The sequence below is a fragment of the Eumetopias jubatus genome, unplaced genomic scaffold (genome assembly GCF_037043125.1).
Source record: "Eumetopias jubatus isolate StellerSeaLion01/CBP00866 unplaced genomic scaffold, mEumJub1_p1.0 scaffold_15, whole genome shotgun sequence".
Lineage (NCBI taxonomy): Eukaryota > Metazoa > Chordata > Mammalia > Carnivora > Otariidae > Eumetopias > Eumetopias jubatus.
The window spans coordinates 75,909,672-76,053,850 of NW_028274821.1; the positions used below are offsets into that span (position 1 = coordinate 75,909,672).

Here is a 144,179-nt window from a genome sequence, read left to right on the forward strand (position 1 = left end):
TAGTGCAATTGCTGGGTCGTAGGGTAGCTTTATTTTTAACTTTTTGAGGAACCTCCATACTGTCTTCCCGAAGTCTTAAAGGGAGGCCCTCACAAACCAAAAGTGATGCAATCCTCATTGTGATCCTGATTCTGCCTTCAATTTGCTGCCTGATGTTGGGGAAAATCATTTCTTTCCCTGGGGTCCATTTTCCTCAGGAAGGTAGGGAGAGAGCATCTCTTGGGTCCTTCCTTGAAAGATCCAAGTCTGTTTTGAGACATCTGGGACAGACTGATAAGGCAGTGGTGAACAGGGCACTTAGGTAGTCAGTCAAGTGATAGCAAAGATCAAGATTTTGGATTTGGTGCAAGAATGGCAAGTGGGAGCTCAAGAAGATATTGAAGGGAATTCTGCATCCAGAATTCTAACAATGATTAAGGGGATGGAGTAGGCAGGTGTGGGAGCAAGAGTGTACTTGAGAAAGGCAGGTCATTTCCAAAGCCGGCAGGGACATGGGGAGGTCCCCTCAATGCTTTTAGAAGAATTTGACATGGTGTCTTGAAGGAAACAGATACCATCTGGCTCAACTTTCTGATTGTACAGTAACTTCTTTTGTTAGGTCATGGATTTGAGTCTGTTTCTTATGCAAAAATCTTCCTTTTGAAAGGAAGAAATGTGCTCCAAATATTGGTCACAGTCTTGTGAATTCATTGATGATATTATCAGCCAGTGATTGAGCAATGCCTTTGAGATGCTTCATGGTGACATAGTGGTCTCTTTCTTGCTGTCTTTGCTAGTTTGGTTCTTAACCCTTCCATATCCACACTCTCCCCTTCAGCCAGTCCCATCCAGTTCCAGTTCTTTAAATCATCATACTTGATATTACCCCTGGCCCTTTGCACATGCTAGTCCTTCTGTCTGGGAAGTCCTTTCACCTAAATTGGCTAGCTGGCTAGCTGGCTCACTTTCAACCTATACTGTCTTTTGTAATTTTTGAGATAGTGTATTTTTGAAAAATTGTTACTTCTTCAAATAATATGCATACACAGTTTTAAAAAAAGGTTTTGGGACATTTATGGTGAAAACAGCAGTGCCCTGCTTACCAATCCCTACCACATTTGGTCCTGTTCATCAGACAAACTACTTTTATTCTTTCATTATTTCTTATGGCATATGCCTCTGTATTTTCAGCAAATATGCTTATATTGTTAATCTCTTGATTTATGAATATCAGACTTCTGTTGACTTCCTGCTATAGTAGATGACAATTTAGGTCTTTTGTACATCTCATTTCTCTTCTCCTTTTCCCTTAAACTTGTATCATAATTTTTAGATGAATCAGAATCAGTGTGTATGTTTTTACGATCATGCAAATATTATTCACTGCAGAATCCAGGTAGCATCCTGGGATCATTTCTTTTCTTGTACAACTTTGTATTTTCTGAGTTTGCAATGGCCTCTTTACTCCCAATTTTTGTGGGTTTTTTTTTTCTTTCTATACCTAGTCTTATCTTTTTTTTTATCCATTCTATCAGATCAGTAATTTTTTCCCCCTTTTAAACAGGGGCTGACAAAAATCTTTCTGCAAAGGATCACACAGTAAAAATTTTATATTTTTCAGTCTAGACAGTCTGTTGCAATTACTCAGCTCAGCTGTTGCAGAGGGAACTCAGTCAAGGACACTGTGTAACAGAGCTACTGACAGGACTTAAATGAATGGGTGTGGCCATGTTCCAATAAAATCTTAATGAGGAAAGCAAGGGGCAAAGCAGGATTTTGTCCAAGGGCGGGAGTTTGATGACCCCGGTTCTCAATGATAAAATATTTCAGATATTAATGTGTGCTATTTTCATTCCCCTGCATCTCCTGTCCTGGAGCCCTCCACCCCGAGGCTGTCTGTATTGCTTGTTCTGTGTATGTCCTGCCTGCTAGCATCCTGGAATTCCCCTTCACTGCTTTCCTGTTTTGGACCCCTTACTTCTTGGGTCCCTGCAACTTCCTCTTTCTGGTTTTATTCCTTTGCTTAGCTAGAGGACATTCTCAAGTAACTTCCCAAAAAGGAGAGTGTGTATGGCTGGCAAATTTTCTGAGTCTTCCTAGGTCTGAAAATGTCTATATGCACCCCCTGTTTGTTCGTAGTGTCGTGAAGTCATGGATTTGAGATTAAAAATTTTCCCAGGACTTGGGAGCCTTTCTCCAGTTATTTCCCAGCTCCTAGAAGCTCCGGTAGGTGCCTGATTGCAGTTCTGTTTCTTTGTATGTGTGTGCATGTGATCTTCTTCTCTCTCCTGGCCCCACATCTAGGAACTTTTAGGATCATCTTTTTATCAGGGCAGTCCTGAAATGTCATGGTGACGCCCCTCGGTGGGATCATTTTCAGTCCCATGCCTCATCTATGTTCTGCTCTGTGCTTGATGTACGTGAGTCTGGAGCTTCTTCTGACAATTTCTCCAGACACTGGCTCTTCTGTCTTCTACCTGCAGGGTGGCCATCAGGCTCTGTGGGACCAAGGGGACAATCCAAGGGCCTTACTCTTCCTGTGTCCAGATAGGCAGCCTCACCTCTTACCCCTTGTTTCTGTGGAGACTCACGTCTCTGAGAACCTTGCCTTGCAGGCGTTCAGCAAGGTGCATGATGGAATTTGGTCAGCATACATGTCTCTAGGCCTTTATGTTGAAGTTCTCTCCATTCTGCTAAGTTGATCATTGCTCATCTGTCTATATTCTGTCTTCCAAAATTTCATTATAATTTGTTGTCCACTTATATCTTACACTTGTTTTTTTGTTTTCTTTTTTTTTTTTCATTTCATAGTGGGGAAGGAAAATATGTAAATGCTGTGGTCAGTCTATCAAGTTGAATCAGGAGTTCACAATTTGTCATTTGTCTGTCTGCTCTGGTACAAAGAGTGTGTGTCTGCTTATTCACCCACTGTGTTCCTAACGCCTGGCTCAAAGTGGGCATTCGGCAGATACTTAGTGAATTGAGTGAATGCATGCATGTTGAGTGAGTGGTCTGATAGGAGCAGAAGCCTTAGGTGGGGGAGCCCTGGGAGATGGTGCTGGAAGAAGAAGCTGAGCCCAGATTATGAAGAGCCTTAAGTGCCAGGCCAAGGAGTGTGTACTCTTTTCTTGTTTGGAAGACCATTGACAGTTTCTCAATGGTGGTGGAGGTGGTGTTTTGGTCAAGCTGGTTTTTCTGGCTGTGGTTTAAGGGCTCGTTTGAAAGGAGTACACAGGTAGGGGAATAAAATGCCATGAACTGATGAGAACCTACGAGGAAGAAAGGGGTGCATTGCAGAGCTCTGGAGGAAGAACCAGCAGGATTTATGTTCTGAGCCAGAGGGAGGCCTGGCAGCTTCAGCCAACTTGGCCTTGGACAGAGCCGAGGTCTCCCGCAGACCCCACCTGCTTTCACTCTGATGGCTCCCCCGAGAGCACTTTCTTCTCTAACACTTTCTACCTTTCCTGCTGCTTTGGTTCAAACCAGAGAAAACTATGGCCAAGTAGCAATTCTCAGAACCCAAGCGGGGCTAACATCCTGCCTGGTTTCTTCCTTGCTTGCTCAGCCCAGAGCAGCCTGAGAGAATCACAGGAAGGTGGCCTCTGGAGATTTTCAGGAGTGCCCCATGCAAGGCAGGATTCCTGGGCTCCTCTCCACCAAGCCCCTTCCTGTAGCATGCCTTCGGGTTCGCCGCATGGGTTGAGGGAGGAAGAGGAAGCAGACGCCGTGAGAGTGGGGGTGTGGGGCATGTAGGTTGTGAAACAGCATGAGAAACCTCCAGAACCAGCAAAGAAAGTTTTGTTTCTGGAATTTGGAATTCAATGTTTTTCACACTCAACATTTCTGTGACTAGAAGGTGAGATAAAAATCTATGTCATTCCATTGGTTTTCACCTTTGTTTTAAATTATCAGATTTTAAACAGAAATTATTATCAGTCCGATATTGTTTCCTTTTCTAAAATGTGGTTTAATTTCGCAAAAAGCCGAGTAAGACGGCAGAGCTGAATCATAGGAAGTGTCAGCAAGCGAGCGCTACACCCGTTCTTACAAAACCCTGGCCAAGGATTTGCTATTCTCCTTGAACAAAGTGTTCCGTAATCCTAGGTTTTTGTTTTTCGCTGGGGGGCATTTCCTCTTCCTATCTTTTAGCAATACCGTCTCTTTGACTGCACGTGAAAGAATGTTTAGTCCAGTGAGAAAGCACGGGCATTGGGTTGGAAGGAATCCCACCCCTCCTCTCCCTTACTGGGTAATATTTCGACAGTCACTTAACCTCTCTGAGTCTCAGTTGTCTCCCTATAAATGGAAGTAAGAAGATGGAGAATACATATTATATAAAAATATACTTGTATCAATTATATATCACAATACATTATACGTATAAATATATAATTAATGATTTATATATTATATCTATGATTGATTATCATATGTACATGATTAACTCATTGCTAATAATTCATAGGTACCAAAATCATGTAAATTCCTACTATTGAACAGCATTGGATAACTTTTTTCCTACTGATAGTCACTGACTCACCAAAAAAAAAAGGAAAGAAAGAAAGAATCAATTTAGTGTATGCTCTTAATTTGAGGGAGAGAATTGTGGGCGTTTGTGTTTTGGACCTTATTTTTAGACATTACAAAAATGTTCCATCCACTGGATTTTGAAATTAAGAATGGGGAACATTATTTATATCTGAATCATATATTACAACAAGTGAAAATATTACATGTATGGTTTCCGTTCTGTACTACAGGCATTTAAAGGGAAGAGGGAGAGAAAGAGAGAGAGGGTGGGGGAGAGGAGAAGAAGGGAAGGGGAAGATGGGCTACGGCGGAATTGGTAGACATGAAAAAGACACAGCAAGGGCAAGATTCACTGGGCTTAGGCACCAGTGTTTGCAGACAAATAACTTTGGTTTTGCCCTAATTAACACTTGAGCTATTGATACCAAGTCATATATTTGCTGCTATCACTTTCCTTTGAAACCCAGCCACCACCCGCCCATCCATCCATTCTTTCTTTTTTGAAGCAACAACTCCTAACTACATCCTAAGTGTTTAGCCCTGTCCTAGGTGCTAGCAAGGCAAGCCATGAGGTCAGTCCTGCCTTCTTAGAGCTCACAGTTTTGTGGGAGAGGCAGACAGGTAACTAAATAACAGCAGAATAAAATAAGTGACTGCTTCAGAGTTGGGGTGTGGTGGGAAAGACTTCACAGAGGAGGCGACCCCATGCGGGGTCTCAAAGGACATGCAGTAATGTGTTAGGTAGGCAAGATTGTTGGGTGGGAGATTAAGGGTATGTTCTGGGCACCCCAAAATTCAGAATAGCTTCTGGAGTGACCGAGTTCTGTCTGAACTGGGAGCTGGTTTATTTGAAACCTAGCCAGTGTGGCGGCTGGTTAAGATCATAGATATTGCAGGATAGATAAGGGTTTAATCCTGATTTACTAGCTGTGTGGCATTGGTCAACTGTTTATTCTTTCCAAGCCCTAGTTTCTTTATATTTAAAAGGAGGTTAAAACTCGGAAAAGTTGTACATCTTAAGTGAATTGACATGATACATGTAATAGCTTTGCACACTGCTGGGGACAGTAGTGAGACCATTATTCTCATTTCAGTATTTGGATCTTTGGTATTGTAGAATCTTAGTAGCAATCTGAACACTTTGGGTTAAGGGTGAGAAGCAATGCCCTATGCGGGGGAGAAACAGATTATATTTTATTTAGGACTTTTCAACTATTCTCTTGAAATGTCTCAGAAACTTTTCTAAATCACAGTAACTCAGATATCAATGTCAGATTTTTTTCCCCCTGGGGTCCATCCCCCTCTGTATTTTCTAAGGCTGGAATGAAGTCAAACCAGAGGTGAGAGATTCGCTGTCTTGTAGATTACCTCTTGGCAAAAAACCTAAGCTTCAGCTCCTGAGAGCAAAGTTCTTTGAAAGGCTACCAGCCATACCTTCCGGCCTGTAATTATGAGTAGCACCAAGGATAGCCAATGGAGAGGATGGTGAAGATCTGGGTCAAGTGTTTGGAATAGATGCTCATGTACAGGATATAGCTAGAGCTAGTAAAACCACGAGACTAAAGCATGAATGGAGGGGAGCCATCTTTAACACAGACCAATTTAAGGTTAGCTGTCTCTTCCATAGGAGTACTATTAACTAGTGGGAGTTTGGAGTGTGATATCAATTGAGCAGGTCTTCAGTTTATAATACATTCTTTCTCAGGTAATATAGTGGACTGCAACACAGTCAGATTTGTTCTTTATCCCTCTGTGTCCTTGGCCATAGCTGATTCTAGGGCAGTTGTCCCCAAACTTGAGTGTGTATCAGACTCTCCTTGTTAGAATAGGACTTCCTGGGTCTTGTCCCCAGAATTTCTGATCCAGTAGGTCTAGGGTGGGGCTTGAGAATTTGCTTTTCAGAAAGTTCCAAGGCATCCTGATGCTGCTGGCCTGGGAGCATACATTAAAAACCACCCACCTAGGAGTAGACAAGTGAGCTATCTCTGTATTCTTTCTTCCAATGCACCCATCTACCCTCAACCTTTTTTTGTGTGTGTTTGCTGGATATAGTTTCCATTGCTCACAAATAAAATGATGTTAATGAATACTAGACGGGGGAGTCTTGTCTTTATCTTGGAGAAGAGAGGAGTCAAAGGGGGAAATCAAGGTTTTCTCTAACATCTTAAGATTTGTTGTGTCAAGATAAGAACAGGAGGTGAATCTTGCCAATTCTCCCATTTTGTCTCAAACCAAGCAAGACTTTTCTTAACCATTTAAATTATATAAAAATGGGCAGCTTTGGGTTAATGATGATAGATTGAACATACTCATTTATCCCTATTCTCACCTGAAACACCAATAAAATGACAGTGACTGGGCTTTTAGCATAATGTATGGCATCAACTCTCAAAGACAAAAAGAAAAGAAGAAGGAATGGTAAAGACACTGGGAGCTGGAAAGCAGATGGACAACTGATCCCAGTTGATTCTAGCAGGCCCAAGAAGCCTGATTCGTAAGCTGGCAAATGCAGAAGAACAAAGAGATTTACACTTTAGAGCCCCCAAAAGATTCTGGATTCTGGGACTTCCAAATAGAGTGAAGTTGAGCCTTAAAACAGGAAAAGTGGTTGAAAATCTGTAAAAGCAAAGGGGCCTCTACATCACCTCCACCAACCATATCAGCCAGCATATGCTCCTATGTCCTGGCCCATAGTGGGAGGTTTACTTTTGAAGGAAGCCAATCAGGGGGACTCTGGACAAGTGGGTACCAGGTGCAGTTGGAAGAAGGGGTACCTTATAGAAAATGGGTGGGGGATGAAATGAAAGTCAACATACGGAACTTTTATACTCCAGTCCTCTTCCCACACTGAGCTCCCAGAATCATGACCTTCAATTGTGTGCCTTCCAGATAGCAGTATGGTGTTGGGATTGAGAAGGTACTCAACAACCTGGAGCTATTACACAAAAAGCCTGGGAAGGGATGGAGGGGGTTTGAGATGCAGGGCAGGCCTGATGAGGGTGTCCAAACTGAGTTCAAGTCAGTCCTGTTTACTGAGCAGCTAGCTATACACGCACCAAGTAGCAAGCTCTGAGTTCTAATGATTCAATAGTGTGATTCAGTGTGCCCATCCCCCAGTGAACTACAGGGGAAGGTTGGGGGAAGGAACAGCTTGTACAAAGGCTAAGCCAGTAGTGAAATAGCACGCTGAGTTTGTGGAACGATGAGCATTCAATATTGTTGGCTTAGAAAGTAGAGACACACAGGGAGTGTGAGAAGAGGGGAGGCCAAAGAGATGCCATTAAAGTTTATGACCCTCTCTTCCTATGCGGTCTCTTAAGATATATGCACATATTTTGAATCTCCATAAATGTATCCTTTCTGGTTTTCCTTTTTTTTTTTTCCCCATCAAGGGCAATGTTTTTATTTTATTTTATTTATTTAAAAAATTTTTTAAAGATTTTATTTATTTGTTTGACAGAGAGACACAGCGAGAGAGGGAACGCAAGCAAGGGGATTGGGAGAGGGAGCAGCAGGCCTCCTGCCAAACAGGGAGTCCGATGAGGGGCTCGATCCCAGGACCCTGGGATCATGACCTGAGCCGAAGGCAGACGCTTAACAACTGAGCCACCCAGGTGCCCCAATTTTTTAAAATTTTAATTCCAGTTAGTTAAGGACAATGTTTTTAAGATCTATCTATGTTGCTATGGCAATAATCTAAGCCATTCCTTTGAACTCCTGCCTGATACTTTGTGGTATTTTATGGCATATAGTCACCCACTTTTACCTACCTATTGCCCCAGGGAAGGACATCAAAATCATTTTCCATTCCTTCCTCTTTCTTGCTCCCCTCCCCCCCAAAAAAACCCCAGCAATAAACATCCCCGGGCATGTTCTCTGATGAAGCTGTGTGAGAATTTCTTGTGCTTTATACCCTGGAGAGAGATTGCTGGGTATGTGTATATGTAATGGGGTGAAATATTGATACTTTGCCCTCCAGGATGGCCCATCACTGGGACATCAGTATTTTCATATTCCTGCAAATCCAGTTTTTTTCTTTTTCTTTTTCTTTTCTTTTTTTTTTTTTTTACTCCAAAAGTGTTCTCGTACCTCTTTGGGTTATTCCTACTACTATTTTATAACAACACTTACAGTGAAATGAGACAGATTCTCTAAGTGCACAATATAGTATTGTTAACCATAGGCACTGTGTTTTATAGATCTCTAGGACTTACTCATCTTGCATAACTGAAACTTGATTTCCCATTTCCCCCCTCCCAACCTCTGGCAACCATCATCCTATTCTCTGCCTTGGTATGAGTTTGACTATTTTTGATATCTCATATAAGTAGAATCATGCAGTATTTATCCTTCTGTGACTAGTTTATTTCACTTAGCGTAATATTCTCCAAATTAATCTGTGTTCTTGCATATGGCAGGATCTCTTTCTTTTTAAGGCTGAATAATATTCCATTGTGTACACACACACACACACACACACACACACACACACACACTACTTTTTTTTATCCATTCATCCATCAGTGGACATTTAGATTGTTTCTACCTCTCAGATGTTGTGAATAATGCTGCTGTGAACACGGGAGTGGAGATATTTCTTTGAGATCTTGATTTAAATTCTTTTGGGTTTGCCAAGTTCTTTGAGTCCTTGCCAACAAAGAGATTGGAGGAGGGACCTTGGGTAAGTCCCTTCCCAGAAGTGGAATTGCTGGATCATATGGTAATTCTATTTTCAATGCTTTGAGGAACTTCCATACTGTTTTCCACAGCAGCTGCACCACCTTATATTCCCACCAATAGTGTATAGGATTCCAATTTCTCCACCTCTTGTGCCAACAAAATTTTTAAAACACAGTTTTATAGTTGTTGCTAGTGTGAAGTGTTTATCATTTTTCCTGGGTCCAAAATGTCATTTGTGTTTCTTTCATTGCTGATGATTTTGAATACCTTTTTTTTTTTTAAATCAGTTTCTGAGCTTTTGAGGCTTCCCCTTTTGAAATTGACTGTTCACATCCTGTTGCCATATTTCTGTTGGGGCAGCTGTCTGTTTCTTGTTGATTTGCATGATTTTCTAATAGATTTTAGATATTAATCTCTTGTTAGCTACTTAATGAATCTACTTGTTAGCTGGGGAATGCCCTTTAACCGCAAGCCCTGCCTCAAGATAGAGCCATAGCTTCTCAGAAACAGAAAAATGACCTTGAGACTTGAGACAAAATAAACTGCCAGTGATCCTCTGTGTGACATATACTTGCTTATGATCTCCAAGGGTCACTAAGGTCGTCTTGTCATTAAGTCTTCTAGTGTCTGGCGTCACTCACAAAATTTCCCTTCATCACTTCCTTCACCTGCCTAATCTTTAGCTAGGCACAACATACTACCGTCATTATCATTTCACCTTTATTACACAGGCTAAAAAAATGTTCTGCTGTTGAAAAATTGGAAAATATTCAAACTGATAACAAATAATTAAAAACCATCCACAACTCTGCTATTGAGCAATGATGTCCATTAATCTTTTAGGACGGATCCCGCTCCCTGTAGAGAATGGCTGAGAAGACATAAGCATCATTATGATCAATGAGCTTCCTCCTAACCCTGTCTCTCTTGTAGAGCTCCCTCCATCTTACTATAATTATTTGTTCAATAACTATTTGTAAATAACTATTACAGCTATTTGTTCAGAGGTTCTTGGGAGAGGAGTCAGTGGACTCATGTTTTAGTTCCGTCTCTGATTTGCCAAAGCTCCTCTTTTTTTTTTTTTTTTTTTTAAAGGAGGAGAGCTTGCAAATCATGCCCAGTGGTTTTCATTTTCTTCTGGAAGTGAGTAGGAGCCACCGAAGGATTTGAAGTGGTGAAATTAGCCAGATTAATTTTGGTAGAGGAAGTTCTCCCTGGAAGCGATGAGACATAAGTGTAAGTGAATGAAGATGATATTAATCATGTACCAGCTGTGGTGCTCCAGGCATATTATCCATGGCATTTCAGTGGATCCCTTCAGTATCCAGTGTAGGGAGGATGCTCCACAAGTTAGAGATGGCAACTTGTAACTTGGTGAGGCTAAGCAATGTTCTCAAGGACACACAGCTAGTAAATGTGGGGGACTTAAATCCAGCACCATCTCCTTCTTTCGAGCATGATTTCTTTCTGGGCACAGAGGCCAGTTCAAAACGTCCTTCAGTAGTTTAGGCGGCATCAGTTCCTACTTAAGAATGGAGTTCAAGTGCCTAGCGAGCTACATTTTTATAGCAGCAGCATTACTTAGTTGGTGGCGGTCCCCAGGGGTTTTTCCCTATGACTCATACACAGCAGGGGAATCCTGAGGGAAGCTCAGCTTTTACTTCTTGAATTTCAGTCTTGGCAGATGCTGTAGTGACCTCAGATATCCATCTGAGTCCTTGCCATCAGAGAGATTGGAGGAGGGACCTTGGGTAAGTCCCTTCCTCTCTGGACCTCAGTTTACTTAACCACAAAAGATGAAGGATCCCTGAAGTTTAATTAGAAAGAATCTCTCATAGCGCCTAATGTGATGCTGAGTTCTCATGGAGCTTAATAATGATATCGGTGACTTGCTGGAATTAAACCAAGAGAATACCAGTACACGCAGAAGTGATTGAAAATCAGCTGTAGGAAGGGCATAGAAGAGACACGTTCTTAGTTACTCAACTTGCATATTCACTCGACTGGATGATTCATGTGGGAGGGACGTGTCTGGGATGGTATGTTTGTTCGTCCCACATCTTAGAATCTGTCCCTAGTGCCTTCTATATAAGTGGCCAAACTATTTTGTTGAAGGAAAGAATGAAAAGCAGAAAGGCTACTTGTCTCTTAAGATCCCTCCTCCCCTTCTCCCTCAATAATGCAGGATGTAAAAGTTACTGGAAACAGTAGTCCAGGACAAAAACCTCATTCCCTAGACTTCCTTGTAAGTTGGATGTGGCCGCTTTATGAAATTCTTACCAATGGAACACACATGGAATTGGTGTTGACATTTTTCTCAGGAAATAGTCTTAATGAGAGATGTGATTTTCTCCTTCCTATTTGTCCTTCTGGCTGACTAAGATAAAATAGATACATGGAAAAAAAGTTTGGATCTTGGATCACAAGCTGAAAGCTCAGTGTTGAGAATAGCAGAGCAATAAAAGGGATGGAGTCTGGGTATCTGATGATATTCAAGCCTCTGTAGAAACCTTAAACTGCTCTGTTAACATAAGCATGAGAGAGAAATATATTTCTCTTTTGTCTTAAAAATTACTGCTTTTAGTTGAGTATTTGTTGCAGCTGAGCCAAATATAAGGGAACATTCAAATGACACATGATCTTCATAATTTTTCTTTCAAAGAGCAGCTGATAAAAAAATATTTTGAGCCTGGTTGCCATAAACTTCACAATTATATGGCATATCTGATTTGGGGGATGGCCGCAGGATGCCTACTCAGCTGGCCAATAGTTGATTTTTAAGAGGGCCAGTAGTTTTTGTATAAATACATGCAAGTTTTGCTAATGCGATAACTTGAATATTTTATATTCAATTTCTAAACTGATCGTTTTACTTTCACTGAAAAATTTTATATGTCTGTTCTTTACTTGAGGTTGTTAATATAAAAGCAACTCATTTGCTGTGAGTGGAGTGGGGTTGAGGAAACATAAAAAGATAGCCAGTTGTTCCAAACCATTTATTTCATAGGATATATTTTTTTTGCCATGGATTTGAAAAACACAATTGTCATGTATTAAATTTCTACATATTGGTAAACATTAGAAGAATAATGGCTAGGAATTTTATAAAGTTGATAAAAATATAAATCCAGAAATCCAAGATGGTTAACACATCTTCAGCTGGAAAAACACAAAGAAAATCACACAAAGAAACATACTAATTAAATTTCTAAAAACAAGTGATAAAGAGAAAAATCTTAAAAACCGCCAAAATATGTATAGGGTAACAAATATATAAATCCAATATTTCATCAGCAACTATGCATGCCAGAAGAATGGAAAGTGCTGGAAGAAAACAGAAGATAAACCTATACTTCTGTATGTGAGAAGAATATCTTTCAAAAAGTGGTAGGCCTGGATTATAAGAAATGTTAAAAAAAAAATAAACTCTTTAGGTTGAAGGAAAATGATAACTGATGGAAATTTGGATCTACAGAAAGGACTGGAAAGCTCTACGAATGGTAAATATAAAATATATTTTTATTTGCAAAGTTCATTAAATGTCTGTAAAAATCCTCAGTGGGTGAAAGCAAAATCATACTAAATGCATACTCTAAATCAGTGTCCTTTAAATGTTACTGTGTCTTCAGCGGAAGAACATATGGAGTAGTAACCAAAGGAGTAGCCATGGGAGTATCCTTGCCTGGAGAATTTATGCACACATTATGGCAAATCTGAATTCTGAATGTTTAGGGGTCTTGGTTTCAAGGGAACACAGGGAGAGACCCATTGAACCATCCCACACTGTTTCCAGGGCGTTTGGGGCTCCTTGTGCCAAAGGACCATCACGCAAGAACCGGAGTCACCATGATAGGGATAATTATTTCTCAGAGGAGGAGGAATTGCTCAGTGGAGGTAAGAAGGAATGTTTGGTCTCCACGTGATCCACTTTGGCATTCTCTTGGTGTTCCTTTACCCCGTCTAGATAGTAAATGGACAAATGTAGCAGTTGCAGTAAGAAAGGCCATGGTGGCCATGGCCTCAGACCCTTCCAGAAAGAGTATTCATGCCATTAGCTAAGCCACCAAGAGTGGTAGAGGTTCTAGCTTTGGGTGAGGGGAATCTAAAATGCATAGCATAGCAGGGAATGATGGGTATCACTTAAAGTCCCAGACAAACAGCAGTGTGTAGGGGTTGTAGTTTTCCCATAAACCTTTTAGAATCCTGAAGTCCTCAGAACTTACCATGAAGAAGTGGATCCAAGCAGCACAAGCAGCAGAATCTTTTTTTTTTTTTGATGTAGTGTCCCATGATTCATTGTTTGTGCATAACACCCAGTGCTCCACGCAGAACGTGCCCTCTTTAATACCCATCACCAGGCTAACCCATCCCCCCACCCCCCTCCCCTCTAGAACCCTCAGTTTGTTTTTCAGAGTCCATCATCTCTCCTGGTTCGTCTCCCCCTCCGATTTACTCCCCTTCATTCTTCCCCTCCTGCTATCTTCTTCTTTTTCTTTTTTCTTAACATATGTTGCATTATTTGTTTCAGAAGTACAGATCTGTGATTCAACAGTCTTACACAATTCACAGCGCTCACCATAGCACATACCCTCCCCAATGTCTATCACCCAGCCACCCCATCCCTCCCACCCCCCACCACTCTAGCAACACTCAGTTTGTTTCCTGAGATTAAGAATTCCTCATATCAGTGAGGTCATATGATACATGTCTTTCTCTGATTGACTTATTTCACTCAGCATAACACCCTCCAGTTCCATCCACATCGTTGCAAATGGCAAGATCTCATTCCTTTTGATGGCTGCATAATATTCCATTGTGTATATATACCACTTCTTCTTTATCCATTCATCTGTCGATGGGCATCTTGGCAAGCAGCAGAATCTAATGAATGCTGTGATAAGCCTGCAACCCAGATCTCCTGTCAGGACTGAAGGACTATTTCCTCACAAGTGAGGAATCCTGCTAGGTGACAGAATTTGGCTGTCAGCCATCACCTGTGATTGGCTTTCACAAGAAAAAGCTGCCTCACCCAGGGTCAGGCTTCCTTCCCGGGGCAGATCACGTCTAAGGGGCTTGGTAGGAGCTCAAGCAAAAAACAAAAACAAAAACAAAAACATGGCTAAGCTGTCCAGACTGGGAATATAAGAGGAGTTTAGGGGGATGTCTCTACCTCTCTATCAGTGAGGAAGAGGAGAGGTTGGGTATATAAAGGAGTGGGGGAGGAAGGACTAGAGAGATGGTCTGTGGCTGAGGACTACCGGGGGGGGGCGGGTACCAGAGCCATTAGCTGCAGGTTCTGTGGGGTACCATTGTTGATGCTGGCTGGCTAAGGGGGCAGGTTGGGGCTGTAGTGACACAGTGCTCTGTTCTCCAACCCTTGGTCTATGACACATGAAGGGGGTGCCTCTATGGCCCAGTGGTGACCCTGGGAAAAAGCATCCCATGGGAATTCCCTTGGGGCCCCTTGGGGCAGGGTGGACATGAGAAAGTTTCACAAGGGACATGTCTGATGTTCAATCTGAAGTTGTTGATATGTAACCCTTTACCTATCTCCTAAGGTTTTTAAAGATATTTATTTATTTATTTATTTATTTAAAGACTTATTTATTCATGAGAGACAGAGAGAGAGAGAGAGAGAGAGGCAGAGGGAGAAGCAGGCTCCCAAGGAGCAGGGAGCCTGATGTGGGACTCGATCCCAGGACTCTGGGATCATGACCTGAGCCAAAGGCAGACGCTTAACCATCTGAGCCACACAGGCACCCAAGATTTTTATTTATTTGAGAGAGAGAGAGAGAGCAAGCACAAGCAGGAAGAGGGGGAAGGGCAGGGGGAGGGGGAGAAGCAGGTCCCCACTGAGCAGGTCGCCTGATGTGGTGCTGGATCCCAGGACCCTGTGATCATGACCTGAGCCAAAGGCAGACGATTAACCGACTGAGCCACCCAGGCGCCCCTCTCCTAGGTAAATCTTCAAGTAAGTGTATCATACTTATCAGCTCTGTGCAAGATGCCGTGTGTGTGTGTGTGTGTGTGTGTGTGTGTGTGTGTGTGTATGTGCAGAAATAGGAAAAGTTGGATTTCTTGTCTGGGTTTTAGCAATGTAGAATAAATAGCACTTGCAGAATCAAGAACCCAGACTTGGAGACATCAGAATATAATCCCCCCCCCACATACCCCCCTCTTCCCCAGGAAATCTACAGAAATTTTAGCCTTTGCTTTTCCATGGAGCATAGAAATAATGATTTGAGCCACTTTATCTGGATTTTAAAGGGCAGGGAGGAAGCAAGTGATATCAAGATTACATTTCCTTGTTTTGGTGCCTCCAGCAAGATGCCATTGATAAGTTTATTTTATGGCTGTCTCTTGCTCAATCAAGTAAGCTGCTGGTGTATTGCTGGTACTTTACACAAATCATTGAGGTTTTAAGGAAGCAGTTTAAAACAACAATTATATGAGCAAATGGAGATTCTTATCTCTTGGATACAATAGCAAATAGTTCACTTATGTACTGTATCTTCTGGAATGCTTTTTTATAGACTGTAATTAGATGAGCTAGCTGAGTACAATGCACAGTATGGAAAGGTAAACAGTTAGAAGCCATGGGTTCAAGACCCAGCTCTCATGCCAAGTTACTGTGTGAATTTGGATCCTTTAGCCCTCTCTGATACATAATTGTCCTGTGATATAGATGTGTTAAAGAAAAATGGTCTTCAGGATCTGTATTAATTAAGACTAAATTAGTTGAGTGAAACAGTGATTTAAATAGGATAGAAATGTCCTCTTTCCTCATGTAGAGATCTCAAGACCCTTGGTTGCCAACCCATATATTCTACCTTTGAAGATGCAATAATATATAAAGTCACTGACTTAGAGTATGCATTACATATGTACTGCAAAGTGTCTTTACTCAAGAAATCCTCAAGAACCCAGGAGCCTTTTGTTTTGTTTTTCCAGAAAGAGGAAATATAAAGAGCCAAGAACATACCACTTCTAATGATTAAATATACAACCTGGAGCCTGCACATACCATTTCAACTCATATCTTGTTGGCTGAACCTTTGTCATATGGCCTCATGCAGCTGCAAAGTTGACTGGGGAACAGTTTTTATTCTTAGCTGTTACAGTGCCAGGTATAACTGAACAGAATAAAAAAATAAATAAATTTAAAAAAATAAAAAAATAAAGTAAAAATACTTGAGAAAATGTAAAAAAGATAAAAAGCATTTGCAAATTTGGTAAGTTAAAAAAATAAATAAAACCTGGAGTTCCCTCACTCTGAGAGAAGAGAACAATGGATATTTCAGAACAGTTAGAAGTCTCTGCCAAGAGTTCCTTCCAGAACTCACAATCTAGGATTCTAGGTGTTATCTACAGATTGGATGATCAAAAATCAGATCATCCTCCATAAGGGCCTCCCTCACTGAGTGACATAGTCAAGATGCCTTGATCACAGAATTAGCAAGTAGCGTGTAACCAGGGCTATCCCAGAGAAACAGAACATGAGCCACACAGACGTTTTTTAAATTTCTAGTGGCCAGAGTAAAGACAGCAAAAGCAACAGGTGAAATTAATTCTAATAATATATTGCATGTAACCCAATCATGCAATCAATGGAAAAAGTTATTCATGAGATATTTTACATTTTTGTTTTCATACCAGGTCTTCGAGTTTGTAGTTTACACTTATAGAGCATCTCAATTTGAACCAGCCACATTTCCAGTGCTCCAGAACCACATGTGGCTAGCGGCCACCATGCAAGACAATACAGTTGTAGATTGCGTCTACTGGAACAATAGCACCTTTGTATGCACACATAAATTACTTTGTTATGAAAAGACTCTGCTAATTAATTCATGCAGATTTAACAGTATTACAGTCTATATGAATATGAAAGAGAACATTATCTTCTCTCCTCCCCCGCCTCTATATGAATACAAAAGAGAACATTATCTTCTCTTCTCCCCTGAGGATTTCTATGGATAAGTGATGTTAGCTACTGGCTTTCTGGATCATCAGAGGTCTCACAGATGACCATTACAGCTACCCAAGTCAGGTCAAACTGGCTGGAATCCAGCTCTGCCATTTACCATGTATGTCACCAAGATTAAGATGTTGAGTTCCTTTCAGCGCAAGTGCCCTACCTGTAAAGATGTTGAGGTGTCTTTTTCTTTTTCTTTCTTTCTTTTTTAAAATTATCTCTTGGCAGATGGACTCAGCAGAAATAGTACTGGACCAAGAATAAAGAGTTTGGATTGCAGCTTTACCTTTCCTCTGACTCTGAGACTATCCATCTTGTCCTTCCTCTGGATCTTACCTTTCCCATTTTGAAAGCTAGAGGTGGCGGTGGCATTTTAGATGCTTACCAATTTGTCTTTTTTCTTTTCAGATGAATCACTGCAATTTGAAGTAAAACTAAAATAGTCACCTTTCTAGGATACGATTAGGGAGATGATTGCTTTCTCAACTTGTGATGACTTCCAACAATTTCATAAAAGAGAGAATTGAAATTTGGAAGGTTGAGACATCCATAGTGGTCCGATGTTTGTAAACAGACAAATCCTTTGGAAAAAGGAGTGGGAGGGGTCAGGTAGAAATACCGCTATGGTAGTGACAGAGCCTTTAGCGTAAGGGTTGCAAATAAACTCTGGGTGCTCTCAGTCATTGCTGGTGAAAGCATATATTGAGGCATCTTTCTGGAAGGCAGTTTGGCAACATGTACCAAAAAGACAGAAAATGTGTACATCCTTTCACAAAATAATTTTGTTTCAGCATTTACAGAAACAATCTGATGTTCACAAGGATTTGTTTATTCAAGTGTTCTTTGCTCTGTTACTGACATTTGCATGAAATAGAAATATTCTGACTGTAAAAAATAAAGGAAATAGTAAAAAAGTTATGGTATAGGCATATGTGTGGATATCATTAAACCACTAAAAGCCATGTTTTCAAAGAATATTTAGTGATCTCCTCACTAGATGCCAATGGCACCCTTCTTCCAGATGAGACGACCAAAAATGTCTCTAGACACTGGCAGATGTCCCCTTGGGGACTAAACCACACATCTCCTCCTCCAGTTTTGTGGTTAGCCAAGTTTGGTGATTATTCAACTCTTCTTGCCAGTGAGAGGTGGAAATTGAAGATACTTCCTGATTACCACCCCTTCCCCCAGCTGTCTCCCTGTCTCTCTCTCTCTGTCACACACACACACTCACATGCACCTTCTCTCTCACACACACCCCGCTCCAGCACATCCTTATATGCTCATATTCACACAAATAGTAATTCACTAAGACGGCTCCGTCTGTGTGCACACTTGGCATTTCCCTCCATGGAGCATTTCCAGCATGATCTCTTTCCACCATGAAAGTAGAGCACTCTTGGAGCACTCTTTGCTCTCTTGGTTCATCTTCTGGTTTCCAGAGTAAACAGAGAAACTCACGCTCCTAGAGCTCAGTGATCGGAAAGTGAAGCTGAGGCCCAAGGTGACTTTACCATTCGTCTCTGGAAATTCTTGTCCAAGCAGATAAAGCTGTAAACCAATAAATGACTTCATCATTAACCTCAGGCACCTCATTAAACCCATTTATCCTGCTCTGGACAATTGGATACTCATCTGGACAAACATCATCCTTCGCAGAATAATAGATTGCTCAGCTGGGCAAACCTTCTTGCTTATCAAACAGCTGTTTACTCATCAACATTTCGCTCAGGACACTAGACTTTCCATGTCCTCTAATCCTAAACTGTTAGGACAATCTACTTGAAACACTCAAATCTGGATCCCCAGACACTTTTATAAATGTTACCCTTGACCTCCCCTTTCGAGACACACAAATACTCCCTCAAGATGGCGTTCTCCCTTATGCAACCAGTAGAAACTGAGCTTTGCCCGATAAATGAAAGTCTCTTTGGGGGAAAAAGCAGTCCTCTGGGGCCTGTTTACTTTTAAAGAAGGGGGGGGCCATCATAAAGCATGGACCCAATGATACTTACAAAAAGCCCAGGGGGAAATTTTGACCTAGCAGCTTCCCTGCAGCTTTGGTCAGATAAGATTCCTAAGCGATGGTGTTGCACTGCACTCCACGAGTAGAGAGAAGCCAACCGGAAGTTTATGGTCTTCCTGCCCATGGCATGTGAGTGCAAGTGGAACAGAGTGAGGGCCACAGGTTTCAGAAGCAGAGAAAAGAGAAAGCACAGAAACACACAGACATACTGTGGAATTACTGCTGATTTCATTTTTGTACTCTTCTGTATTTACAATTATGATCTTAATGGAGATGTCTTCCTGTTCATCAAAGTAATTACTCTTCTGATTTTATTTTATTCATTTATTTGTAAAGATTTTATTTATTTATTTGACAGAGAGAGAGAGAGACAGAGAGAGAGAGCACAAGCAGGGGGAGTGGCAGGCAGACGGGGAAGCAGGCTGCCCGCAGAGCAGGGAGCCCTATGCGGGGCTCGATCCCAGGGCCCTGGGGTCATGACCTGAGCCGAAGGCAGACGCTTAACCTACTGAGCCATCCAGGCATCCTACTCTTCTGACTTTAGATAAAATAATAGGTTAATAGAATTCTCTCCTAGAATATTAAAGAGAGATACAGGATATTGGCTTCAAGGAGGGGCCAAAGAAGTCAGAGACTTAGTCCTGGAGATTTTCCTTTTTCTGCATGGTTCAGAAGAGCACTAGTAAAAATAACTATAGGCTTTGGGGGTGTGTCATTTGGACCAAGAATTACTTTGAAATACGAATGAAAAAGATTGCAATTACTTCCCCCCCCCCCCATATTTCTCTAATCACATCATGGCTACTAGGAGATGCACTCAGCAGTGAGATGGGATAGGAAAGCCATGGGGCATATGACAGGATATAGTGACTAGGCACTAAAATAAATCCTACGGCCGATACCCAGGGACATGGACAGATGTATAAACTGAGAATGCCCTTGACCCAGTAAGTCCTTATAAAGAAGAAGCCCCTGGGATTGGCTTCACTCCTACTACTTAGTATTTTGTGACCATGAGCAAAATGCTTCACCTTTTGACAATAGTTCCTTCACCTGCAAAGGTAAGATACTGGACCTTGTCCAGGGAACCTCATGAGTTTGTTACAGAGATCAAGAGCGAGAACAGATATATAAATGTTTAGGAGACAGTTCAAATGCAAGGCATTATGAGAATATCTCTCAATGTTTCAAATGTCTCATTGATATTAACATAGATTAAGATATTCAGCCCACACTCAGTGTAAATGCCAAAGGTAGTTAGCTCTATGGGACTGCTTGAGGCAGAGATAGAGGCATTTGGGCATCTCCACCTTATCTCGGAGCCTGGCCTGGCATGGCACCAGAGATCTGGCTAGAGGCCCCCAACTTGGAGCCCGGTTCCCACAGGGCTGTGTGGGGACTGCGTATGCCCGTCAAGAGCAAACCTGGAAGAAGGCTTAAGTTCTTAGGAAAGCTGGCCACAGCTGCCGCCCATCCATCATTAACAATTCAGGCCTAGCATGTAATCCACAATTCAGATTTTCCAGGGTGGAGTCCAAGAAATGAGAGGAATGAGGAGGAGCAGAGGGGGAGGCACATCTCCTGCATCTGCAATTTATTTATTGTGTGTCTATCAAGGCTGAGTATGTGTTATCTCATAGAATACCCGGAACCAACATGCCGATAAAGTCCACGTGGTGCTTGTACTGATCACAATCTTCAAGAGTTTAAACAATTTGCCACAGGTCACAGAGCTCACCGAGAACTGAGCAAGAATTCACACCCAGCTGCATGAATCCCCTTCTGCCTAACTCCAGCTGAGCCACCGGAGGGTAGGACAGCGTCACCACTAGATTTCCTACTATAAATTCTCTCCATCACTTACACACAGCCAGAGGGCAGAGCGCAAAAGAAGGTATGAAGAAATGAGACCTCTAATGTTTAGCGCTCTTATTTCTCCTGCATAAGCAGAATTTATGCCTAACTATGCAAAATGCTTAACTATGCAAATCATCCCAGAAGTGGGTTAGGTTTTTATTGGGCAGGTCCTCGGGCTAAATGCTTTTGACTTTTTTTTCCTCTGCCACTCTCCACATTTTGATTTTAAGGATCAGATAATCCAAGAATGCCATAATCCAATGTTAACTGAATGACATATGCATGACATTTCACAAAAAGAGACTAAATACCTTTTTAAGAAAAAAACTTAATTTGGGGTGGGAATGACTTGAGGCAGTAACTTCCCACTTTCCTTTGGCTTTTGAAATACAAAGTGGGGAAAGTCTGTCAAAACGGAGTTTGATAGGTTGGGGGAAAGATTTTTCAAATCCTTCTGACATGCTCAGGATATGAATGAGGTCGTCACAGTCATCATTGCTTGTGAACCCACATGCCCACTAGAAGGAAATGTAGTATTTCTTTTTTTTTTTTCAGACTCCCCGAATTCTCCAGATTTTCCAAGAACCTTAGATGCTTATGCAATTCCAATAGGATTAGTTCTTTTTCTAAATTCCAAGCCCTAAGGAACAGCTGGGTTCTCAGCCCCTGCTTCTCCCCATCTCACGGTGACACTGCGGTAGCTCAGCCGTGCAGAGCCTGGTGGCCCCTTTCCCTGTCCCCCATGAGGTGCTTGCTGGTCCAGCTCCTTGTCTGGGCTGCAGATCTTACGTGGTCTTCAGAAGGAATCGTTCTCTTCGGTGACATCCACAAGCCTATCGCTATGGTTTTCCCCAAGGGCTGTCCTCCTGTTAACTGCGACTGTGGTCTAGCTTGTGTCTCACTGTTCTACGGAGAGCTTTATTTCTGGTGCCTGTTGCTTGTCTCCGAACCTCTGATGAGGTTCCTGGCCTTACCTCCCTCCTTTTCGAGTTCTTTCTCACTTCAGATCTCAGTCCGCATACCCCCCCACTCCCAGGAGACCTGCTCTGTACTCCTCAGATGAACTGACCCCTCTCGTTCTTAGTGAGCCGCTCTGTGGACAATTAGCCTCCATAAGGAGCAGCTCTGATGCAGTAATACAAGATTCTGTCCCGATGCCCCTTACCCCGCAGTATCGTCTACATTTATGAAACTCAGGGAGCCCAGAACACATTTCTTAAGTGATTCCTTTTTCCATATCTAAATAGAAGAGTGACTCATTTTAAATCCATCCCTTCTGATGGATTCAATCCATCTTATACCCTGTGTGATGTCCTGACAGCACTATATTGGTGATGTATTATTCCATGACACTGTGAAAAAGCGTGGCGTTTGCAGTCCAAGCGGTCCACCTTTGCAGGCCGGGTCTCCGTCATCACTTAGGTGACTGAGTCATTGTTACCTCAAAATATTGTTATCTCAAGGATTCCTTCCCTTGCCTCCTGTTTCCCCATCACGGATCCAACCTCCACGCTGCAGCCAGATTGATTTGTCTAAATTACTGCTCTGTGTGACAGGCTTTAAAAAAAAAAAAAAAATCCCTTCCCTCTATTTCAAGTTTTCTGCACTGATCGTGCATTCCTTTTGTGCTTTAGAAAATAAAGCAGGGAATGCATAAATAAACCATGAGGGCATACATATGGCAGTTAAAATGGAGCGAACTAGATGTAAATGCAACATCAAGGATAAGTCTCCAGATCTTTTGGATGAGTGAAAAAAGCATGGTGCAGAGACATTCTGAATGGTTCTGTGTATGTTCCGTTTTAGACACACAGAGAGTACAATGAGTTGAGATTTGAAGGGTCCAGGAAATAGCACCACCCTTCCCTGCCAGAGTTCAAAACCATCCCGCTGCAGGGGCCACAGGTCAAACTCTCTGTGTAGCCTCTTGAAGGGCTCTTTTTTGGGGCCGAGGTGGGGGAAAGGGCATCCTCTGCCCCTTCCCTATGATGGGGTAAGTGTGAAGAAAAGCAGAGCACCCTGGCAAATTCTTTCTCAAAAAAGTCCCTAATTGTTTGATTTCTTTTTCCCTCAGGAGAATTATGAGCTCTTTCATAAAGCCTGCAAGTGAGTCATGGGCCTTCCTGGCCAACTGTCCTCAAGTCTTAATATAGAATTGCTACGCTTCAGAATACGGGGCATTTAATAGGCTTGACAGGTATTGCATTATAGGTGGTCTTTCGGATAGGTATTGCATTATAGGTGGTTTCTGCACAAAGTCCCAGGTAGTAGGAGACAATCTTGTTAACCTTAGAAACTGCATTAAGGCCCAAAGTTTTCCCACCGGCGTTCATTCAGTACCCAGCTCTTCTGGGTCCAGCCCTATGCTGGGTGCTCAGACATGAACAAGATCAGACTCCCAGCTTTGGGGCCTTCAAAGCTGGTTGGAATTACCTCCCTGGTCAGTTCTCTGCAACTGGCCTCTACACACAAACTAAGCCCCCCAGGTGTGCTGGCACCTGTGTGGAAGGCACGGCATATGTCTCCACCTCCAGGCCTTTGCTAGCGGTTTCCCTCTGCTTGCAGTGACCTTTCTTCCCCCAGCGAGCATATGCTCACCCCAAAGGCCAGGGAACCTTTGCCAATGCCTGGTGCACGGCATTTCTCCCATCCTGACTCAAATCTCTCCTCTGTGCATGGCGAACCCTTCTCCTAGTTGGCCCGGGGTCATCCGTGTCTCCCCCATCAGACTAGGAGCTCCGTGACGGCACAGCCCTTGGCTTTTTTATTTCTGTGTTTTCTAAGATGCCAGATGCAGTGACTGGCCCTGGTCGGCTGGATGAACATCTAAGTGTGTCTTCTGGGCCACGAGCTGCTTGGCCCTTAGTCCACACAACTACCTCCCCTCCTTCCTGAGGGTGTCCCTTACCCTGAAGGCCCTGGATTCTCAAGGGGTCTCAGGAGGGGTGGCTGTCTGGACGTGTGGAAATAGCACTGGGCAGAGCATTAGGAGGCTTGGATTTTCATCCCTGCCCTGTGAGCTTCCTGCTCCAGGGACCATCACTTTCCATGTCTGGGCCTTGGTCTCTGCCTGCAGAGGGCCTGTGGCTCAGAACTCTGAACACGTCTCTTGCTATGTGCTGTGCTGCTTTCGGATCAAAGCTCCCCTGTGTCTCTGTCTCTCTTTCCCCTCTGTCCTTCCTCTTAGGTGCGTAATAAACCAAGAGTTTACAGTAAAAGCACAGGAAGAGCCGAATGATGTGTTCTCTTCAGGAAAGTACCTGGTCCCCCAGGGAGCTAAAGGCTGTCTCAGGAGCCCCATGCCTCCCGAGCTGTGGCTCCTGAGGGCTTTCAGTGTAGACCTGCCAACCCAACTCTAGCCTTTGATGTGGCTTTGACTGTGCATGATACACCAGCTGGCCTGATTCAGAGCTGCGGAAAGGCGTGCCACTCTCTGCCACCAATCCCAGGGATCGAGCGGTGGCAGTGGTGGTGGGGGAGGGGCGGGGTACAGACAGAAGGGCCACCCGGGAGACGGCAGAGATCCTGCCTCTCAGCAATCACACCCCACCCGATCCCCAGACTCCACGCAGGACCAACCTCTTGTCCACCGAAGCTCTCAAGAGGAACACAGACATGCTCTTAGAATCTCTGTGCACTTTGAGAAGCCAGGCAGTGCTCAGAGGAAATCCCTGGAGACACAACACATTGAATAATCAGCCCCCAAATCTTCAGAAGTGTCTGTGCTCTTGTGAAGAACGGAGGAATCCCCAGTTTGTTTATTCATGTCTTGTTCTTAGTAGAAATGAAGGTGGTGGAGCAGCCTGAAGATATGGTTTCAACTCATGGCTTTCATTCAACTCATTCATTCATTCACTCATTCACTTCTTAGCAAAGATGCGAGGCCCTCTGTTATACACGGCACTGTGCTGGGTATCGGGGGTACAAGGGTTTTAGAGAGATGCTAGATAGAGAGAGAGATAGATGAATACGGACACAAATAACAGACATAGATCCACAGACACGGATATAACGGGGCCCTTGCCAAGCTCAGAATCTGGTAAAGGACACAGCATTCTACAAACAGGCACAAATAATTGTGGTAATTGCCCAGAGGGAACAGACTGGTGAACCACAAACCTATAAAATGGGGGAATTGTGATTTATCTCGGGGGTCAGGCAAGGTTTTCTGCATCATCATTTGCTTGCTGAGCTCCAAAGAAAGGAGGCGGCCAGCTTCCCACCCCCTACTACAAACACCTGTCAAACTAATTGTCCTGTGGCTTCTGAAGTCAGACTGCTTGAGTTTCTCATTCTGTTTCCACGCCAAAGTAAGTAGTTTAACAGAGTCATGGACCGGGAGTTCCTTCGTTCTCCCTTCCCAGCTACAGCCCTGGAGCACTGCTTTGTTTCAGGTGAAGGGAATGTTGCTTCTCCAGGTGTCACGACTGTTTTGGGGTGCAAAGAACAGAAGGACCAGATCCAAAAGGGGGCATTTCCTTTCCAAGAGGCTACCCAGGGGCTCCAGCCACTGGATTCTGCCTACATCTCAGTGGCCAGAACTGGACCTTACCACTACTCCTAGGGGAAGCAATGTCTAGGGGGAGGCAGGAGGATTTTACAGTGGACGCTTTGCCTCTTTGAGCCAAATCAGAGGAGACTGGGGGGGACACCAACTGTGTCTGCCTGAGCTTGGACTTCTTTTTGGACTATGGACTTCTTTTTTGGTAATCTGTATCTTTTCTGCTCTTTTGTCAACACTGACCAGATTTTCTTTCTGGAAATGAACCTCCTCCCAGGATAGAAGTTCCTGATGTTCTGCCTTCTTGAAACCAAAGAAGGGACGAGCCCAAGATGGAAAAGAGTTGTATGTTTATTCTAAGGCCTGGTCAAAATGACTGGTTATCTCCTGCTACTCAGAACCCTGGAATTGCCCAATTTCTGTTCTTTTTACATTGGGTTTTCCAGTCTTCTCCTAGATTCAGTGAGCCAAAGCCTCTGCTCCCTCTTCCTGGAGCAGAAGCGCCCTTTCCCCCACCCCCGCCTCCTCTCCACCTCCCCCCACCCCGACCCCCAGCCCCCAGCTCTCCAGCTCTTCACTAGAAGCTCATCCTAGCAATCAAGTAGGTTGGCACTTTAGGTCATTGCCTGTATGTCTGTGCCCTCCCCTGCCTCCACTCTTTTGACTGTAAGCTACTTGAGGGCAGGGATGGGTTGAATTCACTTTCAGGTCTAACACCTAGCACGGTGATTAGCGTGTGGGGTCTCTTGATACGTGCTTATTATAGCCGCAGCAACGTACTGGGAACTATTACAGAACAGACAAAGCAGGAGGCAAGAGTCTTGGCTATGGAGAGATTCCTGACCGTGTCTCCAGAACTTTTCCAGAATCCTACTAGCTGTACAGACTTAGTGACTCCTTATTCTTCAGTAAGTTTTTTTTTTAGAGATTTTATTAATTTATTTGATAGAGAGAGACACAGCAAGAGAGGGAACACTAGCGGAAGGAGTGGGAGAGGGAGAGGGAGAAGCAGGCTTCCCGCAGAGCAGGGAGCCCGATGCGGGGCTCGATCCCAGGACACTGGGATCATGACCTGAGCCGAAGGCAGACGCTTAACGACTGAGCCACCCAGGCGCCCTCTTCAGTAAGTTTGACTCCTGGAGTCACCCTCCCCTCTGTATCACAACAAATTCTCCTCCCGCTCCTCCCCTCCTTTGTTGTCATCTTTACCTTCATCATCATCATCATCATCATCATCATCATCGTAGACTTATATTAAACATTTACTATGTGCCAGGCCTGTTCTAAGTGTGAGGTAAGAGGATGCGCCTCTTGCCCAAGATTATAGCTAAATCAGGGCAGGGTTAGGACGCAAACTCAAGTCAGTTTGACCCAAAACCTGTGTTTTTGACTCCTCCTTCTCTCAGCTGCAAAGGAGCGTCTCTAACTTCTCTAGCCACGCTCCACTTTAAAATCCTCCCATGAGCTCTGCAGGGCCAGCTGGGTGGTGCACACAGACCCGTGAGCCCGAGGACGGCGCTCCCGCCCCTCAGCGCAGAGCCATCCTTCACCCCGCCCTGCCTCTGTTCCACGTGACTCGCCTGAGGTTCTGACCCAACCACCTGCCCCGCGCACCAGGCATGCGCTGGGTGTGCGCGCCGCGTTCTCGCTGCCCACAAACGCCCTCCCCCGATGTGCTTATAGAAATCATACCCTTCACTTAAGATCTCTGTCAAGTGGTAGAGGCACGTGAAATCCTCCTGGATTCATGCTCCCTTTCAAAGTTAGGCTTCTCTCTTTTCTAACCCTGCACAGAATGTCTTGCTTTCCTCTTGGGTCTAAGGAAGCCATGCAGGGGAGGGACCAGGGCCTGGGGAACAGACACGCTGTTGGAACCCCTTACTAGCTTGGTGAATTTGGGCAAGTTACTTGGCCTGAGTCTCTTGGTATCTGTAAAAAGGAGATAATAGTATATACTTTGAGACTATGAGACACTTTTCATAAAAGGTCTCATGCCCTTGCCCACCTCACCCCTTCTGCTACCTCTGCCACCCACCCTCTCTCTGAGGCCAACTTCCTAAGCAGCCCCCAGTCCTGACTTTCTCTTATCTTCCAGAGAATAGATCATCTTGATGATAATGGCATTAAGAAATGACACCCCCGACTGTTAATCACTTCTGTCTCCTTTGCGAGGGCACTCATTGACCTCAGAGTAATTTCCTGGCCTCCTGATATCTTGGTGTCTCAGTGGCTGGTGAGAAGCACCCTGGACATGATTGTCTGCCCCACTGAGGGTGGAAATCCTATCTTGATGGCCTTGCCACTGGTTTATCGGTAAGTCTGATAAAGGGCATTACAGACCCTATGTGGAGGGGGGGGGATGACCTGGGTTTAGTTATGGGGCTTTCCCTGATTCACTGTGTGCTTACATCAAAGTTCTGCCCCCTCTGGCCTCAGTTTCCCATCTGTACAAGGGGACGGAGGGACTCAATTCCTAAGCAGTGTCTACCTTGATCAACTCATTAGGGTCTGTCCATCCGTTTCAGGGGACAATGCCTGGCTTTAGAGGCCCCATGGCTTTGGAGGAGGGGTGATGATTGGTGGTGGAGGGGTGATGAACTAGAGGAGTCCAGGATGTGTGTGGGGGTGGGTGGGGGGACTATGACCAATTCGGGGGTCTGCTAAGGGACATCTACTTAATGACAGTTCCTGGGAATTCAGTACCACTTTGAATTCTTGAAGATACTCTAGATAGCCTTTGTATATCACTCTAAAGGCAAGCAGTTGATATTCATTGAGTATCTACTGTGTACCTATGTGATACTGATAGGAACTTTACATTTACATTTATATTTTTTATATGGATAGTTGAGTTACTCAAATATTTTATCTCAGCACAGAATGATCTTTGGTCCAAACAGCCTTTCTTATTTTAATTTTTATATTATCAATATTATTTTTCTTCCCTGCACCCTCACTCCACTCTCCCATCCTCCCCACACCCATCCTAAAAATGTGTGTATATTTTTGAACATGTGTAGGGTTTATGAATGGGTAAGCTTTTAATTTTTATATATGGTGCTGTGATAGGTATCTCAGACAGTTTCTTCTTCCTTCACTCAACATTTTAAGAGTCTATCCAAGTCATTGGGTAGCCTTCTAAGTTGACATTTCTCACCGCTACATGAGATCTCAGTGTGGAACACCACTTTGTAGTCTTCATTCCCCTAGGGACTGCAAATATATCATCCCTAATTTCCCTAAATTCCCAGAAGCAGTGATGCAAGTCTTTCCTGCTAGGGTACTCAGCCTTTTCCCAATGCTTTCTAAAGGCGGACACTTGTTGCTGATGGACATAGTTTTAGGGGCCTGCATAGTGTGGCTATTCATCACATGGGATTATGTACTACATTGTATCATGAAGATCGTATCAGTTTGGTGCTAGTAAGTTATTGGTGACCCTCTTACGCTTGCTAAATTTCCCCTTTTTTAATAGATCAGGAGCAGACCTCAGGCTAACATATTTTCAGGCGGCACACTCTAGCTGAAATTTAATTAAAATGTAATTTAAAAAATGTATTTATTTAAATGGCTTCTTCTATTTTTAATAAGCAACTCTGGTTTTCTACTTAAAGAAATGACATTCCGTATTTAATAGAATCTAAAATGTGGCTGATTATAAAAACAACATTATTATATATTCCATTAAGAAAGGAAAATAGGGGGTCCTGGGTGGCTCAGACGGTTGAGCGTCTGCCTTCGGCTCGGGTCATGGTCCCGGGGTCCTGGGATCGAGCCCCCACATGGGGTTCCCTGCTGAGCAGGGAGGCTTCTTCTCCCTTTCCCTCTGCATGCCGCTCCCCTTGCTTGTGCTCTCTCCCTGTCTAATAAAAAAATAAAAAATCTTAAAAAAAAAAGAAAGGAAAATAATTCTACTAATTAAACCATCATATATCACTCAGGGTAAGAAATATGCCTGCTTTCAAAGATGTTAAAATGTGAACAAACGTGCATCCACTTTTGTTTCCTTTAGCAAATAAAGTTATTTAAGCAAAGAAGAGAATTGATTGAATGAAAAAAATAGTTAATAAGTGACAATAGCCATGGTAAGTGAATTTTGTAGAAAGGAGGATGCAGATGCAGGAGTGACTGGAGTCTGGGAAACAATGAATTGTTAATCCCCAAGCAGACTCTGCTGAGTGCTGAGCCTGACGCGGGGCTGGATCCCAGGATCCTGAGATCATGACTTGAACCGATGTTAAGAGCTGGTCACTTAACCAGCTGAGCCACCCAGGCGCCCCTCTTTCTCTCTCTTTTTAAATTTTTTTAATTAAAAAAAACTTTTTAAAATATTTTTTATTTATTTAAGAGAGAGAGCATAAGCAGGGTGAGGGGCAGAGGGAGAAGCCGGCTCCCTGCTGAGCAGGGAGCCCGATGTGGGGCTCCATCCCAAGACCCGGGGATCATGACCTGAGTGAGCCGAAGGCAGATGCTTAACCAACTGAGCCACCCAGGCGCCCTGCTTTCTCTCTCTCTTTTTAAAATTAAACTTCTATTTTGAGATAATTATAAATTCACTATTGTAAGAAATGCTGATATAGAGAGATTCAGGAGATGTGCGGCATTACTGGATTTACCACTTTCTCCCATTAGTAACACCTTGTAAAACCGAAGTCCTGAATCACAACCAGGACGCTGACATTGATATAATCAAGATGCAGAACATTTCCATAATCTGTTGCCCGCCTGTGTTGCCCTTTTAATAGACACCACTCACCTCCCCATCCCATTCCTGACTCCTGGCAACTCCTGGCGAAACTTCTGTTTTGCATTTCCATAATTGTGTTGTTTCAAAAATGTTACATAAGTGGAATCATACAGTATGTAACATTTTGAGTTTTTTTTTTTTCCACTCAGTTTAATTCTCTGGAGATTCCTGCAAGTTGTTCAATGGATCAGTAGTCTGTCTCTCTCTGTTACTGAGTTCCATGGTCTGGATGGACCACAGTTTAACCATTCACCTAGTGAAGGACATCTGCATTCTTCCCAGTTTCTGGCTATGACAAAGCTTCTATGAAGAACATTGCAGGTTTTTGTGTAAACATAGTCTTCATTTTTTTTAAGATTTTATTTATTTATTTGACAGAGAGAGACACAGCAAGAGAGGGAACATAAGCAGGGGGAGTGGGAGAGGGAGAAGCAGGCTTCCCGCCGAGCAGGGAGCCTGATGTAGGGCTCGATCCCAGGACCCTGAGATCATGATCTGAGCCGAAGGCAGACGCTTAACGACTGAGCCACCCAGGCGCCCCATCTTCATTTTTTTTTAAAAGATTTTATTTATTTATTTATTTTGAGAGAGATTGTGTGCAAGCATGAGCTGGGGGAGCAGCAGAGGGAGAGGAAGAGGGAGAGAAGCAGATTCCTGAGCGGGACCCTGATATTATGACCTGAGCTGAAATCAAGAGTCAGACTCTTAACCAGCTGAGCCACCCAGGTGCCCTCATAAGTCTTCATTTTTGAGGGATAAATGCCGAAGAGAGCAATTGCTGGGTTGTATGGCAGTTGCATGTTTATTTCGTAAAAGAAACTGCCAAACTGTTTTCCCTGACCACCAATGTCCACCTGACCCAAATTCTCTGCATCCTCACTAACATTTGGTTTTGTCACTAATTTTTATTTTGACCAGTTTGATAGATGTGTAGATATATCTCACTGTGGTTTTAATTTACTTTCCCCTAATGGCTAATGATGTTGAGCATCCTTTTCGTATGCTTGGTTGTTGTCTGTATAACCCTCTTTGGTGAAATTCTGCCTTTTTTAAGAAAAAATTCTTGAATTGTCTTTCATTCTTCCCCAGTATCCTTTCTTTTAAAAAGATAAAATTGTCCTGAAATAATTGTAGATTCATGTGCAATTGCAAGAACTGATACAGAGATCAACAATAAAAAGATGAATAATGCAAGCCGTGGGCAAAAGATTTGAATAGGCATTTCTCCTAAGAGAATACACAAAATAAATGGGCAAGATGCACATGAAAAGATGTGCAACTTCATTAACCATCAGGGAAATACAAATTAAATCCACAATGAAATAGCACTTCACACGTCCTAGGGTGGTTATAATAAAGAAAAAGACACAAGATAGCAAGTGTTGGTGAGGATGTGGAGAAATCAAAACCCTCGTACACTGCTGGTGGGAATGTAAAATGGTGCAGCTGTTTTGGAAAACAGTCTGGCAGTTTGTCAAAAGGTTAAACATAGAGTTACCATATGATTCAGCAATTCCATTCCTAGGTATATACTCAAGAGAATTGAAAACATTTGTCCACACAAAAACCTGTACATGAATATTCCCACTAGCATTATCCCTACTAGCCCCAAAATGGAAACAACCCCAAATGTCCATCAACGGATGAACAGATAAAGAAAATGTAGTCTATCCATGCAATAGAATCTTGTTCATCAAAAAAAAAGGAAATGAAATATTGATGCATAAATGCTAAGTGAAAGAAGCCAGTCACAAAGGACCACCTACAGTTGATTTCAATTACAAGAAATATCCAAAACGGGCCGCTCTATAGAGAAAAGAAAGTAGATTAGTAGTTGCCTAGAGTTTGGGTCATGCGGGTATTAAGAGATGACCGATAAAGGGAGCAGAGTTTCTTGTTTGGGATAATTAAAATGTTTTAAAAATATTGTGACGAATGTACAAGTTTGTCCCATGGAACGGTACACTTTACGCGAAGAAATTGTGTGGTCTGTGAATTGTATCTCAATAAACTTGTTTCTGTTCTTTTTAAAAAATTTTTTTTAAAGATTTTATTTATTTGAGAGAGAGAGCCCATGAGAGAGGGGAGGGTCAGAGGGAGAAGCAGACTCCCCGCCGAGCAGGGACCCTGATGCGGGACTCGATCCTGGGACTCCAGGATCATGACCTGAGCTGAAGGCAGTCGCTTAACCAACTGAGCCACCTAGGCGCCCCACCACGGATGTTATTTAGATTTCCCCAATTTTACTTGTACTCATCTGTGTGTGTGTGTGTGTGTGTGTGTGTGTGTGTGTGTTCTACACATTTTATCACATGTGTAGATTTGTGTATCCACTGTCACGGTCAAGACACCGAAGGGAATATTGCCTTTAAAGCCGGGGTCACCCTAGATTCTGTCTGAAGTTGTGCTCCAAAGACCTTTAGTTTGCCCTCCCTGTTACTAACCCAAAGCAAGGAAGCTTGCCTCCAAGCATCTCCTCCTTGCTTGTCAAAGGACAAGAGTCACAGAAGGCCATGAATTCTCACCCACACTGGAAGAATGGAAGGTTGGGATCACGGGCACCATTCATCTAGATTCTAGAATCACCCACACTTCTGAAAGAGTAGGAAATGATCTTACCAAAAGGAAGAATGTGAATTCTGGAAGGGGGGTACGCCTCCGTGTCTTCACTCCCCGCTTTCTCCTCCCACCAATTTCAAAAGCCATCTACCTCCCAGGCCTGGTGGGTAACTTGTCAGCGCTTTCGGAGATCCGGTATTTATCGGCTTGCCCCTAGCAAACGCTGTCAGGGAGAGGACTGGCAATGATTCATCTGTACTAATCCCTGTGTTTTCATCAGCCTTGGGCTGCTCGAGGGGACAGCCCCGGACGCTCTTCCACATCATCATCACTTTGGTTTCTCTCAAAATGTTTGCTCAGAAAAAGCCCAGAGTTTGGCCTCGGTTCTTTCTGGGCTTCCAGGGGGATTTCCCGTCCTTCTCGGACTCCAAGGGTGAATTTGCTAGAAGGTTTGCTTCTTACCTGGCAGGGCAGAAGGTGAAGTCTGGCTTCTGCATGGATTGTTGTTGTTGTTACTGTTGCTTTTAATCAAAGACAAGCTTGTTATGATCACATCAGTTGGGACAAAGAGCTGTGGGAAGACGTAGCTGGTAACTGCTCTCTGTCAACTGTGGTCCCACTGCCCCCAAATCGCCGGGCCTGTCACGGCTGACCACCTGCTAGTTCCAGCTCTCCCCTCCACCTGGATTTTATGACTCAGCCATGATTTGACATCTAGAACGTAGCTTATGCAGATCTGCTCCGTACAACCCTAACTGTGGCCCGCGAACACGGACTTCATTATCTGACCTCCACCCTTGCAAAGCCCCGAACTCTGACACTCACAATCTCTGTTAAACTTCACACTGTGACTGGATGTATCTCCAAAACTGAGTACTACTACTAATTATAATATCTTGATTAGTTGAGCAACTTTGTGAGACAGATAGAAGCTCAGAGATGCCAAAAACTTGTCCAAGATCACACACTGTAATGGCGATAAAAATTTATAAAAACAAAGGTAAATTTCTCCCCTTTAGCCATGGTTTCCTTGCAACCCCCTACTTCCTTCCAGTTCATTATCCCAGAGGACAGGTACTTGACCTCCTCAGTAAGACCACAGCCTTGCAAACTGGACCTTATGGAGAAGAAAAGGATGACCAGTAGGCTGGAGATTCAAGGAGGAGTTGACATTGAAGCTTGAGACTGAAGGTAGTCTGCTGATAGAATTCCCTCTTCCCTGAGGGAGGTCAGTCTTTGCCTTAAGGCCTTCACCTGATTAGATGCAGCTCACCCACATTACGGAGAGCAATCTGCTTCAGTGAAAGTCTAAATGTTAATCTTACCTGAAAAGTACCTTCACAGCAACATCTGGACTTGTTTGATCAAATATCTGAGTACTGTGGTCAAGCCACATTGACACATACAATTAACCATCACAGCAGCCAAGGGTTTTATGGAAAGAAGACTGGGAGGGAAGGAGAGAGGACTGAAACATCCTATGGGGGTATTTGGCCAAGAAAAGAAAAGCACTTTCGATAAATGAAAGAAACATCCAGAACAGAAGGTCGTTCTTGCTTCCACTCTCTGCTTGGGGAGCTACCCAGCAGAGCCACCTTGCAGGACATGATACCATCAGGGCAGCCATCTCAAAATAATCATGGCAGTGTAGTGCCTGTGAGGCCCGGGGAGGCTTATAGGGTTAGCCCTCTCCAGCTGCCTTTGGTTCCCGTGTGCTGCAGACAGCTGGGTGCCAGTTAGAAGGTCCATTGTATCAGGACCTTCTAACCAGTTCTGTACAGAAGGCTGCAGAGATAACAAACCATGTGGGCTGAAGCTGAATTGGATTCACTGCCAGGCCTCAGAAAGGTCTAGAGGAGGTGGCCCTGAATTAGCCAGGGAGCACCCAGACTTTGCCCAAGCAGAAAGAGACACAGACACACACACACACACACACACACACAGCAGACCTCAAGTTTCACTGGTTGCAGACTGGAGATGCAAGCTCTAGGAGGTCAGTCTGCATTTAGGTGGATCAAGGGTGTTGCTTCTGAAACCAGCATTGAACTGGCTTTGTGCCTGCAGCCCCAGGGTTGCCCTTCCATCCTGAGGTTGCATAAGCCACGCCCAGGCGCCATCTTGGAGAGGAGTGAGGGATGGCAGGCAGAGAAGCATGACTTAGAGATTGGATCTGTTTCCCCCAGAGAGTCTGAGAAGTTCCTAAAGAGTCTACTTAAACTATTGGCTGAAATGAAGTATAAATTACATAGAATTTAAAGTCCACCTTATACCTGTTAGCTAGCATGAGGAACTAGCTTCATGAGAGACAGCAGTAGATTTCAGAATTGATGTGTGATTACAATTGTGAGCTTGTTATATCAGTAAGTGGTAAATCCAGGCATGAGGACCAGCTCTTCATTTCTCCAAACCAGAGTTTCATGCTGACTCCCAAACAGTGTCACCATGATCAACTGACCCTCTCCATGAACCTCTGCGACCACGGGCCAACTCCTGCCAGGCTTGATCTTGTCTCCTGGCCACCCCCTTCTAGTGTGGACTTACTCTGAGGTCAGCTTAGACTAACTGAGGGAAGGACATTTTCATCATGCTTAGTATAACCCACTGCTATATTCTGGTTACTTTTATTTTGATAAATTTAAAAAAATACAGAAAGGTATAAAGAATAATATCACACATATTAACACTATCCAAAGCAACAAATAAATGCTAAGGTTTATCATATTTGTTTCTAGTTTTGTTTTTTTTAATGTGAGCAAACCATTACAGATGAAATTACTGTCCCCTTTGACCTTTACCCCTAGACCCATTTCCTTCCTACCTTCCCCAGAAGCTACCAGGTTCATGAGTTTGATGTGGATTCTTCTAGTCCATTAAAAAAAACAAAAAAAAAACCCAAAAAACTTTTATACATACAATTGCACACATCTGTGAAAAATACAGAATATTTGGTGTGTGGTTTTAAAATCCAACCAAAGGGTACCCAAATTATATATAATCTGATAACTACATTTTCCACTCAATCTGAATGAGACTCCATGGTATTGATTTATGTGCTGCATTTTATTTGCTCTTTTATTGATGGACATTTAATTTTTTTTTCTACTTTTTAAATTTGTAACCAAAATTTCAGTGGGCCTCTCTGTACATGTTTCCATGGGCACCCATGGATGTCTCTCTAGGGCATGTTCTAGAAGGGGTGGTGCTGGCTTTCTTATACATGTGTGAGGTAGTTATCACATTAGGGGATCAGTAACTTGTGTATGCATCTGTCTTTCCACCCAGACGTTGAACTCCTTGAGGTCAAAGGCTATGTTTTATTCATCTCAGCGCCTGACATGCCGTGTTGAGAGAAATGATTAGATGCATGAATGAAAGAAATGCTTCCATCCCTCCCCCTGCTTTCCCAAACCAGCTTCCCCCTCACCCTAGCATGATGACGATAAAGGGAACTCCCTGCCACAGCTTACAATGTCTGTTGCTTGCATTGTCTCATTTAATTACCACAACTTTGTGAGAAATGCCGCTTCACCGGTGATAACACGGAGACTTGGAGAAGTGAGCTCCTGCCAACGCACAGTCATTAGGAGTAAAGGCAAGATTTGAAACAAGGTCTTTCCAAATCAGAGCCTGTGGCCTCTCCATTCCCTCTGGCTACCTCTCAAACAATGGGATGGGCTCATAATGGAAAGAGTCTGATGTTTTGCCTTCACAAACATGATATCTGCCTCAACAATTCTCTCCTTTTTCACAAAATCTTTGTTCCCTTAGAGTCTGGGGAAATCACTGTCATTAATTATCCCACAGCTTTGAGTAATTAACCCCTTTCTTTCTCTCTCGGGCCTTGAATGCACATGTTAGAATCCTGAAGTGTGAGCGGTTGCTTTGGTATCTCTGAGGGCAACCCCACAGTTCTCCAGATGGGAAAGCGAGACCAAAAACTGAGGAAATGTGCTCAAGGTGACATAGCAAATTAGAAATCCAGCTGAGGTCAGTACCAGGTTTTCTGTGACTGGGTCTGGTGCCCTTTGATCTGGCTTTTGGATTATCTGATGAGGCTGGCTCTTCTCCACCAGGGAGGAGACCTGGGTGGTGCTCAGCTCTGCTGCCTCGCTGATTTCAAGGGCACTGGGCAAGGACTGGGGCCAGGAACAGACATCACGTAAACCAAAGAATGTGCGGTCAGTGAAGTCCAGCTTGGGAAAGCACCAGATGGAAGCTCCAGATGATGCTGAATCCACCGGACTGAGGTCAGAGGAGAAAACCGCCTTGACCGCAGAGGGACTCTATGAGCCAAGGTTAGCTGACTGCTGTCTCCATGAGCTCCCTGGCAGAATGCTATAAAAATGCATTGCTTGCTCACGTCATGGAACACTGCCACGGGTGGATTTGATCTCTGCTCTGTGTGGTTGTTCAGGGAATCAGGTTCCTTCCACCTTTGGACTCTTTCCTCTTCAACACACAGCCTGCAAAGGCAGTGTCCAAGGTGACTAGGGAACCAGGGGGGAGGCAGGGCCACTCAGGAGCAGAGCTCTGGCTGGAGCAGGCATTCCTGACCCGAGGCCAGTGGCTGGTATTTCTACCGCACTGTCCTGTCTCTCAACGTCTCTGATCCTGTTTGCTCCTCTCTGGAATCGGAGTCATATGGCCTGCTCTGCCCATCCTTGGTATCGTGATTTCAAAGGAGTGGAGTATGTTTTATAAATGGGAGCGTGGCCGGTAGAGGTAAGCATGGCTCTAAGTTCTTTTCTAAATGACAGAAAACTAAGCATTCTGCCCACCTCAACCTGGAGTCCTTTCCCTTTGGGCCCTGAAAGTAGGTGACATGCCTAAGAAACGCTGTACACGAATGGAAGGGCAGCTACAGTGTGACCCCAGAGGACATGGTCACTGTCACTATGAGTCTGAGGCACAGGGGGCATCTCTCCCCAGGCAGTGCTGGTGAACCCAGGCTATGCGTGCGTTCTGATGCCTCTCCCAGCTCCTCCAGCCTGCAGTCCTCAGGCTTACATCTGCAAGGTCAGTTGTTGACCTTGAGCCTGGACTGCAGCACCGTTGGATCTCCGCAGGGTAGTTGGTTGGCCGAGGCCTGCAATTTGGAATCCAAGAACTCTGGATTCAAGTCTTGGTTCGAGTGCCCAGTGAGCTCACTTTCCTCATCTATAAAATGGGGAGAATGACTTATATGGTTGTTTTAAGAACGGAATGAGCTCATTATGAAAGCTGCTTAGCAGGTTGAAAATAGGCAGCACTCAGGAAAGCTGCGGTTATTTTCATGCGAAATCCAATGTGCTAGTGATGCGTTCTGGGCACTGGCAGAAGGGTTGAATCAGACCTTCACCTCGTGACCTCCCTGGTGGCCCCATTTTGGTGAGCGGCCTTTTGCATCAGTGTCCCTGCCCATCCCAATCCTTTCCCTGAATCTTCGCTGGCTTAGTGGAGGCCCAAAGACTCCATCTAGCCCTGGTGAGGCCAGATCCCCGCCACCACTGCCACCCCAAGGCCTGTTGGCAGGATTCCCGGGCTAGGCTCCACCATCTTGACTGCGCAGACAATGGAGTCTGAAATCTAAAGCTTTTCCATGGCCTGTTCACCCTCTGGCTCATACTAACCTCACTGAGATGATCTTATACCACACTCCCGATTCTCACTGTAACTATGATGCGTTTCTGTCTCGGCCCGATGCGTTTCTGTCTCGGCCCATCAGGCCTAAAGCGGAGCCTGAGGCAAGAGCTTGGGAGATGACCCCCGGATGCAGGAGTGCGGGGCGAGAGCAGGGTGAGTCAGGGAGGAGGGATGGCCAACGTGGGCTTTGCTGCTCGGTTCCCGCTGTGGACAACCGTGGCTTAGTCCCGCTGGGGCCCCTGTGAGAAGGCATGCCAAACGTGTGTCCTTCTGTGAAAGGAGAGGGTCCTGGGGCATTCATCTGGTCATTCATTCCTGTCCTTCTTCGGTGGAGGGTCCCCAGGCCTGCCCCACCTCCCACTTGGAAAATGTCCTTGTGTGAGATGGGAGTGGCTTCCCAGGCTCTGAGGAAAGGCCCGAGTCAGAGAAGGGGAGATGCTGAGAGGCTTGCTTGCAGGAGAGCCCGTGGCCTGCAGCTGCGCTGACGTCAGGGACCAGGGAAGGCCCTGGAATGTCTGCTGAGGCCATGTCCCTTAGCAAGAGGTTTCCCATGCCCGGGCTTTTTGCACTAACAGTCACCCTGTGCCATCCCGAAGGGCGAGGTGCCAATGTCACCTTCCTAGCTGAAGGAGCCTCCCTGTGGTCCCTCCTTCCCAAGACCCCATGATATGTTTCTTTCCATGAACCTTCTCTGGCAGCCTGGCCAGTGTAGCGTAAAGCCTCCCAGCTCGTGCATGTGTCCTGGTGTTGGGATCAGTTCAAACAAGACCCGTATGGGACCCGGGCGGGGCTCATTACAGAGAAAGCGGGTCAAATGTCCACGCCAGGCCAGGAAGCGGGCACCGAAGGCGTGCTAAAGCTTTGGTTGCTTGTCAGGTGTCGGGGTGGAAGGTGTCGGGGTCAGACACAGCAGGCAAGGCAAGCAACGAGCCGAGCGAACCAGGCCGCGAGACGGGGGCACTTCGGGGGAGTCAGCAGGTCCCTTGATTTCCGCAAACAGCATCAGGCAGGCAGGAGACTCTCCTGGGAACGGACGAGGTTCCCCTCCTGGTCCTGCTGGGCCATTTCAAGGGCGCTGCCGTGTATGTGGGTTCCACTCCTGCGGTGGCCATGTCGATGACGTCATTGAAGTTTGGGAGAAGGGGTGACTTCCATGCACACCCCCCCGAGGATGCATTTCCACCGGCTGCCGCTCACTCCAAAACCCTGGTGGCAATGGGATTCTGGGACTTGGAAAGAGGTTCTTTTTGGGGTTTGGTGCAAAGGCAGTGCAGCCTGCCATGACCCCTGGTATTCTGGAGACTCCGGAGTGCGGAGTGGCTGGGCAGTACTTCTGTGGACCACGGTTTTCCAAGCCACAGGTGAGAGCAGCCACTTCTCTCTGAGACCAGCTCGGCAGGACCGGCTGGGCTGCACACAGTGTGAGTCACCCTCCAGCCCGTGGGCAGGACCTGGGGCTGCAGGTTTTCCCTCCTCACGATCCCCGGCTCCATTCTCCACACTGGGGGCGAGGCGTTAGGTCGGAGGGAGCCGGGGGAGTGATGTGTCTGCCTTGCAGGCAGAGAAAACATTAGGGTGCTTGCCCTTTTACCCTAATGGGTCTTTTCTCCTTCCAACCCAGTTACAGCAATAAGTAACCTCTTGGCTTGCTTTGTTTCTACCGTCAGGTTCTGCCCCTCTTGAGAGTGGAATGTGAAAGGTGGAAGGAACATCGGATTTACTCCTGATCATGATAGTTGGTGCCGGCACTGTGTGGGCTGACTCCATCACCAGGATCTGTAGTGTAGTCATTAGATTCCGTCTGTCTTCCTGGCTCCCAGATTACGAGGTTCTGAATTAAATGTTCCATTTTCATTCTGATCACCTTCAATAAAGCACAACAGTGTGGTTTTGAAGTTCCCTAGCCTTCCCGTGCCTCAGTTTCCTCCTCTGTGTAACGGGTACACCGATATCACTTACTTCATGGGATTTCAGGTACTGTTTTCAGACTAGGAAAGTCCAAATTGGGAATCTGTGTCCCATTTTATATCTTTGATATTCTTCTCGCTTACCCTTTTTTGTTTGTTTGTTTTTTTCAGAAAGACGTGTGGATTAAACAGAAAGCAAAATCAGACCGTTGGGACAAAAAAGAGAACAGAAACCAGTGGAAGAAACTAGAAGGAATAGATTCGCCACAGACCTGAGCCACGATGATTGGAGTAAGTGGGCAATGAGTTTGCCCTTACTGTCCTGGCAGCTAAGGCAGTGAGGGGACACATTGGGTGACATGCATTTCACTTCCTGATTGCAGCGTCAAATACACATTCATTTGCAGAAATAAATTCTTGGGTGCAGTGAGGGGGACTAGATGCAGTAAGAATTTCTTATGTGGTCCTCTAAGGATAAATGGCTTTGAGTATACTTTACCATGTCTGTATGTTCAGTTTTACTAACGAGAAGCTGCTAAAGGTGTGAATCTTCTGTGAATCCTCTGGAAGGTCCGGGGACTTTGCCTTTAGCAGCTGAATGTCTAAGAGGAAATCATGGTGAAAATGAAAGACAAATGCGAGTGTTAGCTCTCTCTCCCAATTAGCAGAGATACACTTAATTTTGGATTTCCTTCTCTCCTTCTGCCCCAAACTCTTCCATGGGGCAGTCACCTGACCCAAGGCACATGACCTCACCTGTCTATGCCTCCTCCTCAATTAACTGAGTTCATTCATATTAGTTCCAAGTATTGATCAGCCAGGCAAATGTTTACTGATTATTTCCTTTGTGTGAAGGTGGGTCCTAGGGAGTAGAAGGGGCATGCGATTTTGCTGAGCACCTACTATATGCCAGACACTTTCTGGGACACTCTATTCCTTTATTTTATTTTACCTTTTATTATTTTTTTATTTAAATTCCATTAGCCAACATATAATACCTCATTAGTTTCTGGTGTAGTGTTCAGTGATTCATCAGTTGTGCATAACACCCAGTGCTCGTCACATCACGTGCCCTCCTTAATGCCCATCACCCGGCTCCCCCATGCCCTCACCCACCTCCCCTTCTGCAACCCTCAGTTTGTTTTCTGGGACATGTTATACGCATCATGGCATTTATTGAAACCATACAAGGTAGTTACTATCATTTCTGATTTATAGATGAAAACATTTCAAGCTCCGAGAAGTTCTACAGCTCCACCAAGGTCACAGTACTAGTTCTGTAGCAGAGCCAAAGATTGAAACCACCAATCAGTTGATTGATTCATTCATCGATTTAGCATAGCGCTATCTTCCTTGCCGGGGGCTGCAGCTCCAGAGCTGGCTAAGAGCTGATTCTGGTTCCAGCACACCCAGAGTCTGGTTGGGGAGGCACTCTCCCGCCTCCGTGTCTAGTGGTCTTGTTATAATCAATCTCCAGCCTCACCATGAAACGCATGAATCATACGATGTACATGAAGTCACTTACATCCCCCTTGAATGCTCTCAGCATTTAGATTAAGTGGGAAGAAAGGGTTAAGCGGGAGTGATATTGGGGGCCAAATGATAACATGAGATCCCTGTTTGCACTTAAAATCTCCTTCCCAGAGACTACTGCTTTGCGCGAGCCTCCTGGAACTTCCTAAGCGAAGTTAGGAAGGGGAATCTGACCCCCAGCAATCTCCTGCAGTCAATATCCCTGCCAAGGAGGCGCTGAGATTCTCCGGCAGTGGGTCATGGTTGCAGCTGCAGGTTTCTCTTTCTGTAAGGAGCTTGCTTCCAAGAAACTCTTTAAACCTTGAATTTTTAGGAGATTTAGGGTTTTGCCAACTTGCAAGTGTGGCTCCTCCCCGGCGCGTTCCCCAGAGGAAGGGCTTTGAGAACAGTGAATACTGTGTTTATCTCCTGTCTCCCCGAGGGGCTGCCTTCTTTCAATAAATCTGTGTTTTGTGGTCTCTTAACTTTGTCATAATGGGCATTCCTTTTGCTGCATTTGAGACTCAGGCCGGAGGCTGAAAACCTGGAGCAGAAGCTTTTCGACAGCTTGGATGAGACAACTAACTGAGCCAGAGGGGAGAATAAGTCCATTTTGGGTCTGGAAGGGACCTTACAATGCTACTTTATTGAATATGTGAACCTCAAGACCTAGGACCCCTCCAGGGTCAGGAGCTTGCTGCTTCTCCGATGGCTTGTCTGTTCCCTGGATGGTTTTGGTCGCGACAAGCTCTTTTCTTACTTGGGTGCCTTTTGTCCCCGTGTAGATTTCACCAGGGGACCCTAGTTCTTCCTTCTGTCACCCAATAGGATGAGTCTGCTTTCTCTCATCCAGGACGTGCCTGCAGAGATTCTGAGACCAAGGAGATGTCCCTGCTCATTATCCCATGTTTTCTCTTGAAAGACACGGTGTTTTCACAGTCTCTTCACAATCCGATTGTCTAAGTGAGCGCCATTCTAAGGATAGAATAAGACGAATTAGACATCTATTAAGTGAGGGCAACTCTCTTTCATCCTGGGCCTGGTTGTGACCTGAGAGCCATTCCTAAGAACTTGCAGGCAGTTATTGTGAGTTGATATCTCAATAAAGAGGTCTTGATTGTGCAGCTACTATGCTCCCGCGCTTTGCGCTGCGGATGCGGTGTTGGACACAGCAGAACAAGCCAGGCTCTCGTGCAGCTTAAAGCCTGCTCTGGATCCAGCCCTGTGCTGCACTCAGATGAGAGTGCTGCCTTAGGACTGGGCTTTTGGGGGGAGACAGATGTTTTTTCCAACCCAAACTCTGATGCTCCCCTGCAGGGTATCCAGGTGGAGTGCGGTCCTCAACCTCTGCTGAGCTGGGTCTACTGTGTAGACCAGACCCCTCTTACCCACCTGGGGCCTGCTCCACCCTCTCCTCTGCTCACTGCTTAGAAGGCGTTTATTGTCAGGAGATAGAGATACTTCTTTTTGGAGAAGCTCTTGAACCCACAACTAGGTGAATTTCATTTATGATGCTTCTACCATCCCTGGAAAACTACTCTGTCTCTGTCTTTGTCTCTGCCTCTGCCTCTGTCTCTGTCTCTTTCTGTCTCTGTCTCTCTATCTCTGTCTCTCTCTCCCTTTTTCTCTCTGTCTCTGTCTGTCTCCCTATTATTTCAGTAAATCTTTAAACTCATGTAAATAAAAGGGTCGACAGGTCGCTAATTTTACATACTTCCCATCAACCCTTGTGAAATGATGGTTCTCAGTGTGGTGGTGGTGAGGAGGGTGCAGAGCCTCTGTCCAAAGTTGAGAGGATACCCTCCAAGGGACCACATGTGTGGAAAGTTCCTGGACAAGCAACTTTGGTTGGATACGCACGATGCTCTGCTTTTCAAATGCCTGATATTTTTGGTGATTTCCATTTAAATATCCTGCTGGATTTCTCCCTCCTTGGCTGTGAGACAGTCTCAGCCCCTAGCCTGTCCCTCCCTAGGAGAGGCTGCTGCCTGGGGCTCTCAACAGAGCAATTCCTCTGCTGTTTCTTTAAACCACATGCCAGGTTCTGACCTACTGTGGTAATGATGTGGGTGAGCAGGAACTGGATTTGAATCCATACTGGTTGCATGACAACTTAGAGAAAAATCACTTATCTGAGTTTGTTTCCTCTTAAAATGATGATCTGGGGACAGAGCGGACCCTCCATGAGTTAAACAGAAAATAAGGTGAGGCGGATACGGCCTGCTTGCCTCTCTTCCTAGGTCTGGTCATGTATTCGGTTGACACATAAGGACCGGGAGACCACAGAACGGGCTCTGTGCGAGGTGCTGGAGATACAGCAGGGGGCAAACACATATAAAGTCCCTATTGTCACGGAGCTTAATTTCTAGAAATCATACAACTAAGTAAGTAAAGCAGCAGTGAGTCAGGTGGAAATATGAGCTCTGGAGAAAGAGAAGAGTACGGGGGATGGGGGGGCTTGTGTGCGTATGCAGAGGTTTGCACATGTGGAGGGCATGTGTGTGTGTTCAGGTGGGGTGTTGAGGGAGAGTCTCATGGAGCGGACGACATTGGGAAGTTGCCTGAAGGAAGTGAGAAAGCCGGCTGTGTGCGTGTGTACCTGTGTGTGTGTGTGCTCGTGTGCAAGAGCATTCCAGGGAAAGGCTCTGCAGTCGGAGAGCGCTGGGTTTGAAGAACGGCCGGCGGGCGGCGCACCTGGATCGTCATGAAATGGGGCTGGCGTTCGGAGCAGTATTGATGGACAGATAGATCACTCCGGGCTTCCAAGGCCACTGTCACGTCTCGGGCTTTGCTCTAAGCCAGAAGGCAAGCTTGGAGGGTTTGCGACAGCGGAATGAAATGACGTGACTCAGCATTTTAAGAGGATCGCTCTACACCTCTTTGGGGGTATAGACTGACTCAAGGAGCTAAGCGTTGGGGATGCAGGATCACCGTCTGAGCCAGGCTTTTGAGGAGAGAAAGCCAAACAGTAGCAATGATAATAGGAAGTAGGTCCCATTTCCAGAGGGGCCTTGCTCTGTGCTGGAACGTTAAGCGGTAACAAAGGAGAAGTCCTGAGGCTGAAGGGCCAGGGACAAGCCAGAGGAACCAGCACAGGACAGTAGAAATTGTGGGGGCTTGCCCTTCACTCCCAACGATAAGGGATTCATAATGGAAAGTAAGTTAGTGAGGAGACATCACTACAATGGAGCTGTTGAACGTTCCGGAGAAGGGTGGTGGTCCTGCAGAATCTGCGTGGGGACTGGACATGTGGGCCCGAAGCCTTGCTTCCCTGCCCCCCACGTTCCTATTCCCCGCACCCTGGTGTACATTTGCAAGAGGTGATAAGCAAGAGGGTTTGTGGTTGTTGACATAAGGTTTTGTGCAGCCGAGGGGGAGACAAGAACAGAAGAGACAGCCTGCCATGCCCTGCTGCCTGTGCGCAGGATTTGAACCTCTTATGGAGCAGGGGATTGGAGTGAAGGTGGAGGTTTCCTTGGAGGTTTCTAGGAGCCTGGGTCTCCAGCCACCTGAAACATCGCTGGGAGCGCCTCATTGAGTGCCCTCCTAAAGCCGGGGGAGACTGCCATCTGCTGGCTGATGTGAGTATTTTACCCTGATGCTCAGCTTTGAACCACTGTCTTATCTGCTTCAGAGAGAAATGCATGGTTGGCACTTTCTCCAGGCCAGGTGCTGTCCATTTTTCTCTTTCAGATCATCACGACTTCTCATCAGGGTATATCTTCTTATTTCTAATGTTTAGGGATACTCAGAAAAATGAAGCTGCTCGACCAAGATCAGTCGGTAATTGGAAAACGGGATTCAAGCTCAGCTCTGACTGCAAAGACGATTACTTTAAAGAAGTTATAATCACATCGGCTTTGCAAACTGTAAAGTGTTATGAGGGAACCAGCTTATGGCGTGTGTTCCTCGTGTACCGAATGGAAGGATGGATAAAAGGAGTAAATATGCCGAGAGAGGCTCCTCCAGGCACTTGGCCTAAGGGGTCAGAAGATCTAAGATATCAGTCCTAGCTCTGGCACTTCAAGGTCAAGTGAACCTCAGAGAAGTCATTTCACTGCTCTCAAACAGTTCCTTTACCTGCAGCTGCAAAGGTACTGGGCTAACGTGGGAGCTGCTCATTTTGACTGAGTGTGTGTGTGTGCGTGCTTCTTTCTGTAACACACTGGAATCTATTTTCCAGTCTTGGTGAGGCTGAAGTGATTCTCAAGAGGAGAGCCTTTTCCTACTTCCTTCCCGAGCTTTAAATTCACTTGCGGTGCTGGCCGCGGAGGAAGGAGGACAAGGGGAGGGAGCCCTCTGCTGGCCACGAGTATACCACACGCCCCCCGAATCCTGGCGGCGGGCACCTGTGAAGACGTACAGCATCCCACTGAGGACAGAGGACACGCTAGCAGGAGCAAATACCTTTCTAGTATGGGAGTGAGCCTTCCAAAGAGTAACGCTGATTTTGTCACTCCTGCCCTAAACACCATCAGCACCTCTCAGCTGCACTTACAGGACATAAAGCCTTCAGGGCAAGGCCCCCACCACCTTCACCCTTTGCCTTCTGCCACAGCCTCGCCTTGGCATTGATCCCATTCTAACCACAGTAACCTCCAAGGAGCTTCCCTGATTGCCACCCCCCCCATCCAAAGTCCAAGGAGCGATGCCTAGTACTATGGGACCCTGCAGCCATCCGGGTTCCTGGGGCTCATGGAGCCTTGACTCCAGCTCCGCACACCCCTACTGAGACTATGGAGCCGCACCTAGAAGACACCCCTGCAGGAGCTGAGAGCAGTTCCGGAACTGGGGTGCGGACGTGGAGCAGCTCTCTGGGACCCCAAGTCCTATGGGTTTTTCCTTCTAAACCTCTCTCAGAACTGTATGCCCCATCTCCATGACAACATACCTACTCAAACCCCATCACCTTTCCCCTGGGGCCCCCGAGGCACCTCCTGTCTTGCAGGCTGCAACACAAAGATGGTTTAGAGAAAAGATAGGATCATAATCCTTCCCTGCTTAGAATTCCTTAGCAGCTTCCCATTGCATTTAGGGAAAAAGATCAAAATCCTTATCCTGGACCAAAAGAACCGTCAAGACGGGATTCCTGGCTGGCTTTCTGCACAGCCGGGCCATTTCAGGGCCTCTAGAGATACTCTGCCCTCTGCTTCCCCTGCCTTCTTCCCTGATTAACGCTTACTTATCGTTTAGGTCACGATTCAGATGTTCTTTCTCAGGGAACCCTTCCCGGTCAGGGTCAGGTCCTCATTAGATATTCTTGTAGTGTGTCTCGGCTTTGCTTCCCAAGCATACCCTCAGGTGGCTTGTCCGATGTAGTGGCTGTCGCCAGCCTGCCCCTGGCATGGAAGCTGCTCGAGGGACCAGGGCCCATGGTTATCTTGTTCACCTAGTGCTGGGCCTATGGGGGGCATTCAGTACTGACTTTTAAACAGAAAGCGAAAAGAGAATCTTGGGGGAGAAGAGAGCCAATCAGCACAGCCCACAGGGGCCCCCACCCTGTTATGTGGAGTTGGCAAGGAATGGTGGGAAGAAGAATGGCGTGAGAGGGGCAGGCTGAGAAAGGGAGAAGGTGGGATGGATTGTCCCGAAGGACGGGGCTGTGTGGGCAGACACTGTGGTGGCCGTGGGGAAGCCAGTCTCTTAGGCTCTTGGATTTGCATTCCTTGTTCAAGGCTAGAAGTCCCTCTGCAGGTATCCAGTGGGCAGGGTTCGAGGTGTGTGCCCTGGCTCCCACGGGGAGGAGGAGGGAGTATTTTCCCCTGTGGCTTCCATGGTGGGAGGCCCGAGTGGAAAGAATGGGGTAAGGGCCAGCAGGCAGCGACAACAGGGGCGCCCGGAGAGTGGGCCTGTCTGTCAGGGTCCCCGGGAGAGGCAGGGGAGGAGAAACTGTTTCCAAAGGTGCAGGCAGGGAGGAGGAGAGCCTGAAGGGCTCGAGGGGGGGACAGTTACCTGACACCTGGATAGAGAGCTGAGTGGGCACGGTCAATGGACAGGTGCTGTGCCTCTGCTGGGAGGCAAACTGTCAGCCCCCCGTGATGCTACAGAGGTAGGGCTGGGGAATAAGGACCCTGACCCCCCCACCCCATCCCCCACTATCCCAGCACTTCCCATTCTGATAGCCAACCAGAAGCCTGAGGGCTTGGGGGTCCATTGGTATAATCCATGCAGGGTGGCCTTGAAGGGTACAAGCAGCGGGGAAGGGAGGGGAGCAGACGGAGGAAGGGCAAAGGGAAGACCAGACTCCCTGGAAATTCACTCTCAGTGGAGAGCTTCCCGGGAGAATGCAGTGGAGTAGAATTTCCAGGAGCCCTTTCAGGAGGGAGGAGGTTGTTTGAACAAAGCCAGAGCCAGCGACTGAAGGACATGTTTGAGGAACGTGAGCTCATGCTTTGACCAGGATGGGGGCAGCTTTGAGCGTCTCGGTGCGGGCCCTTCTGCCTGCCCATCCCCACATGGGGGCATCTGCAACCTTCCCAGCGCCCCGGGTTAAGGACTCCTGTTTGATGGGGAATTTGATTCTGGTGTGGCTTCTGGGAAGAACCTCACCTGCTTAGTTATAACTGCATTTGTGGGGAGGGGACAGCAGCGGGCCTCAGGGCCTCCCAGGGGAACCATCAGCAGCCAGATAAGCCTCCCACTTGAGGCTTGGTTGTTGCAGGAGCCCGTTTGCTCAGGTTTACACAGCAAGGCGAGTGTTGCTGTGGCGGAGGTGCAGAGGGTGAGTCTTATGATCTGGAACAGCCAATTGTGTATATGACGTGACAGCATTTATTAAAGCAAGATAAACTCAGCAGTGAAGGATCTGGCCCCAGCTGTAAATTCTTCTTGTCCTCACGTCTGAGCCATCACATTCCATTTGAATGAGGCCTATCAGTCCAAACATTTTCATTAAATAAGTCCCTTTGCTGAAAATCCCCTAGAGAATTAATTGGGAATTGCTCTCCCCCCACCCCCAACCCACCCTGTTTTCAAAGACAAATGTGTAGTGTGTGGTTCTAACTCAATATTTGCCAAGTACGAGCAGATCTGCTGTGCTGGGCAGTGAGGTCCCTCCACCACTAGATGCATTCAGGCCGAGGCTGGGGGACACGACAGGGGGGCTTCGAGTGGGGGAGGGGGAGAGCTTCCTAACAGACATTCTTTCTAGTTCTAAGATCTTGGGGTTGTAAGAAGCATCCAGCAGGACTTCCCCACACTCCATCATTTTGCAACTCACACATTTCCTCAGGGAAGGAGGGATTTTCATCAGGGTCCCGAGGGAGAGCAAGAACACTCGGGTTGAAATCAACACTTGAGTTGAAATCCTAGTTCTATGATTAATTGGGTGGGTAGCCTGTGGGCAAGTCATTGCAATTCTGTGAACCCCAGTCTGTCATATATAAAGTGATCGTAGAGACAGCTAACACTTATTGGCACTTACTCTACACCAGGAGCCGTGTTAAGGGCCTTATCTGGAAGATATTTATTTGTTTCTGCAGAAATGCTATGCAGTTAAGAAGTGCGAGTATCCCCACTTTATTGATTGGGAAACTGAGGTACAGAGAGATTAGGGCATAAAGGGATGGTGGAGTCAAGATTTGAACTCAGGTAGTCTGCCTCTGGGCATGTTAATCTTTGCTGGATAACAACGGTCTCCTCACCTATATCATGGAATTTCTAGAAGATGGGTATAAAAGCATCTTTGAAACCACACACTGTTAGTCTTGAAAATATTGAGCAAGAAGCTGAATCTCAAGTGGTAACCTTTTCCCAACCTCGTTTAGCTTTGTTCAAAAAAGTTCTTTCTTCTCTCCCAACTTGTAGGCCCCCTCCCTTCTTCCCCTCCTCCTCACTGTTCCTTCCGTTCCTTTCCAGCATTCCTCCCTCTGTTCAAATACGTTGCCTTTGGTGGAATTCAGGCTCAACAATGAAAGGCAAAAACAACAGACGGATTTAAAAGTACTTGTGCTTTTATTAAAAAAAAACAAAACAAAACATACAATCAGGTACTGTCCAGATGTGTTTCGGAAAGGAAGATCTCTTTAAAAATTCTTAGTTTTCATTGTCATTATTATTATATTAATAATATTAATCGTATCCTTAACATCGAAACAGTATTGCTTTTCTGGTTTTTGTTGCATGAAATGTAAAAAAAAGGGGCGGGGGACGGCCTCCCATGACGCACACCGAATCATTGCAGACAATAATAATGATACTTATACAGCTTTGTGTAAAATACAGCTGGTTCTAACACAAACTACCACTGTACAGCCTACCCCTCTCCCATTCCCAGAGCCACCCAAGAGAAGGACAACCACCGTGACACCATCACTGGAAGATGTGTGCTGATTCAAACAACAAGCAGACACCTGTGGAGACTGTTGTCTTTGGTGCGAAGGAAGTACTCGCAGAGTAGGTGGGGCCAGCGCTCCTGCCATCGGCCTGATGGTCCACGGTCAGCTTTAGCTCCTGCCAAATGCCCGGGTGTGGCTTGATGGTTGGATGGGTTTGTACTGAGACTTTGGTAAAATCTGCTTCTTCCTCTGGGCCCTACTCCTCTCCCACCCAGTTAGTCGTTCCTGGAATTTATGCTCGCTTGCGCCTGCCTTCGAGATTTCGGAAGTTGCTGGGTCTCAACTTCATCTCAGCAAACTGGATGGAATATTCGTGGCCCTTCCAATGGAACCAGTTAACGCCCTGTGAAAAAGAGAAGACCTCAGATAGGTTCCCACTAGGCAAGGTGCTCACTGACTGCTGCTTGGTCAACAGGAACAAAGGGAGTTCTGTTTGAACCTGACCATTTGGGTAGCTCACAGCTGTCTCTTGCCTATCTGTCTGTTGATCTGTGTAGTGAGAACTTGGAAAGAAGCTGGCTGAATCTGACTCGATTTTTTAAATTTCAGTCAGAAGCCACCTGTCCTTGCTTTGAGCTTTGAGCTGCCATCGTGAAACAACATGGTGGCTTGTGAAACTTGCCATCGGTAGGAACAGGTGCTGAATGAATTCAGGTCATGATTGGAGGTTACAGAACGGACTCGCTAGATGCAGGGGAGTCTCTAATTCCCACGGTTCCTATGGAGTATTTTAATAAGGGTTTGTCTGGAATGGCAGGAGGAACGCAGGCGGAACACAAATCTTACAACCTGACATATAGGATTAAATCTTAAGGCTCTTATACTTGAGACATAAATGGTCTTGAACCAGTCATCAAACCTTTGTGGGCCTCAGTTTCACCATCTTCCACCTCCCCCTTCGGGGTCTGATAGTGCCAACCTTGAAAGGATGCTGTGAGGATTAAATGAGTTTGTAAAGGAGTGATCATAGTGCTGGGCACATTGTAGGTGCGAAGTAAATACGACTCCCCTCATCTCCAATAGGGAAAAGTATCCTTGGAAATTTGGCCAACGATTTTTTTTTTTTTCTCAAGAAAAGATTATATTTGGGTCTGGGTCCCCTAATTCCCTGTTTGACTCTCCCACAGAGTCTACAGATGGTAGAGTCTGCTGTCGAAACCCACAAGGCCCCTTGCTCCACCAGGGCCTCAAGGGGGGGCCACTTCTGCAAGAGCTCCTAGGAGGCCACCACCTCATTCTCTGACCCCTCCTCTCTTCAAGCGGCGTGGGGCTGTGAGGGGACATGGAGGAGTTAGTGGCTGATAAAATGAGGCAAGAAAATAGAGACACTTTATAGGATTCTAATTGTCTGGCGTGCACCGATAGCGGGCAGTCTCCGAATGTGACGGGCAGCTGAGGTGTGAGAATGGCTGGCTCACCCCATGGGCAAATGTGTCTGTAACTACTCAGTGCTGGTGAAGTACTTGGTCCCTGCGCTGCCTTCCTCTGTCCCCCTGTCCTCCCTCGGACAGAGGCGCCCAGTGGGATGCAAGCCCTCCTCGTTCTATGCTGGGGACGGAGGCCAGAGAGGAAAAGTGACATCACCAAGTCCACACGGTAGCCGGAGCAGAGCCAGAGCTCAGATGGGCTCCCATAACTCCTCCATGGCCTTTCACGTCAGCCCACATTGGAGGGGAGGGGAATGGAAAAAGAAGTTTCCTGCTGGGCATGCACTTTTGTTTTTGTTTGTTTGTTTTCCAGAAGGACTTTATGTCACTCTGGTGGCAGGGGACGAGGAAAGAGAGGTGGTACAATAATGCTAGAGTGAAAGTGTCCTGGGGGCAACATCATAAGACACCCCACTTACGCCCCTGCGTCACCTAGACACCTCCACTTGAATCTGCTTTCCTTCTGGAGTTCAGACAAAGGCTCTGTCTGAGGAGAGCTTTCTGTGTTTGGAATCCACCTGACCAGTGGTCTCCCCGGGACATTCACGGGTTAGCATGTGCTGTCTCGAGGATTTCACCTGACCTGCAGTGTCCCCGAGGTTCCTCCTTGCCAGGAACAGATGTGACACCAGGTTCCGGAGGCTGCTGCCCCCTAGTCTCAGCCAGAACCAACGGGCTGGGGTGCCCGCCTGTCACCCGCGACTGGCTTCCCGAGCCCTGCCCCCGACCCTCGCACTTGGCTCACCTGACTGTGGTTGTTGTCCCCATACCTCCCCATCAGGTTGACACGATGACAGTTCTTGTACCAGAAAGCCCCCTTGTAGGACAGGGCGCAGTTGGTGATGGCTGAGTCCGTGTCCTTATCGAAGGTGGAGAAGGATCTGCCATTGTGGTAAGCCATGGAGTCACCTGCGGAGAAGAGATACAGATCTGAAGAGTCCCAGCGTGGGGAGGGGGGGTTTCCTTGTGGGCTTGGAAGGGCAGAACTGGGGTGGCGACTGCAAGATCCTGGGGGGTGGGCTGCCCTTGAACCCTGGACCCAGGATTAGTATCGAACACAGGACTGGAGTGGTCATGAGAGCTCCCCCAGCCCCCGAAGGCTCATTTCTGCTGGAAACAGTACAATGTGGAAGAAAGAGGCTTGTGGGTGGCTTTGAGGGTCCAGCTTTCACTCCCTAGCATGACCTGGCCCACGTCAGGCCTCTTGCTGAGCCTCAGTGTTCTCTTCTAGAAAATGGAACTAGCACATTGATCCCATCCACCTCAGTGTGCTGTTGGGACAATCAATGGATATGAAGGTAGAGGGGTATGCTATATAATAGCTGTGATTGTTGTTACTTTTATCATTTTCTTTTACATTCCTTTACATAACGGGGCACAGAGACGGAAAGGCAGGACTGATATTTTGAAGCAGGGTACAAAGGGTCTGAGATGCCTTTTTAACGACGAAGTGACCAAGAGCAGGTAGGGATGGATGAAACAAGATGCCCTCCTGTGAAGAGCTGGCTACCACCAGAGGATGCATCTCTACCACGGTTACCTTAGTAAGGGGGCTTTGGAAATCAGTGCAGAGAGGCGGGTGGAGGCCACATTCCCACTGCTCAGTGACTGACTCCCCCTGGATCCCCACCCCCCTCTGGTAACAATATCCTTCTTGCCTGAAGCCACTTCACTCAAACAGATATTTATTGCCAGGTAATAAAATGTCAGAATTCTTTGAGGGACACAAGAATGAAAACAATTTTGGCCCCTGGTTCTCTCTCTTCACCACCACCACACTGATCTCCAAAGAGCCTGATCTCTGCTTAGATGGCCAATCTTTCTCTGGAGACTCCCCATTATGGTTGTTTCCTCTCGGGGCTCAGAGAGGCTGGGAACGTACCATAGCTTCTGTCTTTCCTGTTTTCATAGACATAACTGGACGCCACCCCAAAGCAGGGAAGGGTAGTCATACCCTGCCACCAGAGTGACATAAAGTCTGATCTGATAAGCGGATGGATTCGAGAAGGAAGGAATGAGGAAGGAAGGAGCTAAAAACCCAAGGAAGGCTTTTGTGGTTTCAGAGGCGGGGTAGTGTGGCTGTCCCCTACCTGCGGTCCCGCTGTAACCCTCCACCTTCAGCTTGTAGCGGGTCTTGGCGTCCCCCACGCTGAACTTGTCGTAGACGGCGTACGCGGTCTTCCCGTGGTCGCGCAGGTCCACCCGGAGCTCGTACTGCCCTTGCGCTGTGATTTTGTGCAGGTTGTCCAGCCCTGTGGAGGACAGGCGAGGGTTACAGAAGAAGCACAAGTGACTGAGGCCGTTGCTTCTACTGCATCCACCCTGCAGGAGCAGCGGCTGGGCTCTTTAAAGAGGTTCCTCTCGCATAGACCGCGTCTGGAGGCCTGCGCTCCTCGTTGGCACAGACGTTTCTGAGCCTCAGGTAAAATCAGGGTGACACCACCTCCTAGGGCATTGTGAAGATCAAAGGAGATAAGGTGGAGAAAGCACTTTTAACCTCCAAAGCTCCTTGCAGGAGAGAGGCAGTGGACGCTAATGGGGTGGACATTCCCCAGCACAGGCACCGGAGCGCGGAACAGTGCCCCCTGCAGGGAGACTGTGGGAAAGTGCGAGCTACAGGGATGGACGGACAGATGGACGGACGGATGGATGGATGGATGGATGGATGGATGGTTGGATGATGGCTTTGTGGTGTTGTTTGGGGAGATTTCAAGTGGCAGCTCTACTGCTTACTGGCTAGATTCTTGTGAGCACGTGACTTCATCCCTCTTTTCCCATGTGCAAGGTGGGAATTTTGTACCTTGCATAGGTGCTGGGGGTCTCAAGGTTATGGCTATAAGGCCCATCTCAGCACCTGGAGCCCAGGACGGAAATAGTTAATAATATCAGTGAGGATGAGTCTGTAAGTAGTTCAGTGAATGACTTCAGGCTAGGCTCATTCTTCAGGTCTGGTTGTGGGCTCTCTCTGAACCAGATTTTTATTTTTAACGACCTAGGGACTTTAAAGTCTTTTCTGTGGAAGACTTGATATTCCATGTCTACTACCAGAGCTACTGTTTCCTCTTAGGCCTTCTCTCCCATGGGTTGCTGTGGGTTAGGAACGATGACAAGGAGGGCAGAAGTGGGCACTTGGGACACACACAGGCAAGGCTGCATTACCAAGCCAGAATTCTTCTCTGCGGTCCCCAAACCCAGCAGCATAGGCTTTCCAGTTGCGATAGAAATCCTCACGTCCATTCTTGCGTCTCAGGAACACCTGGAACATAACCAATGAATCAGGGCGCGCTTTAGCTATCGGAAGAAAGAGAATGCATCTTTCTGAGAGGAAGAACATCAGAACTATGGGAAAAGCACCAGTCCCCAGCTCTGTCCATCACTAATTTGCTATGTATCTCTGGGCAGGCCACCTCCACCTGAAAAACAGGGATTAAAAATACCACCCAGCTTTGGGTGATTATGATGTGTCAAGGTCGGCTCATCACTTGTTCTAAATGCACCACTGTGGTATAGATGTTGATAGGGGGAGAGGCCATGCACGTGGGACAGGGGGTATGTGGGCACTCTCTGCACTTTATGCTCACTTTGGCTGTGAACCTAAAACTGCTCTAAAAAATAAAGTTTATGGGGCGCCTGGGTGGCCTAGTCGGTTAAGCATCTGCCTTCAGCTCAGGTCATGATCCCAGGGTCCTGGGATCGAGCCCCGCATCGGGCTTCTTGCTCAGTAGGGAGTCTGCTTCTGCTTCTCCCTCTCCCTCTGCCCTCCTCCCTGCTCTTGCTCTCTCTTTCTCTCCAAAAAAAAAAAAAAAAAGGTTTATTAATTAAAAAGAAATACTACCCAGCTCGGACAGTATTGGGATTGAAATAATTCACATAAAACTCTTAGCACAGTGTGTGGTAGATAGCAAATGCTAATTAATCCACATAACGGGCTCCACGACCACCATCATTTTTATGCATCACAGAGTTGTTTGAGGATCAGATCAGATAAATTACAAGAAAATTATTTTCTCTGGTTTTTATCCCCGGCTTCTTCCCCATTCCTTTGTTTCAGAGATGGTTCTTGAGTACCTCTGGATGACAGGCACTATCTTGCAAAACCTCCAAACATTGGTGTGTGAGTGCATGGGGAGGACGTGCCCACCTCCCTGCCCCTGCTGTGCCCTCTGCCCCTAGGCCCCAGGCCTGAGAGCTCACGATACTCACGATCCATCCACCCCCATCAGAGGTCATGTCGCAGAAGACTTCCAGAGCCTGGGTCTTATCACCATTCAGGTAAATGGTGTAGAGGCCAGAGGCTGTGTCTCCGTTCAGCATTGCTTGGGAGCAGTCCCTGGGGAATGGGTACAGGAGTCCAACTGCGGGATAAGAAGGAAGAGTGGCCCTCTTAGAGCAGGAACACTAGTAGGTGCTTTCAGATTGCAGCTCCATTGCGTCCTGGCCGCATGCCAATGAGCAAGCAACTTAACCTTTCTGCAGCTCTGTTCTCTTGTGTGCAAGATGGGGGTAAAGCCTATTTTGCAGGGGTGCAATGAGGCTTTTGAGGTTATGGATATAAGGCACCCAGCTCAGTCTCTTACATTCATGGAAGTCGCCAATGATATCGGCGGGAGAAGAGCTGAGCTGCTGTGAGGAGCGAGTATCAGGCTGACCTTGATCTACCTCGAGCAGCCAGGCAGCACCTGGTGAAGACCCAGGTACTGGCAGGATGGCCAGGTCTCTAGCACCAGTCGGTGGCTCACTGTGGATCAGGGCACTCTACGGGGCCTCTAAAAACCATGCGTCCTGACTTCTTCAGAGGATTTGGGAGCCAAAGACAAGAATTCTAGTCTTGAATTTGCAATCTCTTGCCTCGGGACACTGGAGAAGTCATTTAACTGCTCTGAGCCTGGGAGTCTTAGAGGGACCAAACAGAATGCCTGGAGAATCTCCAAGTGCACTAATATGATGTAAAAACAATGTAAAACTTGACAGAAATGGATGGTCTTGGGGCTGTGCTGAGCAGGTGGGACAGGGAGCTGGTAGTTCTGACCTGACCCCCTTCACCTGAGGCTGCGTCATGAGCTGTGCCCTTGTTTATGTCCCGGCTCTGGTCTGGGAGCATCTTTAGGGCACATTCATGTGTTTGTGCTCCCAGCATTGGCTGTGAGGTCTGGCAAAGGGCTTTGGCTTCTGCAGCTCCCTCAGCAGGGAGAGTGACTGGAGAGTACGCAGTGACTGGAGCCAAACGCAAAGGGCAGGAGGCGGTCAGGGATGCACGCCGGGTATCCTGTGCTCAGGGCTTTCCAGAGGCCCACTCCCCCCTTCCTCAGGAATGCGAGCGTCCTCTTAGTTCACGAGAGAAACACCTCGCACGTTTGCCACCTGCGGACGACACCCTGTGGCAGGGCGCAGGGCTGCTTCCCAGGGCCTGGAACCCCTGAGCCCAGATCTGCCTCTCACTCATGCTAGAGCCTGGAGTCACTCAGTCTCTGGGAGCCTCTGCTTCCCCCGCAGACAATGGGGCCCAATGACCCTACCAGCTCGGTGGGAGGACCGGTTTTGATTTCAACTTCGGACAGGCTTTGTTAACAGGACCTGGCTTACAATGAGCCCGGTCCATGGGCCACACACCGGGGCTAGGAGTTCAGACACAGCACAGAGTCCTTGTGAGGAAGGGCTACTGTGAGTCCCACTGTATAGATGAAGAAACGGAAGCTTGCAGGGTGGCATTAACTTTCCTAAATCACTCAGAGCAAGTGGTGGAGATGGGGCTTGTATCCAGAGGTCTCACTACTGGTTCTCCTTTCCTTTCACCACGAGGCTCTTAACCTCCTGCACCCACATTCCTCGGGCTCTCAGGGAGTGGCAGGCACTGATCATTTTAAGAGATTTGAGGGAAAAATTCAGTCATGGTCAGAGAAGTGGAGGGTCGGTCTTGTCTCACAAAGTTCGAGCTCAAGGCCCCGCTGCACCCTGAGCCCCTTACTTGTGGTAAAGACTGTCTGGACCAGCTTGCTCCTCAGGGGCCCATTCAATGCCTGGATCTTGGCTGTGTAGTGGGTGGAGGGGCTCAGCTCCGCCAGGCTATAGGAGGTGGTTTCTGGACCCAGAATGACTTCCTAAGGGTAGAAGAAAGAGTGTAATATATTTTTTTTTGCCACACAAATCCTCAGGGTACAGATGATACATTCATTCATTCACCCATCCATTCATTTCTTCATTCAAAAGAATCCACTGAGCCTCACTCTATGTCAGGCTCCATGCTCATTTCTGGGACACCAGAGATGGGGGGAACGCAGCCTAAGCAAAGGTACCGAGGTCAGGAGGGGCAGAAGAGGAGGTAATGACCTACCTGAGCCACACTTGGTTTTGGGTGCTGGAATGGCAGAAGAAGTAGGCAAAAACCAGATTACAAAGGGCCTTAAGTGCCAAACTATGGAATCTGAAGTTTATCGTGATAAGGAAGGCAGATTCCCAAAAGGTTTTTGAACAAGTGAATGAAGTGAACCCAGCTTAACATGGTAGCAAGATGAACCACACAAAGGACAAAAGGTTTAGATTTTCAGACCAGTTGTATCAGCCACCTAATATGGCTCTTTTTCACAGGCCTCTGGGAAGCTTTAAGATAATACAATGCCTGGGCACCATCCCAGATGGGCTGCATCGTAAGAGCCAGAAGTGGGGCTCCGCCTGGTGCATATCAAAGAAGCTCCCCAAATGATTCGGATGCAGTCAGTGTGGGGATCTCGAGTCAGGGGATGACTGCAGTAACTCAGCAGGCACGGCGGAAGCCTGAGCTGACCCGGCTTATCTCTTTCTAGAACAGAGATGTCCAGGAGAGGCGTGCGTGTGTCTCTGCTGCCAGATCTCCTCTAACCCCCCCTGTAGTTTGTGAGTGCTCACTGTGTTACTGTCCCCAGAACATTCGTTTCAGCTTCCGGGAGGTCTTCCTCCCTTCCAAATCCTCTTTCTAGCTTCCAATGCCTGCAAATTCACCTTATAGCAGGTGACCTGGGTGTCTGGGATTGGAATTCAACCTACACTACTAGCAAACCCAACCCAACGGTGCCTGCAACCTGCAAACACGGCTGACAAGCTGTGGGCAATAGTGGGTCAGTGCGGAGGCCCCTGCAATGCTCTCTCGCATCCTCATGCTGGGCAGGTGAGGTTACCGTGATGCTTCCCATGAGGGGTGGGGGGCTGACTTCCAGAGAAGCTGAGGGACTCATGCTCATTCCATAATGTGTTGGTGGTAGAGGCTGGTCCTACCTCCTATCTCCCTACATCTTGTCCAGGACTCTTTCCTCCTACATCAGGTTATTTTCTTGAGTGAAACATACACAGCTGGGGACTGGACATGCAGGAAGGCAAGTCAGTAGGCTGACACCGGTGACCCGGTGACCTTTATGTGGCTCCCAGGTCTGGTCCCTGGGGAAGGATCAGGTATAAAGCTGGGTTCGTTGAATTACTTGGGGATACAATTACCAATCAGCTCTCTAGGCTGCTGGGCAAAGTCCTTTTCTAGGTAATCAGAGTAGACTGAAACGAGGCTCAGGACTCATGTAAACTCAGTCCTAGAATGCCTGCTGGGAAGTGACTTGTAAGGCTGGTGAGTCCAATGCACTCATTTTACAGATGGGAACACGACACCCAGAGAAAGTAAAGGACGTGCCTCCATGCATACAGTGAGTTAGTTCGTTGTTATGCCAACTCAAAGAAGGGCCACGGGAGTAACTAGAAATGTGTGTCCACTTCTAGCTAAACACGGTGGATTAGACATGCCAGTTTAGCTCTACTTTCTTCTGAAACCCCCTGCAATGAGAGCGAAGGGATAGAAAGCACAAGTCCATGAGGATGAAGCGGATGACAGACGAGACAGACAGAGGCATGCAATGTCCACAGAATCCTGATGGATGGGAAGGGGTGCGGTGGGGTGACAAGCGAGGGGGCAAGCTGGGAGATAGCTGGCTGAGTGGGTGGGGCCATTCCAAAGCTGGCTGATGAATGCTGCAGGGCCTAGCAAGTTCAGGAATGGAATGTGTACAAAAGCAAAGATGCCTTTGAAGGCCAGTGTGGGACATGGCTGAACAAAAGTTTGTTTAACAGCTTAAATAAGGAACAGATTCCAAGCTCTCCCCATCCCCGCCCTCCCCCCCGCCCCCCACCAAGTCTGGATGATTGTCCTTCCCAGTCCAGATGAAAGACTGAGGTGTACTCTCTGGAGACACTGAGCCAGAGAGAAGACTCTGGATTCAAATCCACCAGGCCCCACGGAGCTACACTGGAAACAGAAGGGAAGGTGTGTACACAGCGGGGGCCCAGGCTCTTCCTTGGGCTACAATCCTGGCAGCTTGGTTTGAAGGGGTTGGAGGACCCTCTAGGGAGGTGGATTAGCTCAAGAGAAAAGGCTTACAGAACTACTACTTATGAGTCCCCAACAAAATTGCTGGGCACTTGCTTACTCTACGGTGAGCCTCTTTAGTTGACAAGCCCCGTGTCTGTCATCGGAACTCCCAATAAGCTGTTTCATTCTTGGCTCGAGTACAAAAGGACCATCAGACATTGGGTGGAAGTCTCCAATATGAAAGATAAAGACCCAAACCAAACAATAGCAGTGAAACAGAAAGAAAGAAAGAAAAAAAAAGGAACTTGGAAGAGACACTATGCAGGTTGTAGAATAAAATACTGGTAACATATATTCTTAGAGATAAAGAGAAGTCGCGGAATACAAACAATACGCTAGAGAAAGGTGGATGAGCAGGGAATAAGGAAAAGTTCTTAGAAATGTAGAGTGCGATGACCAAAATGAAAAGTTCAATAACAAGTTCAGAAAATAAAGTTTAGAGATCAAGTTCACTTGTGTGAAAGGAAGGGTTAAGTTTATTTCAACTTGGAAAGTAAAAGAAAAGATGTTCACGGGTAGAGAATATCAGTAACAATTGCTGTAAATAGCATTAACAGTTGTTGTCATAGGAGCGTGGTGATGTATGTTTCAATATATAATGGAATGATGCCATCTGCGAGATTGTATATATGGCAAAGATGCTAAAGAAGCTTTTGGCTTTTGCTCAATAAAACATTAAAAGACCATGCATCCAGCTCCTAAAATGTCCTCAAATCTTGTGAGCAGTGGTTCTTGACCTTGGCGGGCGATCAAAACTGGAGTCTGGTTAAAATGAGACAGGGAGGCTGGAGCATATGATTCAGAAGGTCTGGCATGGCAACCCATCCCTGTTAATTTTTTTTATTTTCAGCTCCCTAGCTGCACTGAGATGGAGAAACAGCCCCGGGGTGATTCTTCTCTCCGCTGAGGATCATGTACATGTTTCAAACAGCAGTGGGGAGTTTATATACTTCAATATACCTTGACTGGGCGCCTGGGTGGCTCAGTTGGTTAAGCGACTGCCTTCGTTCGGCTCAGGTCATGATCCTGGAGTCCCGGGATCGAGTCCCATATCAGGCTCCCTGCTCAGCGGGGAGTCTGCCTCTCCCTCTGACCCTCTTTCCTCTTGTGCCCTCTGTCTCTCATTCTCTCTCTCTCAAGTAAAAAAAAAAAAAAAGATACCTTGACTGTACCATCGATGGATTCATACACCAATAGGTAGCCGGTGACAGATGCCCGGGGGGGTCTCCAGGTGAGGAGGGCAGTTTCTGACTGAACCTCAGTAGCAGTCAACTCTCTTGGAGAATCAAGGTCTGCAGAAGATAAGTCATTTGTTAGCAAATACGTCAGCAACTCTAGGACAAAACTCCCTTGGCTGGGTTATCAGGAAGCCTGGCTTCAAGTCCTTTCCCTACCATTGACCTATATGACCTTGGGCAGAACCTTCCCCATCTGTAGATGAGGGCGTTGAATCATGCGATCCCCAAAGACAGAATTCTCTGTGGTTCGTTTCATCCTAAGGGCCAGATTTTCCTGAGCCCAACACACTCTTGATTGGCCTTGGGTGGATTTGGGGAGAAAGACACAGCTGTGAACACAATTCCCAACCCCTCTTGCTCCTCAATAAGGGGACAGATGAATGCTGATATTGGCATTCATCCCTACTGAGAGGATGCTTCTTCTCTTTCCCTGCCTGCTGCAGTTTGTAAAAAGATCTCAATGTATAAAAACCCAATGAACATCTGGGAAAACGTGCCTGAAAAATCCTTCTCTTAAAAATATTTCCCTGCCTAGAACAGGGATCATTAAATACTGGGTTGAGGGCCAATGGGGACTGGTTTTCCACTTTAAAAAAGCCCTCCTCTTAAAACCGTTTCCTAGTCCGTGGGGAGAACAAGGTCATTTCAGTTCAAAAGGAAATGGTGTGTTTCTTAAGGTCCCAATTGAGTGGGTACTGGTGAATTTAGCTGATGCTGATGTCATCACATTGCAAGGATGTGACTTAAGAAAGAAAGGGTTGGAGTTTAAGATGGAGGCTGTGGGTGGGCGTCTTCCAGCTCCTGGTGTCTTTGTACCTGTTGTGAACTTGGTAGTGATGACTGAGCTCTTCTGGGGTCCTTTCTCTGCAAAGATCCTCAGTGTGTACTCCGTGGCAGGCTCAAGGTTGGTCAGAGCATATTCCACCGTGTTCCCGGACACTGTGCGTGTGATTTCTGGCACTAAACATGAAACACACCGAGCAGTTACCGCTCCCCGTGTGAGCCATCAGCACACTTGGCACACGGCGCACACACCTACTTCTAGCAGCAACTTTCAGTGACCCTGTAGAAAAGCAGGTCTGATTTCTGAAATGACTCACACCCTGTTCTCTCTCTTGAGCACTCACCTCATACACAAAGGATTTATCATATGGAGACTGGATTTTTCCAGGCACCAAATCAGGAGGAAGGGGGCCTGGGGGTCAGGAGGTGTTTCCACATGGTGCTGGCTGGGGGGAGCTTTGCAGCAGAGGTGCAGGAACGAGCTGGAGGACAGCTGCAGCTAACGTCTCCAAGCCTCAGGCTGCCCAGATTTAATGTGTCTCGTTACTTGCTTTCCCCTCTTTTTCACTTACTCTCATGTCCTTCTATAATCTGACAAATGTTGTTAAATCACGAGGCTGGAGAACCACAAAAATTGGGCAGCTGCAGATGCACTAGAGCCTGGTTAGTGCCTCTCAGACCCATTGGGTCAAGTCCAGTGGTGGAAACCAAACCATGGCACCAGGTGGGTGTGTTTATTTCCTGATCACAGGTGACCGACCACCTTGGCTGGCCGGGGACTGAGAGATTTCCCAGGGTGTGGGACTTTCAGTGCTGGAATTGGGAAAGTCCTGGGTATCCTGGGATCAGTTTATTGTCCTGTTTATCATCCATGAAACCCCATCTCCTGCACCAGGCCCCTTTCTAGGTCTGTATCTACTGATCCCATAATCCCTGTGAACTATGCTCTGGTTTACTGTAGATACAACACCACCAGCTTCCCTGACTCGGAGGAGTTTGGGGAATATTTAAGAACTGAAGAGATGAATGAATGAATGAATGAATGAATAGAAGAGTAAAAAGAATAAACCCCCAAATCTCTCTTCCCTCACCCTCCAACTTGCTCTATGCTCATAAAGAACTGTTTTAGGTAGTGGCCTGGGGGGGAATGCAGATTTTCAGAGGCCCCAGGCATCGGTATGGCATCCCTTCATGTTGTCACTGCAAGTAAAATAATCCTGAACCGCAAAATAGGAAACTTACACGTGCTTTGGGATTCAGATAGTAAAGTCTTTTTCTAGGGTAGCTCATTACAAAAGCATGAATTCATTCCCTGAAAAACAAATCTCTTTCTCCTCTCTCTTACTTGTATTTGATCTTACGTTTTGGTGGCCGTGATGTGTTGGTGCCCCAAACAAGTGTTTAATCGGCCAACTAAGTATATTAATTAGCACAGATGTCTGCAAAGACAAGGAGAAATAATTTCTGATTTTTCAATTGCATCTGTTACCTCCTCTGTAGCCTCTAAGAGGCCCAACCTCCCCAGTGCCTCCTGAAATAGCCTGTTTAAGACTCTAGATTCTGAACTCATTCTTTGTAAGAGATGGGAGCTGCTGCCTAGAGAGGGAAGCTCACGGTGAAAGGCAGGGAGACTAGCGGCGGGGCGGGGGGGGGCACAAGCTGGGGAAATGCATGCAGGCTGGAAATGTGCCGTTTGTTTTCCTTTAAATGGCCTACCGGCCTTCCTTGGTATAACCACAACATTGATGCTCTTCACTTGTCAACAAGCAGAGGAGGATGGGTGAGGCCTCCCTTGCCACCCTCCAGCCAGGCCCTCCGCACCGACCTACCCAGGCCCAGCTTCAGCCCATGAGTCTATTCTGAGAGCCCCAAGGACATCACTGGCCTTTCCAAGCTACCTGTGTATTTTTGCCGTCCTGGTCCAAAAGTGACAGGGAGGAGGGAGTACGGCATGACAGACACTCTGCCTGGTGGGGAGGGTCTTAGACATGGCCTTACCTTTCTCCCCTGTGTAGGAGATGACATAACTATCCACGGGGGCAATGGCTGGCTGCCACATGGCCAAGGCTTCTGTGTCGCTGATGTTGGCTGTCACCAGGCCAGATGGGCCATCCAGAGCTGCAAAGAAAGATGATGATATATTGGAGAGATAGGCAGTGGTGGGGTCAGACATCAGCCCACAGCTGTCTCACTGCTCCTGGACTCCTGGTGTTGGGCCACGGCGCCTGGTGCGCACACAGTTCCACGTCCTGAGTCTGGAGCCAGGGCGTCCTGGGTTTGAGTCATGGTTTCTTCCCTTGCTGGCTGGGTTCTCTTGGGTCTCTGTTTCCTCACTTGTACAATGGGGATCCTCATTCTGCCTGGCTTTATCCTCAGGGTTATTCTGATGCTCACATAATAGTATAGGTGGAAAGGAGCTATATAAACTGGAAAGGGCTGAACATATGATGAGGGTTATCATTGTAGTTCATCACTGTTCCCAGGGAAAGAACTTACAGAAACAGGGAGCCTCCCAGAGTCAAGGCTGCCCGAGGCTCTTCTGGGCTTTGAACGATAGCTCTGGTTAGGGGGCTGGTGGGCAACACGGAGCCAGGCCCCAGGGGCTGGCGGGCCCCGGTTCTATCGTGGCTTCTCTGCCTAGCGTCTGTGTGCCCTTCTCCAAACCTCATTTCTTCAGGTGTCAGAGGGCGGCTGCTAGAAGGATGAACGAGACCTCGCGTGTGTGGATGTGCTGGGGCAGCGCTCACTCACGGTGGCTGCTATTAGTAACATGACTATTAACGTTACTGGAGTCTTCGATATGATTGCCAAATGACTTGTACTGACAAAGGGCGCTGGCCCGTTTAGCCGACCCCTGTGACGACCCAGCAGCCCCTTCTCAGAAACTAACCTAAAGAGGACTATTATCCTCTTGCATTTGCACTTTTGACTCAATTACTCCAGAACAATGGCCCTGGGAGGCTGGAAGTCAGCTGTCATCAGCTCATTTCAAAGATGAGGCTCCTGAGCCCCAAGAGATGTGATGACCGGCCAGAGAAGCAGAAGGAGGCAGAGTACTTTTGGGAGCCCACATGGTCAACTCCAAGCTCCTTCCTGCTTCAGCCTGTCTGTACAGAATCTCCTTTAAATGCCCAGGACAACAGGCCTCGGGAGGGAGTGCATCCAGCGTTTGCAACCGGAGAGTCCATGAATGAAAGGTTTCTATGGGGGAAATAAGGGCCTGTGTGGCAGGGCGGACAGGACTCTGGGTTCAGATGGGATGTTATAATTGCATATAATCAACTTTTTTCGACTATTAGGATATTTTTAAAATTTCCTATGAGGCCCATTCTTTGGATCCCTTAATGGATTAGACTGGATAATTGCTCGCCTATCAAAGGATAAATTGTTCAGAGACATGGCTGCCTGAAGAGAAATTTTCCACTTCATTCTCCTTCAGTGAAATTCATGATTTCCCCCTCCTTACAGTATACTGTACAAATCAGGTTATAATAGGAAAACAATCCTCTATTTTAGAAGAACACAGGGTTTGGAGTGAGACTGAGCTAAGTTCAAATTTGCTTCAGCATTTACTAGTTAGGTGGCCTTGGCCAAGGTATTTCATTTCCCTGGATCTCAGTTGTTTCCTTTGTAAAATGGGAACGATGTAGACATTTGCATGGTTTAAATGCAAAGGGTTTCGGAACAGTGCCTGGAAGGCAGGAGCAGCCTAGTCAGGAGTAGCTACCTGATAGCTATCACCATTACGGTCTGTGTGCTGAGCACGCTTGAAAGCGTTTCCTCCGTACGCCGGGAGGGAAGGAGGTGGATTAACGTGCACAGTCATTTACATTTACAGATGTTTTACGTAAATCATGTCATGTGATTCTTATGGCACCCTGCAAAGAAAGCAGAATTGTACCCATTTTACAGAGAAGGAAACTAGGTCCTAAAGAAATTAACTGACAGCTCATGTATCTAAAAGTGGTGGACTTGGCATTTCAATTCAGGGCAGCATGACTCCCAAACGTGTGTTCTTTCTTCCACACTAACCCAAGAAATGAAGGCCCAGGGCAGTTAAGGATGAAATCAAGGGTTCCTGCCTATAAGAGGCCAGGGACGGGCCAGAAATGAGGTCTCTGGTGCTCCAAATTCAGTCCATTTTCCACTAGGATTTCCCAAATAAAGAAATTTTTTCCAGCTGCTGAGTCATGAGCAATAATGCGGAAGGTGAGAAAAACACCTGTGCTGAATGAGCCTGAGACTGGTTCGCTTTCCTCGAAGCCCTTCATGGCGATGACGTTGACAAGGTACTCTGCTCCAGGTAAGAGCCTCACCAGCCTGGACTGAGTCTTGGTTCCATCCACAGTTACCACTGACGGTGTTCCTGGAACATGGCAAAAGCAAGATCGGGAATGGTGAACCTCACTGAAACTTACTGTTGCCCCAAGAATGGGTGTATCCGATTTGGAAATGAAATTATATCTTGATCCAGTACCATTTTCTTGACTTCCTTTCATTTGCTCCTACCCTCTGGCATAAGAGAAGAGGTCTTACTTTTTGTATAATGCTTTTTTTCCATCCATGCAGATGCCAAAAACCAAGGAGGGGAAGAAACATGAAGTCACAATGTGCTAAAAACGGCAAGTTTCCGTTCAGTAGAGAGCTGGCATGTTTTTATTTATTTATTTTTCCCACAAAGAATATGAAAAGCTCACTATGTAATGGATATCTGGTCTATTTAACCCATTGTCTTAGGTTTGGGTTAAGCTAAGACAGAGATCCTTCCTAGCAAAGATCCTACCCTTTAAGGAAAGAAGACGGTCATAGTCAAGATTGTACTCTTATATTTATTAAAAAGGCCACAATTTATATTTCCTAGAATTCCAGGGCTGGTGAGGAGCTTATATACCAGCTGGCCAAACTTCCGTAGAGCTGCTACAGCATCCCTCTGAAGAGGAATATACTTCCACCTGCCAGAATGTCTTTGGGCAGATCTGACGGTGCATCCCCCCTGCCCCCACCACGGTCTTTGCTGTGGCCCCTGTGCATTGAACTAGAGCTCCCACTTCTACTAGCAAAGTCACAACTCCCCATCTCTACTGAGACAGACGGATTTGAAGACCAAAGGATAAAACCTCACATGCATCCAGGTCAGGATCAGCTTTTCAGATGAGTGTGCTCAAAGAGAAAAGCACCAGTGTATTTAGAGTCTCTGCCATTGTGTGAAAACAACACTGGGGTCCATTTCTCATAGGAGTCGAGGGTTTCAAGGCTGGAAGAGGGTCTTCATAAAATGACCCTTCGCAAGGCAGTTCTTCCAAGGATCCTACAGCACTTTACAAACGAAACCTACAGATATGGTCTCCGACAGAAGGAAGTAATTTTCTTTGGTCATATTTGGAAGGATGGGAATTATCAGAGTCTCTTCACTACCCCACTCAAACCCTCTAGGCTGCTCCTTCCAACGCCCCCTTCCAGTGCCCTACCTCCTGCAATGGGCACGTAGGTAATCCGGAAGCTCTCCACCTGGGCAGAGGGCGCCATCCAGCTGACAGTGGCCGAATCTTCAGTGATGTCTGAGAAACTGATCTCCTTTGGAGGGCCCATGGCTGTCAAGGAGAAAGCACAGGAGAAACCCAGAAATAATCAACTATCTTGCTCATCAGTGATTCTTCCTGGATTCCTTATCTAGGAAAACTCAGCCTCTAGAGTTCGTGTCTGAGCCAAGCCTTTAGGATGGAGAATGTGGTGATCTGTGGTCAAGTTGTGACTTGATAGAGACAATTGTTCTCTCATTCAGGTACAGGGCCCAGGGCCATAGAGCTGCCATTAGGTTTCATTCAAGTAGAATGTTAACACCACAGCTGATATCTGAGGAAGTGAGGCTGGTGGTTTCATAGCTTGGAATATGCCATCCTATAATTTCTCAGTTTTAGCATTTTTTCCAAACCTTTGCTTTCTAGTTCCTTTTATTCAATGATACCAAGACTTGACCATTGTACGGTTCTTTGTAACTGGTAAGGATTAATCCTCATTTAGAAACCCCTGAGAAGAAAGTGTGGTTGTAGCCATTTTATAGAGGAGGAAACTGAGGCTTGGTTCTCCAAGGCACATTGTTGTGGGGTGACCTTTCTGGGCCCAGGACGGGGCAGCAGAGCCGGCCCAGCCGAGGGATCCTGGAAATAACATTGACATGGAAACTGACCTCGATGAACCCATTTCCAGAACTGGATGGAGGTCCAGAGCCGGGACAGCAAGAAAAGTGAACACGTCCTGTGCACTGGGTCTACCTGCGGGGAGACCCATGCCCACGGGACAGTTCCTGCTACATAAATACCATCCCCCCAAACCCAGGTTCCATTGGCTTTTCTCTGTGTATTTTTTGGCTTCACTCTTTGCCCTCTTCAGCTGACTATGTTTAACCAGTGAGATCAGGAAACAATTTTCAGGTCTCCAGGGAGCTCATTTTCTCATCTTTTCCCTCTCCAACCCACGCTGATCATTAAGTTTTAAAACCCACAGCCCACTTGGGGGAGATGTTTTTCCCTCTCTCCATTTCTGTCTCTCTCCTCTTTTGGCTTTCTCCTGTAGTCTTTCCTCCTGGTAGTCAGATTCTCTGGCTGACGAGGGTTCTGCCCTCTCCTTAGAACCAAGCTTTGGAAACCACAAGGGCTCTAGAGCCTGGAAGATCCCTTCACTTCTGTGAGCCCCAGTGGGAAAAGTGATGCCCACCTACAGGAATATTTTCAGGATTAGCAGAGCTAGTGGGTGTAAAACCCTTAACAGAATCTGGCAGATAGTAAGAATTCAGTAAACGTGATTGTTATCTCTTTATTTCCTTCCCCATATAACTCTTTTTACCATGGGCTACCCTGGATTTTGAAGTAACTCCCGGGAAAGAGCTAGATAAGGTTGGCTGAAAATAAAACCCAGTGAGGTGTGTAAATGCAGGCACTGTGGCTCTCCTGTGGCTAGCCTGGTCCACGCCGCCCTTCACTCTGACTGCAGACCTCAGCACATTTTAGATGTATCTTTGTGGCCACAGCTTTTTTCTCTAGATGCCAGATTTTCTCATCTACAAAACGGCAATATTATCTGCCCTGTCTTAGAGGCCGTAAGAATTAGTAGCGTCATACATCGTGTGCACCTGAGGGCCGTGCTTGATCAGAATGGCAGCAGGGAAATAGCTATGCATAATAACCTGACGGAATGGCCCAGTAGTGATGGGAGTCCAGGCTTAGTGGTGTGCTATTTTTGGACGATAGGCCTTCCTCCGTGTGGAAGACTATTTATTATTTTAGCGTATCTCCTTCTGTCATAAATATAGTGCCCATAAGTCTCTAGCACCACAGTAGAGGAGATGGTCAACGGGAGCCTGAAGACAGAGCCTCACAAAGCAACTAAATCATGCTATTGAAAAGTTGAGAGACACAAGCAAGGCGATGCCTCTATCTCTTTTCCCAAGTGGACACCTGGTTTTCAATAGACTCCATTAGGGAAACATTTGGATTTGCTAATAACTCCCAAGGAGGTTGAAGAGGGCTTTGATCAGCAATTTGCATAAAAAGTTGCCACCCCAAATCTGGACCAAATGTCCATGGCTTTAATTATATGGCCATGGACAGTCATTTTAAAAAATGTATTCTCCCTTCAACGTGTTTTTATTGAATACTTCTTATGTCCCAGGTCCAGTATGAAGCTCCAGGGACAGCTACTGGAGCCAGTGTGGTTTAAGAGCAAGGATTCTGGGCTTAGACTGACCTGGGTTTGGATTCCATTCTGGCCTTCCTAACTAAAAACACCTTACCCCCTTAGGTCTCAGTTTTCACATCTGTGAAATGGGGCTGAATGCGGCACTCCCTTGATCTGGCTGTGTCACGGTGACCAACGGAGATAAAAGGGTGTCAGTTGCCCTGCTCATGCTGCATGGAGCTCATGCTTTATAAATGGTGGTTACTGTCTTTATGCCTCATGGGAGTCGGAGCCAGAGGAACCGAGCATAAAGGGCCTGGTTCATATAGAAGGGAAGACTGCCAAGCAAGGTCTCTGCAGACCTGCACCAGAGACAATGCCATTGCAACTCGGTGGTGTGTGGTTTCAAGTGCATTCTGAACTGGAACCGGGCAGGGGAGTTGCGAGGTTGTCTGGCTGGGAAAGGATTGGTGGGATGGGAGGGGGGCACCTTCTGGGAATTGGGAGGAGGGGCACTGACTACCCCCACTGGCCTCCGGGGTGGAAAGGAGTACCCAGGGTGTGTGTCTGGGGGCGGTGATGGGGACAGGTTAAGGAAGCATTTCAGGCTCCTCACTAAGCACTATAACTCCAGAAGAGAAAGACAAAGTCATCATTCTCTGTGGCTGGATTTTTAACTATTTTCTGTCTATTTCGGGGCCCCTCCATTTGGTGCACAGAGGCACATTGGCGTTTAGCTCCCCGGAGGCAAAAGATGCTCCTGGCAACTCTGGGCTTTCCAAAGAGGGACCACGACTATTGGGAAGTGGCTCAGATCACAGAAGGGAAGAGGAGCCATTGCAAAAACAGGGATCAACCTAAGTGTCCATCAGTAGGGGACTGGTGAAGTAAATAAGGCATATGGGATTATCTCTCAGATTTAATAAGCAAGAAACACACATATACCAGAGTGTGGAAGAGTGCTCCCCGCAAAAAAATTTAAAAAGAGTATAGATTTAAGTCTAATTTTGTCTATTTGTACAGACAAGAAACTGGTAATATTGACTACCTGTATACAGAGCAACTAGGGAGCAGGGAGAGAGTTGAATAGAGACTTTGCTCTATGTCTTTTTTTAATTTTTGAATTTTGAACCAAGTGGCCCATTAAAAAATAAAATTTACATGAAATCACCCAAACATAATAACAGTTAATATTGTTACAATGGGCAAGGAAACAAAGTACTTGACATTCATGATCTTATTTAAACCTCGCGGCTGAATTCTGAGTTAAATTCTACTTGCCAGATGAGGGGACTGAGGCTCAGAGAGGAAAGGAGATTTGCCCAAGGCCACTCAGCTGGTAGAACAAGGCTTAGACTCCCAGGAATCTACCCAGAGGCTCCAGACCAACTAGGTGCACTGCGCTTAACTGCCCTCTCTGCCCTGGGCACCTCAGGGCAGGCAGCCTGTGCTCAGGGAGTGAAGCAGACCCTACAGCAGCTTTTATGAGGTTAAAGAGGAACAGAACATCTCAGAGAAGGGTTTACAACTGTGCAAGGAAGGAAAGAGGAGGAAGGTTGGAAAAACAAGAGGGAAACTTTATAAGACTGACGAGGTGACGGTGGAATTAGACGTATGCTGTCTAATGGAGTCACCTGTCCTGTCCTCTCCAAGTACCGGAGCAAGGGGTGCAGGCACACATGTGCACACGCATGTGCACATACATGCACCTGCGCGCATGCACGCGCGCGCGCGCACACACACACACACACACACACACACACTCTTGCTTCTCTCTGGCTGTGAAATACAAAGCCCCAAAATAAGAAATCAAAGAAAAGGTTTTCTGAAAGAGCAGGGTCTTTCTTTCTTATCTTTCCTTTCTCTTTTTCTTTCTTTTCTTTTTTCTTTCTTTCTTTCTTTCTTTCTTTTTCTTCTTTCTTTCTGTTTTTACAAAAAAAAAAAGCTCTTGATTATTCATTGTTTTTTTGCTTCAGAACTGCAAGGCCTCTGGCAAAAAAGATTGGCAAAACAAAATCAGTAATCAGAAGTAAACTTTGAAGGGCAATGTTTATAAACCAAGGTCAAAATCAGGCTCTGTCTGTGATCTGAAGTTGTTTATGCCTCCTCCACAGGGAGGAGGAGACAAGGACCCGCATCCCAGGGGTAGGGTGTCCAAGTTAGTAAGAAACAGGGTTTTTCCTCTGACTGGACTGCCCTCTGCACTTCAGCGTTTCCTCCACGCCCACAGATACTGATTACCGTTTCTGTAGGTGGCTTCTCTGAGCTCAGTGTCCTGCAACTTGACATGATCTAATATACCCATCTCTGCACAAAGAGGTGGTTTTGGCTAACGTGCGCTATGCCCGTCAGAGACGGCAAGTATGCACATTCGCTGGTTATCTGTCATCCAGCCTGCTTACATTTCATAGTATTAAAATAAGTATTAAAATGAAATAATAAAATAGTATTAAAATAACCACATTTGGGTTCTATACCAAACCTGGCCGTGCGACATGAGGCAAATCACATCTTTCTGGACCTGACCTCAGCTTCTTCCTGCGGGAGCAGAGGAGGCTGGGCTACACCCTTTCTTAATCCCTTTTACCTCTCTCTCTCTGTGCCTTTGATTCTTTCTTCTGCTTCCTCTTTGAAGCAGTCTGTCTCTAGGGAATGCTGTGTTTCTCCCTGTCCCTTAGTTTCAGGAAGGAATTCACCACACCTGTTAGAGGTCTTTGCCTCTAAAGAGTCCTATTACCAATTTTTTTTTCTCCTTGAAACAACTCATATGGAAAAGGGTTTGCACTTCCCCCTCCAGTGCTTTTTGGAGTCGCTATGAGTGTCTATCGTAGAAAATCATGAACTTTATGAAGAGCAGCCCTTGACCTTGCCAGCCCCCTCCTTCGATCCTTCCTGAGCGTGGTACTGATTATTCACACGTAGCAGCTGATAAATATTCATCTTTCTAGGTGGAGGTGCCACTTCTCCATTATCCCCTGCACACTGTAAGGTCAAACACTTGCCCAGAGGTACTTCTGGATAAAAAAAAAAAATGATAAGATAATAGGCTGAAAGAAGGGTCTTTGGAATTTAAAAATTGCACTAACTGTAATGATGATCATGTATTAATGAAAATAATGCAACTCTAAATAGCTTTAATTTGCCGAGCCCTTGCTATGCACCGGAGCCTCTGCTATGGGCTTGCCATGAATTACCTCATTCAATCCTCACAACTCCATTAACTAAATGGCATCAGGGTCCTCTGGCATAAAGACTCAGCCAAATCATCCACACTCACACTGTCTATAATTGAAAGAGCTTGGCTGCACCCAAAGCTCTTGCAATTTCCCAGCCCTGTGAAAGAAGACCCCCGAGTCAACGACTTTTCTTGCTTCTCTCCTGTTTATGTACGGTACCTGTGGTTGCTAGGGCTCGGACTGGTTGGGATCGCCTTCCACTGCTTATTCCATAGAGTTCAATTTCATACTCAGTGGCCTCTCTGAGACCAGTTATGTCCCTGGTTCGTTCGGGGGCAAGCAGGGTTATTTCCAGTGGCTCAGACTGCTTTTTGGTATCTCTGATTTTGAGAACAAAATTGTCGAAGACCCCTTCATCAGCTGTCCAGGACAGACGGAAACCATCTGGGGTGGCATCTGAAACCAGAAGGTTGTCCACCTCTGGCTCGGCTTCTAGAGGAGGAGAACATGGTGGGAGGAGGAGAGAGAACATCATTTCCCAGCCCGTGCAGTCTTCTTCTGCAGGGGGGGTTATCAGTATGCAGTGGCCCTGGCTCTCAGGGACAGAAGTGTCCTGAGATCCCGAAAATAAAATCATTCAACATAAACAAGTAGGTCCAGGAGAAGGGAAAGATGGAATTCACACATCCAATACAAGCCAAGTGGATGCTTGCATATGTGAGTTTTGTCTAAAAGCAATTCTATAAATCCACATCTGGACTCTGCTTTGGCCCCTCCCATGCATTATTAAACAAGGTCAAAGCCAGTAACTTGTTTACATTTGCTCTCTGTCTTCCAATGGCTGAGTGCCCATCCTCTGTGAGACCTTTTTCTTTTCCTTTTGAAAAGACAAATAAACCAGTATTAACGATCTGTAGAGTTGCCCATGATGATACTGCTGATTATATTTCCCTTGATCCTGAGCAAAATGGCTTTTAAAATGTTACAAATGTTATGGTCTTTTTGCGTTTTTCTTGGAACTGTTGTACTCAAAGAAGGCTCCTACTCTTGACTTTGTTGCTTGCTTTTTAAACCATTAGACAAGAGTCCAGAGGGTAGAACTGAGGCTTGGAACCTCTTATACTCCATTCTTTGGACTCAAGGTATATGATTTTGGATTGCCTTCACTAGACAAAACTCATTGTCAAGGTAAATTTAGAGCTGAGTTTCCCAAAGTGTACTCAGAGCAAATTATTCCTGTTTGTTCTTCTTCCTTAAAAGGTATCCGGTGTCAAATAAGTTTGGGAAATACTGCCTGGGTAAGTCCCTCTCAGGAGGGACACATGCACGTTGGGATATTCTGTAAAGCCTTGTTGTCAAGGATCCTATTAAACTATGTTTCCAAACTTATTTGAACATGGAACTTCTTCACCAAGCAGGACCTTTGAATATCCTATAGAACTAGTAAAATCTGGAAAGACTTTGGGAAACACAGATTTTTGACTGTTAAAGTTGTTAATGCTATATGTCTGAAGGAATTATTAGTCTTGAGAAAATTATGGATTTAGTCTGTGTCAAGGAATCTCTATGACATTAGTGTTGACCAATATAATAAGTTTGCAGTTGGGTTTCCAATAACGAGCCCACCTGGTAAGTTTATCAAGGTCACTGTTGAGATGTTGAGATGGCAAATGTAAAAAATAAGTTTTTGAAATATACTCATTGGTATATTTCTTTTGAGAAGGCTGAAACATCGCTGAGGACCAGCCAGGATGTACACAGAAGAGAATGATGTGGAGTAAGCACACAACAACTATGGACAAGACATGGTCTAAAAGATTTGGGATGCTAAGAGGCAAACATTTCGACCTTCTCGTTTCTGCAGTGGGAGAAGAGGAGTGCTCAGTAGAGACACAAGACAAGGGAGAGTGTGGGGGGAAACATAAAAGAGCAGGCCACATCTATGGATTATGTAGAGAAAATGGACAAGGATGTTAAAACCATGGTGATGTGGTAGATGGATTACACGGAAGAGAACCAAGGAGGTGAGAAAATGGCTCACTTGAATCTAAGTACCTGTAACAATCTCAGCCCTCAAGGGCTTGGTTTGGTGCCCTTGGGTGAAACCAGAGACCACAACCTCATAGCCAATGCCAGTTATGAGGCCTCTAAGCTCCAGCTTCCTCTGGGTTCCTGAAAGTGTGAATTCCTGGGGGTCCAGCAGCTTCCCAGAATCCACCACCGTTACTAGGAAGCTGTCAAAGGCATTCTCCGATGCCATCCAGGAAACTGTGAACCCGTAGGGATTAATGTCGGAAATGGTTAGGTTTTCCAGAAGGGGCAGGGCCTCTGAAAGAAGGGAGGAGTGAAAATAACTCAGGTTAGCAGCTCTGACCCTGCTGAGATAGCACACGTCTCCACGAATACCAACAGATACCCAATCAACCACCAAATGTGTTAAATTCTGAGAAAATGAATATTTAGTAAAAGGTTATTGGGGGCCAGATGATGTTATCTCATGTCAATCTCTCAACAGGCCTATGTGATAGACATTATTCCCAATGTGCAGGCAAAACACCCTGAGTTTCAAAGAGGTTGACTGGCTTGGCCAAAGTCATCACAGAGCTAGGATGTGACAGAGCAAGGTTTTTAGCTGGGTCTTACTGCAAAGGCCATGAATTTTTCCCTATGAAATTGGATAGCTTTTGTTGGTTTTGGATTCCTTTCTCTGCCTCCCACTTTCTTCTGAAGGTCTTGAAGGAAATCAACTTTTTTCCTCCCAAATATACTCATATACTTCCTTTTTGGTACACTTCATATGTGTATCCCACTTCTAGTTTGCATTTTGAATCAAGTTGATGAGGCGCATTAGTGACATATATCCTCATAAGCTGAACTAGAGGGAGAGGGTAAGTTTTTTTTATGTGTCAGAATTAACAAATCATGGTTGCGGCCCAGTAAGGAATACTAAGATTCGTTAATTCTTTGACTGTTTGTTTTCCTGGATAAAGTCAGGAGATAAAGACATGTCCAGATCTTTAGCAAGTTCTGTTGTCATCTATTCAATCATTTACCAAACATCTGTGTTCCAGGGACCCTTATTTCTTAGGTGTCAAGGGGTCTTCACACACTGGGATTTCCAAAAGGACTGAGCTTATATCACTCAAGTTTCTAAGTGCCATTATTTCCCAACTGATCAGGCTTCGCATCCGTTTTCCTATTTAAATGACACGTGAAATAGCTATTGTTACCTGTCCCCTCGCCCCCATGACATCTAAGGAAATGGAGGTCAATAACTTATCCAGAATCACACATCTACTGGATGGCTAAGCTGGCCTCCCACCCAGGCCATCTGATTCCAAGCTCAATGCTCTTTCCACACCCTGAGCCAACGTCTAATTAGTCGACTCCATCAGGGCTGGCAAGTCTGGAGGCGTAAGTAGGATCGGTGGAGAAGGTCCAGTGCCTCTAGCAAAACAAAACGTGGTATTGGTGAATGTGATTTTCATTGGAGGGGGCATGGGGCTGGAAACTCCATAACCAAGGCTGCTTTAGCCCCACCTCATTTAGAGGCACCTTTTCCATTACTTCTCAATAGAAACGTTCAAAGAGATAAATGACCTTACACTAATACCCAGAGCCTAATCCACGGGATGTAAAGAAAAATGTTTAAAAAAAAGATTTTGGTGATTCAATGAACAAGTGAATGAATGCCCTCATTCTTGAAGCAGAGATTTAAATTTTGTTGCAGCTTGGACCTGTACTTACTTAACACACTTGCTGTTTGTTTTGAGGCTTTTTTTTTTTTTTTTTACCATGCAAGGATCTCTCCCAGATCATAACTCTATCAAAGGCAGAGATGAAATCGCATATCCTGTGCAAAGAGGCCTCCGTCTGCAGGACAAGGGTCTCAAGTTCTGTTGCTGAGTTTTGTTTAGATAAATGGCACCTCTCTTGATAGCTAGCCCTTTTGCACCTCCGCCCCATCAAAGCGGCGGATTCTAATGAAAAGGAGAGTGTTCAGGCTAATTAGTCAATCAAGGGCTTGTTATTTATAGTCATTCATGTTCAGCTTTTTTTTTCCTTTTTCTTTTTAAAAAATATGCTTCTTTTAAAACTCAGGGTCTTTTCACTTCAGGGATTAGCTGAGACAATGCTGTAACCAGATCTAGGATTCCCAACACCAGCACTCCCAGCCTGCCTTTCTTCTCTCTGTTCTGTGGGAGGTCCTGCGGGACGTAAGGCAGGCGACAAGTAAGGGCCTGACTGACCAGGAGCCATTCCTCCCCTCCTGCTCATCTCATGGCTTTGGGACACGAGAGAATGGAAGTCCCCACCGCTCCCTCCCCCGCCCCACTCAGAAATGAGCATGTTGTGTATTTGAAGACTTGTCTGAACGACTGAATTCACAGTAGGCAACGGGACAGAAAATATAACCACTTTCTGATCTCCCATTAAAACATGTACGTGTTCTCTTAAAAACCATAAGAAAGTCAGGGTTTCATAACAATAGTTGCTGAGTTTCTGTCTAGACTTGTGGCTTATTTTTCAGAACACTGCTCCCCTCCTATTGCTAGGAAATGGAAAGAACCTAGCATCTGTAAGATGCCTGCTGGATGCCAGGACATTAAAGTTCATTGTATCCATTTAATTCCCGAGACAAGGGCTGCCCCCAAGTAGCTGTGGGTGTCCTTTCTTCATTCATAAGGAAATTGGAATTCAGAGCAGTTAAACACCAGCCAAGGTTATGCAGCTAAAAAGATGTGGGAGAAGATCAGAAACCACTCAGGCCTGATATCAAAACCCTCACGCTTCGAGGTCATCACGGCTGCCTCCAATTAAATATTTAATTGAACGTATTAACATATCTTATGGGCAGCAATTTAGATGCTGGGAGAGGCCTGGTTTAATGTGAGAATCAGTAGGCAAAGTCAGTCTCCTGAAAATTATCATTAGTGGAAGGCAAGAGACTTCTAAATATTTCCTGAGGTTTGTCAGGCTAGAGATTTGGTAAATCGACACCATTTGCAGTCTTTGCCATTGATTTGGGATAATCTCAGGCAAGAGAATGGAAGGCCATATCTTTATGCAGTTCTTACATAATTCAAAGAGAGGTTAGATGTCACATTCAATAAATGCGTAAACTTTAATTAAGTTTGGATTTATCTGCTATCCTAGGTCAAACATTCAGTAATCTGTTATAGATGTTGATTTAAGACAAAGTATTTTTTTTTTAAAGAAAAAGATAAATTATTGCATTTCTGGGGCAGGTGTTTTATAAACTGCCTTACATAGCATGATTTATGGACAAAATTCCTGCTCTTAGCTGTTATTTAGAACTCACTCTTCAGCCAGAATCGCTAAAATATGGATCAGCCCATAAAGCTAGGCAGGGAAATCCCTGGAAACTTTATGCAGCTGTCGAATACATGGTCTCCATTTCCCACAAATGGCTGTGAAATACCCATCTTTGCCATAGGCTCTGCTCTCTCTTCACTTAGACATTTACATCCGGGGTGAAGACTGTATTTGGGGTTGAATTTCCCCTTAGAATGTCTGTCACCTTTCCCCTGCTCCCCATCTCAGAATTCTAAACAGACAAGCAAGAACCTCTGAATGAGTACCTGTCATGACAAAGGCAGTGAGGGGCCTGGTGGGGTCCCCAGCCCAGGTGGTCCCTGCCACACTAACGTCATAGCCAGTGTTCTCCACCAAGCCCGTGACGTGAGCGTGCTGTGTGTCTCCTGAGACCGTGAATTGCTGGGGCTCATACAGCGAGTGAGAATCGCTAACATTGACAACAATCTTTGCAAAAGGCCCGGCTCGAGCGGTCCAGGTCACGTTGAAGCTGTCAGGAGTAACATTGCTAAGGATTAGCATGCCCAACTGTGGCTCTGGCTCTGAAGGGAAAGGGACATGGGCGAAAGAGAAAGAGAGAGACATGATTAGATGAAGCAGTGGATTTTTCCAGAATGTAGCCATAGGACACGAAAGTGCCAATCCCTCCAAATATTTGCAGAAACGTAGTGTATCAGGCTGTGGCTACACCTGCTTGACTATAATGCTAGAGAATACATTGCTTTTTCTGCAGGCATGGATGTGCATTCTTTGTAAGGACAGACATGACCATTTGCTGGCCATGTATGAAGACAAGTGAACAATCCATTAGAATGGTAGATAGGAGTAACACAGAATATTAAGGGTGCATTTCTAAGGTTTGCAGTGGGCCATTAGCTCCGTAAGACGTTCTAAGAAAAACAGCTTTATAGTGAAGTATTTATGGATATTCTGTCTCACCCTAGAGGTTTACAAAGCATGTTAGCATTTTATAGCCTCTGAAATGCTGGTTCTATAAAGAAACCTACTTAATTTTGTGTAGCCAGAATTTCACAAACTTACTGATCAATGGATACCCGTTCTGAGAAATATTCTTTGAACATCTCAAGGAGTTGGTGCTCCACTGAGCACAGCTTAGAAAATGCTACTTTGAAGTTTCCTTGTTTAGTCTTCTTTTGATCTGTTTGGATTGTACAAATTAAAGGCTAATATCCATACAAGAGAAATTCTCCATAGTATTTAGAAATCTAAAGGTTTCCTATATGCCATAGGGAAATCTGCATCCTACCCTAAATGAAGCAAAGGTAAAATAGCTTTCATGAAATCATTCCTGGTGTATGCAGAAGTTAAAAGAAAATTTATCTAGGTGTTGCATTTTCTGCCTAGGAAATTCACTTACTGGATAATTTGCAAAGATAGCTGGTTCCCCTGGAGGTTAAGTTTCTCTTCTCCCTTAAGGACTAGGAGATCAGTGATGAAGGGAACTCATTTTTAATGTAGGGGGCCTGCACTGCTAGTTTCAGCTGGAATGTAGATGGTCTGACCTCCTCAATGCACACTTATCAAGTCATACTACCACTAAAATAAGTTCAACTCCAACTGTATTTTAGAAAGAGGCAGCAGTCCTGGAGGCTTGAGGTACCAGGGCCAGCCTTTAGGGTTAGGAAGAGAAGCAGACTATTTCCTCCAGGGACTTGGGAGCTGTGTGCCTGGAGCTCTAGGGTTAGGGGGAAAGAAGGGGCTCACCTGGAGAAACTTTAACTGGACAATTGCACAGTATAATTCGATGCCACAAAGTCTCCAAGGGCAACAAGGACCTGGCTCAGAAGCAGAATATAGCTGTAAGGGACAGCCCGGGATCTCCTCCTTAGCAACTCATTTGAGAAGCTAATGATGCTGTAATTTTTAGCCACAACTAAAGGCAAATTACTTCAACCACACTAAAGGTAGAAAGGTAGGCCTCTGTTTGCTCTTTCCCTGTATTTTGCTGTGGGAGCAATCTCTCCAAGTAAGGATGCATGTTAGGACTCTTCTCATGCTCCCGGACAGAGACTGGCAGTGGGAACACATTCACCATGCAGAGTAAGACCTGGATTCTCATGGCCAGCTTGACCTCCAGCTCTCTCCCAAAGGGTGAGGCCAAGCTGAAAAGTGAGGAGCAAGAAGAACCTGAGAGAGACAGAGAGGGAAGGTAGGAGCAGTGTTCCATGCAAGCTGGGACATCTTTCCCTCCCCAGTTCTGACCCTTCAAAACAATTCCTGGACATGCTGTCTACTTCCAGGAAACACAGATCTTTTCAGTTCACCACATGCACCAAGATTTGGACAAGATGACAGATGAAAGAAGACTGACATTTCGTGACAGGTGTCAGTAGATGACAAAGCATGCTTCATAGGGTAAATGTCAAAAGAGAACAGTCGGTTTGTAGGGAAGGCAAGCAAATAGAAGTCTCAAGAACACGATGAGACCACTGGGTCCTCTCACGTGTGTTAGGGTCTTTTCTCTGCATGCTACTGGCACTGCTTTTTAGAATCTTGGGGGAGAGAAGAGGGAGAGAAAGGGGTAGAACATTCTGATCAGGGGACCAAAACTGGCATGCATGCACCTCTTTGAATATGACATAGGCAAACTCTGATTAGACCACAGGCAGATGATAATGGGTGGAACTGGAAACGATTATTCAAGATCAGATGGAAGGATGATTTAAAATTCAACCAAAGCAAGTCAGGTTAACTCTATACAAACACACAGAGCAACTCCAGATGTGAGTGCCTATTTAGGAAAAAGAGGTTGACGTTGAAGTTCCGTAATTTGGGGTGAGAGCTTTTTTTTTTAAGTTTTAAGGCTCTGATTTGGGTGGCTCTATCAAATTTGAGAACGATCTGGAGGAACTAGGAGGATGAAAAATGGGTAGCGAGTAATTTTTCTTTTTTTTTTTGAATGATCCTCAGACAAAGTTTAATGGAGAGAGAAGAAGCCGTCGTGGGAAATACCTGTGGTTGCCTGGGCCATCAGAGTCTGAACACGGTGCCCGCCAATCAGCCCGTGAAGGTGGGCAGTGTAATTAGAAGAAGCTTTGAGGTTGGTGATGACAGAGCTGCGAGATGCTGCAGGCACAGAATGCACCACCGTCTCCTGGTGGGGGTCAGAATTCCTAACTTCTATAAGAAAGCTATCAAAGGTAGCCTCCTGGGCTTTCCACGAGAGGGACACACTGGCCCAGGTCACATTTGAGATAGTGAGGTGGCTAAGGAGAGGTTCGGCTACTAAAGCAAGCAGAAAAAAAAAATAATGAAAGCGCATCAGTTTAAAACATGGTTACAGAGTCAAAACCCAAAACACGTAAGACTAAATCCATAAAGTTTTAGACTTCATCCTTTGATAAAGGCACTGGTCCTTTGTTGAAGCCCAGTTTGAGCCATGAGAAATGAATGGATGGGGTTGGGTGGTTTTCTTCCCTAGGTCTCAGTGTACTTGAATCTGGTGGGGCCGACCGCTCCATCACCCTGCTGACAATTTGTAGTCTCACGTAGAATGAGGACAGACCCTCCCTCTGCCATGGGTGGCTAAGTGATAGATGATTTTGATGCTATGATGTGAACTCTTTTCTTGGATTCACTGATTCACTGTCCAAAATGTGCTAAGAATGCTCTTTTGAATGGATAAGCTTCTCCTTTCTAAATTCAGATAGAAAATTCTCTTTTGCTGCATGCCGGAGAGCATCTCGTGTAGTATGTATTACCACAGACACTACAAATTTAAGTAAGAGCAGCTTATGCTTTGGTTGACCAACTTCCTTATTTAAACATGACTACTTCCACTTTTGAAATCAACCATTCACTCTCTGGGGGCAAGACAGCATGCTCAGGTCTTTGCTCCCAGAGGTCGTGATGGAATCCAGGCGTTCCGGATGGTACCACTTCCTTGTGCACCCATCTGATTAGTAATCTGCTTTTTTTTTTTTTTTTTAACATTTTTGCAGTTGAAAAAAAAATAGCACCAACACAATTTCATTAAATCATTGGGATACTTGGGTATTTAGAGGCCAAAGATACTAGGGTAACACAAAATATAATTTTTAAGACCTCTTTGACTGATGCAGACATCTTTCCAAATCAAGGACAACTCTGGCTTTTTAGGTACGGAAGGGCAGAATTTTTTTCTCCAGATTCCATATGGCAATCTGGACCAGACTACATTTAAGGCTGCACATGTCCTGGTCAGTAATAGATCAGGCAAGGGGCTTCATGGAAATCCACCATTTGGGCTGCTGTTGGAAGAGAGTTATGTTAAGCAGTGCTCCAGTCTCGCATCCTGGAGGGGTTCAATGCGTTATGGTTTGTGCCTCAGTGGGCAAGAAGGAGCGGCTTCACCTTGCAAAGAAGATTCTGGAAACCTGGAGAGAGGGTGTCAGACACGGGAGAAAGCAGATGTACCTGTGGTGGCCGTGGCACTGATGACTTGGGTCCGGATGCTGGGAGCAAGTCCCGAGAGGTAGATAACAAAATGATTATTAGGGTGTAGCCCTGAGATGTGGGCAGTTCGTTCAGCACCAGAGATATTATATTCCATCGTCTCCAAGAACCTATTGGAATCAACAATTTCAATGGTAAAGGTCTCGAAGGCCCCATCGGTGGCTGTCCAGGAGAGATTGAAGCTCTCAGGAGTTATGTCAGAAACAGTTAAGTTTCCAATTTCAGGTCCTGTGGCTGAAAAGGGAGGTAGGAGAGAAGAAAAAAAATCAGGGGTTAATGATTTGGCTTGTGTTTTAAGACTGAGGTTGTTAATAGAACCACAGCTAGGTAGAAGGATCTGCCGGTTCAGTGTTATGGTGAAATGCAGCAGGTGTTACCCAGCAGTGCTGATGAGAAAGAAAGAGGGGGGGTTTGTTAACAGGAGAAGACCAAAAGGAAGATTGGGCAGTTGGATTTCCCTGCTCTGGAGCTGCCTTACGTGATCAGGCTGGCTGAGATCCTGCATGTGAGAAGCCGTCTAAATGATGTCAGCAGGAACTGTGGTGCCTAAGCTCAGATGCTCCAGGGGAGCCCCACCGCAGGGATGCTGGCCATTGCTCAAAAGATGGGCACGTCGGCAGCTCCCAGTCTCTTGAATTGCACTCAGGAGACCCCAAGTTGGCTCCCTCCTGGGGTCATCCTTTGCTTCCAGGGAGCTCCCATCTATTTAAATGAAGACTAAGTAATTCTGATGCCATTACCCTCCCAAGGTGGTACCTTGAGGCTTCTGCTTTTGTGACTTAAAGGAAACTGGCAACTCGTCAGTGTGGTTCTTGGTATTGTCTTCATATTCCTGACAAGGGCCGGCTGTTTTCATATTCTGTTGGAATAGCTCGTTCTCTCTTAACTGCTTCTCCGTGAGCCAAGAAAGCCACTACTGCATTGCCAACCAGGAGAGCTGAGCCGATGCAAGGCATTCAGGTCACCCTGTTCGGCCAAGAAATAGCATTCTGTCTGGGAGACGGTCCTACCAGTGCATAATCGCTTTATCATGCAGCAGGAATAAAACAGTTGGAAGGCAGGCAGAAGCAGGGTGGGAAGAGCTAGTATTGCTTCTCTAGCAGGGAAGGAGAAGGCCTTCCCATCCCATCAGATGTAGTGACACACAGATCAGATGGAATTACAACCCTTCTCCCCTCCTACCAATTCATCAGAAACAAGACTGTTGCTATCATTAAAAAGAAACACACACACACACACACACACACACACACACACACACACACACACACACACGAGTACTAAGGGCACCCAAACCATAAGATCTGCAGGAAAGATCAGAAATGGCAGGTGATTTCTCTTGCCTTCTGGGAAGGGGTGATTTATGATCCCTATGTCAGATCAAAGGGCCCTGGATCCATCCAGGGCACCTCAGTTGCAATTTCTGGGCATTTCAAGGTCATCATTCATACAGTGGCTGTCTGTATTATGTTTATCTCGGCCAGAATGATTGAAATGATCGAGGCTAAAATGCAGAGCTATGCTTTTGCTAGGATCAAGGAAGTTGCATGGGTTTGTATGGAAGTTTAGTGGTAGTAATTATCTAAAAGTGGGGCAGGTCCCCGCAGAACCAAACATGACAGCTCTGCTGAGCGTCCACCCAGTGGAGGCATGTCGGAAGGGGAGAAATGGGAAACAGCGTTGGGGAAGGCTGCTCACTGTTGCAGGCTCCTGGGGGCTTCTGAATGCCTTGCCACTGGAGCGGCGGGACAGGTCAAGTTTAACGCACGGTCCTGGGTGGGCGCTGGGAGTGAACCACGCCAAGGCCAAAACTCCAGGGAGCACCTCTTGATTAAGAGAGCAAAAAAGGGCATCAGAAATTTGACATTCATAGCCTGGGACATTCCTTGCTTCAAACGCCGCTGTGTGGACTTCTAATGAATGGTTTTTTCTTTGGTACTGTCTCCAGTCATAATTGTGTGATTTTTTTTTTTTTCCTTTTTGGTCTAGCTATTTGCTAATTTGGGGTTCTAACAATGACTCAGTATCTCTGAGGGAATTGCCCAGAGGAGGGTAATTCAGTTCTCTCATTATACTCAGCGCATTTTAAAGAAACATTTAAATTAAAACATTTCTTTTAAATGCAAGAACCACAGTGCCCATACCCTTGAGGGATTTGGGATAGTAAAGCACCATTTCCAACTAGCAAAAGGACTCTCTAAAGTAAATAATCTGTGCTCAACTGGAACTCACACATGGCAAGGGGCGGCTTTTAGTTATATTCCAGCCCTGGAGAAGAGAATTAAAACCATCCGGCTGTCTCCTGGAACAGAAAGTGGTAAGACTAGGTAAAGGCTGGGAGAGGCTGAAGGCTGGAGGTCAGAAAAGGCAACATCTGTATCATTCATTCTCGAAATGGCAGAGGCTTGTAGACGAAGGCACAGTTCACAGGGACGTCTCTGAGCATGCACGCCAGCCACTAAGCGACAGAAGGGAAGGACTCAGACATGGAGAAAAGCTGACTTTCTGCACAGTCTCTTCTGCACAGACATGGAGAAAAGCTGACTTTCTGCACATTCTCAAGAGGAAGCAGGGCGGCTTGGGGAGGGGCATCAGCAGTGGGGAGGAAGGTACCTGTGGAGGCCTCGGCAGAGAGCACCGGTGTCCTATAGCCCCGGATCACCCCGTATATGGTGACTCTATAAGGGGTGGCAGCCTTGAGGCCCGGGACATCCACAGCCCGCAGGCTGCCGGGAACCGTGAGGTTCTGAGCTGCCTCCACCCAGTTGGCCTCCTGCACCTGAATGACAAAGTGCTCATAGGCCTGGTCAGTTGTGGTCCAGTTGAGTTTGAGGCCATCCCAGCCAGCCTCGGTCACGGTTAAGTCCCCCAGCTGGGGGAGCTCCTCTGAAGAAGGACAGAGAGGTATTTGTCAGTTCCGCAAACCACAAAAGGAGGAAACCAAACGTCCCACAGCCCAGCTCTAGGGAAGACAGAAGAGGAGTGAGAATTTTTGTGGGTATGTGTGGTCCTTCTTGGTCTCTGGGCGTTTATTTCCAGCTTGAACAGCTGTAACCTGGCCACAGCTTTCTTCAGGAGTTGAAAATGGTCAGAAAGGGGAAGATCCGCATGGTTCATCCTTGAGATGGCAATGCTATCCGGCGGACCACTGAATAAGCCCACCTGGGAGGTCCCTGGGCATGCATGGCCAGAACCTAAAAGGCAGCTGGAAAAGTGGGATTGTGGGTCAGGGTAAGGGGGGTAGGGAGGGTTAAAAGTGCAGGCTTTGCAGGCAGCTGAGCCTTGGTTGGAATTCCAACAATATTTATCCCCCGGGTAGTCTTGAACCTATCACTCAGCTCGTTCCTGAGTCTCACTCTCCTCACCTATATAGGGAGCTGACAGTGCCCTATCATTGGACCGTGTGATGGCTAAATACCATTTATAAAACCCCTGAGTGTCATACCTGACCCACAGTGAGTGCCCAGTAAGTGGCAGCCCAACAAATACACCATTGTTTAGATGCTTCCCCTTGGCACTTCTCAGCCATATTGGAGACAATTATCTGTCTCTTTCATGACTTCACGCTGGAGGGACTGTCTTATTGCTGGCCACCTACTATCGGACTGGCTTTATAAAGTGTACGCTGTCTCAGTCTGGACAAGTCTGCTGTTTTATCTCTGGACTCTACTCGGCTTTCAGGGATCAAATGTTCTGTGCTGGATTCTTGGCTCGGTTCTTTCCCTCCCACCTTCTGCGAGGACTCCGTGCCTGGATAAAGAATGTCTGCATCATGAAGCAAAGCCATTTGTGCAAGATGAGTGCCCACTTTTAGTTAAAAGTGATTATGTTTTGCTCGGTAAATGGTGCATAGCAGGGCCCACTGTTTATCTTTCTACCACGTAGGAAGGAAATTCAACGTAGTTCTTTTTGCTGATTTAGGAAGTCTGGATTCTGAACATGGCAAAACCCACTGCTTAGTGGAACACCTCTCAGGATTAAATGCAATCTCTCAGACTTTTCTCTTTTAACGGCTGAAGGGGCCATGGATTCGAAGTTAGAAAAGGAAGTATCTGTAGGGACTTCAGCCACAAAAAAGGTGCGCCCGAGGTACTTATTCTCAGGTATTTCAGGACTCAGTGTACTGTGAGAGTCTGAGCAAACTCAGCCTGTTAGAGGGGCTGATTCAAGCTGTACCACATGACCTTGGTGCTTTTGGGGGGTATCAGTGCAGGAAGGCCCCTCTGCCTCCCTAGCTCACCGAGAAGAGCTGTCCATTTACCTGTCATGAAGTGGGGCAAAAGGAGTTCTGTTGCTCAAAACAAAAGTTTACATACTATAGGTAGAGACCGCTAGCATCCCGCATCCAGATCACATGGGCCTCAAAAGCCCTTTTTGCTCATTTGGTCTGCCAACTTTGGTGGATTGTGACATCGCTTTTCTCAGTTTTGGAATTGTGTGTAGTTTCTAGCAAGGACCAAATTTACTTGGTATATGCGAGCAAGAAGAACAATTTATTTGAATTAGGTTATTTGGGTGGTATTATCAAAACACAGGGTGTATAGAGAAGGGTATGGACGGAGGGCCCAGCATAAAAACCCTACCAAAAATTTGGCCCATTTGCTCTTTTTAAGGCTGTTTCTAAACACCTCATAAACAGCATAGCATTTCCTATAACAGATGGAACAGCATTATTTCCAGGGAACAAATTGAGATAAATTGTTTTTCCTCCCCAAACTGAATGAAAAACATTGAAGTCAAATGTGGCTGTTCTTTCTTGGAAATGTGCTTGCTGCCCTGAGTATCTGTTAAGGGGAGAGAGGCTCGGACAGTTTCGGCCGCAGATGGCCAGATCACTTCAAAGCTTATTCCATAGTGATGTACTACAAGTTGGACGGCAGTCAGTGACTCTGAGGCCACTCGTGATAAGATTTCTCTAGAAAGTTCTGACCTTATTCTTGTGCCACAGCCCTACTGTTTCTGCTATTTTCATTAGGATACGTTGCTACCTGATATATTTACCTATTTGCTGTTCAGTATTTACCACAGGATGGGAACTTTGCTAAGCACTTTTGGTCATGGTTTCATTCACTGCTCAGGACAATGTTCTGAGGTGGGGTATGTTCTCCAAATTGAAGGTGAGAAGAGAAGGCTGAGAAATGTCAAACGACAGACCCAAGAACATCCAGCCAGGAAAGTGGAATTCCAACCCAGACCTCCCTGAGTTCGAACTTGCGTTCGCACTGCCTGTCAGGAATATTGAATAAAACTCTGATGCATGGGGAATGTTCTCGATTCCAAAGAGAGGTTGGCTCAGTCACGTCCCTGGTGTGGAAGGAGGGTCCTATACCTGTGACGGCCTCCACAACAAGGGGTGGAGTGCTGTGGCCTCTGACCTGCCCGTGCAGGGTGGCCGTGTAAGGAGTTCCGGCCCTGAGGCCTGGGATGTCCACAGAGCGCAGGCTGCCAGGAACCGTGAGACTGTGAGCTCCCTTGGCCTGGTCAGCCTCCTGGATCTCAATGATAAACTGCTCACAGATCCCATCGGGGGCAGTCCAGTCCAGACTGAGGCCATCCCAGTGGACCGCAGTCACTGTGAGGTTTCCCAGATCTGGAACCTCCTCTGCATGAGGACACAGAGTTGCTGAGTTACTAAAAAAAGGTAATTGCATGCCGGGGTTCAGGTAAGATGACACTTTGGTTGAGGTTGGGATGAGTTGTCTGGTTAGTGTTGATTACAGATGCATGACCTACAGCAGGTGTTGAGCACACTCTCTCTGACTATTGGCACTAAAGCCAGGGTTTTTCTCTTCAGTCTCTGGGAATGAAAGATAGTTCTAGGAATTGTTCATAACTTCCATTCTTAACATATAAATGGGGCTTTGGGGAATCTTGGTGTGTTCTTAAAATGAGCTCAGACCCCTTTTTTTCCACTTGCAAACTGTGCTTTCCAATTCCTTAGCTATTATGACTGAAACTTGCTTTGAAAGAAAAGCCACCTCTCACTTTTGTAAGGGAAGAGTAGGTGGAATTTTCCATGGAATTGGCTACCACGCTAGACTACGACTTGGCCAAATAAGGGATGTGACATTTGGAGGGAAGCAGGGATGATTCACCGGTATTCCCCAGTGGGGCTGGGGCTGAGCCCAGCTTACAGCAGGAAGAGTTCTGATCTGTCCCAAGCAGAGACACAGGGAGGAAGCAGAGTAATGAGCTAGTCTGGAATACCTGTCAAGACTTCAACAGAGAGAGGAGGCGTGCTGAAGTCCTGCGTGACCCCACGGATGGTGACGCTATAATGAGTGGCTGCTTTGAGCCCGGGCAGGTCCACGGACCTCAGTCCCCCTGGGACTGTGAGGTTCTGGGCTGCCTCTACCGTGTCAGTCTCCTGCACCTGAATGAAAAACTGTTCATAAGCTCCTTCCGGAGCAGTCCAGTTGAGTCTGAGGGCATCCCAGCCCACCTCGGACACCGTGACCTCTCCCAAACTGGGAGCTTCCCCTGGAGAAGGACAAAGAATGGAGTTTAATGATCAAATCACGCACAGCAAGATTCAGGGAATCTTGGACACCAGAGTAGGCTTTAGATTACTTAAAAATATAGGACTGTCTTTAGATAAACATGCATCATGCAGCTTCCTGAATTCGAGAAATAGAGCAAAGAACATGAGGTATAGAAAAATATTTGTCATCTTATTTTATTCAAGAATTGCCCCAACTTTCAGTGGGCAGGGAGATTAATTTTCTGATTTTTTCCTTTCCTTTTAAATATAATGCCTTCACATCCCTTACCAGGAGGGAGTCTGTTTGCGAAGCTAAAGATCCCTGCCACTGGGGCTGTGTGGATAGTCCCCAGGCAGGGCTCTGCACAACCCCAAAGGGTGTGGTTCACATAGGGTGCAGTGTCAAAGGTGCCCCTGGAGTCGTACAGCCTGACGGCTCCCCTTTATTAGACACCACAGTGCTATAACTTGGGGCAGAAGAAGTCCATTCAAAAGTGAGTTGTGTCTGATGATCCGTGGGTAGTTTCCTGTTAGGGACAACAGAAGCTAGAAACGGAAGAGTGAGAGAGAGGTACCTGTGGAGGCCTCGGCAGAGAGCACCGGTGTCCTATAGTCCCGGATCACCCCATAGATGGTGACTCTATAGGGGGTGGCCGCCTTGAGGCCCGGGACGTCCACAGCCCGCAGGCTGCCAGGAACCGTGAGGTTCTGAGCTGCCTCCATCCTGTGGGCCTCCTGCACCTGAATGACAAAGTGCTCATAGGCCTGGTCAGCTGCGGTCCAGTTGAGTTTGAGGCCATCCCAGCCAGCCTCGGTCACGGTGAGGTTTTCCAGTTCAGGGGCATGGCCTGAATAATGACAGAGATGGGTCAGTTAAACTGTTCCTCAAACCCCTTTCCTTCTGGGAACCCAGAAATGGCAAACCCATTACTAGTGCTGAAAGGTCTGTGGTGGGGGCTGGGGCGGGGCTGAGCGCCAGGTTTCTCTCACTGCATCCCCTAGTGCTGCTGTCGACATCAAAACATCAACAGAAAACTCAATATAATACTTATTTTGCCCTGTTGCCTCTTTGGGTGTGTCTTTTGGAAATGGTATTTTCCTACTGACCAGTGTCCTGTGGATCTAGAAAACTCTACACATCCATGTTAGTAGTGCTCTAGGCTTCAGTTTCCATTTTGGAAAGTGTCTGTCATCATAAGGATGACATCATAAGGAACAGCCTCTGGCTATTCTCAGGATTTTTGGTCTAAGCTGCTCAGCCTTCTGTATTTTGAGAAAATTGGCTCTTATTAATTCCCTTCCTTTTCATGCTTCCTCAATCTCGTCTGGGAGGTTTGTTTTGTAGTCTCTATGCTGAGATTTTTGTCAGTTTCCAGGGCGCAAGTCAGTTTACATAAAACCACTTCAGGAAGAGCAGAGATAAATTAACACGGTCCAAGTAAGGCTGTACTGAGGAAGGGGAGGAGTCTTTGCAAAACCGTCCCTTACTGGAGAGAAAGACTAAGGCCTGGGACAAACAGAGCTTATCAAGCTCAATTAAAACCAAAGGTGCCATCTTCATTCATCTCCTGAACACACAAAGTACAGCAATAACACCTGTCTGCATATGCCTTCCCGGTGATAATTTGCCCAGGGCTGAGTTTAAGTGGGCTTTGCGTGACCTCAGAAGAAAGGATTTTCTCTGGAAATGGATCCTGTAAACAGAGCAAGAACTGCCTCGAGCTCATTTAAAAGAACAAATGTTTCTCTATTTATGCCTCCCATTGGCTACTGGTTTCAAAAGAGCCCCATGTGCGCGTTAAAGCACGCTCCTAACCTGAAAATCCTAGCTTGATTGGATTGAAGATATCCTTTCTGAGGGAAAAATGTTTCTTTTCAAGAATCTATTTAATTCAGACTTTTCCAAGTTCTGGGAAAAGTTCTTCCTGGGGCGCCTGGGTGGCTCAGTTGGTTGGGCGACTGCCTTCAGCTCAGGTCATGATCCCGGGGTCCTGGGATCGAGCCCCGCATCGGGCTCCCTGCTCGGCCAGAAGGCTGCTTCTCCCTCTCCCACTCCCCCTGCTTGTGTTCCCTCTCACGCTCTCTCTCTCTGTCAATTAAATAAATAAATAAAATCTTTTAAAAAAAAAAGTTCTTCCTTAATGTTTCATATTGACAAAGCTTGCACTCCTGCAAATCTTGTTTGATCTGGAACAGGGGTCTGCAAACTATGATCTGAGCGTCAAATCTGGCCTGCTCCCTATTTTGGTAAGGAACTGCTAACAACAGTTTTTATATTTTTTAATGGTTGGGGCAAAAATCCAAAAAGAAGAATGTTTCATGATATATGAAAATACAAATGAAATCCAAATTTTGGTGTGTAAATAAAGTTTTATTGGAGGGGCGCCTGGGTGGCTCAGTCATTAAGCGTCTGCCTTCGGCTCGGGTCATGATCCCAGGGTCATGGGATCGAGCCCCGCGTCGGGCTCCCTGCTCGGCCAGAAGCCTGCTTCTCCCTCTCCCACTCCCCCTGCTTGTGTTCCCTCTCTCACTGTGTCTCTCTCTGTCAAATAAATAAATAAAATCTTTTTTTTTTTTTAAAGAAAGTTTTATTGGAACATAGCCCATGCTTGTTCATTCATGTGTTATTGATGGCTGCTTTTATGCTAAAGGCACCCTTGAATAGTTGTGACAGAAAGCTTATGGCCTGAAAAGTCTAAAATATTTACTATCTGGCCCTTTACAGAAAATGCTGGCCATACCTCATCTTGAACTACATTCTACGGGCTCCTCATATAACCCAAATTCATGCCCTGAAGCTCACCCGAAGCAGTTCTTAACCATACAAATGTGATTGTGATGAGAAAGAGAGGACTCAATACATCTCATTTGGGGAAAAGAAGGGGAGAGTCAGCCATCCTTAAACCCACTGGCCCTTGTGAGGCCAAGAGCAGTGCTCCAGATGTAACAGTCGTCGTCCTTGACCTTAGGATTTAAGCACAACTAAAATCAGGAGTGTGTCCTTTTCAAATATTCTAGTAGTTCTCATGCATGATCTAGGACAAAAACCAATCTAGGCAACTCTTTAAGCTTAAGGAAATCAATCCTATCATCCACAAATGCCCCCTATGACTCATTCAACTTTTCTCTTTTTTTCTCCTCCCGCTGTCAGAACTGCTTGTCAGGAACTTGGATGGCATGGACAATTTTCCTCTTTATGTGAATTAAGTCCTTGTCTTTCCTTATCAGCTAACTGCTTTTTTAGCTGTCTCTCTAATTCAGACATAAAGCCTTTTTTTTTCCCCCTCATGAAAACAATGTCAAAAACCATTGTTGCAGGACAGGTGAGGAGAGTAACCTACCTGGGGCAGGGAGAAGTGGCTTATGGATGGTTTCTGAAAGCTCTTGCAGTAAAGATGGACAGAGAGAGAACAGGAGGGGATGCACAGCGGGAACTATGTCTTCCTGAGGAGAACCATCTTTTCTCTTTGGATCGGCTTCTTTTTCTATGTCGCTGACACTATTATACGACACACCCCTCATGCCCTGCTTCTTCCGTTCTTTTCACAGAGTGATTTTCACATAACGTCATGTTGCTCAGTAAATAGTAATAATCAGGGTGATATTTCTACCAAAACCTTTGACTATTCTTCTATTTTTTTTTTTTTTTTTTGATAAGCAGGTCAAGAAAGAGTATCAGTTTATCTTGAGTGAGCCGTGCTGTGACTGTTTCTTTCATGAGTGCTGCTGGTGCCCCCCCACCCCATCCTTTCACTAAACAAATGCTAGTCATTAAGTAAGAGGTGTAACTTAAATGAATGGAATTGATAGATAAATTGAAGGGAAAGAGATAATTATGAAATTAGAGGGAATGATATGAATAAAAATACAGTGGGCAATAGCGGAGGTGGGGACTAAGAAGTTTCACACAAATGCAGACTCTCCATTTCAACAGCAAATGACACACTGTTGGCCTTACCGTCCAGAAGCCCAGTGTTTCCGCTGTAGAGTTCCACGCTGCATTTCTTGGCATTTCTTTATGAAAAGGCTGTTGTCTTTTTCTTACAGCTGTGCACTGGCATCTACCCTCTGAACAATGTCAGTGGGCCTGGGAAATCAGAATTTGAAATCCCATTTCTATGCTCATGGGGGGTTGACCAGCTGGCCTGGAGGAATTTCTGGCTGTGCCAACTTTAAATCTTCCACCATCTTGTAGATGGTAATTACCAAATGCTAGCTGATTAGGAATTCACTTTCAGTGTTCACTGATGGAAGAGAGTGATTCTCCGACAGCAGGTGGATGGCCAAATTCAAGCCTGAGGACCCCACAGGGTAGATTTAATTGCTTTGATCTCATCTTGTAAAGTCAAGATAATTAAAATTAAAAGCCTTGCCTGCCTGAAAACTTTTCAGTGACTCTTTATCACTGTCAAGAATGGAGTCCAAGCCCCTTAGCACGATATTCACTGCCCTCTGATGATGTCTCCAACCCCACACCTTGCTGTTCTCTCGCTCCATCACAGAGCAGGACTGGACAGCTTGTGTTTCACTAATACGAAGTTGCTCATGCCTGGGAACTTCTCACATGCTGTTCCTCCTGCTGGAAACGTCATTACCCCCTTCTGTACTTCCTTTCTTCTTTTCCTCTTTGAGGACTCAGCCAAGTGTCATGTCTTCCAAAAAGCCTTCTCTTATATCCTTCTTTCCCTTTGCTCAGGTCTGGAATGGGTCCTTGTTTCTGCTCTCATCGCTTCCCAAACTTCCCTCTAAAACAGGCCAGTTATGTTCTTATAATTTTGGTTTTGGTTCTCTCTTTCTCATTGCAATGTGCATCATGTGCGCCTTCCTGTTCTATACAGACACCAGCACTGCCTGACCCATAGCAGTTAAGTAACGAATATATGTTGGATGGTTAAATATTTGAATAAATTCGGTTTGCTCCATGAATAAATCAAAATGGCATCACAGCAGAATGTTCCCCATTACCTGCAGCTGTGACTATAAGCAAAATTACACCTCTCTGCTTCCCAAACTCATGAGAATTACTGGGGTATCACTGTTGAGTCTTATGCTGGTATGGAAAGATGCTTTATTGGCCTTGTGTTTTACATATTCTCTCTGCTTTATGTCCCTACTGCTCACAGCAAATTCATGGCCTCCACTTTAAGCAGGGTTTCATTGAGTTTATCAAACTACAAATGCAGGGGGTGGGGCATAGGGGAGATGCCTGGCACACACTAATTTTCCTCAACTTTAATGGGATTCTACCTTTCTCTCTCTTTCCTTCTCCCTCCCTCCCTCTCTTTATCTTCCCTTTCCTTTCTCCTTCCCTCCTTTCCTTCCTTCCTTTTCTATCTAGAGTAAGCTTAACTGAAGACAACAGAGTAACTTCCCTTCCCTTAGTCCTAAACAGAGAGAATTTGGGCTGTTAATGCAGAAGTAGAAGGAAAAGACCATGAGATTCAGTGGAAACAATACCACTCTGGAGTAGCTGGGGTTCCCAAATCCTCATGAAGCACCTATCTTGTGCTTGGCTGTGTCTAAGGCACAGGGGATGACGCAGCACTGGATAAAGAGTCTTTATATTCTGGTCAGTAGTAGGAGGCAGGTCATAGGTAAATAAATCAACTACTGAATAATATCAGGCCAGATAAGTGTCATGAGGAACTCTGCAGTAGCATGAAGGGGTAAATTGGGATGGAAACACCATTTCAGACTAGTGGCCAGAGAAGTCTACTGAGAAATCACTTGAGCGGAATAGAATGAGGGAGATGCCAATGAATAACTGGGAGAGAAGTGGCATTTAGATAGCAGGAATAGCATGTGCAAATGCCCTGAGGTAGGAGCAGGCTTGGCATACTCAAGGAACAGCAGGAAGGCCAGGGTGACCCGGGTGAAATGAACAAGGGGACGAATGGTGGGAGCGAGGTCAGAGAGATGGGAAGGGGCAGATTCTGTGGGGCCATGTAGGCTGTGGTAGGGTCTTTGGATTTTATTTCAGGTGTGATGGGCAGCTGGCTTACGCATACTTTTAATCTGATTCTGCGTCAAGGAAAAAGTTTGCCCGTTGGCTCAATTCCATGGCTAGAGCTCTGGAATTCCCTGGGGAGAAAATGCTTTGGGGGCAGCCAATTCCACATCTCTGTAAGACCCACGGATAATGAGCAGCACTTTGCAGACTTCTGCCATTAAGAATTTAGTGATGGGGGAGTGCCTGGGTGGCTCAGTTGGTTAAGCGACTGCCTTCGGCTCAGGTCATGATTCGGGAGTCCCGGGATCGAGTCCCACATCGGGCTCCCTGCTCATCAGGGAGTCTGCTTCTCCCTCTGACCCTCCCCTCTCTCACGTTCTCTCTCTCTCTCATTCTCTCTATCTCAAATAAATAAGTAAAATCTTTAAAAAAAAAAAGAATCTAGTGATGGGGCCACCTGGGTGGCACTGTCGACTGAGCATCTAACTCTTGGTTTTAGCTCAGGTCATGATCTCAAGATTGTGGGATCCAGCCCTGTGTCGGGCTCTGTGCTCAGCGTGGAGTCTCCTTGAGATTCTGTCTCCCTCTACCCCTCCTGCTCATACTCTCTCTCTCAAATAAATAAATAAATCTTTAAAGAAAAGAAATGATAAAAAAAAGAATCTAGTGATACAGAACAGGGGAGTCCCTTTCTTCTGAGGTTTGAACATCTCAAACCTCAGGCCCTTTGGTTTGACATCTCGGGACTCAAAACCACATGGTACACTTGCCCAAGAGCTCCCATGGGATCTGTTTCTTTTTTCTTTCCATATGTACAAGGCCAAGTGCCTGTACTTGTACTTATTTCCATAATCCACAACACAGCCCTGTTTGCCTTTATGTGTTTGTGCAAAAGTTTCCACCCATTTTAAGCCTTTCCTGATGCTCAGAAATCATCCTGTGCTCCTGCTGCACCCTCTGTACTCCCAGCTCTGGCAAGCGGAGTGTAGTGTTGTTGTCTGTCAGTCTGTGTATCAGCAAGTTCCCTGGCAGCACAGATCTGTCCTAACTGATCTAGTGTCCACGGAACTTTGTGCACGGAGCTCAGCAGTAAACATTACTGGTTAAGTAACGCAGAAGACTTGAAAAGATAGAATTCGAGAGACAGAAAGAGATGTCCACCTCACTTCTAATGAAATAAAACTGTCCTATGGAGAAAGCCCTAGGGAAAAATATTCTGGAGACTACGGGGGAAGAGCCAATTAAAGGGAGTCTGCGTATTTCTCCTGAAATGAAGGACGTCTTTAAACAGACAACATGATTTTTTTGGAAACCGTATTAAGGATGTGTGGCTGGGGAAATGAAACCACTGAGTCTTTGGGATGCCAAAACTGGGCTCTTAGTCAGAGACAAAGTAATTCCAGCCTGTGGTTCACTTGAAAGCTTTTATCTTCCTGAGCCGCTGAGGCCTGGGGCTTCCCCACTGGAGATGGGAGATAACCTCGCTACAGCCAGAGGGTAAAATGAGTAGAAATAGGAAAGTCTTTGATATAGCATATGTCAAAACTCAGGGAAAGGTGAAGAGAGAGAGAGAGAAGAGGAAGAGGAGAGGAAGTAGAAAGAAAGAAGAGAAAGAAATGTCTTCTCTCTTGTTTTTCAGATTCATGTGCTGTTCCTTGACACCTTGTGATAAACTCATGTTTATAAAGTGGAAACATTCAAATCTCTACCACAGACTTATTTCTTCTGGATTCTATTTTGCCCCTCCCTTATCTAGGATTGAACTGTCCCTCCAGAACACCCTTGATGCTCATCTCATAGCCGGGTGGGAAGCAGTACATGCACAGAGGCCATCAAATTACCACTTGAACTCACTTTAGACTCCCTGAAGAGGCTGCTCTTTGTCTACCAAATATCCCTTCTCTCTCTCTTATAAACCACCACAATTTCATGTGGGCAGCAACAAGCTGAGCCAGTAGACTACCTTTCCTAGACTTGCTTATAGTGTGGAGTGGCCCATGAAATATGAGTAGAAGTCAATGGTGAGGTTTCCAGAAAGACTCATCTAGGAGGTACTCCTTCTTGGTTTTGGTTCTTCCTCCTTCAGGCTGCCTAGAACACAGATGTGAGGGCTGTACTGTGGCAGCCATATTGTGACAAGGAAGTGACTCTGGGAATGGAGCCGAGGACTAAGAATGGTGGAACAGAAAAAGAGAAGGAGCCCAAGTCCCTGATAACTTGAAACTGCTATGCCAGGCCTGGACCACCTGGCCTCAGATTTACCTTATGAGAAGAAACCAACTTCCATTTTGTTGAAGTGACTGTTTTTTGAGTTCTCTGTTATTTGCAGGGGAAGGTACTCATAAATGATAAAGAGTCTTCAAGGTCTCTCCAGATTTGCCCATCACCACAACCCCTTTTCTGCTTACTGAGATTGAGTTAGACTAACATCTCTGCCATGACACTTTCTCTGGCTGCCCTTGATTCTCCCAATCACCCCCTTTCCTTGATGGCGCTCCATCTAACATTCTGATATCTAGTGTTCCCCACGGACAGTGAGCAGGAGCACATGAGTGAAAATAACAATGCTAAGTACGTGACCCACTTTCCCCTCAAATACCAGCACACTATGTAGTCAGTGGGTTCTCAATAAAGACTAATTAAATTGAGACTAAAGACTATTACTTGTCAAGCCCTGAAGAAGTAACATTTTTCACCTATACCACTTGAATAGTTTGGGGCCACAATTCTATACACATATTTTTCATATTGGAAGAATGGATTTTTTTTTTTTTTTTGATTATTTTTTCAACTTAGCCACTGAGGAACTGTGGCAGCAGGTATGAGGAACAGGATATTTGGGCTAGAAGGAACACTGGAGATCAGAATTTAGCTGTCATGGAAAAACCACGTTCGCCTCTTAAAGTCTAGGAGAAAAGAGAAAATGAGGAGGGCACTGTGCAAGCCTCAAAGGATCATGCAACTTTTCAGGCAACCTTAGAGGGAAGCAAAAGACCTGGAATAAAAACATTTAGTGGAATGGGTGCCTGGCTGGCTCAGTCGGTGGAACACGTGACTCTTGATCTTGGGGTCATGAGTTCAAGCCCCATGTTACGTGTAGAGATTACTAAATAATAATAATAATAATGATAAATAAACTTAAAAAACATTTAGTAGGAAATAACCAAAGAATTATTACCAACACATTGGTACTCTTGGAAAAAAAAAGTGGAAAGTAAATTGTTAGGCTAAAGAGGGAGGACAAAAAATAAACAATTTAAAAGACTCTGTAAAATGCACAAAATTAATTAAAAAAAAAAAAGAACCAAAGACAAATGCAAACCCTGATGCTTTAAGTTCTCCTAAGAAGAAATATTTTAAAAACGCTAGTGATTTCCCAACAAAAAGACTTTGCTGAATCAGTTGACAGAGGAAAAGAGAAGTAAGTAGCTCCTTCAAAGTGCTATGCAGAGAAAGTTGTGCGTATTCCCACCTGGCTTTCCCTCATGGAGACAGCCTGACTTACCGGTCTGCAAACCTCAGAATCAACAGAGAGTCTGGAGGGAGCTCAGAGGCTGACCTCACCTGTGGATGCCTTTACTCGTGCGGGTTTGCTCTTGTGCCTTCCCTTCTCCGCGGTGAGGAGGATGCTGTATTCCTTCCCGGGTTCCAGGCCTCTCAAGACATAGGAGGTGGTGTCTCTCGGAAGTTTCACCTCCACTGGCTGGCCCGAGGGCAGGCTGTAGTTGAGGCGGTAATGGTCAAACTTGGCCAAAGGCCTCCTCCAGAGCAGGGTCAGGTTGGTCTCCGTGGTTTCAGAAACCCGCAGGTCCTTGGGTGTGTCCATGTCTGGGAGGAAAGCAGAGAGATGAACAGGCCTCAGGCTGGGAGGCAGGGCTGCTTTTGGGGCTGAAAGGCAGCTCTGGACTAGCATCCCAGCTCTGCCCTACAGGGGCTGTGTGACTGCAGGTGACTTTCCCGTCTGGGTCTGTTTTCACCTCTCTAAGATGCCATGGGACAGTGCCTCATTGGAGTTTTGGAAGATTAAAAAGAATAGAGTGGTCTATATCCACACCATGAAATACTACTCAGTTAAAAGCATCTAAAAAGAACTGACTGTTGACACAGAAACAATCTGAGTAGACCTCAAGAGAATTATACTGAGTGAAAAATCCTATCTCTGCAGGTTGCATTCTCTGTATGATTCCTTATATGTAGCATTCTTGAAATAACATTACGGAGACAAAGACTAGGGATTGCCCAGGGTTAGGGAGAGGGGGAGGGAGGGAAGTGCCTGTGGCTATAAAAAAGGGGACAAAAGTGGCCTTAGTGATGGAACTATTCTGTGTCTTAACTGTACCAGTGGGTGAAAAAAGCTGCTTGGGGTAAAACGGCATAGGACTAAACACACACACACACAAACGAGTTGCATGTACCACTGGTGAAATGTGCATAAAGTTGATAGATTGCATCAATGTCAGTTTCCTGGTTGGGATATTGTTCAATGGTTACACAGTTGTTAACCATTGGAGGAAACTGGGCAAAGGGTTTAAGGGGGATCTCCCTGTATTATTTCTCACAACAGCACGTGAATTGACAATTACCTCAAAATAAAAAGATAAAAAAGGGTGTGTGGGGGGCGCCGGGGTGGCTCAGTTGGTTAAGCATCTGCCTTTGGCTCAGGTCATGATCTCAGGGTCCTGGGATCATGCCTGCGTTAGGCTCCCCGCTCGTTGGGAGTCTGCTTCTCCTTTTCCCTCTGCCTGCCGCTCTGCCTACTTGTGATCTCTCTCTCTCTCTATCAAATAAATAAATAAAATCTTAAAAAAAAAAGAGTGTGTGTGCAAGTGCTCAGCATTGGGTCCTGCATAATGAGGACCCATGAGGCATGATCTACATTCTCTTTGCACACCAGACCGCTTTTCTTCACGGTGCCTGGGGAAAGTAAGGAGGAGTTTGGTGGAGAAATAGAGGGAACAGTTTTCTTTTCTTTAACACATTTTCCAGGGAGGGGGAGAAACTTGAGGAAAGAATCAATGGCTTCAAATCAAACGGCTCCTCATCACTCTCATCCAGAGACTGGAGCTTCATGGGTAAGAGCAAAGTCTGTCTGAAACTGTTTCTGCTACTTATCCTCTGTAGGACAAGAGTACACTATAAAAGTCAGGTGTTTTCTAAAAGAAAACCTCCCAGATGTGTTTTGATTAGTCCAAGGTATGTGTGTATATATATATGTATATATATATAAAATGGAACTGATTACCAACTTAAGAAAAGTTTGCAGGTTTCTTATAAAATTTGGTTCCAATTTCTCCTAAAAAAAAAAATCTCATTCCCCTTGAGGATCATTTAGATGTGGCGTGCTTATGTTACTTTTGAATTAGACATCTGGGCTAGATGATCCTAGAGGCCCCTTTCTCCTCTGTGCATCTACTGTTTCTTTCAAAATAGGTTTTCTGCCTCCTGGGCCCCAGCACGTCTGTCAGCGCCAGCCCAGTGGTGGAGGGGATCCAGGGGTGTCTCACCTGTGGCCGCGTTGATGGTGGCTGGATCGCTCTCCTTGTCTGCCTTTACAGCAGACACTCCAATCCCATATTCAGTTCCTGGCCTCAGACCTAAGGGAAAACGTGCAGGTGGATATTTAGCCCCAAATTGGAAAGACGTTCAGAGGATCAACAAAATAGCCCTGAGCTGCCTGTTGCTGGAGGCTATGATTTCTCAGTGTCTGGTATGTTGTACAGACTGCCTTGCTGAAGTCCAAGTGAGAAGAATTGCTGGGAACTGCACTTTTTTCTCTACGTGGAGGGCAGCAAAATGGGGACACCCCGCCCCCCCCCCCCCCCGCGGGCGGGCTGGGTCTGGGATGCAGAGCTTACCTGTGAGTGTGGTTTTGGTGGTGGCTTGCTGGCTCCTTGGGACTTCGACCTCGGCATGGTCACCTCCAGAGATGGGTGCATACTTAATTCTGTAACTGTCAACGGCCGCCTTGCCGTTCTTCCATTCCAGGGTGATGCTGTTGTCTGTCTGGGAGATGCGACGGAGATTCCTAGGAGCATCCAGGCCTGTTTGGAAGAGGATGGGACATTTGCATCGAAAACACCTGGAGCCTGGGAGTCGGACAGTTCAAGCTGAGACATGAAAGGCACCTGCCTTTGGAGAAACATGAGAACATCTCCCCTGCCACCCACCTGAATACCTGATGCACAGATTTAAATAAATACTGCATATCAGGCACCTTTCCCCATTATTAATGTGTGTGCTATTCTAGTCATTCACACGCTCCTCAGATTTTATGCTTAAAAAAACTATACAGAAACTTACAAATAAGGTCTGTGAGTATAAGAACTGGTCTGTTGTGCCCATCACTGTATTCCTAATAATTCATACGGTGCTTCATAAGGTGCTCTGAAAAAATATTCATTGACTCAAAGATTGATGGACACTTTGGGACTTTTAAGAGAATGCCACAGGGGTGCCTGTGTGGCTCAGTCAGTTAAGCATCCATTTTCAGCTCAGGTCATGATCTCAGGGTCCTGGGATGGAGCCCCATGTTGGGTTCTGAGCTCAGCAGGGAGTCAGCTTGAGGGCTCTCTCTCTCTCCCTCTCCCGCTGCCCCTACCCTCACTTGTACTCTTCTCTCTCAAATAAATAAATAAAATGTTAAAAAAAAAAAAAAGAATGACACAGGCTAAGAGGTTATGGGCATCTTTGTCATCCATGCTTTCCATAAACTGTATTTTGTTATGAAAATATTTATTTGAATCTTATTTTAATCAGAACTTTTTTGTCTGAGATTATCAGACCAGCACCTTATGTTTTTGTTTTTTTTTAGAAGGTTATTCGGATATAGTTTTCTTTTTCTTTAAAAAGTTAATCAATTGCTACAATATATTTAAATAAACATTTAAAAGAATGAAATTTCCCTTTCTACTTTCCTACTGTCAAAGGAGCCTGGAAGATATCCCAGCACGGAGTGGGATGGAAGCCTCACAACCAATCTTTCCTGGCTGTCCACAGGAGATGGACATCTCCTGGACGGACATGTCCCATTGGAGATGGGACATCTCCCTAATGGAGAAGGCCCATTACCCGTTGTGAAGGTCTCCTTGGCTGGGTTGCTGGACATGTCACCCCTGCGGGAGATGAGGGACACCTCATACTCGGTGTCCGGCTTCAGGTTCCCAATGGAGTACTGGTTCTCATCATGTGTGAGATCGATGGTGGTGCGGTCGCCGGGCACGTCTTTGATTCCATAGGAGAGCTCAATGCCATCAATCTCGGCCAGGGGCTTGAACCAAGTGATCAGGGCCGTGGTGTCCGTGACATCTTTCACCTCGATCTGGCTGGGGGCGTCCAAGCCTGTGACGGGCAGATGGTAGAGTGGTTTCAGAGATTGGGGCCGGGGCCAGGGGCTGAGCAGACAGGGGCTTGCAGCCATCCAGTTCCAGGTGTGGACAGTTCAGTGTCTACTAACCATCTGACCTTCTTTTGTCTCTCTGTGTCTCCATTTCCCATTTGACAAGCTCTAGATAGGGATGATGACAACTGCCTTGCAGGGTTTGTTGTTTTTTCGAACATGAAAGGAGAATGCTTGCAAAGCACCTAGAACAGAGCCTAGAGCATGGCAGTTACATGATAAATGATCATTGCCCTGTTATTATTATCACTACAGTTTTCATGAGTTGAAGAAACATGCTTAGGGCCTTTTTCATTTAAAAAACATTGATTTACATCTGAAACTGATGATGTACTCTAAGTTGGCTAATTGAATTTAAATAAAAAAATAAAAAATAAAAAATATTGGTTTGGGCTCTCTGGCTTTTTATTAGGCAAAACTCCCTGGATGGATAACTTTTCCATCAGAATTATGGAGCCCAAAAGTGAGGCCACCCCTGGCTTGGCCAGGTATAGAGAGTTACTTGTGAGGAAAGAATTCAGGAAGAAAGTCATGGCTTGTCCCAAGCCTTGCCATCTTTGTGCCTCCGTCTCAGTTCTCCTCCTGCCCCACCCCCCCTTGTGTTGTCGTGTTGTGCGTGTGTGTTGTCGTGTTGTGCGTGTGTGTTGTGTTGCTGTTTTGTGACAGGAAGCACGGCATGCTATTTCTCACCTCTTGGCCCCTGCACTTGCTCTTCCTTTGTGCCTTCTTCCTGAGATTGCCCCTCCCCCTCTAAAAGAAATCTCCTATTCATCCCTCAAAACCCCACTTACATATCACTTCCTAATGAGAGTCCTCTCTGACCCTTGTTATAATCAGGTGAACACATACACCCTCCCCAACAAGTAGGAAGTTTCAGTGTATGTAAGATGAGTAAGTTCTAGAGATGTGCTGGACAACACAGTGCCTGCAAGTAACTGTACTCACTGAAAGAGTAGATAGAATTTGTTCTAAGTGGTCTTTGCACAATCAAAAATAAGAGAATCCTTGCACTTTTTTCACTGTTCTGTAACATATTTCTCTACAGTTTGTGTTACTCAACTTAGATAAGGTCTCAATTCATTTATTTAGAGAGTGGGTCTTTGACCCCTTTTAATCTCCAGCATAGCGTCAGACTTTGTCATTGATGTCTGAATTCTTTTTTGCTAATTATAAAAACAATTTTAATGCAAACATTAAAACAGACCAAGAATTTGGCAAATGCCTAAAATTAAGAGATTAAGGCATTTAGCCAATGTTTATTTCTTCAATTTAAAAATAGCTAAGTTTGTGTTTTCAGCTTTGGCTGAGGAGACAATAACAAAGGAAAGGAACTTCAGTGTTACATACAGAACGGGAAGGAGGACGAAGTCCTCTCTGACTATGAGAAACCTGCAGAGTCTATTTTTTGAATTCTAAGTGTTGACCCATCAGTCTCAGCTTACAGACAATGAGCCCATAGAATTCACAATGAAAACAAAGCTAGAGTTCGACAGTGAAGCTGCCTGTCCCGTGTTCTTACAGGTGCCAGCAAGCACCCAAACCACATCTGCTACTGTCCTTAGCAACTCTTTCCTAAGAAGTTGGGATTGACTCAAGCTCACTGATTCTCCCCCCTCCCCAGATTTGGGACCCTTGAATAGAGGAGACAAGTGCTGCCGTGGCTTCCTAACATGCCAAGCACAGTGCTCTGTCATGTGTGTCTTAACTCTCATGACAACCCGGCAAGGACACTATAAATCCATGTTCCTGATAGCAGGTCATAGGCTTAAAGAAGTAGAACTTCGCAAGGTGATGGTCAGTGGTGAAGCTGGAATTCACTCTCAGGTCTGTTTGGGTCCAAAATCCATACTCTTGCTCCATTAAATGTGAAAGCCTCTCAAAAGCATCCAGGTACCAGAAATGGTTAGTAATACAGCCTGATAGAGACAGATACCAGTGGGAAGGAGCCAAAAATGCTTTCTCACCCAAACTTTAAGGTCCTTTAAACCTGGATAAAGTTCGGCTATCAGCAAAAGGAGTATGTAAATGTCTGCCTTTCAGTGTTGATATGTATATGATTAGGGAACTTTAGGTGTTGGGATGTTTGTCCTGCAAGAAGAATAAAGCAGCTAATCCCCAGAATTAGATTAAAAAGCAAGGGGTAGATAAATTTTATTTTGTAGTTTTGGTGTGCCTTCTCTATAGCAGGTAAGCATTTGCTGGATCTTTTCTATGCCTTTCTGGTGATCTAATGATTTTTCTCCTGTCGATACCTGCTCTCTACCTACCACAGAGGGATGGTGTCAGAATGATGGAAACACTTGCCTATAGGGGAGACAGTCTAAGAGTTGGCTCTGAGCTAGGCAAAATGTGCAAATATTTGAATGCAAGATGTTCTTTCTTGTCATTAGTCAACAGATTGAACTTTTCCAACAATCTCCTGCCAAAAAGAATCAATTCCTTAAACAGTTGGCACAGATGCTATCTTGAAGAAGATAAAGAGGTTTTCCCAAATGGCAATGCAAAATAATTTTATTTATTTATTTATTTATTGATGTTTAAAATTTTGCTTCTTGGTAGAACAACTCCAAATCCAGATTTTCTTTTTTCCCCCTCACCAAAGGATCCAGTAGGGCCAAATTCTACTCTACCCCAAGAAGTTCTGACATCTTTATTATTGAATGACATTTAATTTATGTTCCTTTTGGAGATACAGGATGAACATTCTACATAGACCAGTTCCTCATCAATGCTAGTGGTAAAGGGGGTGAAAGTTATAAAACTGGATCCTCGCTGATAATTGTGGCCCTGTGGAGGCCCAAGTGTTTACCATGTGATGTTTGTTAAACTGATTTCACTTCCCTGAGCCTCAGTTTTTACTCTTGAATAACAATAGTATTTTCCCAACCTCTTTCACAAGACTGGTGTATCAGATTAGATGATATGGTAGGTTATTTCTAATGGTCTCTCTTATTGATCTTCCTGTATCTGTGCCCCTTTGAGATGTTACTTTGAGGCGCCTTTCATCAAGGGCTGGATCTGTTTCCCCACCCCTTAAATCTGGACTGGCCTTGAGATGCGCTTTGACAGAGTGATACAGTGCTCAGCTGCCATGTGATCAGGCCCAGGTTAGCATACTGAGGCCACCTGAGGCCAGCCAGCCCCCAGCCCACACAGATGCATCAGCGAGCCCACTCAAAAACAGAATTGCCCAGCTGAGCCCAACCCCAAATCACCAATGTGCAGAACTATAGTTTTAAGCCACTAACTTTGGGGCTTGTTTTTTACGTAGCAAAATCTAGTTGATGCAGAAGCGACAGAAGAGGAAATATTTTCAAGCAGAGGCGCTATGGGGTACAGTCAGCTTTATCACAGGGGCCGTGCTGTTAAAGGTGATACTCACGGGTGGTGGTCACCCTCTTCAGGCCCGGGCCGCGGGTATTGTTTTTCACGATGTGCAGCGAGATCTCATATTCTTGCCCAGGAGCAAGGCCAGTCTGCCGGTATGTGGTCTCTGGCCTCCTCAGGCTTTTGGTGATCTCTCCCTCATCCTCTTTATTCTGAAAGACAGGAGCACCTTGGTAAGACCTAAAGGAGGTTCCAGCCTCTTCTTCTCTGTGGCTCGCTCCTTCTGCATCCACTCCTTCGCTAAGCTCTCCCTTGGCGGCAGATCAGCATGGCAGGTGCTGAGGACGCACAGAGGATCAGTACATTTCTTGAGTTGGCTTCTCCCTCTTGTAAACCTCTCTACTCACTCCTTGGACACTCAAGTCAAGTGCCAGAATGTGAGAGCCAAAGCAGTCTAGAGCCACAGATTCAATCCTTCCTTTGATAGACCAAGAAGTGAGCATCAGAGAGATTGGGTGCCTGTCCCATTGGCACCCAGCTAGTTAGTGACAGTGCCTGGGCTCGGACTCAGGAATATACTTCCCTGCCTCTTATGAGCTCTAAGGCCCAGATAGAAGGGATACTCCATCTCAGATATGCCTGGAGGCATCTGGAGACAGAGCTTGTTTGTTCTATTCTGAGTGGAGATTTGCCAGACTATGAGGAACAAGGCGACGGCTCAGCATCTATTTGAGCTCACAGCCCTAAGGGCTATGCTTACGGACTTATTAAAATCACTTAGAATATATATGCAAACATGTAGGGGCTAAGGATCCACAGCCGGGTTCCCCACCAGAAGCTACGGAAAGAAAGTTGATATAAAAGTCTGTAGAGCCCTCAGACCATCGTTCAGATCCTTGAGGTCAAATATGCCCACTCCTCTGTGCTCCTTACCATATTCCGGAAGATGATCTCCCATGTTTCAAAAGCGATGTCCAGAGGATCCCACTCCACTTCCACAGATGTCTCCTTGATGGACTTGAACTTTAGGCCTTCAGGTGCAGGCAAGTCTGTCAGGAAGAGCAGACGGAAGGATGGCTGCATGTTGCGGGGGGGCGGTGGACATAGTGGTGATTCCCCCTAAACCCCACTGGTGGGTGCCCCACCCCCGTCAGAGCTGGATTCTATTTCCGACTACTTGTGGGATGCTGTTTACTGCGAGGCAGTGTGACAATTAGCATTAGGACCCACCATATGATTAAATCCTGGCAATTTCATATGGTGAAGCCATATGAACCCAGGGTTTGGAATCAGATGGACCTTGGGCTCAAATCCAAGCTCCACATTACAAAAGTTTTGTGTGCATGGGCAAGTTGCACAAAGTGCCCCAAGCCTCAGCTTCTTCACTCGGGAGGAAGAGGTAAGTACGCCTGTTCCTAGGAATGTTTTGAGGACTGAGTGATACATTGCATGTCGGCCGCTGGGCACGGGTCCTGGAGCACAGCACATTTCAATACGTGGCAGCCAGGGGTGCCTGGGTGGCTCAGTCGGTTAAGAGGCTACCTTCGGCTCAGGTCATGATCCCAGGGTCCTGGGATTGGGCCCCGCATCGGGCTCCCTGCTCTGCAGAGAGTCTGCTTCTCTCTCTCCCTCTGCCTGCCACTCTGCCTATCTGTGCTCTCTATGTCTCTGTCAAATAAATAAATAAAATCTTTTTTAAAAAAATACATGGCAGCCAATGTTATATTTGCTGAGCAAAAATAAGGACCAATTTCTAGCCACAACTTGCTTTTTTAGGTATGAAGGGAATTATACTGTTGTTGGATTCCTAAAGGAATAACTTGAACCCTAATGTTTCTACTTTTTTTTTTTTTAATATGTGGACAATGAGCTCCATAGAAAGAAAGTAGTAGAATAGAATGAGCAAGAGCATAAACCTGCAACCAGACTTCCAGGGTTAAAATTCCATCTCCACAACTTATTAAGAGTCTGATTTGGGAGGAGCTGCTGACCATTTAGTCGCAGTTTTCTTATCTGTAAAATGGGTTAATAATTGTCCCTATCTCATAGGGTTATGGTGAGTTAAATGAATTACTAGATGAGGGGTTTCTTTTAAAAAAATTCAGTGGGCTTCACTGGATCCCAGGGTCTTAACTGGTGCAATGATGAAAGGACAGCTACGCAGCCATGGGGGCGAAGGTGAGGCGGTGACCCGTGGGGGCAGGTCATGCACTGGGCAAGCCGAGGGCAGTAGAGGCTGTGGGGGTGGGGATGGGTTCTGGGCACTCACACGTGGCCACCCTGGCGCTGACGGGGATGCTCTTCTTGTTTTCCAGGATGGCAAAGACACGGATAAAGTACTCCACACCAGGCTCCAGCTCCCGGATGGTGGTGGACGTCTGGTCCCCAGGCACGCGGAACTGCATTTCCAGGCCGTGCTCGTGGGTGGGTGTGTACATGACCAGGTACTCTGTGACCCGCATCTCGTTGTCCCAGGCCAGGTTTACGGTCTCTTCCGTCACTTCTGTCACGATGAGGTCTTTGGGAGGGGACACTGGCAGGAGAACGAAAGGACAGCTTGGGTCAGGTGGTGTCAGTAAGGTCCTCTGTAAATTCTCTCTCTAGGCTGTTTCCCTTCACCTGTCCCCCTGTTACCAGTCACAGAGCCCTAAAATCGGGCTTCCATTTCCTAAAATAAAAGACTCGTCAAGGACCTTCTGCTTTGATCCAACTTGAAAACCTCTGGTGACCGTCAGGCTAAAGTGCTGAGTCTGCAGCGTGGCTGTTAGGCTTCTTTGTGACCTGACCCCTCCGACTTCTCTACTTTCTGGACCTTAGTTCAGATTTGGGCCATTTGCATGGGCACAGGCAGCCTGAACTTGGCTCCCTGCTCTGAACTTGAGGTCATACATCGTTAGTGCTGGAAAGGTATCTGGGGCTCATTTGGTCCCATTCTTTCATTTTCTAGATGTGAGAGAGGCAGAGGGACTGGCCCAACTTTGCTTATCTCATCAAATTTGGGACTCACACCTCCTCCCTGCCAGCCTGGTGTTCTTTCCAACCAGGCTTCCCTGCCTTGGGCCCATTAAACACATTTATTTATTCATATCAATGATACCTTCAATTGGGGCAGAAATTCTCTATTACAACAGATACAGTCTGGGTGGATGAGAGGAGTACAAAGAAGACCCTCAGTGAACATGAGCATTATCATTCTTTGTTGTATTTTCACTCAATCCATGTTTATTGAGCACTTACCATATGCTGTGCCTCGTGCTGTCAGATTAGCGCTCCTTGAAGGAGCTCATAATCCCCGGGATCAAAGACAGTTACGAATAAATGAGTTAAGAGATGGGTCCACCTCGTATGTGATTAATTAGCATTTACTCTCTGAGTGTGCATGTAAAACTGTTTTATGTAATCTCACTGTCCATTCAATTGAGATGAATTTTTGCTTCCCTTCAAATGGAGATTTAGGTTATTTTTGGTTCCGCGTCAGTGGGGAGGAGATGAGAGGGCTCATATTTAGCAAAAAGGCTGTCTTCATTTCATCTACCTCACCACAGGTGTGTTACACTGGGTGTAGACCAGATGGGTAGACTCAAATAACAGCTCTAGAATGTACGAGCTAAGTGTTCTTGGGACAATTCTATGACCCCCACTGAGCCTCCGAGCCTTCCAATAGTTAGCCCTGTGACAGCTGAATAACCAAGGGCCCCTGCTAAGGTGTGTGTGTGCGCCGTGCGCGGGCGCAGGTGTAATACGACACCTAGCTCTCCAACCCGCACCAGGGCCTGCTCCTGAGCCAATGGTCAGTGGACTCACCCTCCGAGCAGTCGTCCCCGGCGTGGCCCTCGCTGCAGATGCAGCGGCCCTCCACGCACTGGCCCCAGCCACTGCAGTCGTTGAGGCAGGAGCGCCGCCCGCAGTCGGGGCCCGCGAAGCCCTCCTGGCAGATGCACTGCCCGTCCTCGCAGCGGCCCCGGCCGTGACAGTTGCTGGGACATCTCCGCTCCTTGCACGCGGCGCCCATGAAGCCCTCGTGGCACACGCACTGCCCGTTCACACAGCGGCCTTGACCATGGCAGTCGCCGGGGCACGCGAGTTCCGCGCAGTCGGGGCCGGTGAAGCCGTGCTCACACTCGCACCGGCCGCCCACGCAGCGGCCGCGGCTGCTGCAGTCCCCGGGGCAGCGCAGGTCTCGGCAGTCCTCCCCGGTGTAGCCGTCGTCACAGACGCACATGCCGTTCACGCAGCGGCCGTGCTGGTGGCAGTCGCTGGGGCAGCTCATGTCACTGCAGTCGTAGCCCTGGAAGCCCGGCTCGCACTCGCACTTGCCCTGGATGCAGCGGCCCCGGCTGTGACAGTCGTTGGGGCACCGCAGCTGGCCGCAGTCCTCTCCGGTGCGGCCCCCGTCGCACACGCACTGCCCGTTGACACAGCGGCCGTGGCCGCTGCAGCCGTTGGGACACTGGAGCTCGCCGCAGTCGGCTCCCGCGAAGCCGGCGTCGCACTCACACCGCCCGTCCACGCAGCGGCCGTGCTGGTGGCAGTCGGCGGGACACCTCTTCTCGCTGCAGTCGGGCCCAGCGAAGGCCGGCTCGCACACGCACTGGCCCTGCTGACAGCGGCCGTGGCCGGAGCAGGCGTTCGGGCAGCTGAGCTCGCCGCAGTCTTCGCCCGTGAAGCCCTGCTCGCAGTAGCAGGTGCCGTTGACGCAGCGGCCGCGGTCGAAGCAGTCGTTGGGGCAGATGAGCTCGCCACAGTCGTCGCCCGTGAAGCCTGCATCGCACACACACTCGTTCTCCACGCACCGCCCGCGGCCGTGGCAGTTGTTGAGGCACAGCGGCTCGGCGCAGTCCTCGCCCGCGAAGCCGTCCTGGCACACGCAGCGGCCGTCCACACACCTACCGTGCTCCTCGCTGCAAGCCGCCGGGCACACCTCCCGGCTGCAGTCGGCCCCCGTGTAGCCTTCGAAACACACACAGACCCCGCTCACGCACTTGCCCTGGTCGTTGCAGTCGCCGGGGCAGGCCAGCTGGCCGCAGCCCTCTCCCGTGAAGCCCTCGTCGCAGACACACTGCCCATCCAGGCACTGGCCTCGCAGGTGACAGTTGCCAGGACATTCGGGCTCCGAGCAGTTGGGGCCTTTCCAGCCGGGTTCGCACACACAGCCGCATCCTTCCGCGCTGAAGTTCCCACGACCGCTGCAGAAGGGCCTGGTGTCCAGGCGGCCTGCAACGAGAGCGCAGAGGCTGACCCCTGAGCCTAAGCTGCTGCTTTCTCTGTTACCACCCGCCCGACCCAGATTCCAATGCAACCGAAGATGGTGGCACCCTCAGCTCCCATCTGACTTGAAAACTAGTGGCTTCATGTGTGAAATCAGAGGGAACTGACACCCCATTAGAGTAGGTGCAAATTCTTAACCTGTCCTCTCAAATGTACAGAGTGTGTACTTATGTGTGTAGCTGTGTGTGTGTGTGTGTGTGTGTGTGTGTGTGTTTTCCACCGCCCCTCCACCCCCCTCCCGGGAGAGGATCCATAGTTTTTATCGAATTTTAAGTATTCCCATGACCCTGGTGATTACAAATCATTGCCTTGTGGAATGTATTATGCTGGGCTACGTAATTTCTCCTGTACCTTGCCAAGGTCAGGCACATAAGAGAATAATTGTTTCACACAAGAAATATTTGTTGAACTGAACTCATTCTTATTCTGGCTTAGTAGCCGTGCTGCATTTGGAAAGGGAGTTAGATGCTTTGGAGATCAGTTTCTTCATTGGTCAGGTGGGACCAATCACCTACTTCCCTGGGGTGTATCAGGGCTAAGTGAGGACATTACAGACCTACTGTTGTTCTCATTGTGACCTTCTCTTGCAGTTTTTTGGGTTGACTCAAGTCGGTATGTGGGTTTACGTGACCAAACTTTCTAATTTTCCATTACTGAAATGAGGCAGCATAGGAATGGCTTTCTAATTCTGTCGGTACAGCTTATAATGTGGCTCTACCCCCACAACGCTCATGTGCGTCTAGCTTTTTCCCTCCCCATCCTGAAGGCTGCAGGGGTGGGTGAATCTGAGGAAGACATGGTCAGGGCTGACATGACTCCATCTCTTTGAAGTCTACATCGTGTGTTGGCTCAGCTTGCAAGAGTGACTGGTGTAGTCTCCATGGAGCCAAGGAGAAGAAAGAAAGCTTGCTCCATTTTCTCTGCACCCAAATACAGTTGTATTACTATGTTTTATCTCCTTCCTAACAGCAGGGAAGAAGGCAATTAAAACAAATAGTCTGAAAGGTGAGAATCATACGTTTTCATGTAGGGTAGCCACTAGACACGTGTGGCTACTAAACAATTGGATCGTGGTTACTCTGAATTGAGATTTGCTATAAATGTCAAATACATACAGGATTTCAAAGACTTGTTTAAAGAAAGGAATATAAAATATCCATTAATAAGTTTTGTGTTGATCCCATGGTGAAAAGTGGATAATTTGGTTACACTAAGTTAAATAAAATAGTTGATTAAAACTATTTTCACCTGTTCCTTTTTCATTTCTTTAATGTGACTATTGGAAGTGTTAAGAATATATATCTGGCTCATGTTATATTTCTCCTGGACAGCACTGCATTAAACAATTATTTCAACCCATTCTTTAGCATTAATCCTATTGTGTAACTCCCATCTGCATTTTGCCAGGAAGTTGATGGAAATGGAAGATAAAGTAATTTGTGCCTAAAGAAAACATTTTCTCCCCCCTTGTACACCTAGAGCATGTCCTATAGTCCTCTCCACTTACAGTGATTAGGTCTACTCTTGAAATAACTTATCAAAGTGCTTTCTGGTCATTTTGTCAGGGTGGCAGAAATAAAGATGTTCAGCTCTGATTTGAAGCTAGCCCTGTCAAGTGTAGGCAGTGAAGATGAAGACAATTCTAAAGTGGCAAAATCCCTGAGAAAAAGATGCACAGGATACAGGTTATCATGGGGGTGGGGGTGGGGGTGGGTGGGTGGGGGTAGGGAGCGTGAGCTCTGGAGACCACAGGCCCACTCAGAGATCCTTTCTCTTATTACTCTTGGTGTCTTTTTGTGCCAATTGGTTAACTTCTTTGAGTCTCAGCTGTTAGATCTGTAGAATGGGAGTATTAAACCTTATCTCAAAGGGTTGTTGGAAGGGTTCAATCAGGTAATGAACTATACAGTGCCTGATGCATGAAAGAGGGCTCAATGTATATTGTGATGATGGTTGTTGCTGTCATAAGCTGGAACATTTTTTCCAGTTCCCAGACTTTGTACTACCACAGGCAGCACTGCGTCTTTGTGAGAACACCAGGGTGTGAGATACTGTGGTTCAAGTCCTAACTCGATCACTTGTGGCAGGACCGTGAGGAATCCCACCCTCCTTCTGGGCCTTAGTTTTCCTGCCTGGACAGTGATGTGATGAGGCCATATTAGCACCTTTCAGAGAGTGATCTTGGGTCAGGAATTTCATGATCTGGTTCATAGGTTTTGGGGTAGAGAATGTGTAGATCTCATGGTCAAATAAATGTTAGAAACTGGTCATTAAGGTGAAACAAGGTTTTTCCAAGCAAGACTTCTCGGAGGTCTAAAACTCCTCTGAGAAACATTTGTCACCATGACTCTCCAAGAGCAGAACAGAGATGGTTTACATTCTGCACATTTATTTGACCATAAAATCTCTTCTCAAATGAACACTTTGTGAGGCCAGTTCCCCAGGGAACCTGCTTTGGAAACAAAGTGACGGATCTGGCCGGGCTCATCATTTCTCCCATCTGGACAGTGAGGGGCTGGGCGTACCTTCGGCGGGCTGGAGACAACAGCCGGCTCCTGTGGTGCACTGCTCCCGCAGGGAAGACACCAGATTCTCCAGATCCTCCAGTCTGCTCAGAAGCTCCTTGACGTCAGGAGCTGCAGCGCAACCACAGGCCCGGCGGGGGATGTTGATGCGGTGTGTGAAGACGATCTGGTTTTCCCCGTCGCCCGTGTGCTCCTGGAAGCTCTCGCTGGGCTCTGATGGCGGCGCCAGGTCCTTCTCCCCACTGGCTGATTCCAGATCCACGGAGCACTGGGACCCGATGGGCAGCTTGATGTTGTAGATGTGGTTAAACACCACCGGCTGCTGGTCCTCCGGCAGAGTGACATTGACCCCGCTCTGTCGCTTGTGCCGGATGACTTTCTTGAGGACCCCACCTTCGGTAGTGAGGGTGAGCGAGGCTAGGAGGATGCCCGCCAACAGCCGGGTCACGGCCTCCATGGCGGAGGTGGGTCTGGCTGGGGCGTTTCTGCGCTCTCACTCCTAGGGTGTCTCGGTCTCAGGCAGGAGTGCAGATGTGGAAGCACAGAGGAGAATCCAGATGAGTGTGATCCTGATATTCCTGAAGGAATTCTCTTCTGCAAGGAAAGGAGGGAAAGCAAGCTTGTCAGTATCCACTGCTAATCGACTCTATTGAGTATTGTCATTCCAAGTGAATTTTGATGTTCTATCTCCTGCGTCTGAAGCTCTCCTGATACTCCTTCAGTATTCACTGTAGTGTTGATACCAACTAGTCTCTCAAAGAATATTGCCATCTTGAAGGAATGATTTCACTTACTTTTCAACTTCTGGAAATACAGGGAGATGGCAGGGAATAGAGAAACGGGCAAAACTTTGGAACAGTATAGACCAGACCTGGATTTGGATCTCAGCTCTAACTCTGTGCCTTTGGGTAAGTCATGTAACTCTTCTTTGTCCTATTTCTCTTTCTGTATAGTGAATGGCTAATGTTGGGGTTAAAATAATGATATAAGTAAAAACATAAGTAGAAATCTTTCATAGATTTATGAATCCCTTCAATATTTACTCCAGCCCACTGAGTGAGTCATTGTAATGTTATGAGACCCCAGTCGCAGTAGATGTGTTCAGTAACTCCTGCCTCTTATTATTGGTCCTCCAGTCCATATTTAGCAGCATCTGCTGGTTTCCCTCCCCTCCTGGAGGCAGAGGTTCAAATGACGAATGTGCTAGAAGGCAAGGTGAGCTTTAATTCCAGCCCAGCTTCTTAACTGTTGTGTGGCCATTGGAACAATACTCTACCTCTTTGAGACCCAGTTTCTTTTCTCCTTGATTTATTTCTAAAACCTTAAAAAGTCAAGTTTTTTGGAGAATCTGACAATGTTTCTAAACCCCAGTTGTCCAAACTATGATCGAGGGCAGGGGATGGCTCAGAAAGAATGTCCGTGAGCCTCTGAGGTCTTCTCCAATCTACAAGTACTTACACTATTCTCACTGGGCGTTAGAGACTAAATCCTGTCTTCTCTTCCCCCGAATTCATATATTGAAGCCCTAACCTCCCATGGGACTATATTTGGTGATAGGGCCTTTAGAGAGGTAATTAAGTTTAAATGAGGTCATAAGAGTGGGTCCCAAATCTGTTTGTGCTAGTGTCCTTAGAAGAAGAGGATCACCATGTGACAGAACTCTCCCTCTCCTTCTTTCTCTGCTCCTGCACAGAGGAGAGGTCATGTGAGGACACAGTGAGAAGGCAGCTGTCTGCAAGCTAAGGAGAGAGGCCTCATAAGAACTGAATTTTCCAGCACCTTGAGTTGGAATTCTACCCTGTAGAACATGTAAGAAAATAAGTTTTTGTTGTTTAAGCCAAAATAACAGTCTGTGATATGTTTCTATAATAGCCTGAACAGACTAATATATTGAGTTTTCCACAATAATCAGAGCTCTGTGGAGATAGAAATAAACATAAGACTAAGTGCCTACCCTCAGAGGCCTTAACAATAGAATTATAAATAAAATGGAATCACACATTTAATAATGAAGGGATAAAGCAGGAAGGAAGGCAAATTACTGATTTTGTGGTATGGAATTTGAAAAAAATGAAAAGGATTGTCAAAGAGTGGTAGTTGGAAAGGACAGAATTTAAGCTGAGCCTTAAAGAGTGAAAGGATTAGATACCAACAGTATATGGAGGAGATTATGCTATTGTGAGGCAGTTCTTACTTGGTTAAATTGTCTTAGTCATCTCTCTTATGACTATTTATCAGTATGGACAATCAAGGTAGCAAGAGGCAAGGGCTGTTGTCGAAGGTGGTTGACAAATTTTTTGAGTAGATAGGAAGACATGGCTAAACCTTAGATGATTATAATATTGACCTAAATATGCTCTGGATGCATGTGGCAATGATATATACAGGGAATGAAGTCATTCATACCACTCTTTAGTTAGAAAATACACCAGAATATAGTTCAAGAAAATAGTTGAGAGGTATTCGGTTTTTAATCAGTCACTTTGCAAATTGGCGTTTTTCTATGCCCATGCTATTCTTATACTTGCTCCTTCAGAGTTAGCTACGTATGTCAATTAGATTCAGTATTTGGAATACTTATCCTATAGAGGTGCTCTTTTTTTTTTTTCCAGAAAGATTTTAGCCCAACGATCAAATGCATCAACATGATCCCACGTGATTGCCTCCTGCATGAGAACAGAAAGTCGTTGCGAAATCTGGAGAGGGATTATGGCAGAAATGAGAAACATTTCTGTAGGACTGAGCACGGGTCTGGGGACCTAGAAAGCACTGGCTATGCATTTAATCAAGAACCTCCTACCCACACATCCCCACCACATCCTAATTATATTCATACTTGATATTTTACCAACTCTCCATGCAACAGCTACCTAGGGCATCTACTCCCTGGTTAGGCAAAAACAAACAAAACCCCAAAACAACAGCAACAACAAAAAAAGGAAACAAACACTTCTTTTGAGTATGCTTTCTTATTCAAATTAGTTTCCTAAATAAGAATGTGTGAATCTGCAATGTAGGCCAGCGCATTGAATAAAAATGATTATGAAGAAGAGAAACTTGGTAAGTTCTTTTCTTTTAAACCAGCACAGCCCATCTTATTTGTTTACTGGGCAAATATTCATTAATTGCACACTCTATTGCGATCACTTTAACTCTCTTTGCCTTCCACAAAGTCCTTCCTTCCACCCTCTTTCCATCAATTCTTAGCTTTTTCTTTTCTTTCTTTCTTTTTTATGAGGAAGGGCCATGGGCCAAGCTTGAAATGCTTTGGGACTTTTATCCAACACTTTTTTGTGTGTTGCTAAATGACTTAAATTTCCATCTAAAAGGCCATTAGAGTTGCTGGTTGAGATGCTGAGGCAATGAGTCTAGGGTAATAATGACCAGAGTATGGGTTGAGTGAGGATTTTGCATTGCCGTATATAAGAGACTTACATTGGCACAGCCAAATGCTGCATTGTTTGGTGGCAGGAAATGTGATTCTTGAGGGTGGTGTATTTCCCATTGGCTCATGGTGGTCGGAGGGCAGGTGGGTATTTTTTGTACTTTGGAAAAGACCCATTACATCTTCAGTGTGGAGGAAAGTGCCCAGGCTTTAGAATTAGACATACCTGGGTTCAATGCCTTTGACAAGTGACTTATCTTGTCTAACCATGACCTTGTTTGTAAAATGTGAGTCAAAGTCTTTCCAAAGGGAATTGTGGATTAGAAATCATTATAGAAAGCACCCAGCACAGTGACAGGCCCATAGCAGGCACACATTAAAAAGCAGCTGCTATTTTGTTGCACTCCTAACAACAAAAGATAGCCATGAGTCCAGGCAGATAGCTTCCCTTTGCTTAAGCTTGAGCTTGACCTCTGCATTGAATCCTGTCTTTAACTCTGTAGCAACCTGGGTCTACATGAAAGGGGCACTGTAGAAATTACTGATGGGGGAGGAGGTAAACCTTATGAAGATAAATTTTCTAGAACTGGAAATATTCATGCCAGAGAGGAAAAAGATAGGAAGCAAATAATAACCTTTAAAAATGTATTCTCATGCAGACAACTGGCTGGTTAATGTCTCCCTTGAGGATAGACCTAAGGATAATTATTTTAGATTGTAGTTTGTGATAATTTAGGTAAAACATGAAGGGTCATGTTCTGACAGTAGGGCTTTTAAAATTTCAGAATGAATGACTTATTCTATAGAGACTTCTTAAAAAGCACAAGCAGATTCTTATCTTTATAGGAAGTGATCAGGCAATAGAAGGTCTGGAAACTATCTTGTAGGAGGAATGAGTGTGGACCGTGTGTGTTTATCCTGTAGCTGAAAAAGCCAGGGTTGAGAGGGTTAGGATGACCACGTATAAATCCTAGGGAAGTGGGAGCTGGCTAGTCCCTTGTGTCCTCAAAGGACAGAACAAGGGCTGACGCATGTTTATGTTGGGGGTGGGGAGGAGGGTTGGTTAAGAAGGCAAATTTCAGCACAGGAGGAGAAATATTTTTCTACCTGGAACTCTCCAACATAAAGGGCTTCTTTGGGAATATAGCACGGTCCAAGGCACTGGAATGTAGACTAGTGTTGAAGAACACAGCTTCTGTAGACACCCTGTGTTGGGTTTGAGTCACTGTTCAACTTCCTCTTTCTTGGGTAAAATATTATCTACCATCCTAAACCAGAGTCACGTCATCATTAAAATGTGATGCAGGGGTTCTCAGAAAATTGTTGTGAAAAGTACATGAGATAATGTGGGTCGTAGGGACGGCACAGACTTAGCAGAAGGAGCTCATCAAAGGGAAGCTTTTGTAGTGATAAGTATGGCCTTCAATTAGTATTTTTTTCTAGAATTTTCTTTCTCCCAACTCTTGAAATCTACCGTGGCATATACAGATCTGCTTTTTAAGCAAGGATGAAAGTTCTGCAGTGAAGTAGAGCGTTCTTTTTCAGAGTTCCCAGACAAATATGCTTTGGAAGATATGGATGTAGATTTAGATCCAGGTCTGCCTATGTTTTATGATAAGATTAAAGGATCTAGTTGAGTACCAGGGTTTGTAAAAGAGAAGAGCAGGAAGAGACACAGCCTTTGTATTGGCTCAACACATAGATTGCTGGGGTTACACGTTTAGGACAAAAGGGCTGTTTCCAAGCTTTGCATGTTGCCCTGCTCTTTATCCTGTCTCAGCATGTATTCTGGGTGCAGAAAAGTAGTGCAGAGCAGACTTTGCTTTGTATCTTTATCAAAAGCAATTTTTAGGTCCAAGTGAACTGCTGTGCGGTGTTTTTTTGTTTGTTTGTTTGTTTGTTTTTTGGTGAGCCTCTTTAGGTCCCTCCATTCCTGTTAGTTTTTCAAAACAAAATTAACCTGGAGAGAAAAAAAAATACCGTAAACATTTCCCCATGAGGTAGAAGGCTGAAGAAGAGGTAGAAAACTTTGAATTCATGGTCTAGAGCTGCAGTGTCCAATATGGCAGCCACTAGTCACAAGTGGTTGCTAAAATGAAAATGAATTAAAATTGAAAACAATGAAAATTTCCATCCTCAGTTGTACTATTCAGAGTTCAAGTGTTTTATAGTGGCATGAGGCTAATGACTATAGTATCAGTGCAGCTAAAGGACAGTTCCACTGTTGCAGGAAGTTCTGTTGAGCAGGACTGGTTTAGAGGAGTGCTTAGTGATATTAAATCCATGGTACAGACGAGGAAACTGAAGCTCAGAGAGGTCAAAGAGAGTCCGTTTGATGTTGCTAAGTGTCCTGTCTCATGAAAATGAGGTGAGTACCTCAGGTACCTATGGCAGGGGACTAGTGTAAGATGATGTTATGTGGTAACTCAGCGAAACATAAGCAAATATGTGCGTGCAGGATACTTACTGTTACGTTTTTGGACCTTACATGTTCAAACATATCCAGGTACAAGAGAGAAATTATCTTTACGGCTATTGTCCTCCTCAACTCTGAAGGGACATCCACCTTGCCCCAGGCCAGCAGATTTCCCCCCCTGCGCCCCATCCTACCCTTGGGATAGGAAACGTTTTCTTCCCTTTCTTTCTTTCTTTTTCTTTTTCTTTCTTTCTCTTTCCTTTCTTTTCTTTCTTTTCCTTCCTTCCTTTTGTTTTTCTCCCTTTCTTTTTCCCTTCCTTCCTTCCTTCTTTCCTTCCTTCCTTCTTTTCCCTCTTTCTCTCTTTTTCTTTCTTTCTTTCTTTTTCATTCTTCATACTTTAGAGCCCCAAATTCTCCATGAGTTTCTTCTCCTCAAATCAAACCAAAGATAAGCTACTTCAGGGACCACTCTGGCCATGCCTAACATCTTGTCCTGTGACCCATACACTACTTTTCTCCAGAGTTTTTGAGAGGACTCAGTCTCTTCCCTTCAGCAGTATAAACTATTCTGTTGATGAAGCAGCTGGGTGTGAGAGAAAGAGCCTGATCATTGGAAAGAAATAGACCTATGTTAGAATCCAGCTTTTCCACTTAGTAGCTGCTTTTTATGGCCATTCATTCACCCCCTGAGTCTCACTTGCCTGGATCCCCTACATGGCTATACTAACCTCTATTTCATGGTGTTTCGGGAGAATGGAATGAAGTGAGGTATCTGTTAAGCTACTAGCATAGTGTCTGGCATACAGTAGGTGCTTTATATATGGTGGCTAATATTAATATAGAAGCAATAATAGCACTGGTCAAATAGAGAATGGATCAGAAAGAAAACTTTGCATCTAGAAGGGATGGGAGAATCAGGGAGATACATCATGATTATAACAACAATATAACAGATAACAACAGAGACTGGTCAACCTAAGTCTATGCCATGTTTAAAGTGGAGGGAGGCTGCATTCTTCTCGGGGGGGGGGGGGGCGCTTAGGAAAAACACATTGAAAGAGGTACCCTCTGAGATGGACCTGAAGGATAGGTGGCAGTTTTGAGAAGTGGATGGATACAACTGAAGTAAGTGGGCAGAATTCGAAGCCTGTGGAAGACTAGAAAGGGAGCGGAGAAAAGGCAAGGGACTTGGGAGTGCAGGGTTGATAAGGAGAATAAAGAAGATGGCACATGCATCCCTTTGCAGCTCCCTGCTAGAGGCAGAGGTGGGGGTCACGTGGATGGAATACTGAAGGTTAGTTCTCCTGGGGTGTCAAAGGCATGCAGGGGAGCAGAAAGGAGTGAGCACACAGAGTTGGTAGAACCATGGTAAGGGATAGGAGGGGGACATGCAAGGTCAACTTGAAGAGCCAGCCCTGAGCCCAGGAAGAGCAACGTTGTATCTAAGCATAGGCGTCTAATTCCTCAGCGTCCTCTGTTGAGAGGACTGGGTAGAACATAGGCTTCTGTCTGTAGTCCCTGGTCTCCAAATACCTGGCATATTTAGGGTTCCCCCCTCCAAATTTAAAAAGATTAAAATAATGGTCCTGAAGCCTTTTTTTTTTTTTTTTAAGTGGGGGAGGGCGTTAAACCTTTGTTGCAAGATAAAAATTAGTTCTTGGTTCACCTTCTCCAGTATTAGATGTTGCCAGCGTAGGATCATTTTCCAGATCTTGGCATTATAGATTTTTATTCAGAACATGACTCTGAGGTAACACTTCATTTAACAGGTGAGGAGAGTACGGTCGGTATCGTGGCAGCCATTTTCCAAGGGTTTTCTAGTTAATAATTTTATACTTTAAGGTGCCTCTTGTCCGGTTATCAGATCTGCCCCCACCCCATCTCCAAGAAGAGCTGTTTAGTAGCTAACCTTTTGGAAGCAGCATGACATAAACTATCCGTTATTTTTAGGCACCTCACCACAGGACAAAGACCATTGCTGGATGAAGGAATCAACAATCTTTGAATTTTTTCCTAGTCACAGCTGGAGAATAAACAATTTCATTTTTAGATAAAGATAAAACTTCCAACTGGCTAGAATCATATTTCAGAATTAGTTACTTATGACTTCATTTTTAGTGGCTCCCAGAATATATCTATCTTGTTGACTTAGGCAAGCACATGAAATATCCTAGGTTGGGGGCAGTGAGGAGGATTCCAACTGTTTAGAAATGCAGATGAATCCCTTTCCACTGCATTTTGGCAACACATGAGGCAGCTCACACCAAATTTTTCTTCTTGCTTACAGGCAAGAGAATTTTATTGAACACAGTCATTTACGCATGGAGCTGCTTACATGGGCATTCTTAAAGGTTCTAGAAATTCTTCACCCCTTGTCCTTCCCAACATCCATAAATTCCTTCTTGGAATGTGTCAGGAAGAGACAGGAGCCAGGAAACAACCTTAAGTGTGGATTTTTTCCGAGGACATCTGATCCTTACAGTTAGTGGGGCCAGCACAACCTGTCTTGAAAGAATTAAGAGAACTCTTGACTGCCAAACCGAAGCACCTCCAAGCCCTAGGTGTTTGAAATCCAGCACTGAAAAGCATTTATCCATTCATGTAGCATGGTGACTTAACTGGTGCCCAATTTGGATGCTACTGGAGCCAGTAATCATCCATCCCAGAGGCCTGAGAATGAATTCATTTGAAAAATTACTCATTCTTGCATTCAACACAGATGAATTAAGTGAGTGCTAAGATAGCCCACGGGATAGTGAGGTGTTTCAGAGACCCGTGACGGATCATTCTTGTTCTCATTAAATTCATGGGCCAGTAGAGGAAACAGACATATCAACAGATAATTACAGGGAAGAATGATAAATGCTAAAATGGACAGTTATCCAGGGAGAGTCTGGGCAATGTCTGAGAATATTTGTTCTAGGATCAGGCAAGTACTATTGAACCCTGGTTCTGCCACTTGCTCTCAGTTTGACCTCTGTGGAATTGCCATTTTTGTAGGTCAAAAATGGTTGGATAGAAGGCAACTTCATATGGTTCCATCTAGGAGCCATGACCTTCGATATGTAACATCGCCTCTCTGAGCCTCACCTTTCTTGTTTGTAAAACGGTAATATTAGTATCAACCCCACAATAAAGTTCTTTCAACTGCAAGTGGGAGAAAATGAGATTAAATGAGATAATATATGAAAATATTTAGGATAGTGCCTAACAGGGCAGAGATCTCAGTAACCTGTGGGTGTTGTTACTGTGTGACGGTTTGTGTCCTTGGTTTAGAGAAGGCAGTTATTGGAAGGCTAGTCTCTGAAGGATGAGAAATTCATAAGGGAGGGCAGGGGAACCCCCTCTTGCTGCTTTTTCCTTGGAAGTGTGTCACTGTTAGTGCTTCAGTTTGTCAAGTGACAGGGATACTCTGCAATCCACAGGGGAGTGAGGAGGCTGAAGCTACAGCCCTGGTTTTCCTCCTGGTTTATCTATTTTCGTTCAGTAGCAAGAAAAGGCAAATCTGTGAGGCTAGGGTGGGGCTCTTTTCTGGGAGGTCAGTACCCTGGCCAAGAGGCAGTGCTCCTTTTGGGATGGATGTCCATGCTGCTCTGCCAGGGATTTCTCCAGAAGAGGCTGCTTGTGGTTTAGTCTTTTAAGACATTGCTCCTGACGGGAAACGTTTGGCTCAGCTTCTCGGCACTTTCCACAGACACAGACAGATATGAGATGATAGAGTGAAAATCAGAGTTGAGCAGGGCTTAGAAGCAACTGTAGAAAATCCCTGAGTTGGGGGGTGGCAAATCTGTGGCACCAGCACACATCCTTCTACTATACGTGGCAGGCATTTCTAATCAGGACCTATACAATTCCACAGAGCCCCACTTCAGAACTGGTATGAATACATTGCTCCAGCAGCCACATCTGAATCAGGACAGGTAGTACATGCCTTGAAAGGGAATTACTGAACTGAAACATCAGAGAAGGTCGGTAGCTAGTTAGTGGTAAAGTTGATATTAAAACCCAGAGATCCTCCCTCTTGGTCAATGAATTTGATTGAGGTTTATCTCTCCCCCCGGGCTACTGAGAATCCTTCAAAAGTAAGGGCATAGGAGAGGCTTCTGGTAATTCTTAGTCTGAGGTCATCGTAAAGGTCCCCAGAAAGACGTATCAGCAATAGGATCTTGGAGAGACTCTGTGTTAAGAGATTTCCAGGTTTCTTGGTCCTGTAAGGTTTCTGCAGTTTTCCAACCATCCACCCACCCATCCATCCACCCATCCATCCATCCACCCATCCATCCATCCACCCATCCATCCATCCATCCATCCACCCACCCATCCATCCACCCATCCACCCATCCATCCATCCACCCATCCACCCATCCATCCACCCATCCACCCATCCACCCATCCACCCATCCACCCACCCATCCACCCATCCACCCATCCACCCATCCACCCATCCACCCATCCACCCATCCATCCACCCATCCACCCATCCACCCATCCACCCATCCACCCATCCATCCATCCACCCATCCACCCATCCATCCATCCATCCACCCATCCATCCATCCATCCATCCATCCATCCTTCCACCCATCCAACTTTTCAGTACATATTTATTAAATACCTACCATCTGCCAAGCCTTGAGTTAACCATGAAGGATACAATAATGAAGAAGATCAGCATGTTCTAATCATAAAGCCTACAATTTCCTCCTAAAAGTTCACAAACGCAGTTTATTATTTTGTTATTTTTTATTTTAAAAGAGAGAGAGAGAGAGCATGTGGGGGGGCGGGCAGAGGGAGAGAGAGAATCTCAAGCAGGCTCCATGCCCATTGATGGACAGATGGGAGCCTGACTCCAGGCTCAATCTCACAATCCTGAGATCCTGATCCTAACCTGAGCTGAAATCAAGAGTCAGATGCTCTACCGACTGAGCCACCTAGGCGCCCACAAATGTATTTGACTTTAAGTCCATGTACTATGGATTTAATATCTGTGGTATTCTTTTATTTTTATTTTTATTTTGTGTGTGTGTGTGCGTGCGTGCACGCGCGTGTGTGTGTGTGTGTGTGTCACTGCAGATTGGGAACATGGCACAGACTCTCAGGCTGATAGCAAGAGTGTGAGTGTTAAGATTCTTTTAAGGGCTGCTTGCTCTTTACTTACTATGGGCTGCACAGTGTGCTGTGTGCTAGGGAGACTAGGCAGTGGAGGGACTTACTCTCTGTCTCCAGAAATCTCAGAAACTAGAATATACATAGCAAGGTTCAGTAGCAGTGCTGGTCTGAATGAAGGAATTGAAGAAAGTGTCAGTCTGAGCATGGAAGTTCCCAGAGGGCTTCCGGGAGGAGGAAATGCTTAGAACTACCAAATATTGATTGAAAAGGTCTTGGAAGATAAAGAAGAGGTTGAAATCATAACAGTGATAATAAAAGTAATAAAAATGTCATCTATGACCATTCCCTGTGTGCTTATTTTGCCGGTAAGCATCTTACGTTTCCGATTTTAAAATCCTCACAAAATGATATGAGGCAGTATCTTTTTTTTTTTTTTGAGGCAGTATCTTTATTCTCATTTTGAAGATGAGGAAACTGAAGCAGAGAATAATTATGTGGCTTATGTAAGTTCAGATATTTATTAAGTAGTGGAGTCAGGATTTGAACACAAGTCCATCTGAGTCCAAAGTGAAGTGTCCTGAACCACGGTCTTCTATAGCTTTTGGGCTGGAGGGCCAAGGAAAAAATTTATGGTTCAAGACCAGTCCCACGCTCTATCTCCGTAAGTTTCAAACACCCGGCTCAAAGGGGAAAATCTTTGGAGATGCTGCCATATCTCAGTTGTCAATGAGAGAGGGTACCAGAAGCCTCAAAGGCTGCTCGAGAGCCCCTCTGCCATCTCTGAACGGACACATCTATTTGTGCTTCAAGATAGAGCTCAAAAAATCATCTATTATTAGAAGTTTTATCAGGTAATTTTTTCCCTCTGAATTCTCCAGGTTCTTGATTTGATATGATTTCCATCATGTGTCATTCTAAAATTGATTTTGAGTGACTTTATTATGTATGTATACCTTCCCTTTTTAGAGCATAAGCCAATTCTATCTTGTATTTATATTGGTCTGTAAGGAGTTAGATTGTATGGACTATGTCAGCTCCATGAAGGCAGGAACTACATCTGAGCCATTCACCTAATACCCAACACCAAGCTCAGCGTCTACAACATAGTGAAGGCACAATATGTTTATACTTACATGAAATAAAGCTGAATATATTTCTTGATTTGAACTTACACATAGCAGGGTCTCATAGGCATGGAATGACTGAATGAACAAATACTCTTATTTTCCTGATAGCTCTAAGGTAATTAGTTCTCCAGTGATCTCTTCTAAGACAAGATGTATCAAGGAATTCATCATAGCTGCACTCCCGGCATTAGTTCATTTTTATTCACTCAGCTATTCAGTGAGTACCTACTATGTGCCAGAGACCACACTAAGCCCAGGGGTTACAAGAGTGGCCAAGACACGCTGGGCTCCTTCCCATGAGATTCCAGGCAACACCTCAAGGGTTCTTGAGGGCCCAGTACTGTCTGCTTTGAGATACATCTTCCATAGCATCACAGTAAACTCAACTAGACCATTGGCAGGAGGTGAACTCGACCAGGCCTGTGATGTCTTCAGTGTAAAATTCTGGTTTCCATGTGAATGAGGCCTCCTGGGTTATTAGTCCTCCCATGTCACTGTGGCATTTGTTGTGGGTTAGAGTTAGGTCACTCTCTCTCCTTTTGAATTTTGACTTTTCACTACTTATTTCTCAGCTCCCAGAGATCTGAGGCTCTCCTGAGACCGTGCAGTGGGGAGTGCAGTAGATCAAAGGGCTAGAAGATGAGCTCTGAGGCACAGTCCTGCCAACCACTCTCTGTGGGACCTTGGGAGGTCCCACCAACTCTCCTGTCAAATAAGCAAGAGTGTGTGTCCCCAGTCCTTGACTCTTGGGTTCTAGGGACCCGTGATCCATTGCTAATTTGGCAATATTTCTGCTGAACTGGACTTCATTTTAGACCCATGTCAAGTAGCCAGTATTAAGGACAGCCCCCTGCCCCCCAGATTATGTTTCTTTCTTTAGTTGTTTGGCTGAAGGGCTGGTGGTGCTTTGTGGCTTCCTTCTTGCCATCCCCCAAACAGAAGTTTCCTTACCAACCCAATTAAGCTCACAAATCTTAATCCATAAAATATTTCCATTCAGACACAATTATGAGATTCATATTTGTGGTTTTGTATACCTAAGAAAAGCTCAGATGAAATATGACTAGATCCATTGATACATTCAGACCACAAACTGCCCTGGTGTGGTCTGGTTTCAATTTTTGAAATAAAAATTCTGCAGAGCACTTGCTTTCTCTCTCCTCTTTCTTGCCTAGACAGAAAGGAAAAGAAAAAGTGGCAACAATATAGGTTCGACCAAGTGGCAACAATATAGGTTCTTGTAATGTTCTGGAAAATTGTTTCAAATGTAAATTTCAGTTCATTTCTTAATGGAACAATGACCTCCTCTTACCTTCATCCAAATTCCAGGAAATCTAGTTGACTCTACTGCAAGTAGGTTCTTGAGCTCTTGAGCCAAAGTGAAGAGATCAGAGATTTGTCTAGGAAGGATGGGTTACAGACTGACTCATACCTCAATGTTAAATAAGAGACCTTTTAAAAAGGGCACTGGGACATGGTGACCCCTGTGAAGCTGTTGTAAGCTACCCAATGCCAGAGATATAGCCTTGAAAGACTGAAAATGTTTAAGGAGGCACTGTGATAGGATAGAGAACATAGCCTTTAGAGCAGGAGATCAAATTCTACAAAATTCTACAAATAAATTCTATAACTTTTCTAAATTGTGGCTCCTTCAGCTGTAAAATCAGGATATTTCCAGGGTTGCTGGAGACAGAGAATAGAATGATAGAGTTATATATACCACCCCCCCCCCAAATGTTAGTATCTGTTCTGCTTTTCTCTCCTCTTTCTCTGTGGCTTCCCTTATTGGGGAGCTCCAAAACATCGGACATACTAAAAAATAGACAGTAATATTGTAGAGGTGGTTCAAACATTGACTGAGAGGTTGAACTGGTTTGGGACGGCAACGGAGTTTCAGCTTACGTGTCAACCTCAGTGAGCTGATACGGCCACCTGGCACTGTGGCCTCGTTTGGACTCAGGGGGAAAAAAGTGCTGTGATGGCTTAGCAATGAACACCATGGGTCCCAAAGTGAGAGAGTATTGCTATGTGTGCCAAATATTTGGCATAGCAAGACTAGATGGCTTTGGCAATCTTTTCCAAGCCAATGTGCTGATATTCGAATGAATGGAATGCCGTTTGAGGCCTGAGTCAGAGGGAACCAGATGGAGTCTCTGACAATATAAAAGCCTGTATGAATCAAGTGCAATAAAGTTTGAAGCATTTTGATAGAAGTTGACTCCTGAAATGAAACTATGCCTCTAAGATTGGAAGCAGGAAACCGGACTCTCAGGGAAAACTAACACGGCTCCAGCAATTAATTTGTGTGATACCCATGCAAGGAAACATACTTTCATTGTCGGCTCTCTCTTTCTCAAATGGGGCCATTTCAATGCTTCAATAGTAGCGAACACTGAGTGAACACACCTGTGCCAGGAATCGTGCTACGTGTCTTACTTGGGTTATTTTGTTGAATCCTCTCCAAGACCGATGAAGACCTTTATTTATTTATTTATTTCTTTGTCTGTTTGCTTACTTATTTTTCAGTTTAGGGATGAGGAAACTTGAGGCTCACCCAGCTCCAGCTCACAGGGCTCGAAAGGGGCAGCAGGGATTTAATTCAGATGGACTGACTCACGTGTCAGAGAGCCCATTCCTACCCTCGGCTTTGGGGCCATCCTTGACTGTTGTCAAAGTGCGGTCAGGGTCCAGAGTAACTATTGACAAAGAAAGACCTTTACTTCCAGAGAGAGTAGGGGAAGCTGCACATGAGCCTGAAAAATAGAGAGATTTCCAATAGCTGCATAACGTGAGGGGGCATTTTGCACTTGACCTTAGCCAAAAGGCCGAGAAGAGATTGAGAGGGCATTTTGTAAAGTGTAATCTACAACATGTTGGCAGGTATTAATGCAAGGGGAAAAAAAAGTTTTCCTACTTAAACATGTTTGAAAAATGCTGTTTTAAACCAAATGCTGTTCTAAACCAAACAAATCATACAGCTTTGTTTACTTTGGGGTTTTCCAGGGTCTTTAATGGGTTTGTGTTCATCAGAAATCTCCAAGAGGGGGAGAGTTTATAGTTGTTTTCCAAACCTGTGTGATTATTTTGTGTTTGAAGTATGTCACGGGATTCGGTTTGGTGGCACACGATGGGGAAAGTGCAGATTTGGAACAAATCTACACCCTCCTCCTTCCATGTGATTACACATTAGATGAGAGTAATGGTATATCCGAGCACGACCAGTCTCTGCGTGTGAGGCTCATGGATGAAGACTCTCCACCAATGTAAACCATGAGTGAGACAGATAGTGTCCCATGTATTCTGTGCCTGGAACTTTACAGATGCCCTTTTTATTTTAAGGTTTATTTATTTGAGAGACAGAGAGAGCATGAGCAGGAGGGTTACAGGGAGAGGGAGAGAGAATCTCAAGCAGACGCAGTACTGAGTGGGGCTCAATCTCATGAACCCGGGATCACAACCTGAGCCAAAACCAAGAGTCAGATGCTTAACTGACTGTGCCACCCAGGGGCCCCTGCAGATGCCCTTTAATTGTGATGGCCACCTCAGGAGTTAGGAAGTGCTGTTCCAATTTTACTGTTATGAGAGTTGAAGGTTTCAGAAGGTGACATAACTTGCCCAGCCAGCAATTATTTGATTCAAAATTAAGAACTCAGTCCTATAATTCTAAATCCTATGCTCTTTCTGCTATACCAAGTTATCGTTTAAGCAAGATTCATTTTTTCAGTTTAAACAATTAATATTTATGCAACAAATATCAGAGGGATACCCAATTATCACTCATGCAAGTAGAATTGTTGGATCCCTAAAATGGGGCCCCTTAGGAGGGTGGGGCTGGGGAGCTGGAGTGCACATAGCCATTTTATGTAGTTTTGAACTTGAGGGGAGGCACAGAGCCAAATGTGCTATAATATCTATGTCTCAGGCAAATCTTTAAAGCCCCTGGAAACAGCCTACTCTCTTTGAGTCTGGCCTGGAGAGAAAGTGAGTAAGTGAGAGGAAGATAAAGTGAGAAGCAGCAGACAGAGGAGCTTAACAAATCTCTCCTTTCTGGAAAACTGGCCCTCATGCTATGTACAACCAAAAAAAAAAAAAAAAAAAGAGTATTGTTTCCAAAAAATCAGTCAAGGCGTGAGAGTCTTTCAGAGAGTCTAGAAACTATAATTTTCATTTTTGAAAGAACGGACTTATATGAACAAATAAACAAATAAGGAAAATTGGGGGGTGGAATCCCTTCTGGACAACAACATTTAATTCAGCATATGGCAGGGAAGTCAAGAAATTCAGCCTGAGAGAGCTAAGAGGCAGAGGGGGTTCCAGGGGAAATTGAGGAGGAATCATATAAATGAATAACTCTTCTGTCATTCTTCGAAGTTTCTTTCAGCATTATGTTTTTGGAGGGGGACTTACTAGATGAGCCTTTATTTCTGCTCCAATCTCTTTATATGTATAAGTATAATAATATATACCTTGCTAGGTTGTGGTGATTGGAAATTACGTATCTAAATTTAGCACACTGGCAGGGGTCATAAATTTATTTCTAAGTGACAGACAGTAAATATTTTAGGTTTTGCAGCTAGATGATCTATGTCACAAAGACTCAACTCTACAATTGCAGAGAAAGTAGCCATTGTCGTGGCATAAAGGAATGAGCATGGCTGTATTCCAATAAAACTTTATTTATAAAAATAGGCTGCCACCTGGGTTTCCTGACCCTTGCTGGAATACAGTAGTAAAACCAAATACAGATTGAACTGGACAAGAAGGAAACTTAATATTTTGTTGAGAGCCTACTATATATCATTTTGTGCCATGCCTTATGCTAGAAGCTGTTTATACATGCTACCATTTATCTTGTCATTTGTCATGACAACCTGGTGAGATAGTGTGCATTATTATACACACTTGGAAGTCAAATCGAGACTCAGGGAGATTCAGTGATGGGTTTAGAGGGACAGCCAGCATTTGGACCATAACTTGTGACTCTAAAATGTGTGCTCTCAACTACTACCTTGGGCTGATTCATCAAGCAACTTCCTGTAGTTCATTTTAGGGTGAAAATTTAAATCAGCGCTGCTCAATAAAGAGAGAGATCAGAGCCCGAGCAGACACCTTCACCTTCCATTTCCTAGATCTTTAGCAGCAATCTGGTGGCTGTCTGTGTGTAAGCGCCGAAATATTTGACCTCTGTCTCTCTCCCAGAGCCTCTGGCCGGACCTCAAGTTTTGTACACTTCCCCTCTGGAGAAAGCTTAAGCCAAGGTGTACTGTTTGCAAACACTGATTAGTTTTTAGGCAGATGTTGGCAAGTTTCCTTTGGCCTGAGATGGGATTCCAGAGTCTGCTGCAGCCTGGCTGTGCTCATCGATCATCTCAGCCAAAAAGAGTTCCTAATTAGGGTGACACCCTGCTTCTCTTTACCTCTAGAGCTAGGTCTTCTTGCTCTGGGCATGCCTGTTTCAGCCCGAGTGGTTTGCTGGGCTTTTTACCATAGGTCTAGATGAGTGAGAGCAAATTTATAGTCCTTTTAAAAATCTATGAAGCCTTGTGCTTTAGTGTAGAATTTACCAGATTACATTCCAAGATGTTTTTAGGTACATGGTCAAATAACTTGGGAGACACTGGGTTAAACAAAGCTGGATTGGTTAACTGCTACAGGATTTCTTAGATCATGTACTCTTCTCCCCCAAATCTCCCACTGGCTTCTAATCACACTCAGAATAAAATCTTAAGTCCTAGCCACTACCTACAGAGCTCATTTCTCTGTTTTATTCAGATCTCTGCTTAAATGTCATCTCCATGTCTCACCCTATTTAAAAGAGCACCCCACTTGCCACCATCTCATTGTCTGCTCTCTTACTGTGTTTTATGTTTCTTCTTAGCAAATACTTGCCCGAAATTGTACTCACAAGTATATTTGATTCTTTGTTATCATCTCTCTTCTTCCACCATAATATAAGCTCCATGAGGAGCTTAAAAGGATCTTGCATGTCCTCTTATCTACACTATATCCACCCTTGGAATATGAGCTAAGAATTCCCAAGAACAGGACACAGTGCCAAGGGTCCCCTAAACCCCTTTGTCCACAGAACACTTTTACAGTTGCATCTCGCAAGAATGCTGCTCCACAGGCCATAGTTTTGGGAACTGCTTGTCTAATGGAGCCTTATTACCCATGACCATTTCAATAACAGGTAGCAACAATGACAGTAAAACATTTATACCCATATATACAATGCAATATTGTGCAGCTATCAAAAAATGAAATCTTGCCATTTGCAACGATGTGGATGGAACTAAAGGGTGTTATGCTAAGCGAAATAAGTCAATCAGAGAAAGACAATTATCAGATGATCTCACTGATATGTGGAATTTGAGAAATAAGGCAGAGGATCATAGGGGAGGTGAGGGAAAAATGACACAAGATGAAACCAGAGAGGGAGACAAACCATAAGAGACTCTTAATCTCAGGAAACAAACTGAGGGTTGCTGGAGTGGAGGTGGGGTGGGAGGGATGGGGTGGCTGGGTGATGGACACTGGGGAGGGTATGTGCTATGGTGAGCGCTGTGAATTGTGTAAGACTCATGAATCACAGACCTGTACCCCCGAAACAAATAATACATTATATGTTAATAAAAAAATAATAAAATATGTTAAAACATTTATACCCAAGTGTCAGTCTTGTGCTAAACAATGCACTCACCCTTACACCATTTAATCATCACAATAACCTTCTGGAGTAGGTGCTACTATTTTGCCTTTACTATGGATGAAAATGAGGATTAGAGAAGTTGAGTAACTTGGCCAAGATCACATTGATAATAAAAGAGCAAGCACTTGAACCCAGAACTAATGCCAAAGCCATACTCTGAACCATTAGCCGATCCTTCCCCTGTGCTGTGAATTTCTCCATGTCCTAAGATAGAGAGCTCTTTGTCTCCAACCCTCCCTTGAGTCCTTACCTTTCTCCCACTGTTTGTAGACTGATCCTTGTTATAACCTTCAGATACTAGGATCTCTTGTGACTCAGCCTCAAATCCCTAGACAGGCCTCCTCTGTCCTTGGTACTGGTTTTTCCAAATCCCAGGCAGGGCATGCTTTGATCCCAGAAGCCTCCTCTGAAAGCAAGGGCATTCCTCGAAGCCTGTGTCCTGAGATGTTTTCCTGTCCCAGAACAGAGCTGGCTTCCTGCTGTCATAAGTCATGACATGACTCTGCACAGTTGAAAGCTCAGAGGGCAAGACATGAAAACAACTTCAAGTTCTGGGCTTTCTAAATAAACTCCAGTGAGGAAGGAGAAGTCCAAATCTGGGACACAGCAATAACTCCTGTCTGTGGTTAAAGATTAATTTTATTCCAATTGTGCTCAATTTTCAGATGAACCAGATACAAATTCTCTTTTCGAGAACTTCATTGGCAGGAGCAGTTGATCTATGAGCAGACAGGCAGCTCCAGAATGATAAGGGTGATGACACAAAAAGATACGGGGTAGAATGGGATGACAATAAAGGGACATTTCATCTACCCGGAGGAGGGAGGTGGTTCCTGAACTGAATTTTAAAAGGAGATTATGAGTGGAGGAAAAACACAGGGAAGGATATTCTAGGAAAGAGGGAGTGGCATTTGCCAGGGCATGAAAAGCATGAAATAGTTGTTGAGAGTATGGATTACAGCTGAAGTACAAGGTCTGTTTGGAGGCCAGAAGCCAGATCATGAAAGAAACTGAATTCCAGGTTGGAGATCTGAGTTTTTCCTGTGGCCAGAAGAGAATCATTTGGAAATCTTTAAGCCTGGGAATGTTTACCTATAACCCAGGTTAAGGGATAGATTGAAAGGAAAAGCTGGTGGGATGGGAGCCAGTGGGAAAACCATTGCTATGGTCCATCTGTGAGATGCACGACCTGAACTAGGATGATGAGGGAGGGGGTGGGGAGGCATTGAACTGATTGACTTGTTAAGGCAATAGAATCCACAAGTTTAGAGTATGATGGTGTAGTAAGGACAAACTAGAAAGGGAGAAAGAATTAATCCTAAATTTTAGTCTTCATTATATCTGCTAAGAGAGGAATAGGTTGGGGAGGGGAGACAATGGATGAGTTTCAGATTTTGTCACTTCGAATGTCTTGCCTTTGAATGAAATCTATTTGAAGCCACTGCCTTGGATGATTCTGTCCTGAGATAGTCTAGAGGAATTATGGCTCCCCAATGAACTAGGACATCTAATGCAAAACACCTGGCTCCACCTTATAAATGGAAGGAAAGCTTAAATAAAACACAGCCCACTCTAGTGGCTGCCATAATTGTTGACTGCCCATCAACAGCAGTGCAGGTGTGGGTTGGGTGAACTTGTTATTGATAAGAAGTTGTCAGAAATAGGTGACATTGGAGTGCTGGAATGGCAGAGAAGCTCTGAGATGGGCCCCAATGATACTGCCCCTCCTATTCACATCTTTGTGCAATTCTCTTCCCTTGAGTGTGGGATGGCCTAGTGGCTTATTTCTAACCAACAAAATATGGCTAAGGTGATGGGTATATCACTTCCACAATTAAGCTGTACAAGATTGTGATGTCTGTTTGCTTGCAGGCTCTCTCTCTCTCTCTCTCTCTCTCTCGTTGGCTTTGATGAAACAAATGGCCATGTTGGAGAAGTCTGTGTGGCAAGGAACTGAGGGTGGTCTTGGGCCAACAGACCTCAAGAAACTGAATGTAGCCAACAACCATGTAAGTGAGCCTGGAAGCTAATAATTCCCCAGTTGAACCTTCAGACGAGACCTCAATTCTGACCAACACTGTGAGTGTAGCCTCAAGAGAGACCATGACCTAAAACGTCCAACTAAGCTATGCTCAGATTCCTGACCTACAGAAATTGTAAGATAATAAATGGGTGTTATTTTAAACCACCAAATTTCATGGCAATTTGTTATGCAAGAGATAACAAATATAGTGGACGCTTGCCTCAACCCCTGTGTGCTAAAGGTGTTCAGAGAGTAAGACTCTGCTAATTTTCCCTTCTTAAATAATATATTAACTCTGTCATTTTTTTTATATTGTCCCTGGCTTTCAAGAGCAAGAGTCAGAAGACCTCGGGCTGAGACCTGACCCTCTTGCCAACTGGCGTGAGATCTTAGAAGGAGTTTTCCCTCCTCTGAGTCTCAGTTTTACCATCTTCCAAATAAAGGGAGTTAAACCAGGCCAGCAATTTGCAAAAACTTTAATTTTTTTTTTTTTTTTTTTGGCCTCAGAACTCTTTCATCAAATGACATTTCGTGAGGAAGCTCTGTGCACAAAACAGATAAAAGTGAAGGGGCTTAAATTAAAATAAGATTGAATGGAGCCCCTGCTTGGCCTCCCCATCTCTCCACGGCAGCCCCCAAATCGCCTTGGAGGAGTCTTTTCAATCCGGTCTCCAAGCCCCTTGCCTAGAAGCTGCTGAAGAGCCCTTTCAATTTCAACATTCTATAGGTTCTCAGGAAAAAAATTTTTAACAAACTACCTATAAGTTAAAACACTCTACTGTGACATCTCTGCATCAAGCCACCTCTGTATGACCATCCCAGGACCCAGCGCACAAGTTTCCCAGAGAGCAGCCAGCTTCCCTCGGGGGCAGCACCAAAGGTGCAAGTGCCCAGCATGAGCTGATTTTTACTTCCCTGAGCTCCCCAGCAGGTGGGTTCTCTCCCGCTCCTTGCGTACTTGCCTCTCCCAGACTGTTTCTTCCCTAAGTGGAAAGTCATGGCTTTCTTGTCTGGATGCATTCCCATGCTTTACTGGTATCGCTGCTGTTGCTGTTGTATCTTGGTGCCTACACTGGATGCAGTGTTTGGGAGAGGTTCTGCCTGGCAGAGAGTCCAGGGCTGCTTTAGGCTTTCTTGTTCTGGCTCTGGTGTGTCACTTCTGCAGGGAGGCCATATGCATTGCTGCTGGACTGCATGCCTAGAAAGTTCTCCAGTGCACTGCTATGACCCAGGAGTGCCTTATGCTGCACATGTAGGCTTAGAGTTGTGAACAAAAATATACTGACCTGCACTCAATGTTCAGTCCCCACCATCTTTCTTTCTGTCAAGTATGGTTTTACCCCCGAACACATCCCTGGGTGATAAAATTTGAGTTCTCCTACTCCTCCCAAGGATCCCCTTGCCTGAAGTCCACCTTTGGCAATTCTCTTATCAGTTAGGCATTGCCCTCTCTACTGAGCTACCCTTTAAAAATGTAAATATTCCTCTGGAAAGTAGCCTGCTGTCTTCAACCTCCTTCTTATCTGAAAAATGGGAAGAAGACCTGAAGGGCTAAGTGGCACAGGAAAGAGGCGCGGTTGCGGGAGATGGGTGCGCCACCACTTGCCACTTTGTGCAAATGACAACCTTTCTAGGCCTCAGTTTACCCACTTGTAAGGTTACCTATAGTTGCTGGGACAATCTGTGAGGCATGGAAAAGTCATTTTATACGTTTACAAATTTCTGTGCATCCTACTTTGTTAAAAACTGACCCAGCAGAGGAAAATGCTTCACAAGCCATGGAACACAGTCCCGAAGTAAGGCAGTGCTGTGCTATTGTTCCATTTCCTTTGGGGCATTAGAGAGTTTCTTCAACAGTAACTTACTGAGGGCCTGGTACCTGTCAGCAGGTGGCTAGACTCTGGGGAAAATGAGCACCAGCGAGACACAGTTGCTGCCTCTCTGATTACCTTGACCTCAGGGGTGTGCAGCCGGGTGGGGCGGGGGAGGTGATCATCAAAGTATTTATGAAACACGGATGTCAGTGGGGGAAGCAGACAGTTCCGCGGGAACCCAGGAGAGGGGTATTTGAGCCAGCCTGCAGGCTAAGCATGGCTGCATGAGGGAAAACTTGCATCTGTGTGTGCACCTGCTTCAGGTCTCAGGCTGGTGAGGGGCCTCGGGCCGCTTAGAGTCCAGGAGAGGAAACACATTGTATTAGGAATTATACACTAATTATTTAATTACAGTTTCCACAGGAAACGAAACCAGAAGGAGGAAGTCAGAGATACCACCAGCGGCTGCCATGCTGAAGAGAAGAACACGGGGGTCTGAAAGACAAGCTTTTGATTCTTTCTTAGCTTTGTGGTGTCCAGCCCTCTCTGTTGTCAGAAGATGAAATAGAATTAAGGTGCGGAGCGTGACCTGCGTATCCTAATGGTTATAACCACGTGTTCAGGACTTGGAGCTGGGTTTGAGTTCTGGCTCCGACATTTACTCTCTGTGTGGTCTGGGGGAAGCTACTTAAATGTTTTTAGCATCAGGTTCCCTAATGCTAAAATGGGGGGGGCAGTTACACTGGCTGAATGGTTGATGATTCAAAGGCAAAATGCCTGTAGAGTTGTTGGGAAATGTTAGCTATTACAGTCACCCCAAAACTCCAGCTAGAAAACCTTTTTGGACCTGTTCATGTAGAAGTTCGTAGCAGCCAACTCACCTCCTCCAGGGCAAGAGTTAACCACTGGTTAGTTCTGAAGCAAAGCTCTCAACTTTCAGAGCTTACAAAATCTCTCTGGCTCCTGACACAGGGCGTTTGGGGGGTGGGGGTGGGTGTTAAAGGACCAACCAAAACTATTCGAGTTACCATGGCTACATAATTAAGAACCTGTGAGTTTCACAAAATTTCAAAAAATCTGAGACAATCTGGCATGATATTTTTTTTCATTTCCGTTCACAAATAGACTAGAAATGCACATGAAAGGGCTTTTCCTCACACAGAGTGCTTTCAGTATGGGCATTTTGCTTTTATTCCTTGATGGAGGGTCAGAGGATGCAATGATAGTGCCGAATGAGGTTGCTGCTAAATAGAGGCCAGAAATATGAGACAAGGCAGAAGGAACGAGAAGAACAATTCTAGGCTTAAGGGCATTACTGAAAGAAAAGTCTGGTCACCGGGGTTAGAATCAGGTAGGCACACAGACTCTTCCCCTCTACCAAGAAGCCACACGGAGTGCACAGCCCCTTTCCGGTAGGCAAGGCTACTGCTGCCTTTTGTTTGGATGGGATTACGGCCTGGAGATGGCAGGAGTTTGATGGGGTTTTCCCCCTTGGAAGGGAGCCTTTGTTTCCTGTTTTCCCACATGCTGAAGATCTTCAAATTGGCCGGGTTTAGATGCACGGGAATCCCCTGTGATCTTCTCAAAGCAAGAAGTGATTGAACCATCACCCTCATCTCTAAGACTTCAGGGGAATTGGGGGCTTGGAGCCTACAACCCTTTATTCCCTGATCGTCCTGAGATTCACTGCCCCAGGGCTGGGCACACTGATCTCACTCTGTCCCCCCGTCAGCCCTTTTACACCAGGTGCTCGGTTCACCTGGCTCCCGGAGAGGGTGCAGGTACAGGAACGGTGCTGCTTCTCCAAGCAGAGTTCCAGCTTGCAGAGCACAGCAAAGTCTGTGCCTCCTTTCCTGGGATGAAAACCAACAGTAATAACCTGACCGCTACCTTTAGTGTCATTCTTCTCTCTCTCTCTCTCTCTCTCTCTCTCGGCTGAAATTCGAACTTTCCTGTTTCCAGGCAGAGAACTGCACCACTATAAGCTGACTTTTTCTGAGCACCAGGGAAAATGATATATGCAGGGCTATTCTGTCAGGTCAACAGATACCAAGGCCAGTCGGGGGCATCTCTACGGTCTGGCCAGTCACTGAAAGAGATCATTCAAGGTTCTACATGGGGTCAGCCCTGCCCGACTTCAGGAAGCAATGCAGCACAGTGGAAAGAACAGTAGAGTTTTAGTCGGAGAGTTTGGGTTCAAAGCCAACCCTGCTCCTCACTTATGGAAAGCCCTCATGTGAGCCACTTACCTTCTTGGGGCTTTCGCTCTCTGTCCATAAAATGGAGTGAGTGATTTATAATTTGCAGTGTTAGAGTGAGAATTAGATGAGGAACGAGAGACAAACCCTCCTATCATGCATGTGATACACAGTTAGCCCTCAATGTTTATTACTGTGTGTATGTGTTTTATCCTCACCACAAGGAATTGTGTATTTGGGGTGAGCTCAATGTCTGGTGCCTACTTTCTACTTTTCAAACTAAAGTGACTTCAGTGTGGAGGGCCTTGTGCTTTACACCAGCTAGATAGTTTTCCCTGTAAGAAAACATGGCTGTGTGTCTACAGAAACCCAGGGGAAGGAGGGAATAGGTGTTCTTAGTTCATTGTGAGCCTCAGAAAGGGTAGGATTAAGGGGGACGTGTTTTTCATTCTGTCAGCTTGAATTCCCTTTCCAAATTCCATTCTGGTTATATGATCAGGCTACTGCTGTATTTATGGGTGGCCACAGTCTGGCTGGAGGGGTAGATTTAGTCAGAAAGGAAGTTTTTTTTCCTTCTAAAGGCAGCGAGCGCAAGAAGCAGCAGCATTCAGAAGGAACACGGTGGAATGTGCTTGGGGGATCATCAGGACCTGGGTCTCAAAACTGGCTCCATCACCCTGTGTTCTAGGGCTCCAGAAACGTTATTCATCTTCTCTACTCTTCAGCCTACGTCTTTGCCCAATCGGCATGGTCCGTTTCTCAGAGATGTCCTGTGGATGTTTAGTAGTTGATGTACACAAGAGTAGACTCTCCATATATTTTGGCTACAGGTATCATTAAAATTAATTAAAATAATTGTCCTTTGTTAAGCATTTTATACTTCCCACATTCGTGGCTACTGTCCCACTCGGGGAATAGTATTGATTCCTGTTCCAGGTGGGCCCCGGAGGGGCAAACATCCCCACTGAAGTGCAAGATTGCGGCCTGAATGTACTCTGCCTTGCTTCATGATTTTTAACTGCATTTGTGTCAATCAAGGTTCTGTGGAAATGTCCCAAGGGCTGAGAACCATGGGGTGAATTTCAGACCCTCCTCTCCCACTTCAACCAAAGTAGCCCCACATTTACCGGTCATATTGGAGTTCTGCCATCAATTTCATTTAATGAATATTTCCACGGCTAAATATAAGTTTGAAAACCACTGTCTGAGAACATGAATTTCAGATAAGTCCTTATAAATTGAGAAGCAAGAAAACTAAGAAAAAATCTCCATTTACTGAGCCCCTACTATGTGTCAGGTACTGAGTCTGCTATATATGATCTCATCTGGACGTCACAAGAGTCCTGAGAGATACAGATTGTCATTCTCTTTATATGGACAACAACACTGAGGGCTGGAAGATCAGTAACTTCCTTGGTGGGGAGGAGACAAGCAGCTAGAAGATGAGATAGGGAAGCTAGGTTTTTCAAACAAAGCAGACAAAAAAAAAATCTTTAAAGACTGTAGAGTTGGCAATACCCCTTTTCATCCTCATCTGATGCACACTGTTCTGAGCAAACCAGAGATTATTCATATTGTGCATGAGTTTCTTCCCCAAAACGCCATCACTTACCTGAAACACGTATGGTCAAAGTACAATCACATCTACGGCAGTGGGCTCAGATGCACACGAAGCCAGCAAACTTCCCAGAGATTTCTTTAGTGCTGAACCTGAAATTCCTCTCCCCAGCTCTCAGTTGGGCTTACCATATTGAAGGACAAGGCAGAAAGCTGGCTGGGGTGGGCAGCAGGTTTTATTTCTAAAGCACATATGGGAAAGCTTCATAAAAAAGGGGGAAAGGTCCACAAGACATGAAAAAGAGGCATTCATTCTTCAGGTGGGGCTCCCTGTCCCGCTCTCACTCTGGATGGAAAGCATTTCCAAGGAGTTCCCCGGCAGCATCGTACTTCATAGCTGACAGCTTTAGAATCTGCAAACGCCCAAACTCAAAACCTTGTGCATTCTCGAGTCAGAACTCGACATTTACATCCAGCCCTGGGCTGCTCCCTTTCCCCTAACTTGTGCCAAAACAACCTCCTGCTTATAAAATACAGCCAAGTCTCCGACCTGTCAGCCCACTGAGACACCCTCAGACCAGTGCGAGAGAAAGAAGGGGATTTGGGGCAGAGGGTGAGGAACACATGAAAAACAATCCAAGATCGCCTCTTTTAACTTCCAAGGTGATGGCAGTGTTTGACAAATAACAATGATTATCCCAGCTTCTGCTTACTGAGCACTCACTCTCCCAAATGCGTTATGCCCCGTTTCCTCCTCATAATGACAACAGAAGTTATTGTCCCCATTTTAGATGAGTGGACACTGAGGCTCATAGAGGCTGCAGATTCTCATCTTTGATGGTGGTGGTGGGGACACCAAAATGACTGACCCTTGCTTTCAAAACCCAAGCTCTGAATCCCCTTACAACACCGAAGAAAGAGAGGAGCCCCTGTGCCCTTCTCAGAGTCTGCCAGGTAGAGCTTCCCAACCCTGGGGCAAGGGGTTTCTCAGGGCTTTCTGTGATGAGAGATGAGGAGGGGGAGGTGATTCTAGAAAGATTCGTGGTACTGCTGGCTCTAAGCACACCCAGACATGCACAGGTACCCAAGCCCAAGGATCAGTGAATCGGGAGATACCCACAGGGAGTCCCCCTGCCCTTCAGAATGGAAGCTGGTGTCCACCCCTCCCACCTCGTAGTCTGGCCCTAGGAGCCCCCTCCTCCCTTCTGTCCTCCAGCCCTCATCCCTTTCTGTGTCTTACCACAGGGAGGATGTGGTGGGATGAGGGATGGATACAAAACTTTTGTAAACTGCTAGGTGAGCGCTGTTTAGATATACAGTTTTATTGTTCTCTCTATCATCCTCTATCAACTTTCCCTTGACCTATCCCAGAGTAAGGCCATGAATGATCTCCACCTTCAAATTCTACTTCTCTCCCCGTCAAACAAAAATATTCACAGGTGAATCAGCCAGGCAGGGAGTTAAGAGAAGATTCTTACTTTTCCTCTGGAGAATGCAGAGATAAAAACTTTACAGAAAGTTCCTTCCACATGCGACTGTTCGCAGAACTCAAACAAACACCCCAAATCTACAAGACTGGAAGGGGTAAGTAGAAGACAGTCAACGTGCATCTGATCGTCACAAATACCCCATTTTGCCAGCAGCGAAGACACAGCAAAAGTTCAACAATTATGAACCCACAGCTCCTTTGGTACCAGGAATGCAAACAGTGTGCCATAATGATCTTTGGCGATGGGGTGAAACCCACTTACCTTTCCGGAGTTGGGAAGGACCTAGATCCTTGAATGAACCGGCTGCATGGAGTACCTGGCTGTGAGCCGCGGGGCTCCCACATGCGCTGCCCCCAGGGTCACCCCCAGCCGCGCAGTCTTTGTGCGGAAGAGAGGCCGGCCGGTGCGTGTCTGTGCTCGGCTCGCGGGACAGCGTGTGACAGTAGGCAGGCTGCGACCAGCGCAGCCAGCTTTGGCTGGCTTATATAGCAGCTCCTTCCTCTGTAATGGGACGCCTCGCCTCCAGACATCCTTTCCTACTTTTTCAGTTGGTGAATTAAAGGAACAGCCCTCCCAGCGGAACAGGGTTAGCTCATGAAAGACGCACTCACTCCCTGCTGCCTGCCAGGAAAGGAACCCATTTGCATACAATTTATGGCAAAAGTAGGAATTCCAGCTCCCCCACCACCTCCCCCCCCCCCCCCCCCCCGCTTCTGCCTCCTCCCTTTCTCCACCCCCAACCCAGACCCAGAGCAGCTGTTAGCTAGGTGTGATTTTTGCTTTGCTCCCCAAGTGGATTTTCTAACTGTGAGACAGAAGCCCAGGGAGTGAAGGGGGAGCAGGATCGGCAGCCCTGGCTCTGCTACTCAGGCGGGCTGGAAATGCGACCTGGGGCTCGCCTGGGCTCTGGGCAGCAGCTGCCCAGTGGCACCACCGAAAGGAAAGGGGCCGAGCCCAGTTCCTGGAAAGAGGAGATAAAGCCCTTCAGAAGCCTGGGGCTTTTGGGTTTCGCTGGGAGGGTGGAGAGATAACCCAGGATTAGTTCTCAGCAGGTGGGGCAGTGCGGGGAGCACAGATGTGGCCGGTTTGGTCTTCTGGGGGAGGGAGCCATGCCCAGCTGCCCAGAGGCTTCACCATCCCTGCCCCAGTGCCCTACCAGGGGCAGCTTTTTGGACAATGTCCATGCCCTGTGAGTGGGCCTGTCTTGTAAGTAGCACCTCCTGGGGAAAGCTCTCTCAAGTTTTCTTCTCGGTGCTCAGTGCGGAAAGGTGTCCAGCACAAAGCGAAAACAAACAAACAAAAAAAGGTAACAACTTAATCTTTGAGACATGAGCAGCGCCTTTGCTCTCCAGCCTGCTGAGGATTCTTTCCAAGCTCTGAGTCATCCATTCGTTTGGTGGTTAGCATGCACTGAGGATCTGCAGGGCACACACAGGCATCTGAGGCAGTGGGGAAACAGCAAGGGCACGGCACCCGTGTTTCAGCTTGTCACAACACACAGTAGTTTGGGGATAGTGGAGGGAAATGACGAATCATGTAACCTGTGGCTATCGTTGGACCCACCCTTCTTAAGTCTATAGTAGGTGCTCCACGAGGTACTTGATGGATATTATTTCATTACAGGCTTACTCACACCAAGCAGGTGTCGAGCCCTTTTGACAGGCGAAGAAATGCGAGGTTCAGAGAAGTAATGTAAGTCCACTTAGGGAATACACCTGGGAAGGGTTTAGATGACACCACCGGACTCCATAGTTCTTTCTACTGTGCACCACTGTCCAGGAACATTGTCAGATGATGTTGAAATGTTTTATGCCCTACTGAATTATAACACTGCTTGTACAAAAATCACTGCCATATTTAAATATGGGAAATATATTTCTTTGTTCCATAACAGCTAAAGGGGAGATCCTTGTGTTTTTTTTTTTTTTTTTTTTTGGTTCATTACTAATAATGGTGGCTTCAATCATCTGCCTGTTTTTAATAATGAATGATATAATTCCCATACTTGTTATTATTATTGCTGTGGGCCTCAGTTTAACCATCTGGAAAAAGTGGCACGAGGTTAAGTCATCCCCATGGTTGCTATAGCTCTGGCATTCTAGGTTTCTCTGCTTAAGTGACCTTCCCAGACAGCAAGAAAGCCCATAAATAGTCATGTCATAAAACAGCTCATTTGAACTTTTGAACATTTTGGCTGATTCAAATGTTGGTTGTTTTAGAAGTTTTTAATTCTGTGTTTTAGCCAAAGTATGTTGCAGTAGCACGAGACTGTGTCTTTCAACTTGTAGTGAATGCTTCCTTGCCTCTTGGTTTCCCAGATTCGACTAAGTTTATCTTCCGGGTTAGGGAATAAAACATTAGAACAGTATGTAATACATTTCACATGGCATATAGGCTATATTTACATACAGCATGTAATCAATATATGTTTGCGATTATGTGCGTATTTAACTGCGATAAGAAAGCATGCTAGAAAACTGGGTAATAAATATGACTTCTGGGAATGTCCAAAACCTGACCCACCCCCCCCCACTATTCCACAGCCATTGACTAGGGGTCAACTACAGGTGGCTTAGACAATCAGAGGAAAAACAAAGCCAAATATCACCAGACTGGTCCTCAAGGCAGGAATAGGCCATTGGAGCAAACACATAAGAATATGACTATGCATTAAGTTACCATCATGGAAGTATATTCTGA

The 144,179-nt window shown here is 45.8% G+C and overlaps 1 protein-coding gene and 1 long non-coding RNA gene across 21 annotated transcripts; one reads left to right on the forward strand and one right to left on the reverse strand.

Annotated features, from left to right (window-relative positions):
- The first annotated feature begins 2,029 nt into the window (after positions 1-2,029).
- LOC114212776 (uncharacterized) lies at positions 2,030-54,272 on the forward strand. Its single transcript, XR_015766909.1, has 6 exons — positions 2,030-2,205; positions 40,144-40,450; positions 40,555-40,674; positions 45,638-45,989; positions 50,171-52,550; positions 53,900-54,272. It is a non-coding gene; the product is annotated as an uncharacterized LOC114212776 (long non-coding RNA).
- Positions 50,464-114,123, reverse strand: TNC (tenascin C). Of its 20 annotated transcripts, XM_088019184.1 has the most exons (29): positions 113,652-114,108; positions 109,663-111,072; positions 108,128-108,391; positions 106,792-106,907; positions 105,914-106,070; positions 102,204-102,473; positions 100,991-101,176; positions 100,640-100,729; positions 98,700-98,963; positions 89,761-90,033; positions 88,912-89,184; positions 88,034-88,306; positions 85,318-85,590; positions 82,666-82,938; positions 81,223-81,495; positions 78,516-78,791; positions 74,968-75,240; positions 73,132-73,404; positions 67,531-67,653; positions 66,285-66,428; positions 64,061-64,180; positions 62,096-62,239; positions 61,203-61,333; positions 57,624-57,756; positions 55,862-56,013; positions 54,818-54,914; positions 53,749-53,910; positions 52,404-52,567; positions 50,464-50,574 (listed from the first exon to the last, which is right to left on the reverse strand). In XM_088019184.1, exons 1-29 carry the CDS (start codon positions 114,106-114,108, stop codon positions 50,464-50,466), a joined length of 7,155 nt encoding a protein of 2,384 aa, XP_087875310.1. The 20 variants fall into 20 exon arrangements, with proteins under 20 accessions (XP_087875310.1, XP_087875312.1, XP_087875311.1 ...); XM_088019186.1 differs by lacking the exon at positions 88,034-88,306; XM_088019185.1 differs by lacking the exon at positions 81,223-81,495.
- Between the last annotated feature and the right edge of the window lie 30,056 nt (positions 114,124-144,179).

Bases quoted from the DNA above. Each gene is read 5' to 3' on its own strand.
- TNC (XM_088019184.1), bottom strand. From the start codon at position 114,108: ATGGAGGCCGTGACCCGGCTGTTGGCGGGCATCCTCCTAGCCTCGCTC. The intron at 108,392-109,662 runs GTGAGTCCACTG...TTCTCCTGCCAG, and splicing joins CGGGGACGACTGCTCGGAGG to TGTCCCCTCCCAAAGACCTC. The intron at 64,181-66,284 runs GTGTTTTTCTCA...CTTTCTTTGCAG, and splicing joins CTCAGGCTCATTCAGCACAG to CTCTGGATGGCCCATCTGGC.